The sequence below is a fragment of the Sus scrofa genome, chromosome 6 (assembly GCF_054392235.1).
Source record: "Sus scrofa isolate SSC_HxYL_T2T_F1_AM1 chromosome 6, Sscrofa_HxYL_maternal_Yorkshire_Landrace_v2.0, whole genome shotgun sequence".
NCBI lineage: Eukaryota > Metazoa > Chordata > Mammalia > Artiodactyla > Suidae > Sus > Sus scrofa.
Window position 1 is genome coordinate 128,103,937 of NC_139388.1, and position 144,179 is coordinate 128,248,115.

The 144,179-nt window shown below is 36.9% G+C and overlaps 1 protein-coding gene and 1 long non-coding RNA gene across 8 annotated transcripts; one reads left to right on the top strand and one right to left on the bottom strand.

Moving 5' to 3' along the window:
- Nucleotides 1–27,502: 27,502 nt before the first annotated feature.
- Nucleotides 27,503–104,790, bottom strand: LOC110261199 (uncharacterized). Of its 6 annotated transcripts, XR_014805150.1 has the most exons (6): nt 104,723–104,790; nt 103,725–103,875; nt 98,391–98,468; nt 97,241–97,306; nt 86,715–86,878; nt 76,540–77,104 (listed from the first exon to the last, which is right to left on the bottom strand). XR_014805150.1 is itself a non-coding variant. In XM_084959035.1 (5 exons), exons 2-5 carry the CDS (start codon nt 103,768–103,770, stop codon nt 86,796–86,798), a joined length of 276 nt encoding a protein of 91 aa, XP_084815161.1. In that variant the 5' UTR covers nt 103,771–104,618; nt 104,723–104,790; the 3' UTR covers nt 86,516–86,795. The 6 variants fall into 6 exon arrangements, 2 of the variants coding, with proteins under 2 accessions (XP_084815161.1, XP_084815162.1); XR_014805148.1 differs by lacking the exons at nt 76,540–77,104; nt 86,715–86,878; nt 104,723–104,790 and adding exons at nt 27,503–28,844; nt 30,628–32,280 and having other exon boundaries at nt 97,241–97,309; nt 103,725–104,222; XR_014805149.1 differs by lacking the exons at nt 76,540–77,104; nt 104,723–104,790 and adding an exon at nt 58,201–60,583 and having other exon boundaries at nt 97,241–97,309; nt 103,725–104,222.
- LOC106507637 (uncharacterized) lies at nt 103,348–118,154 on the top strand. 2 transcript variants are annotated; one of them, XR_001303763.3, is made up of 3 exons: nt 103,348–104,190; nt 111,021–111,079; nt 113,720–114,988. It is a non-coding gene; the product is annotated as an uncharacterized LOC106507637 (long non-coding RNA). The 2 variants fall into 2 exon arrangements; XR_014805152.1 differs by having other exon boundaries at nt 103,370–104,640; nt 113,720–118,154.
- Nucleotides 118,155–144,179: the final 26,025 nt, after the last annotated feature.

A 144,179-nucleotide genomic window follows, 5' to 3' on the forward strand; every position in this document is an offset into this window, starting at 1 on the left:
GGTCTCGGTGGCCTGGGACATTCTTGATTTATCCCTGTCATTCTGGCATGATTACTAGTGGTAGACACTCCATGTATTCTCAGAAGTGTTTAAATGTTAAATGATATGTCACCCCAACTCTCCTATCAATCCCAAAGCCCCTCTTAATCATCTCTTCCTGTTTACTCCTACCGAGTCCCTTCTAACCCAGGATCATTTTATCTCTTGCGTCCAGTCTCATTAGTCTCCAGTACCTCACCATGGAATCCTCTCCTTGCAACTGTTCAAGCACTCATCATTGCCATTAAAATAAATCTCACACTATTTAGCACGGCAGGTGTGGTCCTCTATGACCTTGTTTCCTACTCATTTTAAGATCCCATCTCTAGCTCCTCTGCCCTTCCTAGTCCTATGGACCCCTCTTTTTGTTTCTCTGTGCTTTCTAGCATGCTGTACTCGCTGCCCAGATTCACCCCTCCCACCTTCTTTAATTAGCAACTCCATGCTTCTTGGAGCACTAAACACATAAATCATACGATTAATGAAAGATTCTTTGTCTTTCCTGGAAATAACCAATGTGGATTTACTTCTTCGTACACAATTCTCTTATGGTTATTATCTAAACTGTTTGTTCATTTGGTTGTTTTGTATGCCTGTATTGATGCTCTCTTTTGAGAAGCAGAACTCATATTTTTGTTTCTGCAGCCTCTGTCTCAGGGCCTCGGCTTAGTAAATATACTCCTTAAAGGGAGATAAATTCAAAATACTAATAACACAAAGGACTGTGCTGAGATAACTACTATGCTTCTTTGACTCTGTGGCTCTGACAGTGTGTGAAATTCCTAATATTTTAGAGTGACCTTGAATAAATAACTTTCCCAGCACCCAGGTTTACATAACTAAACATGAAACACTGCTCTGACTCATGTTCTTCCACAGTGAACTAGGGATATACTCATTATAGACTGTTTTGAAGATAATTAGTTCTATAGATATGATAGTTATTGTAAATATTGTAAGGAATACATCCATTATTTCTAGTTCCAATACAGTGCTAGGTAAAACAGGGATAATAAGATAAAAGGTACACCTGTTCACATGCATACATGAATGAATCATAACTCTCATTCCAAAATACACACCGATTACTGATAATGAGATGTGTCTTTCAGGCAATAAATTTAAACTTTCATTCTGACTGATGACCTGTCCTAAGACTTGTCAAAAATATCTTTATTGAAGTCGTTATAAGGAGACTGATTATGTTAAAACCAGAACTAACCTTGGCTTCAAGTCAAGAAATTCCAATCTCAAATGTTGAGGTCTGTTGAGGAAATTAAAATTTAATTGACTTTATTTGACTGGTCTTGTCAGAAGTTTTTTTCACTCTGGTTTACCATATCTACCTAAAGCCAAGTTTTAGATGAAGAGTGACTTCTAAAAAATAAAAATACAACTAAAAGTAGGTTTATGGGTAATTATTTAAATTGAGTTAAATTGTGTATATTTCTTTTATAAAAGGTGGTGTGTCTATGAGCATATATGTGTGTGTGTTTGTGTGTGTATGTATGTGTGTGGGTATGAGGAAGAGAGTGAGAGGCAAAGAGAGGGAGAGAGGCAAAGAAATTAAGAAATAATGAAAATCTGGTTGTCAAATACAAGATTCCCTATGTAACATTGTAGACTGAAAAATTTACAATGACAAATTAGTTTCATAAAGCTCATTGTGGTTCTTTAAGCATTTACTTATTTAACTATTATAGGATATTAATAACTGAAACATTTGATAATCACTAATGTTTGAAGCACAGATGTTTCTATGAGACTATGTAGGCCAATAATAAAAATCTGCAATTTAACAAGGAATAGAGAAAGCAGTGAGTTAATAATTATTGTACTTGGAAAGAAAAACAAAAGCTGATGGTTGAGTTAATTGTGCCAGTCTGAGAGGAGACAAGTAGGTGACTTCATTGTGAGTACAGACTATAGTGAGATAGAATCTCCAGTTTCTGTCTATAATTTGGACCCCAAGTATACATGTCATAAAATTTCAAATTAAACACTTGATGTAAGTCTCGAGGAAATTGGCAGGAGGTTGCTAATTTTTGCAACAATCATCTTGAGGGCTTGTGTTTCCCCATCTTCATACTGTGAAGTAAATTTACTTTCTTGGCTGAGGATGATCAGGATGCATTGATAATGAGAAAAAAGATAAAAGTTATGAACCCAAAGCAAGTAAAAACACCCAGAACTAAAGAAGCAAATTTTATACAAAGTTTATTAACTACTCTAGACGTGACCAGCGGCACTGAGAATATCTCCCCTGAATTACTTGCTTCTTTCCTAAGCCTAAGCATCTCCTCCTTTAAAATGTGAACTTGGCAGGACAGATGCATTGCTTGATCTTTTATCAGCCCCAGAAAATTGAGTCTGAATGAAAAATGAGAGAAAATGTGGCCAAGAGAGGGATAGGGCTAGAGACTGTGAAATATCATCCAACCACTGAAATAAGAAAGAGCTCTGAGCTAGAGAAAAGAAACACATTGGTGAATGGAATGGAAAGACAAGTTGGTCAACTTTGGAATTTTGATGTGTTAATAAAATAGTTAAAGGATGACGCCTATGACCAGAGGTTTTGTTTAAAATATGTAAAAAAACAGACTTCAAATTCAATCAAATTGCCAAGCATATTACATTTGAAGAGCTACCATTTTGCTCAATGTTTGACCTAATAAAAAGCGAACATTCTGTGGTTTATTCCTGTCTGGAAAGATGAAGGTGTGACTGGGATTGAGGGAGGGAAGCACTATTTCCTGAACCATTTCCTCCTTCCCTTCAAATCAACCATGCACTCAGGAGCTTTCACAGAAACCACACTTCAGCTTTCACATATGGACCGATCCATTTCAAGTAACGGAGGGAGGTGGAAGCCCAAAGGGTTGACATCCTTCACAATGTAGGACTTAAGAATTTTCCAAGAATCTAGTCCATCAACAGGGCATTGAATTAGGGAACCCGGCCCTTATCTACTTCCAGTTAAAAACAGAAGAGGGTTGGAGTTCCCATGTAGCTCAGCTGGTTAAGAATCCAACTTAAGTATCCATGAAGACATGGGTTCAATCCCTGTCCTGGCTCAGTGGGTTAAGGATCCAGCGTTGCTGCAAGCTGTGGCATAGGTCACAGGTGTGGCTCAGATCTTGCATTGCTGTAGCTGTGTCATAGGCTGGGAGCTGCAGCTCCAATTCGACCCCTGTTCTAAGAAATTCCATATGCTGCAGATGTGGCTCTAGTCACTTAAGATGGAGCATGATAATGTGAGAAAGAAGAATGTGTATATGTATGTGTGACTGGGTCACCTTGCTGTGCAATAGAAAATTGACAGAACACTGTAAACCAACTATAATGGGAAAAAATAAAAATCATTAAAAAAAGAGAAAAGAACACACATACACACACACACACACCCCACTCACACAATAGAGAGATAACTCCAAAGCCTAGATAATTCTTTACTTTCAGGTTCAGTCCAAAGTTAAAATTTGAGATAGGCAGCATAAGCTATGGATCATACAGCCATATAGTGGTTCTTCAATGTTCATAATGAATTTGCCTGTCTCTATATCCTTCATCCATAACAAGCCCATTTGTTTTGTGAGTTTAAAAGAAGATTTTGAAGATTTCCTTGGATCCAGGGTTGTCACTGCTGTGGCTGTGGTTACCGCTAAGGCATAGGTTTGATCCCTGGCCTTAGAACTTCCACTTGTGTGTGGCCAAAGGAAAAAAAAAAAGATTTTGAGGGATTGGATATTTTAAAGCTAGTAAACTGCTGGATTCATTTATGCGGAAATTATCTATAGCATAGCCACACTTGCAATCATCAAAAGTAACATTGCAGGAAGCAATTTAAGTTAACAGAAAGAAAATCAACCCACATTACGTTTTCAGATTACAGATGGCAATAGAAAGCACCAAGAAATCATGGTTTTGGGCCAATCACAAACTCTAGAGTGAGAACAAGGATTTCTCTCTCCACACTGGGGTTTCTCAGCCGTGCCCTTGGCCACATGTCCTATGCCCCATGTGTTTCTATCAGTTTATCTCCTGGTGATTCCTTCATTCATGGTCTATTGAAAGGTAACTTAAATCTCTCTTGAAAATACGAATACTCCTTGCCCTCAATCTCTTCCCTTGAACTTCTCTAGCAGATTCACCTCTAACTTTCTGGATCATGTTTCTCTGTTCCTCTGCCCAGAACATTGGAGTTGGAGGCTGCACTGTTAGACTTTCAAACCTAGCAATGACAGCCAAATTGTATTATTCTTGCACAAAATCCTAGAGAAGAAAGTGAGGGAAACAATCCTGCCTCTTGGAGCAACTGACTTCACAAATAGAACATCATTTTCTCTTAAAGCATTTACTAGTTTGAGAAACTTTACGTCTTCCTCTTATAAAGTGATTATAATACTGCCACTGCCACTATGTTCAATAGGTGAACATTATGCTATTATTGTTCAAAAGATGTGATCAGGACCCGATTTAAGTTACAAATAGGCAATCAATCCAAGTTCATACCCACTTTTCAAATTATGTCTGATACGCGTTCTTTTTATTATTAATTTTTTTCTTTTTTTTTTTAATGTGGTTCTGAAATTAGTCTTGCTACTGCAAGACTTGGACCTGTCATTAGTTAACATCCCTAAAATTCTTTCCAATATTCCCAAAGTTGTCTTCCACACGTATCCCCTGGGCCAGAATTTTATTCCATATCAAGGTCAGACCAATAAGGTCAGCTTCACTGGTTCAGCCTCCCTCAGAGATTATGATGACCATTCCAAGTAAGGGGGAAGGGAAAGACAGGCTCCCAGGAAGGCATGCAGTGGTGCCTGTCATAGATCCTTGGACTTATAATGAGATATTCTTTGGTTTGGTTTTTACACTGTAAGGATGTGATGCACACTTTCATTTTATCAGACAGAGCCCTGCGTTTGTCACCCTGGAAAGGTACCAAATTTCTATCCTGATTCACTTCCATCTATACCCTACCTTAAGAGGGAATTAGTACTGGAATTTTCTCAAAAAACTTGAATGAGCCTAAACCAGGTATTCTGCAGAAAAAGGAACCTCAAAATCATTTCCTTTATACACAACCTATATCAATTTTATTAATATAATCATCTGTTAGATCCAAACAATTTAAGTCACGTAAGGAGATAGTTACATATCCAGTTTCAGCAAAGTACTTACTACCCAAGTACTGCACTCAGCTAGTTAGCAGATCTCCAGGCCTGTGCTTTACCTGAGAGCCTTTGCAGGAGACCCAGCTGTCTGTTTCTCTGCTGTAAACTAGTTAGTTTAAAAGCAGTCCTAGGAATGGGACCTGTTCAAGAAAGAATGGATTTTATGCCCTGCTTATTGCCTTCCAAATGCCAAGAGCTTTTCAGAGTAATAGCAACTGGTGTAAAAAGAGAATTTGAAATAAAAGAAGCTTTTATTGCCCCAGAAAGAGGCTGCCCATAAACTTTCCACCTGCCTCAACCACTGGGGAATGTGTATGTGTGTATATGCCTCAACTATTTCTGGCCAATGAGAATTTACCTTTCCTATTATCCTCATATCCTCCAGAATAATGCTCATGATAAAAAAACAGAGCAGGAAAACAGGATCAAACTTCTTTAATTGCAGTTGCCAAATATATTCCAACCTAACACTTCATGCATTCTGTCATCAAGAGGACATTTTACTGCTGGCGCTGATGCTTTACCCTTGTGCAAAACCTTTCATCTTGGAATATCAAAGATTTCTGCAAATACTAATTCATTAATTAAGCCTCTTGATGACTGTTCAGAGAAAGAGAGAAGAAAAATGTATTTCAAAAAGAAAGAGATTTAAAATTCAAGTTGTTTGGGTGGCAGCCTCAGTGAACAAAGAATGCCATTTCACTTGTGTCATTGTGACCCCGCCCCCATAGATCATTCAATGTACCCAGAACAGACTTTCTATGAAGATGCAAACATTTTTCAGGTGAATGTTTCATATATTTGTCTTTAGTTTCTAATGAACCTTCTTTGTGGCACTTGGTCACATCATTTGTCTCTAATTCTGTTGTTCTTTGTTCTCCTTTTCTAATAGAATGTGAAACCTTGTGAACCTGCTGAGATTTATCAGCTCACTTCAGGATTGCAGTAGAAAACCATGATGTTAAAACCCCACCCCTAGGAAGAGGGAAACTTGCCTTGGATTTAAGCCAGGTTTTCAAGAAACTGTCCTCAAATGCAGAGCCAATAAAAATGTTTGACTATTTTAGTCTTAATTAGTTGAAACGATGAAGCTCAAAATAAATCAAAATAGGGCATTATCACCCAAGTCAATATATAAATAAAAGAGACTGGAGGATATTCCTACTCTTTGTACCACCCAACAGGTATAATTGAAGTAAAGTCACAGCCAACCAAGAACCAGTACAGAGCTATTTCTTAAGATTTTTTTTTGAAATGTAGCTTATTTTAATACAGGTCCTTACCTGTTTTGAAAGAAAGGATTAAGAAATGGTATATGGAACATGCCAGGAAGGTGTGAGCCCAGAATCACACAGTCACCCTCCTACCTGGAATCACATATACAAGGCTAATCATTATGTTTTCTGAATCCATGCAAATGCATCTGAGGTTTACCAGTATAATCACTAGTAATGTCAGGAAGAAGCTAATTAATTGGCCAGGAACATTCTATACTTAGAGCCAATATGACTAAACCACTCAACCAATATTCAGTAAGTGTGTACAGGCACTGTGTTGGTATTACATTTGATTCATTCAAAGTTCTTAGAAATAAAAACCTACGTCTGGAATTTTATTATTTCTATGAATGAGTTAAAATTTTATATCTCTCCTCCTCTCTCTTTCAACTCTCTCCCAACAATATAGTAGAACAGTTAAAAGTGGAGTAATAGAGCAAGGATGTAGATCTCGACTTCGTCCCATAAGACTTGTGTGACCTTTGGAGTTCCCGTCGTGGCGCAGTGGTTAACGAATCCGACTAGGAACCATGAGGTTGCGGGTTCGGTCCCTGCCCTTGCTCAGTGGGTTAATGATCCGGCGTTGCCGTGAGCTGTGGTGTAGGTTGCAGACGCGGCTCGGATCCTGTGTTGCTGTGGCTCTGGCGTAGGCTGGCGGCCACAGCTCCGATTAGACCCCTAGCCTGGGAACCTCCATATGCCGCAGGAGCGGCCCAAGAAATAGCAAAAAAAAAAAAAAAAAAAAAAGACTTGTGTGACCTTGGAGGAATTTACCTAATGTCTCTAAGATTCATTTTCCTAATCTACAAAGTGGAAGCAATCCCAGTAATTACTTTGTCAAATGGCACACAGTAGATGCTTGTCAAATGGCACACAGTAGATGCTTGATAAATGTTATATATGTAGACACACAGAGACACACATTCATATATATCTCTGTGGTTCTCGGAGAAGATCATACTAGATTATGCAAACATTTGGAATCTTTATTAAAGAGAGGACAATGTCTGGAGTCCATGCAGAAATAAATTGTGCAAAGCATATTCCTACATAAGAACACATAAAATGGAATATATGTACCAAAGGACAAAATCTAAACAACCCCCAGCAACCACCATTGTATTTTGAAAATGAGCAGAGTAGATAATCCAAAAACAATGTTCAGAACTACTCTTTTTCCCTGTGTAATATATTTTTCAGCCCAGCACATAAGGTGAACACCAAATTATCCTAAAAAGAGAAAAGGCTTCACAAATCTATGACAACATTCCTTCAACGTGAAGACCCAAGTCTGTTTTCTGCCTAACAATAAGGATAGACAAATCTTTTTCATTTTTGTTACCATTTATCAAGCATCCATTGAGTGTTTTTTGTTTACTTGATTCTTCAATAAAGCATGTTTAGAAAAATTCAAGGGGTACAATCTCCTTCCACATTTTATGTTCTAGTTGGGTTGCAAAAATATGTATTTGTGAAAAGCTCCTTTATCATACAGAAGTATGTGTGATTAATCTCAAAGGGAGTTGACTGTTTTTGCTATGAAAATTCAGAGAAGAAATGAGAACACTGTGGGCTAGCCTGATCAGAAAATATGACTTGATGGAAACACATAAGATGAGCTTTAAAAATCCATTATGGCTGGGAGAAAGAGACTCTGGAAGGCACAGTTTGGATATACAAACAAGAGTAAATCACACAAACACAATCTGGGAACCCATTGACCACTGAATGTAAAACGTGGAAAATGAGTAGAGGCTCTGCTAGGCGAGAGGGATAAACAAAAAACATTTTAGTTCCTTTAAATTTGACACGAAATAATACCACCACATTTTGGGGAAGATATCTGAAATTTTAATAAGATAATTAGGAAAAATAAAAGATATATGTTTTTGTTTGGTTATAAAACATTTTCTTTTATTATTTATTTATTTATTTATTTTCCTGCTATACAGCATGGGGACCAAGTTACACATACATGTATACTTATTTTTTCCTCCCATTGTTGTGTTGCAGTGTAAGTATCTAGATAGTTCTTAATGCTACACAGCAGGATCTCATTGTAAATCCATTCCAAAAGCAATACTTTGCATCTGTTAACCCCAAAATCCCGATCCCTCCCACTCCGTCCCTCTCACCCTGGACAGACACAAGTCTATTCTCCAAGTCTATGATTTTCTTTTCTGTGGAAATGTTCATTTGTGCTGTATATTAGATTCCAGTTATAAGTGATATCATATGGTATTTGTCTTTCTCTTTCTGACGTATTTCACTCAGAATGAGAGTCTCTAGTTCCATCCATGTTGCTGCAAATGGCATTATTTCATTCTTTTTCGTGGCTGAGTAGTATTCTATTGTGTATATGTGCCACATCTTCCTAATCCAATTGTCTGTCAATGGACATTTGGGTTGTTTCTATATGTTGGCTATTGTGAAGAGTGCTGCAATGAACATGCAGGTCCATGTGTCTTTTTTAAGGGAAGTTTTGTCCGGATATATGCCCAAGAGTGGGACTGCTGGGTCATATGGTAGTTCTATGTATAGATGTCTCAGGTACCTCCATGCTGTTCTCCATAGTGGCTGTACCAGCTTACATTCTCACCAACAGTGAAGGAGGGTTCCCTTTTCTCCACAATCCCTCCAGCACTTGTTATTTGTGGGCTTACTAATGATGGCCATTCTGACTGGTGTGAGGTGGTATCTCATGGTAGTTTTGATGTGCATTTCTCTAATAATCAGTGGTGTTGAGCATTTTTTCATGTGCTTGTTGGCCATCTGTATATCTTCCTTGGAGAATGGTCTATTCAGGTCTTTTGCCCATTTTTCCATTGGGTGGTTGGCTTTTTTGCTGTTGGGTTGTATAAGTTGCTTGAATATTCTAGAGATTAAGCCCTTGTCCATTGCATCATTTGAAACTATTTTCTCCCATTCTGTAAGTTGTCTTTTTGTTTTCTTTTTTGGTTTCCTTTGCTGTGCCAAAGCTTTTCAGTTTGATTAGGTCCCATTGGTTCATTTTATTTATTTATTTTTTTATTTTTTATTTTTTTTTTGTCTTTTTGCTATTTCTTTGGACTGCTCCCATGGCATATGGAGGTTCCCAGGCTAGGGGTCGAATCAGAGCTGTAGCCACTGGCCTACGCCAGAGCCACACAACGCAGGATCCGAGCCGCATCTGCAACCTACACCACAGCTCACGGCAATGCCGGATCGTTAACCCACTGAGCAAAGGCAGGGACCGAACCCACAACCTCATGGTTCCTAGTCGGATTCGTTAACCACTGCGCCACGACGGGAACTCCCATTGGTTCATTTTTGATCTTATTTATGTTGCCTTGGGAGAATGACCTGAGAAAATATTCATGAGGTTTTGCCTATGTTCTCTTCCAGAGTTTGATGTTGTCTTGTCTTATCTTTAAGTCTTTAAACCATTTTGAATTTATTTTTGTGCATGGTGTGAGGGTGTGTTTCTAGTTTCATTGATTTGCAGGTAGCTGTCCAGGTTTGCCAGCAATACTTGATGAAAAGACTGTCTTTTTCCCATTTTATGTTCTTGCCTCCTTTGTCAAAGATTAATTGACCATAGGTGTCAGGGTTTATTTCTGGGTTCTCTATTCTGTTCCATTGGTCTGTATGTCTGTTTTGTTACTAGTACCACACTGTTTCGATGACTGTGGCTTTGGAATATTACTTGAAGTCTAGGAGAGTTATGCCTCCTGCTTGGTTTTTGTTTCTCAGGATTGCTTTGGCAATTCTGGGTCTTTTGTGGTTCCATATGAAGTTTTGGATTGTTTATTCTAGTTCTGTGACAAAAGTCATGGGTAACTTGATAGGGATTGCATTGAAGATTGCTATGGGTAGTGTAGCCATTTTTACAATATTAATTTCTCCAAACCTGGAGCATAGGATATCTTTCCATTTCTTTACATCTTCTTTAATTTCCTTGATTCATGTTTTGTAGTTCTCAGTATATAAGTCCTTTACTTCCTTGGTCGGGTGTATTCCCAAGTATTTGATTTTTTGGGGTGCAATTTTAAAAGGTATTGTATTTTTGTATTCCTTTTCTAATATTTCATTGTTAGCATACAGAAATGCAACCGATTTCTGAATGTTAATCTTATATTCTGCTACTTTGCTGAATTTATTGATCATTTCAAGTAGTTTCTGGATTGAGTCCTTCGGGTTTTCTATATATAGTATCATGTCATCTGCATACAGTGAAAGTTTTACCTCTTCTCTTCCTATTTGGATGCTTTTTATTTCTTTTGTTTGTCTAATTGCTGTGGTTAGAATAAAAGACATTTTGATTGCAGATCATATGAGCCAGTGATGAAGTATGTGGTTGTCTAAAGACTAACACAATCTGAATTCAATTAATAGAATTATGGTGCTTTGAAAGCAAGAGAGTAATAGACCATGGTTAAAGATAATGGTTGCCCTTAATACTAGATGTCACATTACACTTACAAACCAAATCCATCATAAATGAATCCAGACAAGACATTAAACTGGTAACAAGTTTAATAATTAAGTAACTAGTAACTCTGTCTTATGAAGAATGGTTGAGAAGCTTACTTGAAAATGGGGGTCTCAAAATATTTTGAGCATTGCACATGGAAGATATATATACACACACATATATATGTATATATAATATATATTATATATACATATTGGACATCATATGTAATATATACATATATAATATGTACATATGTATAATGAGTATTCTTAAGGAAAGTAGAAGGAGGGATGAAAGAAACCATTAGATTTCTATTCTAAATACAGAAGAATTTCTATTACTTAGAGCTGCATAGAATGAGAGGTGATGATGTCATCTTCACTAGAAATATTGTATCAGAAATACATGATCATATTTTTCTGTGCCATACAAGGACTTCATATTGGCTGGGAAATTGAACTATATGCACCCAAAAGGCTTTCCAGCTATACAATTTTATTAATATTTTATTAATATTTTAATTCCATTCATCAAACTATGTTCAGACACATGATACTCCTCTGCACAATTTCAATCAGGTGCTAAATCAGTGTTACAGATTTCCACAACAGTAGCATTTTTTTTGTTTTTTATAGCCACAACAATAGCATATGAAAGTTCCCAGGCTAGGGATTGAATCTGAGTTGAAGATGTGACCTACACCACAGTTGGGACAACACCAGATCCTTTAATACACTGCTTAGGGCCAGGGATTGAACTCACACCTTGGCAGAGACCTGAGCCACTGCAGTCAGGTTCTTAACCCACTGTGCCACAGTGGGAACTCTTCCTTTTCTTCTGCACCCAGTGGCATGTAGAATTTCCAAGGCCAAGGATAGAACCCATGTCATAGCAGCCACTCAAGCTGCTGCAGTGACAACACTGGATCCTTAGCCTGCTGAGCCACAAGAGAGCTTTTCATTTCCACAATAGATACTTGCTATAGGAATATTAGGGATCTCTCCATTACAAGACTTCTATTTGTATTAGAAGACATTTTCTATGTTTCTCCACTTTAAAAAGAAAACAATTTCTGACTCTGAACCCAAATCTACACAGAGTTAAGTCTTCAATCATACTATTTAGTACTTACTTTCAAAGAAGGTAGAAGTTTCAAAAATATAATGACTTCACTGTCTAAGTATTTTTATAACAGTGAGATTATACAATGAAGTTCTGCATCAACTATTTATAAATGAAATATTTCTTTTTATCCCATTCATGAGACTTCCTATTTGTTGTTGACCCCGTTAGTTTAATTCTAACATTTTCAAATTCAAATGGTTTTATTATCATTATTAAAAACAGAAGCACCTATTTGTGAATTAGATAATCATAATGGCTATATGTGGTAATGAAGTTATTGCATTAATATAAAGTAATAAATGCCAAAGCAAATGACCCACGGCTATAAGTCTGAATTTAATAAAGCAGCAGAATAAACCCATCCAGTCTGAGGATGTTTGAATTTTCACCCACGTACAGGTTGGAATTTCCATCCACCAATTATACAACGCTGCTTCTTCTACAAGCCATTCTACAGGTAAAACTTCCCTGCTTCTGTTTCCTCTACTTTCATCTTCCTTATGAAGATGTTGGCTTATGTTCCTGTGAATTAAGTTATGCTGGTTTTCTTCCAGCTCATATGGTGACCTATAGAAAGAAAATAGTTGAGTTATTTGCATGACCTTTTATATTCATTTTGCATGAAATGAAATCATGTGCTTTTCTTGTAAAAGATACTAATGCCACTCAGCAGTGTATAGGGTTAATTGTTATTTTAATGAGAGTGACATGCAGCATTGGGTAAGAATATGATTTTAAAAGCTACAAGCTATAAAGGTCACATATCAGTGGAGTGGCAAGTTTTTATAGCATATTGCTAGGAACCTGGTCCATTCTATGCTCACAATCGTGTTATTCTTTGCCTAGTGCAGGCCATATGCTTTGACAACTTACTAGAATTTTTTATTGGAAAACATTGTGTCTTAAAATCTTTCCCAGTAGCTTAATGTTCAACCATGGGATTATGTGATTGGAACAACCTGATGTGTAGACAGTACATAAAAGATTAATAGTTAAACAAATAAAGTTATAATCCAATGATATAAATTCGAATCAGATTTTATTAAATAGCTACAGAGACAGCACCATTGGTTAATCATCATTTTCTGAGTGCTCACAATTCCAAATAACATGAATGCTATAACAACAAAGGTAGTGAAACTTAAATGGATGATTAGAGAAGAGTTCACCCATTTGAATTCAAACTGCCGTGGTACTGAAGACACAGAAAATTTCCTAAGGGAGAAGGAATAGCAAGTGCAAAGTCCAACAGTGGAACTAAAGTGTTCTGCTGGGAAAAAAATATAAACAAGTCCAGGGAGAGTAGAATATAGTAGAAAAGGCAAAACTGTTGCTTATTTTGAGAACTGAGAGGCCACAAGTACATAGATATGTATTTGGATTTCATTCTAAGGGAAATAAGAAGTCATTGGTGAGGTTCAGGTATGAATGTGACATAATCCCAAACAACTGCTTTTATGGGGAAAAGATGGAATGGGCAAGAGGAGAATCAGGAGGACAAGTGGGAAGGGCCTTGATGCTATCCAGCTAAGAAGCAATGGTGGCTGAGGTAAAGAGAAGTAGACAGATCGGGAGAAAATCCTATAGAAAGCTTGGAAAAGACAGTGGCTGCATTGCCCAAATCAATGTACTCCTTGCAAAATGAAATTCACTGTCTTGTCCTTGGGTTTATTATTTTCTTTCTTTATTAGCCTATCGGCTCCTTTGAACTCTTGGACAAATGTCTTGGAGATACAAAAATATGACTAAGAATCAGCATATTCCCCCTCTGTCTTCAAAACAAACAAACAAACAAACAAAAACAAAGAGTCACTCCAGAGAGATAGTTGTTATATTTTATTCCAGGAATAAGTTGACTCTGGGAATCTGTTTTCACAAGATCTACCACTTCAAACATCTCACTGCCATAAATTTTAAATTGACAAGTGGTAAGCTTAATAATCACTGGAATTTATACTTGAAAAGAAGATTTTACAGAAACCCAGGGATTGGCATATATTCTGCTGGAACTGATAGAATATAAAAATAAGAGGTAGTTTAGTCACTGCTGATAGGATGAAAAAGGGGACTTTAGTGAGGGCGTGGTCCCTCATTTGCTAAAGGCCAGAGGTTCGGGGGAGTCACCTGGCTTTGCTCTGTAACCAAAAGAGATTTAGATTTGAAATCAGACCATAACTATAACCATGAGGAAAGACTGATTGGGGCTTAGGCAATTGGTACAGCATTCCTGGCTGCTTGTTATGTAGGGATAATTTCATCTGCTTTTAAGCAATAAAGGAGAAAATCAGTCTCTGCTTTCATGATTTGCCAATCTTCTGCCCAGACTGCTTAGCCAGTCTGATTATAGGAGATTGAAGCATGTGTAAAAAGTCAGCCCATTGCTTGTCCTTTCTGGATAGTGACTTTATCTTTTCCACACAGGGACTGTCACAGGTTGCTAACAGAGCCTGGTGGATACTGGAGATAGGCAGCTAGTGGGCCAAGGACCTTGTTTCTTTGAATTCTTTTCTTTTACAAATGATTAAAGATAAATTTCCTTTTTTGCTTTAAGAGACCAAACCTAGAGAATTTCTAATATGTACATCCAATATCTTTTCCCCTTTTCTCCTCATCTTTTCTCTGAATCCCTAACATCTTCTGTTATATATCTCCCGTGCTCCTCCTACAAATGGTATTTAGTAATATCATTTTCAAATCATGGATTAACAAACCTTTCTGAGAGCTTACAAATAGGAAACGAAGAAGACAGGTGTTCACTGGAAATTCCATTCTCAAAACTATATACACTTAGAGGAAAGAATAATTTTTCTCTCTTTTTTTTCTTTTTCTTTTTATTATTACACCTGCAGCATATGGAAGTTCCCAGGCTAGGGGTTGAATTGGAGCTGCAGGTGCAGCCTAGGCCACAGCCACAGAAATTCAGGATCCAAGCGGCATCTGCAACCTACTTGGGGCAACAACGATACTTAACCCAACTGAGCGAGGTCTGGAATTGAACCCACATCTTCTCAGACACTATGCCAGGTACTTCACCCACTGAGTCATAACAGGAATATCAAGGGAAGAATAATTTCTATGTGCCCTCACTAGTTTTTGCCTATTACCTAAAACTGAGTGAAAGTGAAAACTTCCTCCAAGACAAAAGTCAGAATTGAACGTGCCAAGGAGCTCAACTAGTGCTACTTGCAAGAACCTGTTATCTTGAGCAGCATTGCTGGACTGGTCACTGAGGCTTCCTTCTTATGAGCTTTGTCACTCAAACATACATCTAAATTCTCTAATGATGTTTCTTTAGGAATTGAGTAACAGCTCAATGGCTGTCATTAGGAACAAGTGATGTGGTCAAACTCATGGTCTCTGCCTTGTTAGCACAGTACTTACAATACTGTCTTCATCTGCATGGTTATTGAGTTCATGGGCCGAGGGGTCCTATGGAAACTTAAGCTGAAAAGTGTAGGAACAACACTAGACTAGGTGAAACTCGTCAACTGCTCAGAGCACTGGAGATAATAGTTATTTTTTGCCCGAGAATAACCTCTGTTCCCCTGCCTGGAACTGGAATGCATAGCCTCAGACTGCTTGGATAATGCTGTACCCAACCTCATAGACATTTTCTCTCTCTGTTTGTAGAGATCATTCTTCACAGAGAAGGTGTGGCGCAAGCTACTTTATTTGACCTTTCAAGTGCTGGAATCTGAAGCAGACTAAGTCCAGTGAAGGAGACTTGCTCAGACACTCAAGGCACATGTCGGAGCCAAATGGTCATGAACAGAGAGATGGAGCATATGCCTACACACATCCTTGTGTGTGTGCATGCTCACAAACATATGCATACAAACATACATGTGCAGATGAAGAGGCAAATTCAGGTACACATCCACATAGACATGCAGAAGGCTTTCAGCATCTGGAGCCCTTAGTGAGAGTTACATGTCTAAGGTAAGGGCACAAATAGGAAATAAAAATAGGGAAGCATTATTAATTACAATATATACAAGTTGTCTTATCAGAATTCAACTGGATGATGGTGATAATATTTAAACTGAGATCTGAAAAGCTTTCCTAAGCAATTTACATTTCCAAGTAGGAATTTCCCCAAAGTGTGTTTACTCCCATTCAGGAGTAAAGAGGGGCCTGGTTTAAAATTAGACTTTCCTGACCTCAGGGTTTTGTTGTATTTTCCTTTTATTTTCCAGGAATACCTGTGTCTTCCATCATCAGAGAACTGACCTCAAATCATCATGATAACTATAGCTCCCACTGGTCTGGAGGCTTCTATTTTTTTTCTTTTTTTTTTTGTCTTTTGTCTTTTTAGGGCTGCACCCGCAGCATATGGAGGTTCCCAGGCTAGGGGTCGAATCAGAGCTGTTGCTGCTGGCCTACCCCAGAGCCATAGCAACACCAGATCTGGGGCACGTCTGCAACTTAAACATCTGGAGATTTCTAGAAAGCAGAGATTTTCTTATATTTGTTACCTGAAATGGCCTTGCACAGTGCCTGACACATAGTAGGGTATCAGTAATCTCAATGCTTGGATTCAATCTGAATTCTTATTCTTAAAGATGGATTGATTTATTCACCAGAAATTATTAGTACATACCATTTATGCTTAATGGTCAATAGGGAAACAAAAAACAAAAAAAAAAACACTTGATCTTGAAATTTTGTCTACAGATTGTGTTCATGTATGTGTGTGTGTTCACATTTATAAAGCATTGGGAGAACAGGTCTAGATGGAGCTTAATTAATTGCTAAGATTTTATGCATTTCTCACTGTAATAAAATCTATAAAATAGTTTAATCTATGTTAATTTGAATAACATGGTGTATTTTCTAGACTCTGGTTTCAATCATCATCCTGAAAAGAGAGGTTTTTGTAACATTTTTGTTTAATAACATAACTTAATTATCTCATTATACGGTGGAAATCAGGTAGAATGTATTTAAAACTGACTTAGACTTTTTAAAAGGAAGCTTCATAGTTAGACATGTTGCTTGTTTGTGTTTTCCCATTTTATGCATCTTGCTCATCCCTGGTCCCTGTGGGCAACCAGAATAAAAGGTCAGGTTACTCTCAACTGTGAGAAAGGCTGTTTCAGAAATGTTTCCAGCTGAGATCTCCCAGGAGGTGTCACACCTTGACATGTGGAATAAGGTTTTAGGGAGATACTTTTAAAATTCATATGTAAATTTTATTCCATGTGATTATATGCATGTGGGTGTTAAGTTTGTATGAGTATATCAAAATATGCATGCATTATGTATATGACAGCATATAAATGTGAGCATGTTGTGTACATGTATCTTATGTTTATGTCCATGTTTGTTGTGTAGTTGTGTAGTTGTTGTGCATGCTTACGTGTGTTGCATTGTAAGTGTATGTTGTATATGTGTGCACAGTGCATATGCATTTAGTTGTACATTTGTTGAATACATAGGAAAGTGTACATGTGCTGTGTGTGTGCCTGTGTGTGGCACTTTTGCATTTTTTCCATATATACTCATGAAGTGAAAGAGAAAATGTGTCATTATCTGTGAAGAATACAGTCTCAAATTAAATTGATTAAAAACAACCTTTCCTAGGCTGTCAGAGAAAATGTTGAAGGGCTTTAAAAAAGGGAGGGAAATCTCTTGGGCAACCATATCTATATTTGCATTGCTTGTTTCAGAATAAAGACAAAACACACACACACACACACACACACACACTCACATACACAAAAACACCAAACACATCCATGCCACACGTTCCTGACACAGAGTCATATTTTGAAAAGTGCTGGTTGGTAGCACCTCCGTGATGTCCCTGCCTGTGACATTTTAAAATCACAAATTGCTGCTAGGAAACACTCCCTCTTTTCATATTTACACTTAAAAAACCTTTTCTTCTTAATGGTTAATTAGGTCACTAATCAAAAGAAGCTCTTAAGAGGAAACGAAATGTTGACATTTTACAATTATTTGCTATTGTGAATAATACATAAACATGCGTACTTGTGGAGAAAGTGGCTTTCAACCTCTTTCTCTGCCATGAAAGCTCCTGCTGACAGCAGAATCTATGTGCCTCAGGTCACAGACTGCTGCACTAACCCCTTCCTGCTTCCATTTACTTTGGGTCACTTATGTATCATTGTACTGTGCTTTTTCCACATGTAGAATCCCTGGCCGTGTGTGTGTGTGTATGTGTGTGTGTGTATGCGCATGTCTGTGTGTGTCTGTGTGTGAAGTATATTGTTCATGCCCACTACCAGTTACATCATGAGTATTAACACACTGGCACACCATAGTTTAATTTTAGTAGAAATTCTTTTAGAAATTTCAATCAAAAATAGATGGTATTCAAATAATTCTGAATGGTAATTCAGTCCTGTAGCAGACACTTCTCGAGTTCTTTAGCACCAGGACTATGACAAGCACTAGGAGTATGAAGATGACAGGGACGTCGCGTCCGTCCTCAAGGACTGAGGGGGAGGTGACATACAACACCCAGCCATGCCAGAGACTGTCTTAGAAGCATATATAAAATGTTTGATGTCTCATTTTGTTTTTCCTGCACTTCAAATGATCTTTCCCTTCCTCTCACCCCAGTCATCTAATCATCGTCAAAACCACCACCAATAACCTTCCTCCCACAAAGTTTCTGTCAAGAGCATTCTTCTCCCTAAATCTGAAATTTTATCATTCAGCTCACTTATCTCAGGATTATCACCCACATGTTGTTAAGACAGCATCTCACCCTTCTCACTGGAGTATGTCCCACCAACACTCAGCTGGATTCATCCAGCATCATCTTCTTCCCGGATTACTGTTTGCTTTCTTCTCTGGCTGCCTGTCCTCCAACTTTGTTCCCTTGTGTCCACATGACCTTTTTAAAAATGAAAATTACCTCTACAAATTGTTGTGGAATAAAAAAAAATAAATTCTTGTGGCTCATCGAGTTATGAACCCAACTAGGATCAATGAGATTACAGGTTTGATCCCTGGCCTGACCCAGTGGGTTAGGGATCTGGTGCTGGCATGAGCTGTGGTGTAAGATGTAGTCACAGCTAGATCTTGTGTTGCTGTAGCTATGGAGTATGCTGACAGCTGCAGCTCCAATTACATCCCTATCCTGGGAACTTCCATATACTGCAAGTAAGGCCCTAAAAAGCAAAAAAAAAAAAAAATCAATTCCATTCACTTATGCTGTACCCACTGCCCTGTCCTCTGGTCTAGGCTACTGTCATCAGAAACGTGGGCAAAGATTCTTGCCCCTTAGTAGTTGTATTACTTTCCTAGCAGTGCTGCCACAAATTACCTTAAGATGAGTGGCTTAACTCAAAATAACTTTATTCTTTCAGTTATGGAGGTCAGAAGTCTGCAGTCAAGCTCTTGGCAGAGCATGTCCTCTCTGAAGACTTTTAGGAAAGGCTTTTCCCTTGCCTCTTCCCAACTTCTGATGGAAGCTGGAATCCTAGGTGTTCCTTGGCATGGCTTCATGACTCCAGTCTCTGCCTCTGTCATCACACAGTTTTCTTTCCTGTGTATCTATGCATGTGCATGTTTTTTTCCTTTTCTTAAAAGGTAGTAGTCATTAGATTTAAGGGCCTACCCTTACCTAGTATAATCTTGTCTTTACTGAACCAATTACACTGCAGAAACTCTATTTTGAAATAAGATCACATTTTGAATTTCCAAATAGATGTGAACATTGTAGGGATGCTATTCACCCCACTGTAGTAGTTATCAATTCCTGAGGAAAACAAATACGTTCACAAGCATTATTTTGTTATATGGAAAGTATGTTGAGATATATAATTTTTGGAATATATGCCTCCATGCAGAAATACAAAATCAAATGAAATATTCCTGAATGTGAAATTTTGAGTGTAATTGATTATCCTAAATTGCACATTCAATTTCTAGTGAATTTTCAAATATGTATTGATTAATTGCCAGTGTTTTATACAACTGGAAGGTTTATCTCTTACACTGCCCCATTTTAAAGACTGAGTAACTGAGCACAAAAAAAGTAAAAAGTAAATTACAAGTTTGCCCAACCCATTAGTCTTAGAATAAGAACCCACTTTTTACTTCCAAGTGAAATGAGCAGCTCATGCAAGAAGTCAAATGATCTGACTGGCTCCTAACCTTCAGTCTCTCATGGCAGACATTCTTCTGGGAATGACATCTTTAATATAGGAGGTGGCAGATAGACACTGGGATTTAAAAGGCTGATAGGAAATCAACTGAGATATTGACTCCTCACTTAATATTGCTCTTGTATCTTTATCCCTCTCAGATTTGGTTTCCTCAACTGTAAAATAAGAACAATATTTATTCATAAAGTTAATCTGAATATTATTTGCTTAAAGTGAATAAAGGGACTGCATACTTGAAGGAGGTTAACTACATATACATGCATTTATATAAAATTTTAATACATATACACACATATACATGAGCCAGCATGGCAAAAATCACACTCACTAAAGGAGAGATGGTGATGATGATAATGATAATTATGATGATGATATGACCAAAATACATTATCATTTGATGGTGATTCCAATATCATATTTTTTCCCTAAGGGACAAACAGAATGCACTGTAATTTGATCTTGCTCAGTATTTTGTTTATGACATTTCATAACATTTTCCCAACAATGCTAGATAACAAAGATCACAGATCTTTTTTATCTTTTACAGATGAGAAAATTAAGAATCAAAACACTTCCTAATCCAATCATCTGTTGATGGACATTTGGGTTGTTTCCATGTTTTGGCTATTGTGAATAGGGCTGCAATGAACATATGGGTGCATGTGTCTTTTTCACGGAAAGTTTTGTCTGGATAACATGTGGTATATATATACAATGGAATACTACTCAGTCATAAAAAAGAACAAAATAATGCCATTTGCAGCAACATGGATGGAATTAGAGACTCTCATACTGAGTGAAGTAAGTCAGAAAGAGAAAGACAAATACCATATGATATCACTTATATCTGGAATCTATATATGGCACAAATGAACCCTTCCAAAGAAAATTATGGACTTGGAGAATAGACTTGTGGTTGCCGGGGGGGGGGGAGGGGGAGTGAGATGGAAGGGGAGCTTGGGGTTAATAGATGCAGACTATTGCCTTTGGAATGGATGAGCAATGAGATCCTCCTGTGTAGCACTGGGAACTATGTCTAGTCACTTATGATGGAGCATGATAATGTGAGAAAAAAAGAATGTATACATGTATGTATAACTGGGTCACCATGCTGTACAGTAGAAAATTGACAGGACACTGTAAACCAACTAGAATGGAAAAAAATAAAAACCATTATATAAAATTTTTTTAAAAATTAAGTTGCCCATAGCCACGAACTTAATTAAGTGCTAAAGATCGATTTCAAATCAATGTCTGTCTAAAGGCAAATTTTAGGATCTTTCTTGGAGCTGATATACACAGGCTATGAAACATATAAGGATGTAGAAATTAGAGTTGGAGTACTAGCTAGAGCAGTTATTTACAAAGCCCTGTTGACACCCAGGCACTGATGGAGTAGTTAGTAAATGTGTGCTTCTGCACCTGGTGGTTTCCAGCCACCTTCCAAGCTCAGATTCTTCCTCCATTCTGCCTCTCAGGATGAAGGCTTGATTAATGAGCTTCCATTCATAAAGCCTTCTGATGAGGAAAGTGCACCATGGCTGTAAGTGGTAAGTCATATCATTGTTTGAATTGGCATTGAGACATGCCAGCAAAATCTCTCCCCCTGTGGCTAGGGAAATGGAGGCATGATATAATCAAATCTGTGGACTCATACTCAGTAAGTCTGCAGGCTTACTGTAGGGAGCCACTCTGCGTAGAAATCAGTTGGATTCCTAGCTAGATATTATGTGTTCCAGTTCACTATGTTTATTAAGAATTTTCAAGATTATGTCTTGATCTAATCCTTTCTGAGACTTTGGAATTTATTCTAATTTAGCTCACAGATGAATGAAATGCAGAAATTGTGAAGTTTTTTTGTCTGTTTCTTTGTTTTTAATGCCAGTGCATTGGTTTTCTCTGAATATTTTTGATTTGGGGCAGAATCTACATACAAAGAAAACAGTTAAAATATCTTTGATATAGAGAAAATCATAGAAAAATGTAGGCATAACTCCTAGCATTTGAGCTTCAGTGAAGAACTTTCAAAGAAATATTGTATATTTGTTTGGCCTTCAGCATCTCAGGATATATAGCTATGGGGACACCTAGGCTTTTTTTGCCTGCTTTCTGTCTGAAATCTCTGAATGGGTCTACACAAATGGAAGGAAATAATTGATTTTTAACAAATTTTAGTCAATTTTTCCTTATTTTTGCGGGATAAACAACTTCTTTGATTTTTTAAAAATGAACTTTCATTTTATTTTATTTTATTTTATTTACTTATTTTTATTTTATTTAATTTATTAATTTATTTATTTGGCTGCACCCATGGCATGTGGAAGTTCCTGGGCCAGGGATCAAACCAGCGCCACAGCAGCAGCCCAAGCTGCTGCACTGACAATGTTGGATCCTCAACCTGCTGGGCCACAAGAGAACTCCAAACGTTCACTTTAAAGTGCAGTACACAAATGAGAGCTAGCTTAGTGGTCCCTTCCAAGTTTTATATTTCTATGAATCAATACTTTTAATTATTCAGGAATTTTTCAACAACTCATAGGTGCATACATTTAATTTCCAAAGATAAGTCAGAAGTAGTTTTCAAAGTATAGTATGCTAGCTTATAAGGCCAATTTTAAAATTTGTCCATTCATTCAAAAAACGTTTATGGAGCAACTAGCATATATGAGAGGTGGTGGTAAGATCAGTAAGTCTGCAAGAAGTAAAAATCTACAGGAGATTCAGCTTTGACTGTAGTTTCTTTAGAGACATATGATGATATGCAGGCATATTCTCATTTCATGCTTGATAGGCGGCATATAACAGGTGCCATGTGAATAGGACTCACAAAATATACACTTAAAAATTTTTAAAAGATTCACTGAATGACCTCGTGATTTGATATTTTAGTTGTCATGTTTCTTGTGTACCGCCTATTTCAGTATCTGAAATTCCACCAGAAGCAAATTGTTATTTCTTTAATCTTATGGAAAATCTAGGCTACAAAATGATTTTAAGGTGAAGTGCTAATACCTTCTTTACATAAAGAATAGACAAGAAGTAAGTTCTCTTCACCATACCAAACCCTGGTGACACACACATGAACTCTTATCCACACTTGCTGAGGATATATTTATGAAGTTGTCAAAAATACACAATACTTGATAAATACAAAGGGAAAAATTAATATCACAGTACACTAGCCTATTGAACATCACACCAATCAAATGATTAAAGGGAGCATCATTGGTGAAAAAATTTTGGAATGCAAACTTGGGAAGATTCAGTGAGAAGTACTGTGTTCATCAGGGAGAGTCCTGCATAATCTGAATCTAAACTCAAGGCAACATGGGAAAAATCCAAATTGGTGGTCATTCTACCAATATTTGGCCTGTAAACTTTCATGAAAGTCAATTAATGGCTTTCAGGAAACCATTTCAGATTGAATATGACACAAGAGACTTGGCATGATATTTCACATTGAATCCTTAAAGGAGATTGATTTCTGGGGCAATTGTGGACTTGATTGAGGTCTGAGATTACATGGTAGTAGTATAGCAATGCATGCTAATTTCCTGTTTTAATGGTTATATTATGATTATGTATGACAAGGGCTGGCAAACTTTTCCTATAAAGATCAGGAGAGGGCAGTTTTGGGCTTTATGACCCATGTGGTCTCTGTCACAACTACTCAACTCTGCCACTGTAGGAGGGATGAGGTCATGCATGATATGTAAACAAAGAAGTCTGGTCATGTCCCAGTAAAACTTTATTTACAAAAACAGGCAACAGATGGGATTTGGCCCTTGAGCCATAATATGCTGACTTCTGATTTTGTCATAGGAAATATACAAGAAATTCTCCAGGGGTGTGAAGGCATTGACTCAATTAGTTACTACCAAATGAATCAGAAAAGAAAAAAAAAAACTTACATTTTAATTGCAATACTTTGAAATTGTCTCAAAATGAAAATATGTATATACAGAAAAAGCAGTCTATTTCAAATATATCAGACATCCACAAAGATGATAAGCCTTGGAAAGTTTAAGTATCCAATGATTAAATATGTAGCACTAGTGAAGATGACAATGTTAATGTCAGAGTTGAAGACAGCTGCTTTAAAATGTTTCATATAATTTAGAACAGAAGACTGCAATATTTTCAAATCAACACATTTTAAAATATGTAACACTAAACACACATGTAATATTAAGTTTTAATCAATTAAACAATTTTAAGAAGACATCTGAATGTTTCAGCTACAGCCCTACATGTTGCATTCAATTATTCAAACTGGGAAAAATGATTACTTTTGCTTTATTTTTTTTTTTTTGAGAAAACAATGATGTAGGATCATATTCAGGTCTGGCTACCATAAGTGTGCATGGTATCTCCCACTTTGCTCTCTGCAGAGTTTTAGCCCTTAAACTGAGACAATCTGGTGGAGGAGAAAAGTTGAGCTTTGTGAATCTGAACAACTTTTCTTCTAACTCTTGAGTTGCAGTTTCCTCAGGTATAAAATTAACTTATGGCAGGTGTGTAAATAAATGGTCACTTTTTTTTTCCTGGCACACAGTATGTGCTCAACTAACATTAGCTTCCTTCTACCTCTTTTTCTTGCATGATGTAAACGTAATCGAATACTCTCTGTCTATATCAAAACCATAAAAATGTTACAGATTTTTGAAGGTAGAACCTTTTTCTCTTTCTTCCTAGCAACACACATGATATGAAGTACAACGATAAATGTCAAAGTACGCAACCAGTAAATATTTAGTGACAAATTTACCAAATGAGAGTTTCTCAAATTTTTCTTTCATTATTCTTTTCAATTGGTATTCCCTTTTTGTGTGGTCCTTATTCCATCCTATATATGTGACCACTTCAGGAAAGTAGTAGGGAGATAGATTAGATTTATTTTATTTTAATAAATTAAAGTTATTTCCATTAAGTCTTAGGTCTTGGAGTACAGCACAATAATAAAATCACAACCTCATCTTACAAATGTGCCTTTGCCAAAATCCACACCAGTCTGCTCACAGCATCCTGTATAATACCTCTTAATATATAATTGCTTCAAATTAAAATAAAACACAAATCAATGTTATAATCACAGTTACACACAGTTGAAAAGTCATGCTCATTGAAACACAACAATTCAATAAATTATATAGGCTACTACTTTATAGTAATAGTGTAGTTAGGCTCTTAATTCTGTTTCTTACTCCAGAACACTGTCTATTACTTCTATTGAAATAACTGAGCCACTTCTGTTGGGAAGATTTTCTTAAAGGAGAACATCTGATCACTCACATTCATTTTGTTAAGATACAGTAGTAATGGCCTCAATAGCTATAAAGGTTAATTGACTGACATTGTCACTAAAATGATTAGCTTTTAAAGGAGTTATGTGAAGCACTGATCCCATTTCCCAGTATGAGTGTCTAAAAAAATCGACATTTCAAAAATAAATTTAACAAATCCTTTAGCTAATTGTACGTCTATTATATAGTCAAATATGGAGCGCCAGTGAATTCTATTTAGAAATTATAACTATCTCAAGGAGAACTATTAATGAACAAAAGCAGCTACAATACAAAGTAATTCATGATCAAGGTCTTAAGAATGGCACAGCATATTCAAGGACTTCAGAGGTTGGAGGATGGTCGGAAAAGCCTTAGGGAGGAAGTAGCCTCTGAGTAGGGATGAGAAGCAGAAGTAGGATTTCAAAAGATCTGCATTGAGAACCATGGGCTCTGTAAGTCAGTAGGTCTATATTTATGCTGGTTTCCTGCAATAATTAATTTCTTTTGAACATGAGGATTTTTACAAGGGGCTTTGCCCACATTCTTGAAAGTGTAGACTCATGTTTTGGGAGATGTCTCTTATTAAAGAAAAGAGGTTATTTTTTTACTCTCCAATAAAATGTTATAATTTTATGTGAGTGATTCTAAGTGTCTACATTCAAGTCTACATAATTCCAGACAATAATACTATGGATAAAATTATATTTTTTTAATAAAAATAAACACACACACGCATTTCAGTTTGTCTTTTGTGATTAAAGTAACTCCTGTCATCACATGCTTTCACAATCTTGTTCTCTCTCTTTTCTCTTTCTGTCTCTCTGTCTGTTGCCACTTGAAACGATCAGCCTTCCCTCTTCCTTGCCCTCCTGGTGGAAGACACAGCAAACTCTACCTGAGTCAGAAACATAAACCTCACCCCAGTTTCCTGCCTTGACAACATCTTTTACATCTAATGAGTCAGGAAGTTATCCTAGTTCCACTTTTTCCATTATCACCAAAAACCATTCACTTTTATCCATTCTTGGCCACCACTATTTTGGTCAGGCTACCCCCATGTCGTTTTCCTGTTAAACATTATTTCCTCCAACTGATCTCTTTGTTTCCAGGTTTGCCTACTTCTCATATACCTTTTGGTGAGGACAATGCCTGTATAGTGGTAAAGTATCTCTACAGCTTGTAATAGACCGCAGACTTCAGCATAACGTTCACATTGGCTATGATATAGGCTGCTCTTCATTGTCTAGTCCTGCCTAATTGACACCGCTCGCCTTCTTGCATGTTGTATTCTGGCCTTGCTGAAATACTTTTTGTCTTCTCAGGGTTTGTCTTTTCCCCTTGGTCTTGGCCCATGACATTTCCTTTGCCGGAAGGGCCAGCAGTTCTGCACACCTTTGAGTATAGGTCTTCTTTTCCAGAAAGCCTCCTCCACGTTTCCTCACTGATTCGATTTTATGCCCCTTCTTTGGGTTCCTTTGGAGTCCCCTCTATATTTCTACCAGATCATAAGCCACAAAGCACTGTAATTGTCTATTTGTATCTCTGATTTTTAAAAGACTTTAAGCTCTTTAAGGGAAGCAATTAGCCTTTTTATTTTAGTTTTTCACACGAATTGATAGGTCTGTGCAGAAACTCTCTGAGGCTCCCCTGAACCTCTTACAGAGCTTGACGCATAGAGGTATTCAAGAAATGTTTAGAGGAGATGCTGGTATTTTAATCAATGTTCTCAAGTCAAAGGGACTCCAATGGTGCACTTTCTGATAACTTGAATTCTGACATTCAAAGAGAAAACCTAGGAATATTCAAAACTAAATTTCATCTGATCATATTTTATTTAAATTTTTCAAGCATAAATATTTAATTGTCTGCAAATACACTGTGAGTGGCTCTTCCCAGAGTAAGAGTCCTATCATACCAGGACAGTTGATGTTCATTAACTTTATTAATGAGTAGCCACTCAGTGTGGAACAGAAAAGCAGGATGCTATTAATTTTTTAGTTAATTTTTCTGTTGACTTATGTTATTCTTTGGCTCTGATTGGAAGAAAAGCTCTAGCTCCTTGTGCAAATTTAACCTATAATGTAAAGATGACATACCAGTTTAGCATAAAGTAAACAATGAGTTAGGGCAAGCTACAGTTTGAAGTGAAGTCAAAGACTCATGCTTTCTCTCTTAATTATTCAAATAATTCTAGATGCACAGTCCAGCTGCAAAGACTAAAGATTACTCACTCATTTCTACTTCTTCAGGGGAAAGAATATTGACACAGGCATTCCAAAAATACGAATAAAAGTGAGAGGCCAGTGTTCACCAGAGGCAACTGGGTAAATCTGGGACTCAGGGCATCTTTCCTAGAGAAATGAGTAAAAAAAACTAATTACAAAAAGTTTTGGATTCGAATTTCAGATTCTCCACTCTTCAACTTCAAGACCTTCAGTATTGAATAATGAAAAGACATATATTTCATGGGCTTATGATGATGAAAAAAGATAATGCATATGAAAACCCATTTTTAAACATTAACATGATTGCATGTATTAAAATTATATTCTGTAATGTAATGATATGTTAATCTAAACCATATCTAGTAGAGTAATTCTTGGAGTTGCTTGTTTGTTTGTCTAACACATGACTTATTTATAATTCCAATTTTTTTGAGAGTAGAACCACCAGATATCAATTAGGGGAAAATACATCAGACCACAATTTAAGGATTTTGAATTCTGTTGTAACCAGGGACAGACAACTAGGTGACTGTGGACATGTCACTCAACCAACATGAAAGCACTCACCACCAAAACTGTTGCAGCAGGTAGGAAGTGGAAGCTGCCCTGGAAATACAAGTAAACAAGCAAACAAACAAGCAGCAAAAAAACTATAGAAAAGCTTCCTTCTCAATGACTTTTGCTAATAGATTTGTGGTTGCCAAGGAGGAGGGGGGTAGAAGCGGGATGAATGGGGATCTTGGGGTCGGTAGATGCAAACTATTACATTTAGAATGGATAAGGTCCTACTTACAGCACAGGAAAATATACCCAATTTCTTGGGATAAAACATGGTAGAAGATATTACGAGAAAAAGAATGTATGCACATATACATATGACTAGGTCACCATGCTGTGCCACAGAAATTAACACAACATAGTAAATCAACTATGCTTTAATAAAAAAATAAGTATAGATTTCATAATACAGCTAGACAGAATTGGGTGAGGAAATTTTCTGTTTATTGGAAAGTCATCAGGGGCCAAGAAAAGGGACACTTGGAACTCCACAAATATGTGTTTGTTAAAAACAAAACAAGTTTGGAGTTCCTATCGTGGCCCAGTGGTTAACGAATATGACTAGGAACCATGAGGTTGCGGGTTCGGTACCTGGCCTTGCTCAGTGGGTTAAGGATCCGGTGTTGCCGTGATCTGTGGTGTAGGTTGCAGACGTGGCTCGGATCCCACGTTGCTGTGGCTGTGGCGTAGGCCGGTGGCTACAGCTCTGATTAGACCCCTAGCCTGGGAAACTCCATATGGCGCAGGAGCAGCCCAAGAAAAGGCAAAAAGATGACAACAACAACAACAACAACAACAACAAACAAAAACAAAACAAGTTTTCATCGAATGTTAAAAGATAGCTAATGAATAACAAGTCCCCAAAATTCTGAAAAGTGTTACTAATGCCCTAGAAGTTCAAGGTAATATAAAGAGCTGGGAGTAATATAAACAGCTCTGAGATAACATCTCCTCTGAAGTTTAGAAGGAAGATAAGAAGAAAGGGGGACACAAAGATATTCTGAATCAGACAGGAAGGGCATGACCTTTTGAATCCTTACCTGGCTGGATTCTGCAAGCTGCCAGACCATTGACCAAGAACTAATGGGTCTTGATTATTCCAAGGCTGCCTCATTCCTTTACTTCTGTGTGTGTGTGTTCACCCAAACAGAGTTTACCCACCCACCAAACAGCCTCCATGGAGCCTCTGTTCATTTCAGTTTGGTCCTTATTTACATACCATACACTCTTAGGATTCCTGCTTGGGGGTCAGAGGAAGGGTTGAGGGAGGAAGGAAGAAAAATGGGTCCTGATTATCCACCTGTTGCCCTTTTCTTTGACATTATCTTGTTTCCCTGACCACAGACTTGTTCTGCTAGATGTGTTTCATTTTCTGCATGACTTCATCTGGATGGGCATTTCAAGCTGTGATTTCCAAGTTTGATCTCCTATTGTAGACCCTGTTATCACTGTAAAAGAATCTTTAAAGTTCAAAGTGACTTAGAATGAACAATGTCTTAAAAGTTGGTACCTCTCTGAGCCTCTCTACTGTTGGCTGCTTCAAAGAATGTCAAATTATTGTACATTGAATAGCAAATATTTCCAATGGGCATTCTTTAAAATTGCATTCAAGAAATCAGTCTTCCAGCTCAGAGGCTTGATGGTACAACCTCTTGCTGTTGATCTGAAAACCTCATTCTGTGAACAGAACTTCAGCCACACACATTTCTCCCTTATGGCTCCCAGCACATTGTTCTAGTCCTCAAATAGTGACTGAGGTTATCTGATTGTTTCCAGGTATATTCCCCACCACCCGAGACACCAAAATGCCCCCGAAGATGCTTTTCTATGCCCTCCCTATTCAATCCCAGGCATGTCTTTAAAGAAAATGAAACGATTAAATCTTCATTAAACAGAGCATGCATGTTAACCAGCTCTTACTCTTGCAGAATTCTAACCACAAGCCATTCTTGAAGGAGTAGTAAGTTTCTTTGGATCTGAACAATATAGATAAGTGCTAAATTCCCAAATAAATAGTTTATATAATTTGGTGCAGAAAACAATAATTTTCTGCCTTTTTGTGGCTTTAAAAAACCACACTTAAGAGAGTTTGAAAATACATGTAAAAAGAAAAATGTTTAGCTATAAGTTTTATTATTTATTTATTTATTTATTGTCTTTTTTTTTTTTTTTAGAGCTGTACTCACTGCATATGGCGGTTCCCAGGCTAGGGGTTCAATTGGGGCTACAGATGCCACATCTGTGATCTACACCACAGCTGGATCCTTAACCCACTGATTGAGGCCAGGGATTGAACCCTCAACCTCATGGTTCCTAGTCGTATTCGACTCTGCTGTGCCATGACAGGAACTCTGAGTTATAAGTTTTAAAAAAAACCCTTATTTTATAAATTGCATTGTATTAAGTATTTAAATAAAGTGTGTTGCACTGGATATAATTTATAACCAACTTCAACATTCAACATCATGTTACGATTTACATGTAAAGTTACGTTTCCTAATTGGAAACAATGCTGAAACTAGAAACTGATATAAACAAAAGCAAGCAGACAAACAAAATATACCCATATTAGATGTGCAGAGAAAACTCATTACTTTGTACCGAACATATTTTAAACATATGATTACATAGACACTGATAGGGCTGAAATCAGTCATTGCAATATTTAACAATAAAACCATATATTTTTCAATGCAGTTAAAGAAATACTGCTAAAGGAAAGGGAAAATAGGTACCTCTGAAAAAGAAAATTGTTTTTAGTATTTAGAAAATTATTAGTATATTTACTTTTGAATTTTGACACAAGTAAAGTGTTAGTTATAAATATTTCTTTTCCACCCTTATAGTAGGCTCTTTAAGGACCACTTGGCAAATACAAAAGCAAACTGACTTATGGAAAAATGTGTACAATATTCTATAGTTATCTGAGCTAAATAAATTATTTACTTATTTTGATTTAGTTCAAACATAAATTCATTAAATAATAGTTGAAAACATTAAACATTCCTCTATTTTTTGGAAAAATTAACTTAACTTTTATTTGATTTCTTTTCTAAAATTTTTAATTGCTGCATTAGTAGTACCTTTTTTAGAGTCCCATCAGATAGTTTTTCACCCAGACTAAACTGTACCCATATAGTAATTTTTGTAAACTTCAGGTAAACTTTATAACCCCATTTCAATGCTTGTGCTAAGGAAGTTCACTCTCATTTTAATCTTTTCTTTAATAAAACATTACTCATTTCTTTTTCTTTCTGTGAACTTATTTGCAAATGAATGAAAAATGTCCCCTTCCTCCTAGGATGTATAAAAATGGACAAGCTTCCCCTTCTTCCCCTAGTTCTCATTATGTTTAAAGATATCTATCCCAATAAAAAAAATCACACTTTTTTTGTATTTCTGAATAATAGATATTAAAAAGGTGCAATCACAAGCATGAAAATCCTCAAAGTTGCATTAATTTCTAGGTATGACTGAAATAATACTATTGGACCATTTGCAGAGAGAGAGAGTTGCTGCTAGTAAGAGAAGATGCTAATACCAGTCAGGCATAAAGTTAAGTTCTCAGAGCCTGAAAGGACAAAGGGATGGTGTGTCCATGATTGACCATGATGCTCATGCAGGACAGAACTAGTGTATAGTCATAGCAGGGTCTAGGCATACTTGGTTATGACCGCGGGAGCATCAGTGAAAGAGGTAAATGCCTCCGCTTTCTCACTGGCGATGAGGACTAGAATAAAAGCACGTACATACATATACATGTATACATAAAACCTTCTACTCCTAAGAGAGGTCTCAGAGCTGGATACAATTCTAGTCCAAAAGGTAAATAAATTGTGTATAATGAAGAAAACCATACTTGTTATATATAAAATATTATAAAGTATGAATCTTAAATATGGCATTACTCCACCTGGTCTCCAAGACAGCCTGAAATCCAGAAGTGTACAATAGGTGCAGATAGAAAGAATTCCAACGTGAAGACTTACTTTTGGCCCTGGAAAACAATTTATAAAGGAAAAGAAAGTAAAAAGAGTTTAGAAGGAGGGGGAAAATATGTCTAGCACGATTTTAATGTTATCGCTATTGGTGTTTTTAGTTTTTATTTTTTTATTAATGACAGCAGTAGCCAGTGAGGGTTTTTAAACAAAAAGAATGAGAAAAGTTCTTTCTGATAAGAAGAACTGTGCAACTCAGGCACATAGATCAAATTTCCCATATTTTTTCTTCCTCTGTCAACTTACTACTTGCACCCAGATGCAGATATAGTCTCTGGAAATACATGGCAGAGCAAGGAAATTAAGCCCCAAATTTCTGGCTTGGAAAACTGGGAAGAAAATACTCGGGAAACCAGAAAATTTCTGGAAGAACACAGTGAAGAGGAAGACGCAAAAAATGACCACATATTATTGCATATGAACACATGGATCAGTCTGAATTGTTCATGCAAGAATTTGACTGTAAACTGCATGCCACAGGCTTGAGAACTAAAGTCCAGAGTAGATCTCCACCCATGGCTCAGCTTGGCCACTGGGTTATACACACACACGAGTCTGAGCAGACTAACAATGAAAATGGTTGAAAGACTGAAATGACATTGGAACCAAGCTCATAAAGGTTACATCAGAACTTGCATCCTGACTGTAATACAGCCAATGCATGATAAAACAAAACAAAACAAAATCAAATCAAAACAACAATTATCATAGAATTAAAACAAGACCTGGACTATTATAATCGTCAAAATGTTTAGTAAGCAATTGCGTTACCTGGCAGACAAAGGATGAGGGAAATCTTAACTCGGGAGACAAGAGATAAATGACAGAAACCCATCCAGCAGTGATGTAGATAGAAATTATCAGAGGGGAAAAAACAACAACAACAAACTTTAAAGCACCTTTTATTACCATGCTCCTACAAGTAAGAATAGGCATTCTTTAAATAAACAGAAAAACAGTATCAGCAAAGAAATAGATAATATACAGCAGAATCAAATTGAAATTCTAAAACTGAAAAACACAACAAAGAAAATAAAATTCCCTAAATAACCTCAGTAACATTGAGAATGACAGAGGAAAGAGTCAATTAACTTATAGGTACATCAACAGAAAGTATCCAACCTAACAGCACAGAGAAAAATTGGAAAAAGGATCTGTGATCTGTTGAACAATACCAAGAGGTCTCATATTTATGACTGGATTCCTAGAAAGGAGGGAAAAGAACATGATGACATATTTGAAAAAATGATGACTAATAATTTCCTAAATTCAATGAGAGACAAAAACAGATTCAAAATGCTCATCAACTCTAAAGAAAGTAAGCTCTAAGAAACCCACGCTTAGACATAATGGAATCAAATTCCTAAAAACTAAAGTGAAAAAATGTCCTGAAGGCTATCAGAGAAAACTAGCATTTCATACAGGGGAGCAATAATTGTGGACTTCTTATCAGAAACCATAGATGCCAAAGAAATGGAATAAAATTTATAAAGTATTGAAATAAAATAATTATCAACTAGTATTCTAAAACCAGGGAAAATAACCTTTAGAACTGAAGACGAAAAAAAAATAATTTCAGATGAAAGCAAACAAGAAAATGAATAGTAGCAGACACACTCTAAAAGATATGCTAAAAGCTTTTCAGACGGAAGGCAAATGATCTAGAGGGAAACTTGAAACATCAGGGATGAAGGAAGCATAGTATAAATTAGACCTAGATGGATAAATATATTGGGTTTTTCTCCACCTCTTTAGTTTTTTTTTAAATAATGATTAAAAGAAAAATATATAACATTACCTAAAGATTTTCCAGTGTAAATGGACGTAATATAAACAGAAATTACTATATGAAGTGGAGGGGGAGGTTAAGAGGAATAGATGGTGGTAAGTTCTTGACACTTGAAGTGGTTAAATATTAATTTTAAGTAGATTCTAAATGCTAAGTATACATAGCATAATCCTGAGCCATTACTAAAATATTATACAAAGACGTATAAATCAATGTAAAATAAATTATGTAAAATCAATAAATTTATTTAAAAACAATACTAAAATATGGGGGTTCCCATTGTGGCACAGCAGAAAAGAATCTGACCAGTATCCATGGGGATGCAGGTTCAATCCTGGGCCTCGCTCAGTGGATTAAGGATCTTGCATTGTCATAAGCTGTGGTCTACGTCATAGACATGACACGGATTCAGCATTGCTGTGGCTGTGGTGTAGGCCAGCAGCTGTAGCTCCGATTTGACCCCTAGCCTGGGAAATTCCATATGCCATGATTGCAGCCCTAAAAAGAAAAAAAAAAAGAAAGAAAGAAAAAAAAATACTGAAATGTTAAATGTACCTAAACATGAAAGAAAATGGAAATAAAACAATTAACAAAAAGGGGAAAAGAAAAGAAAACACATTATAAATGATAGTCCTGAATTCAAGCAAATCAATAGAATATTCATATAAATGATCTAGGCACATAAAATCAAAAGCTGAGATCATCAAAATAGACATTCAAAAAGAGCCAAGCACTTTCTGTCTACATTTAACCTTTTTTTTTTTTCTTTCTATGGCCATACCTGGAAGTTCCCTGGCTAGGAGAGGTCAAATCAGAGATGCAACTACAAGCCTACACAATAGCCACAGCCACATCAGATCTGAGCTGCATCTGTAACCTATGCAGCACTTAGAGCAGCACCAGATACTTAACCCATTGAGCAAGGCCAGGGGTCAAAATTGCATCCTCATAAAAACCATGTCAGGTTCTTAACCTGCTGAGCCACAATGGAAATGCCTACATTTAACCATTTTAAATGAGTTACATAAGTAGGTTAAAGCTAAAATAATGGAAATAAATATAGCATGCAAACTCTCATCCAAGAAAACTGAGTCACTCAATTAATATAAGACATATTAGACTTCAGAGCAAAAGAAATAATAGGGATAAAGAAGGATATTATGGAATTCCCATTGTGGCTCAGCAGTAAAGAACCCAACTGGGATCGATCCCTAGACTCACTCAGTGGGTAAAAGATCCAACATTGCCATGTAGGTCACAGATGCTGTTGGGATCTAGCAGTTGCTGTGGCTGTGCCATAGAGGCCAGGAGCTACAGCTCAGATTTAACCCCTGCCTGGGAACCTCTATATGCTGCAGTGTGGCCCTAAAAAAAAAGAAGGATTTTACATAAAAAAGTCAATCTACCAAGATGTTTTAGCAACCCAAAATGCATATATATCAAACAACAGAGCTTCAAAATGCACAAAGGAAAAACTGCTAGAACTGAATGAAAAAATAGAATAAACCACAATTATATTTTGAGACTCAGTACCCTTCTGTCAACAATTTTTAAAGCTACTAGAAAAAGAAAAAGAAAAAAAACATTATCAAGGATATAAAGAACTAACCAACACTACCGACAAATGGGATCCAGTAGATGTTCTGCACAATAAGCATATATACATATCCTTTGTAAGTGCCTATGCAACATTAACCAAAATAGACAATATCCTAGTGTCATAAAATAAACCTCAACAAAATTAAAATAATTGCAATCATATAGTGTGTGCTCTGATTATAATGGAATTAAATTAGATATTTATAATATAAAGATAATTGGAAAATCCCCTATCACACACCTCAAAAATAATTTTTTTTATAAAAAGAAATCTCAGGAGAAACTAGAAACATTATAAGTTGATTGAAAATGAAAATGCAACATACCAAAATTTATAAGATGGAGTCAAGTAGGTCTTAGAGAAAAATTTATAGCATTAAATGCTATTAATAAAGAAGAGATATTTCAAATAAATAGTGTAATCTTCTATCTACAGAAACAAGCAAAAAAACATGATAAGCCTAAAGAAAGTAGAAAGAAGGAAATAATAAAAGAGCAGGAATCAATAAAATTGAAGTAAATGAACCAAGGACTGCTTTTTATAAATCAATAAAATTAATAAACATTTAGCCACTTTTAAAATAAAAGAGAGAAAATACATAAATCATTAATATCAAAAACTAAAGCAGAAAATCACTAGATATTGCACAGATAATAACCTATTAAAATTATAATAAAGGAATAGGGCATATAACTATTCAAATAAGTACAACTTAGATGAACTATACCAATTCTTTGAAAATGATAAATTGCCAAAATTCACCCAAGAAGAAAGAGGTAACTTGAATAGTTATATTCTATTAAAGAAGTTGAGTTTATTATTAAAAATCTTTGGAAAAACAAAATCTTTAGGCTTAGAAAATTTCACTGGTTAATTCTACAAAACGTTTAATGAAATAACAAGGCCACACGATTTCTGCTAAGGAATATAGGAGAGAACATTCCCAAATCATTTTATGAGACTAGAATTACTCTAACAGCACAATAAGACAAAAACAAACAAAGCCACCAAGAACAAAAATTTATAGATCCATTTCTCTCATTAACATAGGCAGAAAAATATTTAATAAAATTCTAGTAAGTCAAACCTAGCGATACATAAAAGCACAATACACCATGACCAAATGACATTTAACGTGGGAATACAAGGCTAGTTCAAAATTTAGAAATTTTATTGATGGAGTCTACTCTATTACAGACTAAAGATGAAAAAGCACACTATCATATCAAGTGATATTCATTTGTTAAAAGTCAATCTACATATGTGATTAAACAAAAACACTCAGCAAAGGAGGAATTGAAGCAAACTTCCTTCACATGATAGAGATCATCAACAAGAAAACTACAGCTGACAATACTTCAAATGATTTTTTAAAAAGTGAATTATTTCTCCCAAAGATCAGAAATAAGGTCACAAAGTCCACTATTGCCATTTTTATGAATCATACTGAATTGCCTCGTCAGTGCGATAAGGAAAATGAATCTCTAAGATATACAGGTTGCAAAGGAAAAACTGAAACTCTTTATTTATAAATTATGCTATTATCTACATAGGAAATGTTATAAGATCTACTGAAGAGAAAATTAGAAATCCAAAGTAGAAAACAGAATCATTTATAAGACTTCTAAGGAATGAAATACTTAGGTAAAAATCTCAAGCAACAGGTGAAGGTTTTGTATTCTGAATATTGTAAACATTAATTAAAGACATTGAAGAAGCCCTAAATGAATGGAGATACATATTATATTTGTGATTTAGAAAATCTAATGTAGTTAAGAAGTTAATACTCCAAACTGATCTGTAGATTTAACTCAATACCGCATAAAATCCCAGCATGTTTTATATATACAAAGTGATTCCAAAATGTATACGCAAAGACAAAAGACATGGGAAAGCCAAAGAAAAGAACATAGAGGATTTATACTATTTATTTTTTATAATTAATATAAAATTACAGTAATCAAGATGATGTGACATTGGTGTATGTATAGTCACATTAATTAATGAAGCAGAACAGAGTTGAAGAAGAGAATCCCTACTCTGAAATATGCCAAACTGATTTTCAACAAAGTTGAAGGGCAATTCAATTGACAAAGGAGTTCTTAAAAAAGTATTGGGTTAATTTTACCTCCATATGTTAGTAAATAAACAAACAAACAAGACTACCTTTAAACCTCACATCTTACATGGATCATGTATTTAAATGTTAAGACATAAACCTATGAAATGTCCCGAAAATGTTTGCAATCTTGAGTGAGGTAATGAGTTCTCAGATAAGATACCAAAACCACAGTCCATAAAAGAAAAACAATAATTAATTTGTACTCTATCAAAAATTAAAAGTCTCCTTTGTGAAAGACTTTGTTAGAAGAATGAAAACACAGGTTATAGATGGAGAAAATACTCACAAACATGTATCTGCAAACAGCTTGTATACAGAATAAATTACAAATGTATTCACACATGTGCCTAAACTTTGTGTAGTAATATACTTGATAGAAATTCATAAAATTAGCAATAAAGACAAATGATAAAATCTCAATAGCAATGAAACTACCCTGTTTTAACTACCCTTTTTAAAGGGGCAAAATACTAGAATAGACATGCAAAGAGGACATACAAAAGGCAAATAAGCAAATGAAAATTGTACAATATCCTTAGGCATTAAGGAAATGAAAATTAAAACCATAGTAATATACTGCTTAAAAATCTATTAGGACACCTATAAACAAAAGAAAAAAAAAAAACTTTAATAATACCAGTGCCAACTAGAATGAGAAACCAAAGTCTCATATATTTTTGATGAGATTTAAATATTACAACCATTCTGGAAAACTGTTACTCATAAAGTGAAACATATTATATGCTACTGTAATTTCCATCCTGGTATTTATTCCAGGTAAAAACTCATGTTCATGCAAAAAAACCTGTACCGGAATATTTGTAGAAGTCCTACTCGTAATTGACCCAAACTGGAAACACCCCCAAAATTTTTGACTAATGAATGGAAAAACAAGTTGTGATAAACCTATACAATGGAATACTAGTAGTACTAATACCAAAACTAATGAAAAGAAAAAAAACTGCTGATACATGCAACAATATCAATGTGTCTCACAGGAATTACACTCAGAGAAGAGGTCAGTCTTCCAGGGTTACACACTGCATGATTCCATTTATAGGACACTGGAAAAGGCAAAACTGGAGTGATGGAGAAGAAGAGAGTGGGTTCCATGCTTTAAGGATAGCACTTGGGATGTTCGTGCTTTTTTTGTTTTTCGTTTGCTTTCTTCTTATGGCTGCATCTGAGGCATATGGAAGTATCAGAGCTACAACTGCAGTCTACACCACAGCCACAGCAACACTGTATCCAAGCCACATCTGTGACCTAGCCCACAGCTTGCTTGAGGTAAGGCCGAATTGGATCCTTAAGCCACTGAGCAACACCATGAATCAAAACTGTATCCTCATGGACACTATGTTAGTTTCTTACCCACTGAGCTAAAACAGGAACTCCACACAGGAGGTTTTTAAAGGATACTGTAATTGTTCTTTATCCTGATTTTTGTGGTGGTTACCTGAACCTGTGCATGTGTGAGAACTCAGAGCCCTACACCATAAAAACACCAACTTTCCTTTATATTAATGTAACAAGTAAAATTTTTGAAAATATCTAAGTCCACAGAGGAGAAAAGTATAATTTTCTCCCAGCATTTCACTCACACTCTCACATCAAAAATATTTTAATTATTTTGTTCATATACCTTAATGTGTAATCCTCCTAGGATCAAGGCTCAAGGGCTAACTCATGATACTATGTATCATGATTCCAAAGCCATGGTGAACAGAGCTACCACGTGGTATATCTCCAGGGATGTCACTCACATTAAAACCACAGCACCATGGCACTTTGGAGGGGTCTTGCTTATGAAAGCCTTGCCATCACAAAATAATATCCCCCACCTCTACTCTTCATACACAAGCTACTTATATTAATTCAAGTTTCATTAATGGTAGAACTTCATTTATGTATCTTAAGACTTTAATGCTTCTTTGAAATGCCAATTTGGCGGAGGTCATACTTATTCTAAATTATTGTATTGGGAGGCACATCAAGTGGCAATTGTTTCTTTTACAAGGTTGTTTTCATTTTCATTTTTTTTTTTTAATGTGAGAGAGAAGATATTATATATATATATATATATATATATATATATATATATATATGGAGAGAGTCAAGTGGGTTGTTTTGACCGAAATAATAGTGTCTTAAGGAAATTAGAGGCTTTGGCAGTTTAGAAATTTGTTACTACACTTCATTTTTTTAAACCTGTAAAATGGTGATAATAACTGTACTTACCTTATAGGGATGTTAAGGGTTAAATTAGTAGGTTAAAGTGTTCTGTGTTCTGTAAGCTTTCAACAAATAGAAACTATTTTAATGGAAAGGAAGAGGCACAGGATCACTGGAGAAATTCACAACTTTGACTATTTAATTTTGCCTCAGGCTGAGCAGTCAGTCTAAACTCACCCAATTGTAAGGCCAACTCTACAGTCCATGGCCTCAGATAATGATTGTCAGACATACTTCCCAGTTTCTTTAGAGGACTGGTGGCTATTTGCAAAGAAAAGTATTATTGGATCCTAAAATAAATAAGTAAATAAATAAATAAAAACAAAACAAAAAAAAATGTCTCTTCCTGCCTTTTAATCCTTCAAGTTGGGAAATCCTATGCAGTAAAACCCTGAAAGGGATTCTCACGGTGTGGTACACACTAGAGCAATTAACTGATTACTGCTGTTCAGAAAATGCAGTCTTTGGCACGTTAAAAGCCACCTCCTCCCAGCAAGACACAGTCTTGTTTATCATTATTGGTTTGGACTCTTCTGAGAGTCTTTGACGCATAAGACAAGGCTCATATCCAAGCCAATTTGAATTAATTTCTTCCATAAGATTACATGAAACACTGGTGAATGCTTTCCAAAATCAAAATCCCTTACATTTTCTTCTGTTTCCTCACTTCTCTCCCATTGACATTGCCTAGAATGAAGTATCCATATTGACCAGAAAACAGCTCCTTTGTTTTATACGGTTTTGGATGGTTACCTAGTGAAACATTATCAGGTAGAATAACAGAGTCAGAGTTTTAAAGTTGGAAGTGATGAAGCAAATTATGGTTTTATTCATGGATTGGAAATAACAGCCATTTTCTTAAGTTTATTTTCTAGTAAAGACCATATGTAGTTTTTTCCACTTTGTAGCCAATACATCTTATTTAATCTACTTTATCTTCTTCTCCCAAATACAAGCTTTCAGCAAAAGTACCTAAATTTCTAGCCACCTTGATGTTTCTTCATGCAATTATACATGTGCTTTTGACTACATAATTGAGTAATTGGTAAAGAGGAACCCCACTTTTTCTAATGATATATGCTTCTGTCTCTGTGTGGGGCCTCATTCTTTAACCACTGAAGCAATAATGATTCCAGGACACTCACTGATTTCATTTGTCACTTTATTGTCAGAATCAGAGGAGTGAATTAAAGCCAGAGCTATCATTGTCATTTTGTAAGAACATTCCTTATCCGAACCCAGTTTATATTTTTGTTTCACTGGATAGACAAGCATTTCTTAAGAGAAAATGTGGTCTTTGCCTTTCTTCATGACCTTCCTGTTTCCTGAGACATCAAAACAACTTTGCCACAAGTGGAACTCTCCAAAAGTCAAGATTCTGAGACCAGACCTGCACAGTAGCAAGGTATAAAATCACCTTATACATGACACCTATGCTCACTTAGAGGAGAGAGTGCATCAAAGGCCAAAGGACTCTCCCATGTGTTGACAAATCTGCCAGGAATTGAGAGTTCCTCTAAGACTTTAGGAATTTCTGATAATAAGTATGTATGCTTAGCATGGTCACTGCTTGTTCATAAGCACTTCATATGAATTAGAAGTGCTTCTTGGTGTACACATTGTGGCTGAGTGAAAAAGTGGCCACATTTTTGTCCACACTCATCCTCTTGTCTAGTGACCAGTTTGCAGTTAACAATCTATGGAAATAAACATGGTGACCTTAGAGGTGAAATTACACATTTCTCAATTTTCATTTCTTCTTTATGAATTTCATATTTTCCTGTCTTTTTTTTCCCATTCAAAGAGTTAACTGTTTCTGTATATTGGGAAGAAAGTACAAAGAAATGTGAAGAGGAGTAAAATTTGGTACCCTAAATGTTTCTCTTTAGCATGAGGATTATTTTAAGCTGATTATTTTTAAGAAACAGAAGATTCAGTTAATTTTTATTTTTGCCTCCCCCTTAAGTATTTAAAATAATTTAGATAGAGGACCTGCTCCAGAAAGGGAGCTATCACCATAGATAACTAGAGTGTAATATGAACCAGGTGTGTTGACAGGGAGGAACTTAGTGGACTCTATTAAAATTCCTCTCTGTGTCCCATTGTTTCTGTGTGGCTTAGCACCATTTGTTTATCAAGCATCTGCTCTTCTTTTTTTTTTTGTGACTTGCCTTCCTCCTCTTCAAAGTCTTAAGCCATTCCCATCATCTCCTTAGCTTAGAATAGCATATAAAACTTAACTTCTGACTGTCCTTTGGTACTCATATTTTTATGGAGCCTCTGCATATAGATAATTGAATTTTTTTTCCTGTTAATTTGTCTTGTGTCAATTTAATTATTACGACAGTAAAAAGAACCTAGAAGGGTAGAGGAAAATATTTTCTCCTTGACAACTGCTAAAATAAAGGAAGATGTGTTTCCATGCCAGCATCATCAATCTTAAAGCTTAAGAAAGGATCTCTCAGAGTTCCCATGTGGCCCAATGGGTTAAGGATCTGGTATTGTCACTGTGGTATCTTGGGTCTCTGTTGCGGTACAAGTTTGACCCCTGGCCCAGGAACTTCTTCGTGCCACAGGTATAGCCAAAGAAAAAAAAAAAAAAACAAAGGATCTCCCTATGTAAAGGAGATATAAGGAGAAAAAGATACAGAGGACAAGACAGAGAGAAGGGCGTGAACAAGGGTGTAATTGGGCTACAATGTGAAGATCTTTGAATTTCCTAGGCAGATCCCTAAGTCAAAATCACATCAAAGAAAGAATGACTGTGACTCGAGCAGAAAAACCATTTATAGCCTTTCAAATACCCCACACTCTTGATGGCTCAGTAATAGCAGAGTTTCCTACACCCCTAATTGGCATCTAGAAGCTGAGGGTGGCCATGCAGAGCAGTAGTAAAGAACATCTCAGCAGTGATCTCTGTAGCTTAGTATTTAAGAACTAAAATCTGCCTTCAACCAAAAAATATTCTTCAGTACTAAGACCCACTGAGACCTGGGTCAACCCTAGAAATCATGGTGATGGATCCCAAAAAACTATAGCTAATATTTCTACCCATCCATCAGGGTGGTATCTAATCGATAATGAAATGTGAGTTATTTGAAAGAGTGATATTCAGGCACATCTTCATCCTCAGATGACAAGTGTTACCATCTAGAAAATCTAGATTCGAAGATGGTTACCAGTGTCAATTAAGAGAGGACAGTGCTTTTACACCATTCATTCATAGCAAAACCCTCTTCAAATTGCAGGCTCCTAGTTCCCAGACAGTATGAATTCCAAAATGATGTAATGCTTTCCTGCCTTTTTTCCCTCCTTCATAGTGATATCATTTTGGTACTACTTCTTAAAATCAAAGGTAAAACTTACTAACTATAGGTAGTTGATCTTTACCGAGCCTATGAAAGAGATACATGAGGACATTTCGAGGACTACTAACATGACATGCCTTTCTTTATTCTTTTCTCTCTCTTTTTGAAATAGTGGTAAGAATACTTAATAAGAGATCTATCCTCAACACATTTTTTTAGACAATTGGATTTATTTATTAAATGAAGCAAATACCATTTGAATTTATAATTTTTATTTCATTTTTATTTTATTTATTTTGTCTCTTTTTTAGGGCCACATTGGTGACATATGGAAGTTCCTGGGTTAGGAGTGCAATCAGAGCTGCAGCTGCCAGCCAATGCCATAACCATGGCAACACCAGAGACTTAACCTACTGATCGAGGCCAGGGATTGAACCTGTGTCCTTGTGGATACTAGTTGGGTTTGTTACTGCTGAGCCACAATGAAAACTCCAATCTTTAACATGTTTTTAAGTGTCCATTACAATGTTGTTAAATATAGGCATATGTACAGAAGATTTCTAGAACTTATTTGTCTTGCATAATTGAGATTCTAGGCCAGTTGGTTATCATTTTCCCATTTCTCTGCCCTCAGGCTGTGGTTACTCAGGTCACCTCCTCCTGCTCTGGCTTTAACTCGAAAGACAAAACCTATTTCAGTTGTCCTAGATCCTGTTCTCTTCCATCAAGCCCTGGTACAGGGATATTTTTCAGATAGAAAATGTCTAAAATGACTGCTTGTCACAATGTTAACATAGCCGAACTTAGAATTCAGGGAGAGCAACACACAGACACACACAGAGCACAACCACACAAGTTCATATATCAACTTCTCTTGCAGAGAAAGAAAATATTTTGTCACTTCTCAAAATGCCAATCATCTCAAGATACCTAGTCTTGAAAGGCAATGGGCCTGTAGGGTGGATGAAATCATCGTATAGCATATTTTCTGCACAAAGCTGAAGGTGGCTTCTGAGAGACAATCATAAATGCTAGATTAATACTTACCTGGAAATCTTTACCTCCTCCTTCAACTTTTCCCCTCTACTCCTCTACACTCTCTAGAAGGATGAGAAAAAAAATGATTGGGGCAAAAAAAAAAAAGTAGAATTTCACCCTCTCAGTCTGCATGTGAACAAGCTAGTTTAAGGGATTACTTTCACTCACAACATAAAAACATATTACCTGGATCAAAGTAATTCACTTCCATACAAATTTGAGTGATGGCCCTGTGTAATGAGATTTTAGCCTCTGTCAAAAATATAAGTGACAGTTGGGGAAATTTGACCAGATTCTTAGCTGAATCACCATGTTTCCATAAGAATGGATACAGCTTAGTGCTTTACATAGCACCAGAATTTTGCCTTGAAGATCTCAGGTATAAATATTCAACCCAAACTATGTAAACAAAGAAAGGAAGAACCCCTCCTGCTGTAGCTTAACCTGGGTGTGGGGAGAGGCTGTCGGCATGCAGGTGGTGTGACAGGACACTTTGCAAGCTGAGCTCTTGTTGCCCTACTGCTAGAGGCAGGCAAGGCCAAGAGGCTGAGGACAACAGGCACATTTTACTAAGTCTGTGAAACCTATCATTGTTCATAGTGTCAAGCCATGGAAAATTGGAAAAGCAGAACAAATGCAGACTTTGCTAGCAAAATGTCTACTGTCCTCGAAAAGCAATTGCATAGCTTAGGGTGTCTTGTTTCAAAGAAATAGAAAAAGTCACAGAAAAACATAGACCCTTTAGAAGATATCCAACAGTTCTTAATATTTGGAGGCTAACTGAATGCGTTTTGATTAATTTAACATTCTCTTTTCTCTCTCTGTTCTTTTTAAAGTCATATCTTATAATTTGATGAAAAAGTGAAGTTTATGTTCTTTAGTAGCACTATAGGTGGCACTTTTGAGGAGAATGGAGGGGGCAAATCTTTTGTTGTCTTGAAAGTATCTGCATTTGAATAAGCCATTCTAGAGTCATAATGCAAAGCCTAATAAATATTTTTCCCACTTGGTCCAAAGTCTTCGCTATCTCCAATATACTATGTAGCAAAACATGTATTTTCCCTTATGGTCTAAAAGTTGTAAAAACCACAAACCTCTGTGTTGCAGGAAATGTTTGAAAACGTCCTTTATATTCAAATCCTTGTGTCATGCTCCACTATACACACATTTTCTTTGTTAAAGCAGTGATTTCTGACAAATCCCATCAGAAGCCTGCATCTTTGGAGGATGTAGGTCAAATACGGAGACCATCAACTGGAAACTATTTGATAAACACATATACTTGGAAGCTTACTGAAGTGTTTTCCATTTGTGCAAAATTCTAACTTGACTTCATGGGTGTCATGTGAATTTGGAAGAAACAATTAAAAAGTGTAGATAGGAGAAGGTGGAAGATAGAACTATTGCTGAATATAACACCTTCCTGAGTAGAGAAAGAAGGAGAGAATGTTTTATAGAGGAGGATAGTTATCCTTCTGAGGAAAAGCAAGACATCCACCTATGTGTTTATATGATAAATAATTTCCCTCCTGTTACTTATTTACTCCTTACTTTCTTGGCAGTTTTGAGGAAGACAGTCATTTTTTTTTAGTTAGGACCTTAAGGAGGTCAGATTAAATAATTACTTTTTTCACTATAGTTCTTGTCTTTCTTAATTTTTCAAATGTCATAAAAATAAACCCTCGTTTGTTTCCCAATATTGTCCCATTTATAATATCATACTAAATTAAAAAGAAAAACGTGATAGACTTTTAGTAGTAAATTACTGATAACTTAAAATTCCTAAACTATATAGGAGAAAGAGTCCATTTAGCCAAGCATCTGGCTTGTAGGCTGTATCATCCGGGGCTCCTCTACTTACTGTGGTCATAGTGGGAATGGACCTCCCTGGAGTTTTGTGATTTAATCACCCTGATCATCCTTAAATATAGGTCAGAAATTATTGCAGGCACTATGACCAAAGCTTTAAATGTTCCTTAGGTAGCACAGGATCCCTAGGGATGGAGAAGCACCCCACTGTCTGCCGTGTCTTCCTGTACATTGACTTCTGCTTCAGTACCAGTGTCCTGAGCTACCTAGAGGAGTTTTTAAAAAGCCTCTACCTCTGGGTTGTGCTTCTGGATCTCCTGGGCCTCTTAGGAGGACACTCTCAGAAAGAAGAAAACCTACTCAGCAGACTTCTGGCCTAGTCAGATTTAAGAGCTTTATTTGAATGTTGTGTTCTCATTGCTACTAAGATTTTGTGGCTGGGGGAATACTGAGAACATGGAAATCATTGATTCCAGGCAAGTTAGGTAAGCTTCTCTAGAATTAGTCACCAGGACATAGCATGCATATAGGCCCTTTCCATGCCTTACATCTTACGGCTTAAGAAGGAGAAACTTCTTGAGCCCATTATCTCATAGCATTCATGATCTCAAAGTTAGTGAGGAGGCCATGAGCTTTAATGGCATAGGAGCAAGTTTATGTGCAACTTTCTTAGCATTGTATACAAAAAACAAACATTACTACAACACACTTATTGGGATTTAAAAAAAATGGAAGAATTTAATGTGGTAAAATACTAGGATAAGAGGTTGTTTAAATTTTTCTCTGTTTTCTTATATGTTTGTAGTTTTTTATGATTATTTTTAGATGCAAAAAAGTGACAATATGAATGAAAAAAGGAGTAACCACCATCTCTTACATATGAAGCAGCTTTGAAAAGACAACCCTATGATACATGATTGCAATCACAGTGTTACTTTTCATACTACATGTACATGATTTTTAGATGTGACCTGAAAGCTGTGGGCCCAAGAGAGTAGTAGTTTCTTCTGAAGAGCCTCTAGACATATCGCAGTGATTATTTCAGTAACCACATTTTTTGTAGGACATTGAGCCTTTTCATTGTCAATATAACCCAGAGAATCAAAGGGTAACTGTCTAAGCTTTTTTATAAGATTATAAGAAATTCAAAGAATTAATTTTTTTTATGTCACTGAGGACCACATTTTTCAATTTCAAAATCTGGTGTTGAAAGTCTCACCATAATGTGTGAGTTTACTTCCACATTTCAATGTGGAGAGCCTTGTAAATCAAATTGATTTTCTTTTTTCTTTTCTTTTCCTTTCTTTTCTTTTCTTGGCATTGCTATGTTTTCTTGTCTTACCTTTCTCTTCCTTCTCCCTCCCTCTTTTTTCATTCCATCTTTACTTCTTTCTTTTTTTTTTTTTTCATTATTTGGCCAATATAAGACTTGAAGGACCTCTATGCATAACTTTGACTCTGATTTTACAAGAAGCTCAGAAAACTATGTTAACAGGTGGTTTAGTGGAGCCTTATCCCAAAGCAGCCTAGAGATGATTATTTTTCTTAAGTCTAAGTTCACTAATCACCACATTTTACTTTACCTCCTTATCCCTCTTTTCTTTATTTTTCCTTTATTTTACTCATTCAAATTCAAATATGAAATAAAAATATAATCAGTTGGTGGTTTTAATGGAGCATTTCAAACAGTTGAGGTTGTATTTTAAAATATACTTTTATGAACCCTAATTCCTCCTTTTTGTGTACATGACTTTAGGCAGAGAATAAATCAAGATGTAAGCCAAATTCCCCATTCCTGGCCTGTGTGCCTCTGATGGTCAGGGAGGTGTCATACGGGGTTAGGACAAAAGAAGAGTTTTCCATCTCAGACCAGCATAGTCCTCACCTGAAATAACCTGGCATTTGTGGGGTGGTTTGAGGTACACTTTCAAAGCCCTCTTGTGACCAGATTCCATGATCAGAAACAGACTTTTTTTTGTTTTCTGTTTTTTAGGGCTGTACCCACAGCCAATGGAGGTTCCCAGGCTAGGGGTCCAATCAGAGCTGTAGCCACTGGCCTACACCACAGCCACAGCAATGTCAGATCCAAGCTGTGTCTGTGACCTACACCACAGCTCATGGCAACGCCAGATTCCTAACTCACTGAGCGAGGCCAGGGATTGAACTTGCAACCTCATGGTTCCTAGTCGAATTCATTTCTGCTGCGCCATGATGGGAACTCCCTGAAACAGACTTTTTTATCCTAGAATTTGTGCCCTTTGAACTAGAAATGTGCCCAGAAAGGAACACAGGTTAAGCCATAAGTAATTCACATTCAAATATTAACTACCTTACTAACATTCTTTCCTGGATATGGGTCTTTTAAAAGCTGGGAAAGAATTAGGAAGACACATGTTTTTAAAGTCTAAACAAGGTTGGATAAAAGGGTAAATTATTGGTAAAGAGAAAGATGCATATTTCACATACGCATTTAAGAATTCACAGTATGGGCATCCCTGAATGTAATTAGAAAAGTAAGTGAAACTTGTGTCCAACACCTTTCTACTTCTTGGAGCACCTTTCTTTTACCAGAAAATTCCAGACAAAGAGGACCCCACAGCACTCATAGAGCCCTCTTGATGTCCTACTCTTTTCCTGACCAGTCAGGCCACCGCCTCCCTCACAGGTCCTCCATTACCATCCCGTTACATCCTTAGCTGGATCTTGGGGTCAATGGACCTACTAACAAAATTCCTACCAGACAGTAAACAAAGTAAAATAAAAATTCCTTCCCCAGGATATTCCCATTTGCCCTAGCACAAGAAATCATCTCTCCAGTAGAAGTATGGAAATGCGCTAATTTTAGGCAGGTAGAGCCCCCTTGTCATTCCTCAAAGCACACCAGTTCTTCAGTAGCCATTCCTTTCCACTATCCTCAAAGTCCATTGGTACCCAGGCACCCTAATTAGTAAAACAGGACAGCATATTAGCCAGTAGAGGCAGAGGCTGGAATCTTAGCATATTCACCAGTGATTTACTTGGCTCAAACTCTGCCTGTTAAAATTTGATATAGTTTTATTAAAGTAGTCTTCGAGTTTTTAAAAGTTTGTAAATGTTCAATTAAAAAGCCCGCTGTGAATTTAGGATCCTATTGCATGTGCTTTTTTTTTTTTTTTTTTTCCTTTTCTTTTCATTAACAGTGTCCTTGAGCGTATCAACCAACTCCTTAGTCAGCAAATTCTGTAGGGGGCTTTAGAAATCTATTTTCCCCACTGCAGTTTCCTTTAAAGTTAAAAATACCTCTGCTTCTTACCATTCCAAGCCTTTCTCATATTTTCTCAGCTGGGTCCAAATGCAGTGTGCACTTCCATGGACGTTTCTGTTTTCTGTGCACCTAAGAGCAATGGTTCATAAGCTGGTCCTCTACAGCAACCAGATCCAGATGCTGGTCCACTGTAATGAGTCCATCTCTTAGAAATGATTCCCTCCTTTCACGTGTGCCTGCATTGCTGTCCTGCTTCTCTTGTCCTTACTCTTGAACTCCAAACTCCAACTAAAGAGATTATCTGATGAATGACCTAGTTCTCATCAGAAATGGAAACCCTGCTTCACTGCCCTTTTTAGTGGCCACGATATGTGTCTTTGGCTGGAGGCTTCTCCCTGGTTGCAGTTAGGGAACTTGGGTTGTTTAACAAAAGGCATAGGAACTCAGTAGGAGGAAATAGCTTTGGACATTCCTTCAAATGGGCTTGCACAAATGAAAATATGATTCTCACCAGCCGGCCCCTTTTCCTAAATTATTATAGTCTGTATTTAAATTGTTGAGCTACTTGTCTCATCTCCCTTACTAGTCAGTATCTCCTTGAGTACCATTCCAATACTGCAGTGCCTAGTACAGTACCTCTCAGAGAGAACAAGCCTGATAAACATGAGGGAACTCAATTTAATAAATTGAGAGAGCCACTCATTTGGGTTTCTAATACAAAATGGCCTTGGCTATTCCGTTTTAAAATATTTAGCAGTTCAGTTAAAAACGCCCCTGTGAATCTTTTATGACACCATTTATCTTTCTATTTCTTTTCAGCTTTAAATTGTGCTGCCAGATTTATTTGCTGTGGTATTAGGTTTCCGTGTCTACCCAGTTTTAGCCTAGCTCTTCTAATGCAATTCAGTCTTTTTACTGCAAGACTCAGACTCGAATATTAAATCAACATTTGCCATTAAGACTCCACATTTATCTATGGAATGATGATTGGATTCATCTTTTGGAAAGGAATCTATATAAATACATCTTCTCTAATAATTTCCAAAGATAATCCACCCACTCTGTGTTTCTTAAAAATGTGGACTCTAGGACTCTGCAAGTTGCTTTTCTCGGGGCCACCATAATATCTACCATCGTTTCATTCCCTCCACCTTGTGATTTTCTGATGTTTGCTATCAAATAAATTGTTTCAGAGCAATGCTTCATGATTTGCCATTTTCCTTAAAAGCAGAAACAGATTAACAATGTTCCAATTATAAAGGTTTAAAAAAAAGGAAAAGATAATCAGACTTTGAATTAAATCACATCTGGACAGGCCTGTAGTTGAAAGAACTAATAATATATTGCATACGTACTTGTGCACAGTGTGGCAGAAGTGAATTCCATACTGTTAACAAAGTTCTCTATTGGTCACTCATGATTTGGCAACTGTAACCACAAGGTTGTAGAATCAAGTCTTCCCACTGAATATGTGCCATCATTGCCATGCAAGTCCCTTCTCTGCCCTTGGGGAGAGCAGAATGGAGGTTTGCATTAAGGCCCTTCGAGTCATGTTTCTCCCAGACAGGGTTCTTGCATTTTAAACACCATTGCACAAAGAGCTTGGGACACCTTTCCTGAGTCAATTCTTCTGCCTCGCTCCAGAAAACAGAGGGAAATATGTCAGCCTGAAAACAACCACAGCCAATCCTAAGGAAGGAATAGCCTGAATGAGGCATGTGTAGTTGCCAGCACTGCTTTCTGCTTATGGTGGAGCAAATCTGGAATTCTCAGCTAGTGGCCAAGTTGGGTCAGGAGTGAGATTACTGACTTTGATCTTTGCAACATGCAATCAATAAGAGGCAGTGCTGTGTGTGGATGAAAAACCTGGGCACCAGAGCCACACTCCTTCACTAAATTCCAGCTCAGTTGTTTATTAGCTTTTTGACCTGGGCCAAGTTACTTAATCTCCCATGCTTCATTTGTCTTATCTGTAAAATGGGAAAATCATACTTTCTATCATATTAGGTTCTTTTAAGAAATACATACATAAATACATGTAAAACACTCAGATATATGTCTGGCATAGAGTAAGCCTCAGCAGTAGACATTATAACAATTCAGAAGAGTTAGGATTACTCTCATCTGACCTAAGTGATGATTGATGTCAGAATCTCATTTTCCCATGATCTCACCGGTAAGTGACAGAGAGGGAATAGACACTGATTCTGCAGATGAATAGTTATCTCATATTCCTCTGAAGTGGTGAGTAATATACACGGGCTGCAAGTGATGCAAAGTCATTAACAGATTTGTTTGGATATGGAGAGGAGTTAAGGTTTATAAGCAAACACACATTTCCATCTTTTTTGGATTAATCTAAACTGAAACACTTTTTTGATCATCAAAATTATTACCAAAGACTCATTGAGTACCAGCTATTCTTTGATAAAGACTCCGAAATGAGAAACTGAAGTATTGCAACTTGGTTCCTGTCCACCAATCAAAAGTTCTCTGTTTGAACAGATGGCACTGGCAGCACACGTTGGAGAATGTAAAGGTCTAACATGGAAGGAGAGGGCCTTTGTAAAACCCATGCTCTTTCTTGGATGAAGTGGAATCAGAAATGCTTCCTTTAAACCAGTAGAGGACTGGGCACTTGTGTGGCCAGAACAGTGCCAGAGACTGCCGCCTTTGATCATCACGAAAATGAGAGCTGATAGTCACAGAGCATCCATAGGGCAACTTTGGGGTCAGAAACTTTCCTAGAAAAGAATTCAAAGAAATTCACTCCCTTCTGTATATAATACATATCTGTCATATGGCCAAAAATGGCAAATATTGCTAGAGCATCATGGGATATGAAAGCAAAGAAAGACTCAATTATCTATACTCAACAACTTGTTTTCTAACTAGAGAGCTAAATAATTTATGGATTTCAATACACTGAATACAATAAAAATACACCTAACACAAACCATCAATTAAAACAAACAAATGACAAAAATTAGAACTATGTTAGCTAAGAAATAAGGGAAAACACATACATCGTGAATCATCATATATAATTCCCCATCTCAGCCCTGCTTTTGCACAGAGGAGGGGAGCATGAGGACAAAGAAACACTCAAGATGCAAGAATTCCTTAAAGTAAAAACAGAAAGAAAAAAAAAATAAAATAGGCAAGCTTAAGAATTCTCCATCATCTCTTTTCTGCTCCATTTTCTGTGGGGACAGGTCACTCCTCATCCCTTGAAGCCCCGCGTCTCTACCATTAATTACTCCTCTAGATTTTTATTTACTTAGAGAAAAAGGAGTTGGAAAATAGGGCTTTCTTGTTCACAGTTCCTTTCTTGTAGCAGTTTCTCCAGACCTCTACCCCTGAATCACCTGCCTGAGAGACTGAAGAAAGAGGAGGAGGGCAGGGAGGAAAATAAAGGGGAGGAGAAAAGTGGTTAAAAACTTAATTTAATATACTACACTAAAGATGCTGAAAAATGCATTTAGTACGAGCCTCCACCACTGAGCCCTGTGAAGTAGCATTTAGCTCTAATAGGAGTTCTGCTTCATCAGCTACAATAATTATTTTCCTTAATTTGCCTTGGACATTCTGTATAATGATCTCCATGTTTGGGGGGCTCTTTTTGCAAGCAAAAACAAAGAGCAAGTATATGATTTACTTCACCTGCTACATTTGGCTTGCCTGCCTTTTCTCAGTCCCCAAATGTGTCTTTACCCTCTCTTTGTCATCAGCATGAATTTTTTGACATCAAGACTATCCATCTCCACCCTCCTATCCCCATCACCACCTGCAATCTAATTGGCAATTTGCCACCTCTACCCTTTTCTTTAAAACTAGATCAGCTGCCTGCAACTTGCAAGAATATTCTGTCCCCTGCAAGAAACCACAGAGAGGCTGATCTTGAAAATGTGCAAATGTATTATTTAAAAAATGATATTGAGATCAAACTGTGATATGTGTTTATATCTTTTTGATCTCCATTTTTGTCCTTTATTAACTCTCCCTGTACCCTGTTTCTCCAAGTGTTAGCTACAGATTTTCAATCACACCCACCGGCAAAGCCAACCCGCAGGGAAGCTCTCAGCAGTGCCTTTCCAGAACCAGCCCAGCAGACGAAAGGCAGATGGAAAATTCCAGGGGTTCCGATCTGAACATTTAAATGATCATTTAGCGTAACACAAATCTGCGAGATATGTATTTTTAGTTTCCTATGCAGAGCAATAGAAATGAGACAATGCAAAGGACCCTGGCGAGTAAGTTGCACAGAAAATACTTTGGAGGAACTAGAGTCAGCAGAGGATGAATTTGGGGAGACCATGAGAAGGACTCAAGACAGCAGAAATGCTAACTGTAATAATCCCTTCCCCTGTCTGACACTCTGTCTTTGCTAATTATACTCACAACCACTATTTTCTTTGGCTTTTTTGTTTTGTTTTGTTTTTTTAATTCTCACTCAAGTATAGGAGTGGTAGTATGGCCACATGGTTTTATATCTATTTTATAATTCTAAACAATTCAGGGCCATAGGAACAAATGGCTGAAGATGCTGGAGTCCAGCATCTCTCTTCTCTAAGGAGGGTTCTGTGCACTGTTTTGTATTCCAAAATATGCTAGCATTACTTTGCAAATAAGGCTACACGTAAGAATAGGGACATATTTCAATATTTAGATGTTATGTGCCCCCCATATCCGGAAGTTCCCTGGGCCAAAGACTGAACCCATGCCACAACAGCGACAATGCTAGATCCTCAACCTGATGAGCCACCAATGTTTAAAGAGAGGGACAAGGCCCCCTCCCTTATTCCTTCTCCAAATTTTTTTCAAACCTTTTTCTCCTTCCATACTGCTATTCCTTTATACATTTTAGTTAGAGCCACCTTTACTGCTATGAAGTTCTCTGAATATTGATCTATAATTTTACTTAGGTATGTATTTCAGAAGTAACAAATAATTAACATATATTGAGCATTCCTATGTAGAAATCATGGGGCACCATTTTTACATGTATGATGTCACTGATGATACAGAGTAATCAATTAGGTGGGTGCTGTTATCCTTGTTTTTTGATAGTAATGATACACACCTTCCCTTTTGAATTCCCCATGTAGATGTCCAAGAAAGAATATATAATATAACGTTCTAAAATTATATTTGCTAATCGTCTCTACTTCAATAAATGACATACCCTCAAAAATCTAGGGATTACCCTTGATACCCCCCCTTTCTCTGCTGTCCCACACCCAATCTATCAGCGGTCCTTTCAACTCTATTCCCAAAATGTACCCCCAATACTCTACTTCTTCCAGGTGATTGGGTCCTATCCTGGTTAAATCCATCATCATTGCTTGTCTAGGATTGTGCAGTAGTCTTCTTACTGGTAGGCCTGTTCCATTTCTGTCTCATTATAAGTGAAAATAGTGATCTTTTAAAATATATGTCAAATTTAACATCCTCACCATAAACCCTATAATGACCTCCTATCACATTTAGAATAAAAGGCAAACCCCATATCCTTAATGATCTGGCCCAGACCAATCTCTAGCCTGAATCATTCTCTACCTTGGGCTTTCTTTCCCAAGAACAGCGTTTTTTAACCTCTCTAATTTCACCCCTACCTCAGCTTCTTAGCACTTGGTGTTTCCACCACCTGGAATGTTCTTCAGCATTCCACATGGTTAATTTTTATCATTCTAATCTCAGCTTTAAATGTAATGTCTTAGAGGCTTCCCCTGACCACTGAATTTAAATCGTCACCCAGACTTTCATAGCCCTTATCACTGGTATTTTTCTATTTTCAGGTCCTAATTTGCTTGTTATTTCCTATGCTGATGGTGACATTAGGACTGGCTATATCATTTCCTCATACAAAATGAAAATCTGGGTCCCTTGTTCAAAAATTATTAAGAATTTCAATATGATAACAGTAGAATATTAGGCCAAGTACAGATCTCTCCTCAGCTCAGGGCCCCATGTGAATGCTTGGGTCCCAGGCTCTTAAAGTCTGTTCACCAGTGCACTCCCCAGCACATAGTAATTGCTTTAATTCTATTTTTGAATAAATTTCTAAAAATGTATTTGTATAATAAATGAGCACCTAAATGAATGAATGGAGTTAGGAAACTGGAGCTGGACATAACAAACTTTAACAGCCTAGAGAATAAAATGCAGAATTGGAACAGAAAAACACAGAGTCTGATATGGCATTTATTCTGAGCACCAGAACCACTGTGTCCCAAATAAAATCCAGTCCCTGGGGAAAAAAATCTATCCTCTGTCTTCAGTGAAATTTACTATCATGGAGAAATGAAGAATGGCACCAAACACCTACAACTGAAAACAAGTATGTGTTAAGTATTCCAAGAGGGGTATGGGAAAAAGTTATGGAAATAGAAATGTTAGTGAGGTGAAGTGGCTAGAAGTTGTATTTGAGGTGGGCTTTGAAGGTTGAGAGGAGCTTCTTGTGTAGGCAAGGAGGAAAATTCATTCCAGAAGACCCAATGGATTCCACATGTAAGCAGGACCATAGAGTATCTGTCTTTCTCTCTCTGACTTACTTCAGTTAGGCTGATAAAAAAATATAAATTACCTCATTTACAAAAATAGAAATATATTCATAAACATAGAAAGAAACTTATAAAAGATGCAAACTATTACATTTTGAATGGATGGACAAGAAGTTTCTACTGTATAGCACAGGGAGCTATATGCAATCTCCTGAGATAGACCTTAGAGAAATTAGAACAACATTGTAAATCAGCTATAATTCAATGAAAATAAAAGACACACACACACAAAACGTATGATTGCCAAAGGGAAAATTTGGGGGAAGGATAAATTAGGAGCTTAGGATTAAAATACATACATCACAATATATAAAATATATAACCAACAAAGACCTACTGTATAGCACTGGGAACTATACTTAATATCTTGTAATAACCTAAAATGGAAAACAATATTAATTATCATATATATATAACTGAATCATTTTGCTGTACATCTGAAACAAACGCAACATGGTAATTCAACTATATTTCAATAAAAATTAAAGATAAAAAGAAGACATAATATGGAGTTCCCGTCGTGGCGCAGTGGTTAACGAATACAACTAGGAACCATGAGGTTGCGGGTTCGGTCCCTGGCCTTGCTCAGTGGGTTAAGGGTCTGGCGTTGCCGTGAGCTGTGGTGTAGGTCGCAGACATAGCTCGGATCCCACATTGCTGTTGCTGTGTCTCTGGCGTAGGCCAGTGGCTACAGCTCCGAATCGACCCCTAGCCTGGAAACCTCCATATGCCGCAGGAGTGGCTCAAGAAAAGGCAAAAAGCCAAAAAAAAAAAAAAAAGACATAATAGAGGAAACATGCAGAACGTTTGGAAATGTGCTGAGAAATCCAGAGACTAAGGAAAGGCTATGTGGAGTAAGAAGGAATAAATCCGACACATCTGACAGATCCCACTTTGCACAGTTTATGTTTGGGGCCTTCACTTTTTGTCAGTAGGAAATGGGAGCCATGGCTGGGCCATTTCTAAAGCAGAACTTGAGGAAGTTGAGTCTGGTTATAGTGGACAAAGTGGGAAAGAGAGAGCTACCAGAAGCCCCTTGCCTGAGCCTAACTGGGATGCTGGCAGCAGGGGTTCCAACAAGGAGTAAAAAAATAATGCAAATTACACTGCTTCATATATATCTATAAGGTCATTTTGTTTTGTTTTGTGATCTTTATTTTTCTTTATGCTTTTATAGTGAATAGTACTAGGCACTTAATAAACATCCTATACATCCTTTACAAGTATTATGTGAAGTTGCAACCTATAGTTGGAAGTGAAAGACACCTAGATTCCAAGAGAATGAAATCTAATTAATTTTGTAAAATAAAAACCAGTGTTGACTATGAAATGAAAAAAAAAAACCATCCTTTTGGTAGATTTATGATTGAAAATAAAGAATTCTTCTCTCCAACCTATTATTTAGTCCCCACGGGGTATATTTGAATGATGAAGAAATATTCCAACAAACACCAGTAACATTAACATTTACCGTGGTAACACTCTTTTTAGTGAACACTATACTCAACTATCTGCTGGGAACATGCTGTGATCTTTGGAATGGGTTTTAACAATATGGCTCATTAGACCAGTGCATCAATTCACTTCCCCCCCTCCTTGTCTCATCGAGACAGTTTCAATTTATTCAAAAGTTACTTGCTTTGGAGTAAGCCATCTTCCTATCAGAATCTGAAGTATGCATTCCCTTGGGGACCATATGACCATTTTGTTTAATTTAATTTAGGGAAAAAAAAAACTGAATCAAATCTTGTTTTACTCCCCTGGGGGAAAACATGCTTCACAAATGAAGAATTCCCATCCAAAGAAGCTTTAAGTCCTACATCCTGTCAAGAAGTTCATTTACATACATCTTCCTTCATTGCAGTGACACGTGAAACTGAATTTATATTTATCCTCCTCCTAAACACTTCTCATGAAATATTAACAGCAGAGCAGGAGGTAAGAGGTATTTTCTGCTCTTACTCGTAATGAGGCCACTTTGGAAACTAAGAAGGGAAAAAGTCAGGCACAGAGAAGTTTTATGCTAGTGATGCCCAATCAACTCTTGCAGTAGGATCAATGAATCAATAATCCATATATAGTGCTATGTGCTAGGTGCTGGGGAAGGAAGTAATACAGAGGAATATTCTGCCATACAAGATAACCACTGTTGATTTGAGAAAGTGTCATTGCCATTAGAAAAAGGTAATTATTCAAAATAAGAGAAACAAACATTTCATATGCAAATAAACAACATTTTAATTATTTGTATGCTCAGATTACAAAGCTGATTTCATAGTATGTCATTTTGGATGCAAGGAAACAGTGAAGGAGTATAAAATTGTAGAACATCTATAAGGCAAATGAGCAATGCCTATCATAAATACAAATGCATTTAGTTTTTGGCTTAGAAATTCCTTCTCAAGATATTTATCCCAGAGATATATAAGCAAACATGCAAGAATTCTGTGTAAGCAAGAAAATTCCACATGTTCATTTTTATATTTGGGAAGATCAGAAATAACCTATATGCCCATTGATTGGGGACTGCTTAAATATATTAAGGGTATATCATTGTACAAAAATATACATGGATTTCTGTAGCTATTAAAAAATAGGGCCGTTGTTTGTATATGGATATGAAAGAATCTTTAATACATGTTTGCTGGTAAATAAAAAGACAACATGCAGATCAGAGAGTATAATGTGATATAGTTTCCTCACAACTATATCATAGATTTGTATAAATATGGAGACAGTAAACTAACTATACACAATGACATTTATAATATATATAATACATAACATTTTTCTCTCTTTCACTCTCACTCACACGTCACATAAATGCTGAAAACATTGAATGCATTTAGCAAACAGGTTTGCCTCAGTGTAACAACATCTAGGGGTCAGGGAAGAAAGAGAAATAATTTTAACCATACATTTTTTTGCATATTTAGAATTTCCTACTTAACATATACTGCTATTTTAAATTAATTCAATACAGTAAAGGAGTAATATAAAACAATACGGTGAAGCTGATTGGTTTAGTATAACAAACTCTCTGCTATTGGAGTTCAATGAAGTGTGTGTGCCCCTCAAGATGAGATACTGAGAACTCAATCAGGGAAAGGGGCTGCTCTCAGGGTTGAAGTTGCAGTGGCAGTCGAGTGCATAAATGACTGACTTTACCCCCGTTTCCAAAAAAAATGTGAGCTCCCAGTTCCTAATGAGTCCACTTTCTAGATTGGTGTTCACTCTCCCACCATTAACCCTGGAGGACCCTACAGGAGGAATTACTTCATAGAAAAATTTCCTAAATTAACAGAAATTTGGGATGGACACATTGCATCTAAATATTTCAATACTTTAACACCCAGAGTCAAACAGAGATTGAACCATCAGTCAGACATTTCATTGAAAATGATCCCCTCCTGGGTGCCACTGTCCTGCACCTCCTATGAGACCAGTGGTTATGCATCATCTCCCTTACCTGCTAGGCTGCTCCTGTGCATCCAGACAGACCTGATAACATAGGTGATTTAGGGCACCAAATTAGACCTTAGAATCATCTATATTGAGAATCATCTCTCATTCCATGTTGCTTCTTCACATCTGTCCTATAGAGGCTGGAGGTGAGTCAGGGCTCAAACTAAACTGTTCACATATCTCAGGGACACTTCTACCTGTTGACTTAGACCCAGAAGAAGCTTCCATAAGGAAAATTAAGATTTTAATAGTTCTAATTTACTCTTCCTCTTTTCTTCTTCCCCTTTTAAAACTCAGGGTGATCATTTCCTGGATGGCAATACCACTGGGGGAGGAATCTTTGTTGATTCCACTGTTGCTTGTAGAAGAAATGCACATCCTTATGTGGAAGACAAAATTCACCAGACGGCTAAGGATATGATTGGATTCATGTTATTGAATAGGGAAAATGTTCCTTAACAAGGAACTTCTCAATGAAAAGCAAGGCGACCTGGTTCTTATAGTACCAAGTAGATGAGGGATGATTCATGAGTCTTATGAGCGCATATAGAGAATGGAGACAGGTCATATCTCAAGATATGCAAGGGCAGAACTGTCCTTTGTGTTTAGGTGAACACAAAAGGATAGAGGGATGTATTGAGTATCACTGTTTTTTTATAGCACAGGGATCAAGTAAACTTTGGTATTGTCATTCGCTTCCATCTTTAAGGAGTTTTTCTGCACAATTCTTCCAGCCTCTCCAGCTCCATCTTTGTCCTTTTCACTCTTGTTTCCTCATTTGCCAGCCCTAATTCTCTTCTGATTTTTCTCAGTATGCCCTGCTTACACAGAGAACATACTCCTGGTCTAATTCTTCTCCTACTTCCTGTCTGTTTCATCTAACTGATTCTTAGTTCTGATTGGTTGATATCTTCTCTTAATATCCTTAATGACTCTCCTTGCCACTAAGGAACCATTTTAACACTTAAGTAACTTGATAATCTTTCACGTAAATGTTCTTTAATAACATACATCAGCATACGTCACCGAGCCTTGCCTGTCCTTTTTCAGAGTGAAAGAGAACTTCCGCAACTCTGGATGAATACTGGCTGGATCCCTTTGCCACAGGGTCTATCCTAAGTTGGGAAGAACCCTGACCAAAAAAAAAAAAAAAGACTGAAAAAAAAACCGATTAGGAGGTCATTAAGACTGAGCAATAACCTGGCAGGACAGAGGTTATCATTAAGTATTAGGACATTTTATCAAAGATGATTATGAAAAGAGAATAATTCTCCAGGCCACAAGAATTATCACCTTAAATATAATATGTACTGATATATCTTTAATAACCTATGTTCAGAAAGGAATGTGTTTGTTATATAGAAACTCAATCTTAATGACCCATATCCCAGTGACATGATCTACTTTTCAGTTGCAACAACCTGTCTCTTGTTTCCACTTCTAGATGTTTAGAAGTTGAAGGCATTGAATTAGGAGCAGAACTCTAGCCATAGGTTTAAGATCTTAGTTTATTTCTCTTCTTCTTTTTTCTTGTAAAAAATTTTAGAGTAAATTTAAACATTGTTACTTTGTTAGAGAATAGGTTCTTTTATTGGGTAAATACTTATTGTTATTATTGCTACTGCTGTTGGGTGGAACAGCTTTTCACTTTTTTTTTTTTTTTTATGAAATCTGTGCTAACACGCAGTATCTGCAAAATACTGTGTTAACCTCTGAATGTGCATCTGTGGTCCTAAACCCAGGCTTTTCTGAACTTTTATATCCCTATGAAAATAAAATGTAACTACAAGGGTACACACATCTACTTCCACAGCTAATTACACTCCTAAGGACTCTTCATTGTCTTCCATTTATGCATAATTAAATCCCCTTGCTCTTTATCTGCTCCCCTAAGTAAGCTTTAACATAGAAATACAGGGAGAAGAGGAAAACAATGACTGTCACCCCACCCCACCACTTACAACCTCAAACCTGCTGTGTTTAAAGGAAAATCCCTTATTTGCTCTAGTTGTCTATGCTAAGCATTTTGCAGTGAACACCCCTACAGTGTGTTCCAATGGGTTCTCATTTGGGGAAAGAGAATGTTACAGAGGGGCAATGGCTCTTCCCATGCCTATCCCTGAGCCATTTTAAAAGGACTAAAACATGCAGGAAAATGTTCAATGGATTTTTACAGCAAAACATCATGATGCTGTTATCAGCTTCCTTGTGGGAAATGGTAATGTGTATTCATATAAACACAATGGGGTTGAACATCACCTCATATTCATTCAGATGCTTCCCAGTACCCAGGCAACTCTCACACAAATGTCTATTTGCTCCCCCCATAGCTCTCAGCAATTGAGGTTCCCCGACATTCATAGACCCTGCTGCTGCCCAGCAGCTCAAGGAGCAATTGAATCTTTCTTTCGTAAGCACATCTTCACTCCAACCATTAACCAGAAATTTGCTCAGCTTCCATTCTTATCTTTTGAAATAAAATCAGCCTAAGATTGTGATAAGGGTAGACAGCTTTCTTCAATTTTTTTAATCCTAAGAACACAGAAGGATAACAACCACTTTCTTATTTTTTTCACACAGTTTTTTTAGAAAAGCAAAGCAAATAGAAAATTAAAAAAAAAAAAAACTTAACTGAACAATGAGTAACAACAAATAATCAAGCACTGATCTCACAAGTGCAATAGTCAAGTTGAGAAAACACAGATTCAGATATTCAGTGAGAAAGTATACTTGGCAAGGTACAGGCTTTACAGATATTAATTTTAAAAATGACACTTTAACTGCCAACATCTTAACGTGTTCAGATAACTAGGCTGAACATTCAACCAAGGATATATGAAGGCAGCAGGTTATGGTGGGCTGATTTTCAGACTGTGATTCCAATTACTGAAAGGCTAGTTCTGGTTCTCCCATTACCCAGTTAATCTGAACAACAAATAGTAATTGAGTATAGAGACTAATCTTGACATGCCAACTTTTCCTATACAACATGTCATGGTCTGTGGTCTGTAAAATGAGTATAGCTACATATAACCTAACATCCACCATGAATTTTGGAGAAAATTACATTAAATTAAATCAATTACAGAATATATCCATATATATATATATATAAAGCTATACTCTCCTAGAATCTTGCAAGTAGAAGAGATTCAAATTATCAATATTCTCACATTCTTTGGTAGTTCAATGTATTAAGGGTCAGGCATTGTCACAGCAGCAGTTCAGGTTGCTGCTATGGCACAGGTCTGATCCCTGGCCTGGGAATTACTTAATTGCATGTCTCAGGCATAGACAAAACAAGAGGAAGAAGAAGAAGGAGGAGCAGGAGAAGGGGAAGAAGAGGAAGAAAGAAAGGAAACATAATAAAAATGGGCTTGATCATGGAGTAAATACCCAAATTCTTGTAATAGTTGGTTTCTGAACCATAGCACCTTGGTCTCTGACTGCTTTGGTCGATCAGCATTTTATATGTGTTAATATCGAGTGATCACAGATACCTAAACTCATGAAAGCAGGCACTGATAATGTCTTCCATGTTAATTAATTAATTCATTAATCAATCTTTTATTGAGTAATTGCAATTTTCCCTTGCATTGAATATAAAAAGATGAAAAAGTTGCTGCTTTCACCTTTAAGGAGCTCAGATATCATTAAGGAGGGAAGAATAAACATAAATTGTTTGATTATGGCTGATAGCTATTTTAACAGACCTGTATAAAAGTTACAGTGATAGCCTAAAGGAAGAAATGAATATTTCTCAGGGCAAAGGATACAGAAAGGATTCAGAAAGGATCCATAACCAGATGAACAAATAAGACAGGTATTGGAGAATAAAAGTTGGACATGTTGAAGATGAAGCAGAGAATAAATGTGCAGAAAGAGGCAAGAAATATATTAGCATGTTCAGATAACTGTAATCAATTTTTAAAGGCAAACACAGAGGGGTAAAAAAAAAAGAGGAAGGAATATGAGAAAAAAAACTATATAGTTCAAAGATATTGAGGAGTATAGAAAAGATTTGAACACATCTTTGATTAGAAGAAACCATTGAATTCCACTCCTTTTGTCCAAGGAGAGTGTTTCCTAGGGTATATCTTTACTCAGGTCATTCCTAGGAAGACATAGAGCTCTCAGAGGCAAAGTCATGTTCTCAACATCCCTGATCTTCTCACTTTCTGTATAAATGTGAAATCCTGTTAATTTTTACATGGAAGGAATGAGGGCAAAAATCATGCAGGCAACAGTCACAACCAGGACACACTGACGATGTTATGAGAAGAAGGGAAAGGTGATTTCTTTTGGTGTTAGGGTAAGGAGACTAGTGAGAAGAGGTAGGCTGTTCATGAAACATAAGTTTCAGGTCTTTGAAACTACCCTGGTTAACCAGTTGACTATCTCTGTTATTGACATGTAAAGACTTATTCCTAATTGTTCAAATGAAAGAGCAACTTTGCACAAATCTCAAGAATATAGGGTATAAGCTTGATTGTGAAATGCCATCCTATTTCCCAAACAGATAACCCCAATGATCTTCTTGAATTAAAAACAAAGAACTCTAAAGTATCATATAAAATTCTTAAAACTCTGCTTTTCCCCCAAAGTCAAGTGAAGGCTAGAAGCCAGGGAGGTAACTGAGTATTTTAATTCTGAATATTTCAACCTAAATCACAGAGCAAGAGGTGAAACATAGGCTAATTCAAGGTGGAGATCACTCCATAAAGTTATGAACCAAAAAGACTGCACCTAATGCATCAAAAGAGAATTTCAGAAAATTTGTCTTGACCTTGGCACTGGGTAAATGGGAAATTAAAGAAAATATCCTTTGAGAGTTTATAATTCCATGTCAGCCTTCATATAGGCTTTTGATATTATTTTATTCCTGTGTGATCTGAAAAACTTCAAGTAGAGAATGTAATTTTAAATATTTCTGAGCTGGCAGTGCCTTCCCATACCCACCAAACATACATTCCCTTCACTTACGATAAGCAATTATAATTCATCTGTGGCAGAATGCAACTTTTGTTGAGGACTAAAGAATTTCCACAAATAATGGGGAACAAAAATTAGAAGCTCTAAGTATATATAAATATATTTTATTTATATATACTTTAATATTTAAAAATAAGAGCAAGAAACAAGAGGTTATATATTATTAAGTAAATCTGAAGTAAATGAAACTTGAATAAATGAAATAAATAAAACACTTGAAAATAAAAGTTCGATCGATACATTAAAAGAAGATAAGACAATACTAAAGGGAAAATTGGAAATATGAGAGACAGACTTTTTTTTAATCTGTAATACAGCTCAGAGAGACACAGATGACAGAAAAGAGAGTCAAGAGTTATGGAAGATAGAGTAAAAAAAAAAAGTTTAACATCAATGCAAAGTTTCAAGAAGACAGATTGAGAAAAAATCTAACTTGCAAAGAAGAATGGCTGAAAATATACATGTGATTTGCTGAAAGACAGAAATCCTTGGATCAAGGAAGCCCAATGAATCCCAAGTAACGTGAATGTCCAGGTAGCTTCTGGAACTCAGACCAACATCTCCACAATCACTCATCTTAAATCAAATTCTCAAGTACTCAGAATTCCGAAATACAAAATACCCAGGTTTTTTCTAGCTAAAATACACCCTTTGCATTTAATTAGTTCTCCCAGTGGTAATAGAGTGATACTTGAAATCACTAAAAAAGACAGCTTCTGGCCAGGCCAGAAGTTAGATAACAAAGGTCAAATACAGGAGATTCTTAAAATGTTTTGAGAGAGGTAAATGGAACTATTTGAACAGATTACTTCTCATCCTTGAAAAGAGCACATTTTCTGTTGCCAATGTCATGTTCTTTCCTTCCTATTAAGCTTTTTGCTGGGCAAAATGGAAACGATAAGATGTTATCCTAAGCAGGTCTATGAAGTTGATCAGGCAGGACTAATATACACCTTGATCCCTAACCATTCATCATTATATAAAACTGAAACAAAAAAAGAACCAAACTTGATTGCATGTTCTCTGGGTCCCAAGGTCCCCAGGACTCTCCCAAAGGAAAGTGGGGAGAACTTCATTTTTTTCCAGAGGCTGAATTACTCTTCAAAAAGAAAACCTGATATTGGTCATCTATTTGTTACCTCAAAATATCTTAAGTTTTCATAAGGTGATTAGATATTTGCTTGAAAGAAAAAGTTTACTAACAATTTTTTTTAATTGTGGAGATAAAGAGGAAGGCAAAAATAGAATACCTGATTGGAATTTTTGATCCCTGATTTTATATAGTGATTTTTTAAAAAGTATATATTCAGGGATATCTAAGAAAAATAAAATAAAATCCTCATTATTCAACTTCAACCAGCTTGTTTGATTGTGAAACATGCTTTTTAGCAAAGTGCAAGTTAAACAAACTTTGGTGTGTTCATATGTACCTATCTTCCTTTATATTATATCTTAAGCTTCCCATCACCAATCCTACCTATTCTTCTTGACTTTTCCAACCCACATTGATTTACTGTCCTGACTTTCTGCCATACACATTTTTATGTTATTAATTTTGTTGCCTAGATTAAATTGTTTTTGTGCCCAGTTTATTTTGAGTACATTTCACACATGAAATGTTTCAAGTTCTTTAAGGCCATAAACCATGAATACTACCTTAGACATCCAAAGTGCCAAGAAAGGAGTTCCCCTTGTGGCTCAGCCATAAGCTATGGTGTAGGTTGCAGACACGCCTTGGATCTGATGTTGCTGTGGCTGTGGTGTAGGCCAGTGGCTACTGTTCTGATGTGACTCCTAGCCTGGGAACCTCATGCCTTGCGGGTAGCCCTAAAAAGCAAAAAAAAAAAAAAAAAAACCAAACCAAACAAAAAAAAAGTGCCAAGGACACATGCACCCACATGTTCATTGCAGCTCTATCCACAATGGCCAAGACATGGAAACAACCCAGATGTCCATCAACAGATGATTGGATCAGGACGAAGTGGTATATGTACACAGTGGAATACTACTCAGCCATAAAAAAGAATGACATAATGCCATTTGCAGCAATATGGATGGAACTAGAGACTCTCATCATGAGTGAAGTTAAGTCAGAAAGAGAAAGAAAAATACCATATGATATAACTTATATCTGGAATCTAATATATGGCACAAATGAACCTTTTTTACAGAGAAGAAAATCATGGACTTGCAGAATAGACTTGTGGTTGCCAAGGGGGACGGGGAGGGAGTGGGGTGGTTGGGGAGCTTGGGATTAATAGATACAAACTATTGCCTTTGGAATAGATGAGCAATGAGATCTTGCTGGTAGTACTTGGAACTATGTCTAGTCACTTATGATGGAGCATGATGTGAGAAAATAGAATGTGTACATGTATGTGTAACTGGGTCACCATCTGTACAGCAGAAAAAAATTGTATTGGGGAAATAACTATTAAAAATAATAATAATAAAGACTCAAAAAAAAGTGCCAAGGAAAAAGTTGTACTTCAGGAAATATTCCATGCATCCCTGTCTCAGATTTTACTGCAATAGTTTATTGAGTAGGTTTTATTTGTAGATTGAATGCATGGAATAAATATCAGACCAAGTTTTATAAATACATCATATTACCTAAGCTGGAAATTACTACTGTTAATGGTCACACACCCAAATATTTTCCTTAGGAGAACTGTGACTTTAAGTAAAAAAAGTTATTAAAAAAACAGCCTTCCATCAAGAAATAAACAATTTAATAAAGCTATATCATCAGAAACAAAAATGTAGAACATATGAGAAGTCTGTTTTAGCTTTGATAGATAATTCAAAATGAGTCTTTTAAAATTAAAATGGGTTTGAAAAAGTTTTTTCTTTTTTTTTAGTTTCACATTTGACAAATATGAACTAGTATTACCCAATGTTGCCCATAATTAAAGTAAATGAGAGAGCAAAAGCAATTATTTGGTTCATCAAATGATTGATTACACCAGTCTGAAGTCACCAAGTATAGGATTAAATTTTATCTGAAATTATCAGAGTTGTATAATAAGGGAATTGAGAAGTTAGGAATAGATTAACCATATCCCTTTTTACATTTAATAAACACGGAAAAATCTGTTTCATCAATTACTTGTTTCTTGATTTGAAATACATTGCTTAAATGATTTCAGTTTCAGTTTCCTCATCTCTAAAATTGGAATAACTATTTTGCAGAACAGTTTTGGAGAGCCAGTTACCTTAATGAAAGCCAAGGCCTTATCACAATCTAAAGCAGAGTAGACCATAAACTCATTGCCATAAAAATGAAGCATCTCTCTTGAAATGGATTACAAAGTAGATTATTAGAAAAATGAAAATCAAAACTACCAGGAGATACCACATCACACCAGTCAGAATGGCCATCATTAAGAAGTCCACAAATAACAAATGCTGGAGGGGGTGTGGAGAAAAGGGAACCCTCGAGCACTGTTGGTATGAACGTAAACTGGTACAATCACTATGGAGAACAGTATGGAGGTACCTTAGAAAACTATACATAGAACTACCACATGACCCAGCAGCCCCACTCTTGGACATATATCCAGACAAAAGCTTCCTTAAAAAAGACACATGTACCCAAATTCAGCTCTATTCACAATGCAGCTCTATTCACAATGGCCAAGACATGGAAACAACCCAAATGTCCATCAACAGTTGATTGGATTAGGAAGAAGTGGTATATATACATGATGGAATACTACTCAGCCATAAAAAAGAACAAAATAATGTCATTTTCAGCATCATGGATGGAACTAGAGACTCTCATCCTGAGTGAAATAAATCAGAAAGAGAAAGGCAAATACCTTATGACATCACATATCTGCAATCTAATAGATGGCACAAATGAACCTTCCCACAGAAAAGAAAATCATAGACTTACAGAATAGACTTGTGGTTGCCAAGGGGGAGGGGGAGGGGGAGGGAGTGGGCTGGATTGGGAGCTTGGGGTTAATAGATACAAACTATTGCTTTTGGAATGAGATCCTGCTGTATAGCAATCAGAACTATGTCTAGTCACTTAAGATGGAGCATGATAATGGGAGAAAAAAGAATGTATACATGTATATGTAACTGGGTCACCATCTGTACAGTAGAAAAAAATTGCATTAGGGAAATCACAATAAAAAAAATTAAAATGTAAAAAAAAAACAAAAAACCAAAAACAAAGTAGACATGGCCCTTACCTTTTCTATTGGAGGTGCCCATAATTGTTACTTCCATTACCACAGCCTCTTCAAAAAAACCTGCTCTGTCCACAGATCTCTTTGAGGGAGGAACCCCCATCAGCCACCTTTGTACCACCTTCTGTATTTACCTTTTCAGATGGGCAGTGCTCCAGACAGAAAGGCAGACGTTCATGAGGCTATACAACAATGCAGGAGTAGCTTTATATGAAACTTCTGTTCCATGGGAAATGAGCTAGGGAAACTGGATTCTTGCGTTCAGGAAAACAGAGTGGAGAAATACAGGGGATTAACATCAGCTTGTTATGAGAAAGAGCTCATCCTGAGTGCCAGTCATCATTACTTTAGTAGGGAGTGAGGAGATGTGAATACATCAGTATCAAGAGAAAGCCAGAGATGGGTAGAAACCTTAAGAAAGGAGATACAGAAAAAAAGAGAATGAAAACTATATTAAGAAGACAAGGTCAATGTGCAAGGAACAGAAAGAGAATTAAGAAGATAGGCATATAAAAATAATCAAAGTTTGAGAGAATAGCCAAATGGAAAACTGGAAAGAACTATCGCAAAATTGTGTCGTTGCAATTCCTAGAAATGCTACAACTGGAGGTCTTCCATCTGAGAGTTTCAGCTGTAATTGCTTCTTTCCCCTGGAATTTTAGGAAAGTAGATTATATTAAACTTCTCTCTCTCACCTTCCCCTTTTTAGTATTCCCTGACCTAGCATAAATGAGTTTCCTTCCTATAACAAACTAATACTTTCAGTCTAACTAAAAGGCCTTTGAAAGTTTTTAGGAGATAGAAGATCTATGTGGCAAATAAATGAATTAAACTAACATAGGAATGGCATCATTATATTAATTCCTTTCCACTCCCACATGCGTCACCTCCTCCCTGCAGTTGATCATGTAGTCCCTACATATGGAAAATGTCTTTTTCACTTATCCCCAACTATTTAAATCTTTCTTTATAAAATGCCTAGTTGAAGCTTCCCCATCTTTCTGAACATGCTGACTGTACAAATATCATTTGATTAAATTCCTATTTACTTTATACTACCATATATGCTTTTATGCCTAAAAGTTTTTTATTAATATTTAATTTTAAAAAAAAATGCTATTGCCATGCCCATGACATAAGGAAATTCCCAGGCCATGGACTGAATCAGAGTGGCAGCTGCAACCTAAGCTGCAGATGCGGCAACACAAGATTTTTTAACCCACTGCACCAGGCTACGGATCGAACCCATACCTCCACTACAACTTGGGCCACTGCACCGGGATACTTAACCCACTGTGCCATGGTGGGAATTCCTCTTATGACTAAATTTTGCATTGCTAGATAATGTATTATTATTTTACCAAATCTATGTGTACATATTTAATCACCATCAAAAATATAAGTTTTCTGAGTATGGGAACAGAGACAGGTACACTTTTTGAAATCCCTGAGTAGCAGCACAGAAAAAAATATGAGTGAATTGACACAAGTCAAATGAAAGAAAGAATGAATAAATTTAGTGTGGTCAAAAGGCCTCTTTAAGCTTCCTCATAGGAACATAGGAACCTTACAGGAAATTTTCTTTTTCTTTCTTTTTTTTCTTTTTTTTTTTTTTTTCTTTTTAGGGACACACCCCATGGTATATGTTAGTTCCCAGGCTAGGGGTTGAGCCTGAGCTCAGCTGCCAGCCACAGCCACAGCCACAGCAATGCCAGATCCAAGCCATGTCTGTGACCTACATCGCAGGTTACAGCAACACCAGATCCTTAACCCGAGGCCAGTGATTAAACCTGCACCCTCATAAATGCTAGTCGGGTTCTAAACCTGCTAAGCCATAACAGGAACTCTGAAAGTTTCTTATTTTTAAATGAGGAAAGGAGTAGGTAGCATTTGTGCCTTAGTTCATTTGAGATTGGGTTCCTGGGAGTTCCTGTCGTGGCACAGTGGGAACAAATCCGATTAGGAACCATGAGGTTGTGGGTTTGATCCCTGGCCTTGCTCAGTGGGTTAAGGATCCGGCATTGCTGTGAGTTGTAGTGTAGGTCTCAGATGCGGCTCGAATTTGGTATTGCTGTGACTCTGGTGTAGGCTGGCAGCAACAGCTCCTGAATGGACCCCTAGCTTGGGAACCTCCATATGCCGCAGTTGTGGCCCTAAAAAAAAAAAAGAAAGAGAGAGAGATTGGGTTCCTCCATTAATCCTATAAGAGGATATTACGATTATGTTTATTAACCTCAAAAAAGAGTTAGGTGCAAAAATCTATTTTAGGTGCAATATTGTAACAATGCAAGGTTCTTTAAAACTTCCAATGTATCTGCCTCTTTTAAGGAGGCTGTCACAGAGGATGGACTTCCTGTAGCTGGTCAGCTAATGACCTCAGGCAGTGGTGGTCTTAACACCAACTGAGGTATTCAGTTGGAATTGTTTGTTTTCACTTCTTTTTAATTTCAGGGGAAAATAATCTTTCAACTCTTCTCCACATTGAACAGCAGGTGGCCAGATACTGAGATTTTTCAGGAGAGTGAATGTGTGGGTAAGTCACTTGGAAGAAGTTCAAACGTCATGTATATTACTGATGTTGACAACTCTAACTGCAGGACACGGGGGAAGCAATCCTAGCTGGGGTAGAGCTGGCATTTTCAGGGTATTTTTTTTTTTTTAAATATAAATGCTCTGACACTGATCTAAAACCCTAGTTCCTGAGGGCTTTGGTGTGTAACCGTGATGTGTGAGTCCAGGCATATACAAAGGCTGGGATAGAAGATTTTGCTTGAATAAAATTGGAAGCAGTTTATATGTTCTGCCACTTCTCAAATCAACTGTGGCTTCTTGAGTTGGAAAACACCAGATTTGTTATTCATTATTTTTTATTCTTTTCTTTTTTGTTTCCATGGCTGCTTTTGCCTTTCCAAGTTCTAGACAAAGTGAAATCTGTTTCAGGAGCTAACAAGTAGTTTGAAAAGCATTCACTTGAGTTTAGTATTGCTGTCCTGAGTTTCTTGTAGCACATGCCCATGCTGCTTGCATGTGCTGTGTGGGTTTGTAGGTATTTGGGAATACATTCATTTGCAAATGGCTATATTTGTTGTTTGGATAGACATATCAGCCCATCCAAAAGTAACTGTTAAGATCCAGGAGGATAAATTCCTATAAAAAAAAAGCAGCAAAAGTGATGTTAACTAAATGTGTCCTGAGGGCTTTGGGGTGTCCAGGAAAGAGCACATGACTACATCTTTAAAGGTATGACTGTCTTTTTTTTCAGTTGTTTATCCATATTTATTTCACTATCTTAGTTTCCTTACGATGTCTTTAATCATTAGAGAAGATATTTTATATATTTTTTCAAATATTAATATAAAGACATTAAATAAATTATGAAGATGTGGACATAACCAAATTGTCTTTCTAAGCAAAAGGATATACACTCTGGAATGTTTTGATGGACATGATTAAATATCCTAATAATTCAGACTAAAGATGGAGCCTGATGGCCTCTGCAGATTAAAAAAAAAAAAAAAAAAAAGCTACCAACAGACTAGTGTAAAATTGCAGAATTTCTTGTGGCAAGTCAGATCTTTTTAAATTTCTTTATTTCTCTCTCCAGCCCCCAATTATGACAATCTGTCTTGTATTTTGTATTTTCCACTTCAGAACTTACATTTTATATTCGTGTTCTGTGATTATTTTACCTCAGATTAACTTAATAGTTTTTTGGTTTTGTTTTTTACAAAAGAGCCCCAGTATATCTGAATTCTCTAGCACTTTTTGCTGTCAAGATGTAAGTTGTCTGGAAATGAAAAGTTCGGTGTGAAAAACTGAGGAGGTAATGGTGCAAGAGAAAACAAGAAATGGAGAAAATGAAAATGTGTACATTTTGGCCTGGCCATAGAATTAAAGTCACTGCTTGGGAAAAAAAAGTGTATTAGATACTCAGTGGCTGACTCCTGAGATGATTTTATTTGTCATGTAAGGATGATAAATTAGAATGTGATGTGAAGATGTAGAGAAAAAATAATCATGGGGAAAGAAGGGTCCACCTGGGCCTTTTCTCTCCCCATAAAACTAGGTATCTCTTTGTGGAATCTACTTTTCCTACCTCATTTTGCTCATTTTCTCAGACACTCTCCTCCGTCATTTCCTTTACTTGCTCCTGGTATATTCAACACCTGCACCTCTCATTCCAGCCATTTTATGCATCCTCAGCAAAGTGAATTCACAGTCCTGCCAAAAGTGTAAAGACATCAGTTTTAGCTGTAGTCCCTATTGGCCAGAGTTACTCATGAGAACTCAGGTCAGTGCCCAGACACTCTGGAGTTGTAGCTGTTCTAGAACAAGAAGGCTGGCAGAGGCCTGACATTGTAGTCAATCTCAGTTCAGTTTGAAAGCAGATTACCTTTTGGATGGAATCCCCCTCAATCTCCCAAAGTGACACAGATGTGCATAATTTATTTCATGAACTGGGAGCTGTGAGGTGAAGGGAGGCGAAGGGAATTCTTCCCCTTCTTAAAGTGTCTGATCTCAGGTAAATGTGGATAGTTCATTAATTCATTCAACAAACTGCCTGAATATTAGGTGCTGCTCATGTAATTGGACATTTTAGAGGTAAGTGACGCTGATAAGGACCATGTCCTCTTGGAGCTTCTGTTTAGTAGAGGAGTACAGCTCATACAAATATATACTGACAGACAAGAGCAAATCTGGAAATGTAAGTGTTTTAAAGAAAAGCAAAGGAGAGGGGTGTGCTAGGTTAATGCATCTCACTTTTTATAGTACACACAACGGAAGTGCAGAACTTGTTACAATGCAGATTCTGATGAATGGTCCTGGGCTGGGACTCTACATTTCTAACAAGCTAACAAGTGATGCCAGGGCTGCTGGTCCTTGATCATGCTATGAATAGCAAACCATTATGTATGCATTAGCAGTGATTTTAGAACGTGCAGTCACAGTAGGCCCTTCTGATGAGGCTATGATTAAGTGGAGAAACCAGTTGTTAAAGATCCTTCAGGAGAACTTCTAGGCAGAGGAAGGGGCTATTTCAAGAGCCTTGAAAGAAAGGAGAGTCAGACAAGTTTTAAAGACAAGAAAAGAAGGCCTTTGTGACTTCAGCACAGTGAGATAAGAGGGGTGAAGTTCATGTCATGAAATCCAGGGTAAAGAACTAGATTTTATTCTCAGCATTAATTAAAGTCATGGTAGAGTTTAAGAAATGATCTACTTTATATTTTCTGAGATCATTCTGGATATCTAGGGTGGAAAATGGAGGATAAAGTAAAAGCAAAGAGGCTGATTTTGAAGTCTGTCTTGGTTACTTAGATTAGAAATGATGATGGATAAGATCAGGATGACATATGGTAGTTCTACATATAGTTTTCTAAGGTACCTCCATACTATTCTCCATAGTGGTTATACAAGCTTACATTCCCACCAACAGTGCAGGAGGGTTCCCTTTTCGCCACACCCCCACCAGCATTTGTTGTTTGTGGACTTCTTAATGATGGCCATTCTGACTGGTGTGAGTTGGTATCTCCTGGTAGTTTTGATTTGCATTTCTCTAATAATCAGGGATGTTGAGCATTTTTTCATGTGCTTGTTGGCCATCTGTATATTTTCCTTGCAGAAGTAACAATTGATTACACTTAAGACTACTTGATGAGAAGAAAAAAAAAAAGATCAGGATGATAGCAATGGAGATAGGAAAAAAATAGATTAAGGAATGTTTCCCTTTTTTTTTTTTCTTTTCTTTTTTTTTTTTTTTTTTAGTTGCAAATGGATTGGCCTTAAAGAGAAAGAAAACAAGTGACCATTTCTCTGTTTGTATGGTGAAGTTGCTGGGTAAATGTTGGTTAGGTTGCCCTATCAACTGACTCTCTAAGGACACTGTTGGAAGCAGCTTTTGGAAGGTCAGTCAAGAGTTTCACTTAAGCCATGATATAAAAGACATGTCCAGGAAGCATCTTAAGCCTTGAATAAAGATGAGAGGTAGAAATATACATTTGGAAATCATTAGTATATAGGTGGAACTGAATGAAAATACTTGGGGAGAAAGTATAGACAACAAAAAAGAGACCCTAGGCCTTAAGCTTCATAGCCTTTACCATCTAATGTTTGAAAGCAGAGTGTAAAAACCCAGCCAAGGAGGCTTAGCTTGGGCAGCCATGGAGTTAAGATAAAAGCCATGAGTCTGCCATGCAGAAACTAAGAGAACATAGGCTTTAAAAAGGAGTGTAGTCAGTGAAGTTGAATAGTTCTGTGTGATGAGGGGACTTGGAAATATGAAGTAAGATTACTGACAATTATGCACATAAATGTACATATACTAGGCAGGGTCGATGTAAGGATCAGAGATAATGGGTATAAAATGATAAGGAATACAAAGACAGAGAATAGGCAATGTGCCGTACAGTCACAACAATTCAGTAATGGAGTCAGAATTTCTGATCAAGTCTTTATGACTCTAGAATGTCTATTCTTTCCACTCTGCCATTTTGCTTCTTCATCACACCAGGAGCCTTTCCTAATGGATGGGAGATTCAGTCAACATACCCTGGATGCAAATGGAGAGTTTTCTCTTAGCCACCTTTTGAAAAGTAAAGGAAGAAGTGAAGGTAGGAAGGAAGGAAAGAAGGAAGAAAGAAACGGAGAGAGGCAGGGATGGAGGGAAGAGGGAGAGAGGAGGGAGGAAGAATAATGAATAGAATCCTGTGACCAGTTTGCACTCATATCTTAATTCCATACGTCCAATGAATTAATCCTTTTTAAGTTCTCCCAGATCCATACCTCTTCAGGTAAAATCCAGGTGTTTATCTCCTCTGTCAAGTATGCAGCAATGTCATTTACCTATAATGGATCCAGCTTACTTGAAGAATAATCCTAAACAACGCCCTTTCCTTTCATTATATACTACATTGTATATGCTCAAAACCTTGAACATTTTGGAAAATGCATAAAAATTTTGGAAAAAATATTTTCTAGAACTCAGTGATCTTTACAAGATGATTCCCACTTCAATATATGTCTTCTCATTACCAACTTGCACCCAACTCTAAACAAGGCAACTTTTGTAACCCTCATTTCCTGAAATATTCTTATTTTAAGAATGTTTTTCCTTAATAGTTTCCTGTCCAGAAATCTCTCCTTATTCCTATCTAGCCTTTCCAATTCCACCTTTATTAAAGTTCCTATTTGAATGCCCTTTTCACAAGAAGACTTACCTGACCATATATCACACAATCCCTCTGTCATTTAGCAAGATAACAATTCTATTTTTTCTGCTAATTCCACCAAAAGAAATACTCAACCAGCAGTCATTGGACATCCATTTAATACTCTCTACTATGTAGGGCCAGCAGGGTCATGAAGACTCATTTGCAACCTTTGAAACATGATGGAATTTCTGCCACTGATCCATTGCAGACAGTGATAGCGATGAAGGAGTATTCATTCTAAATATACAAGGACTGATGTGTTAAACTAAATCTCATCAACTGTGCCAAAGTACAGGATGGAGAGGCAATGCACAGGCTAGCCAGGGAGGGTGAAATCAGAAACCTCTTTTCTGTGGCTTCCCTGGGTGTCTGGCATTGTTTGCCTGCTGATTAGTGTGTCTCTAGGTACATTAATGTGGAAGGTTGGATGTGTTTGACAATAAGTCAATGATTCTTTTTGACACAACTTTAATAGTACTGAAGAAGTGATTGTAAGATGATGCCTTTTAATGGGATATAGATATAAGCGACCTGCTTTTTATGACAAAGGTCAATGGTATTGATGGGTAGTGTAGAGAAGATAATTTCCTTGGCATGGTAGACAACTTGCATGATTCATAAAGGTATCTCTCTCTCTCTCTCTTTTTTGAATCTCTCCCACAAGGAAGAAAGAAGAACACCCCCGCCAATTTCCTCCAGCTGCAACTTTATTTGAAAAAAGGAAAAGGTGATGTCCCACAATGAAATGAAGCACTGCTCAGCAATAGATGGTAACCTCTAGCTGGCCCAGGCCTTCAGAATTTTACAATCATATATGGAATTAGTTTTCCTTTATTACAAAGAAAATGGCTATGTGCCATTCCAGTGGGACATACAAGCAGTCAAGGAGCAAAAGCTGAGTGGCAGAGACTGTAGGAGGGCAGATGACACAGGTGAACATGAGAGTACATCCATATGCGTCTTCATGTTACTTCCAGGTCAAGCAATAAAGGACCAGTATCAGCTCTGCAGAATTACACTTTGTTGAAAAGTCATGGGAAAGCAGAATGAAGGGTACCATGTGGACAAAGAGCTGCTTCTGGAAGCAGAGGCCACTGGTCTTGGGCTGGATTGGAACTAGTGGTTAATCATGGGTCAGGCAGAGAAGACTGTGGCTCCTTCTAGACAGCGCTCACGGCAGAGCAAATGAAGTCTCAGCAGAGATTCCTCAGCCACCACTTTAGCTTGACTGCGTTTTATCGAATCTTCTTTTTTCTTTTTTTAATGGTAAGGGAAATGATTGGAAATAGAGAGAAAAGAATGTGGAGAACAGAGAGAGAGAAAGGAGGGCATGGTGAGAGGGAAAGAGAAGGCAGGGTGGTGGAGGCAAAGGAATGAGGTAAAAGGAAGAGAAGACAGAAGTTGCATTTTAAGTTCTCTAGAAACTACATACATAGTCCCACAGCCTGCCTATCCTATCAGAGTAGGATTTTGTCCTAAGCCACAATAAGATAGTTTCAACAATGACCCCTTCTAGAGAGGATGTGTGTTCCACTCTGCTCTCGGCCCTCTCCATTTATTGAGACACTGCAGGGACTTTTGGAAAGATTTCACTAGTGAATCTTACCCACCATGCTTCCAAGTTCCAGATTTTAGTGCCCCCAATCACCTGTACTCTCCTGGATTTTATTCCAAATTAGGCTTTATTTTATCAGATGATTTAGCATGCCTGCATCTCTAAACCTTTCTCAGTGTGCTCTGAATCCTATCCTACAGTAAATAGTGTGAGAACGTAAACAATCATAGTTGAGAGTGAGAAGAGTATTATGGAGGATGGAGAGATATTATGAGCCTTCACACAAAGATGTTTGGCCAGCTGTCTAAGTTCACTGTGAGAACGTGGGGAAGAATAGGGCTTTGCCACTATCCCCAAGGACATCAGTGTCACTTATCCAATTCAGTCATTCTTCAGTTTCTTAACATTTTCATCTCAGTGAATAATTGCATTCATTTTAGCTGCCCAATCCCAAGGCTAAAATATAGGCTTGTGATAAAACCAAGAGCAAACCAAACCAAACCAAAACCAAAAAAACAAACTGACCTGCTCTACTTCTGAAATACAGAATTCTATTACACCCCAATCTGTTGTTTTTCAGCTCTCTTGCTTGGTTCTTACCATAAATACAACTAAACTCCAAACTCTTCAACCTTCCAGTGTGTTCAATGGTTTATTTATTTATTTATTCTTTTTTTTTTTTTTTTTAACCATCTATCATCCTCTTCTTTCTTCTTGTTCCTTATCACTCAATCTGGCCTCTTTTGTCAAACACATCCACATGGTTGTCTGTCCACATATCCTCCTTCTTTCTTTTGTGGCTGCTTTCTAAATACTTTGGGGAAAAAAATCACTCAAAACCGTAGTAATATAAATTCAGCATATCCATACACAACTAAGCCCATTGCCCTGCTAGATAATGATGCTATTTCAAACTGTCTCTTCTTAAAACATTCTCTGCCCTGCACCCCAGCCATTGTCCATATGCTACATTGCAGAGAAAATGGAAGACATTAGATAGGAATGCCATAAAATTCTAATTTCTACCAACAAGATAGGCTTCTAATATTTCTTTTTTTTTTTTTTCTATTTGAAGAAGTTTCCCTTCCCCATCTGGAGCTAGTGTCTCACTGTATGCATGGTGCCCTATAATATCAACCCTCTTTTGGTCAAATATGCCTTCTCTTAAATCTCTTTCAATTTGACATCTAGCCCTAATTCCTTGTCTTTGGTATTTAAAGATGCTCAGGTATTTATATTATTAAATACACACACCCACAAAGAAGAATACTTGCTCAAACATTTCCCTCTTTCTACCCTACTATGTCTTTTACATACACCTTAAAAATGTTTACCACTGTTCTATACCTCAAAGCCACTCTTTAACCCATTGCATTTTGCACTCTATTCTTATAATTTCATCAGCTAACCTTGCCAAGAATACTAATAACATTATTGTTAAATACATCATCTGCTTTCTGATCATTTTCTTCCCTAAGCTCTCTACAGTCTTCAATTTGGAAAAAAAAAAAAATTATTAGAGCATGGTTGATTTCAGGGTTGTGTCAATTTCTGTTATACAGCAGTGGTGACCCAGTCATACATATGTAGATGCATTTTTTCTCATACTATTTCCCATCATAGTCTATTCAAAGAGATTAGATATAGTTTCCTGTGCTAGACAGTAGGACCTTATTGTTTATTCATTCTAAATGTTAGTAATTTGCATCTACTAACCCCAAACTCCCCTGTCAATTTTGATAATTATCCTATTGTAGAAATGCTCTATGGCCTTGGCTTCCATAAAAGTATGCCGCCTGCATCTTTCATCACATCTTTGGATGCTTCTATTCAAGATTCTTTGCACTTCTCTTCCCCCACAGAGCCTATAAATGCTGATACTTCTCAGAATCCCAACCTTCTCCCCCTGACTCCACCCTCATCCATAGATGCAACTTGGAAATCACTCCCTTGGGGGAAGCTTCCAAGGCCTACAAATTGGGTTGTATCCCCTCCAGGGTACCTTTCCAAAGTACTTCAAGGTTATTTTCTATTTGCATTTATTACAAAGCTTGTCACTGATAATATAGAGGGTCATCCTCATGGTACAATGAATGCCTTAGGAATAAGATTTGACTTAAACTTTGCTCTTATAACTTCAAGGCCTAATTCCATACCTGGACAACTTAAGTCATATTACAAATATTTGTTGAAGCAATGCCAACTAGTTACATTGTGAGCCACACTGGAAGTCCAGGGAACCCTCCTACGCTGTTGGTGGGAATATAATTGGTATAATCACTACAGAAAACAGTATGGAGGTACCTCAGAAAATTAAATATAGAACTACCATATGACCCAGCAATCCCACTTGTAGGCATATACCTAGACAAAACTTTCCTTGAAAAAGATACACTTACCCAAATGTTCATTGCAGCACTATTCACAATAGCCAAGACATGGAAACAAGCTAAATGCCTATCAACAGATGAACGGACTAAGATGATGTGGTATATATACACAATGGAATACTACTCAGCCATAAGAAAGAACAAAATAATAACATTCACAGCAACATGGATGGAAATAGAAACTCTCATACTAAGTGAAATAAGTCAGAAAGAAAAAAAAATACCATATGATATTACTTATATCTAAAATCTAATATATGGGACAAATGAACCTACCCATGGGAAAGAAACTCATTAACTTGGAGAACAGACTTGTGGTTGCCAACAGGGAGTTGGGGGAGTGGGATGGACTGGGAATTGGGGGTTAATAGATGCAAACTATTACCTTTGTAATGGATAAACAATGAGATCCTTCTGTATAGCATTGGAAATTATATCTAGTCACTTATGATGGAGCATGATAATGTGAGAAAAAGAATGTATATATGTATGTGTGACTGGGTTATCTTGCTGTTCAATAGAAAATTGACAGAGCACTATAAACTAGCTATAATGGAAAAAATAAATAAATAAACTTTTTTAATGTAGCAGTAAAAAAAATACAAATATTTGTTGAATGAATGGGATTGCTTATTTCGACGTAAATGAAATGACTGATTTCCTGAAAAATTCTGGGCTATCTGACATAAAATCAGAATAGTTGAAAACCAGTGTACTAGTGGTTTCAATAGGGCTCGTAAGTCTAAATAGCAGTAAGTAATTTTATGGCTCTAAAGTATAAATTTTGTTCTCACCTCATCACTGTGCTTGGCCTGTTGTTCTGAACAAATAAATCAGACCCCATGTGTTTCTTCTTTTTTATTTATATTTTCAAATAATCAAACTACTTGACTCAATTATTCTTAAAAATTTACGAAAAGGGCCTTGTGATAAATAACATATCACAACTTTTTGGATTTTTTATAGTATTTACAGATATCTGGCAACACAAAGCAAAGTGTCTGGATATATGTGCCTATATCTATATCTAACTAGTAGCAAGTTGATTGATACTTTGGTTGTTGGGAAAGTAGAAATTACTGACTGTGACGAGGTAGAAAACAGCACACATGAAGTTCTATGGTAGAACAGACAAGATGAGAAAATTGAAAAATTATTTTTTCGTATAAATATTCCTGAAGTTAAATCTTATTATCCTAGTTTTCACATTGATAATAAATAATAATGACAAATATCTACTTGAATTTTCACTATTATATTTCTACTAAAATATATTACCTTCTTCAGGAAACAGTTGCAATCACTTTAATTTGTTAAGAAATTTTAAGCACAGGTTAAGAGATCTCACATTTTAAGAGTGGAACTGTAAACAATAAATATTTGTAATTATCTTTCTTTTCTCTTTATACCAACAATTGATATATAATAGATACAATTGGCATAGCTAAATAATATATTTGTGTATGAAACATGTCTAATACCAAAGCAGTTTTCCAAATATCAGTCTTGGATAATGGAATTATTTTCTCCTACTGAAGGGAAAGTTGATTCATGTATTCATGAATACTTTAATGTTTTCTTGCAAGGTACAAAAAATTTCATAGAATCACAAAATCTTAAAACTAAATAGGGATTTGGTGTTTGTGGAGTCCAGCTACCTCATTTTACACATGAGAAAACTGAAAACTGATTTCCCTGTCTCCAGAAAGAAAACATAGGAAGTGTTTCTAGTTTCTCCTGCCACAGATAAATCTATTCCATACACCAAATCCAGCATCTTTTACCTTCTCTAATATCTCATTTTCTGTCTCACCCCCACGCAAATACTGAGCTTCAGGTGTTCCTAACTATGTGCAATTCCCTGGTGTAGTCCGTCTTTGCTGTGACTTTAAACACATTCTTCCTTCTGCTGGTATCCCTCCTTCTTCACTTGGTATCCTTCAACGGTTGCCTCTTCCAGGGAGATCTTCTTGATCTGAAAGTCTGAAACTAGTATCTTTCGATATGCTTCCAATATGCTCTAGTCTCACATTTGCCACAGTATGTACGTTATTGCATTGTAATCATGGACCTTCTGCTCCACCCACCTGTTCTCCAGAGCCCAGCACAGTGGCCAGCTCATAGATGGAGCACAAGGAATATTCACTATATATATGATCACAATTGTGAACAGAAGCTAAATACTCTTATATGCTAAACAGAAAGGGCATTATACAGGACAAGAAATAAAAAGTGGATTCACTGTTCATTTCTCCAGACAGTACTGAAAGTTAATTAATTGTTAAGCTTTATTTCACTTAACTACACACATAAACACACACGCCCACACCCCCCCCCACAAACACATAACACACACACAGACACACACACACAGACACACACACACACACACACACACACACACACACACACACACACACACGAGAGCCTGAGAGAAAAGAAACACTCTCAACTAAAAAGCTTACACAAGTGACCAATTCTCAAACCCTGTGGGGTAATTCCTACTGGGGTCCTCAGGGCAAACCCAGTAAGACAGGGTCTCAACTCACCACATACCCTTTTGAAGACACTGAAGCTGAGGTGACCAAACACAAAAACCACTGCCAAGGTATGTGCAGTAGAATCATTGCTTCTCTGGGTTGTTTTTCTGACAGAGGTTCAGCTTGGGAGAATTGGGGGGGGGGGGCTTTTTTAAATTAATTTTTGTATTTTTCTAAATTTTATTGGAGTAGAGTTAGTTTACAATGTTGTATTAGTTTCAGGTTTACAGCAAAGTGAATCAGTTATACATACACATATATCCATTCCTTTTTCACGTTATTATAGAACATTGAGTGGACTCCAGCCTGGGAGATTCTTAAGCCCTGGTTTTGCCTGGGTCTTTGAAAAGCACTTACTCTTTCTTGTCAGCTATCAAACCAAAACCTCCATCAATTTCTTCGAGAAAAAAGCTGCATGATCCAGCTGACAAAGTGATGTATATTATGAATAATAAATTTCTCAAGGGCTTCAGTCCACGTTATTTACTAGACAACCATAATTTGTAATGTTTACTTAAACACTGCCTCTCAACAAAACACTTAGAAGCACTTAGCGTCTTGTCCCTAAGCAGTTTGCAGCTAAAATCTGGACTGCTTAATTTCATTGGGTGGAATGAATTTTAGTGTCTGCTACACCATCCACCACCAAAACCACCCATTTCAGTCAAATCTGCAGTTGACTAGACTGTGAGATCTGGAAAAACACACCAGCAAAGCAGCAACATCACTGCAATAGGAGCAAAGCAATGTTTACCAGAAACCACTGCCCGGTGAAGACGAGTCCTCACCATGACTCCAAGAGAAAACATGACACATTTTATATATAAGCAAGGAAGGCCCTGCTGGAAAACATTCTTTAACCTCTAGAGTCTTATTTTTTTCATCATCTGATACACTTTACTGGTTGCTTTAGCATTTAAAATGAATTAAGTGCTATTAAACCCCATTTTTAGGTAGTTTGATCAGCACAGCCTAAGGGGATATAAAGCAAGGAGCTTTCTCTGGCAGAAATCCAAATACTAATAGTGTTAAAATGCCTTCTTATTGCGTTTAAGTCAGTAGTTAGGTCAAATAGACAAACATATTTTAGAATATGTTTAAATAAGCACTCCATTAGTGTTTCTTTTCAACTCACACATTTTCTTTTCCTTATGCTCATTCTTGGCTAATACAGAGGGTGACATAGTCACAGGCTTTTGTGCCTGAACAGATTGAATTTCTCAGTTAAACTCAGAAGATCTGAGCCTAATGGTAATGATGACGATTACAATGAGGATGTCAAGGGAGCCAGTGGGACACTGAAAAGGACAAAGAGGATGAGAAGGGCAGCAAATCCTCATGGTGTAGACAGGCATCAAGGGAATGTGTCCATGGACACTTAACTGCATCTTGTTTGCAAAAGTAAGAAAGCTGGCCACCAATTGTGCACATAAATTTAGGTTTTTGTTTGGTCTGTGAAGAAAATCAGTCTGGAATCTCATTTACAGCTACCATGGTTTTGGCAGAGAATGATATCATTAAAGCAACTTAACAAGGACAGTGGCATTTTAATTGTAAGCATCTAACTATAAATGAAATTGCGATATGTATTTCTCCAGAGAGTGGAAAGAGTCAAAAAAAGAAATAGGCAAAGGCAGGAAGGGAAGGCCATAAGGAGAGATTTTTGTTCCTAAAAGGATGTGTACAAAGTGGCGCCTCTAGACAAAAATGAGAGATTTGGTAATCCTAAATTAGGATAAAAAGTAAGCAAGGTGACAAGTGGATGGGATAAAGTCAAAGAGACTTCTACAACGAGCAAATGTGGTCAAAAATAGAATTTAAAAAAAGGGAAAGTGAGAATTTGATGTGATTTTTTTTTTTCCTTTTCTTTTCTAGGGCCGCACTCCTGGCACATGGAGGTTCCCATGCTAGGGGTCTAATCAGAGCTGCAGCCACCGGCCTATGGCAGAGCCACAGCAACGCAGGATCCGAGCCATGTCTGCTACCTACACCACAGCTTATGGCAATGCCAAATCCTTAACCCAGTGAGCGAGTCCAGGGATCAAATCTGCAACCTCATGGTTCCTAGCCGGATTCGTTAACCACTGAGCCAGACTGGAACTCCTGATGTGATTTTTATAAAATTATTTCTTTAAGGTAAAGGGTAATTTTGAATGCTTCTTTTGCATGTTCCTATGAACCTAGCATTATATTGAGCAAAGAGTATGTTCTCAATAAATGATTCTTCAGGATAGATAATGTATGGCTGGCTGGATGGATGGATGGTTGCATAGATGGATGAGTCTAAGCAAGAGTCAGTGCAAAATCAGGGATGACTCCTAGGATTTGGGAAGCAATAGGGGTTAATACCCTAAAGTAGGAAGTTCTTAGGGCCACTCTGTATCTCACACAAATGTTTGAATTAACATATTCCGTATCATTAAGTGGAAATTGTTATATGGATGTTGCTGATGGACAAGTCTCAGGCAGCATCTGCTAATAGCATCTTTGAACACTCACTAATAATTCAGTCATTTGTGATGGAAATGCTTTGAGGGCCAAATACCAGATGAAGTTCAGATAATTGCTTCATTTAGAAACAAATGCATTTGTGAAGTTTGTTTGCTGGGTTATATAATTACTTATCTAGAGTCTTTTTTCTCTCTCCTTTTTTGAAAATATGCAAAATAACCCTGTGAATTTGATCTTAGATGAAATATTATTCTCTGTCTTTGTAATTTGTCCTATCACCTCCTTTATGAGATTTTTCGCTTAAAAATTTCAGTTCTATTATTCTTCTGGACTTCACTCCACTTCTTTCTGTTCTCTGCCTCCCTGACTCTTGTTTATTCCCTGTCATGTGAATATGAAATTTTCCTTTTTACTCAATTTATTTGGTCTGAACTTTATAGTGACTGGAGACCACTATTTAAGTTTTCTCCTATTTGTATATGCTACCTCAGGATAGATATTCACTCTTCTGTGCTTGTAGCTTCTTGTGCAGGGGCTTGGAGAGTAGAAAATAATATGTATAAGTTTTCTTGAGCGTAAGATAAACCTTCAGCAGTTTTCCTTACACCTCTTTTTTACATGTGTTTTTTTGGAACTAAGATATTTACCTAAAATTATAAAACTCGGAGTTTCCCTCATGGCATAGTGGAAATGAACCCAACTAGGAACCATGAGGTTGCAGGTTTGATTCTTGGCCTCACTCAGTGGGTTAAGGATCCAGTGTTGGCATGAGCTGTGGTGTAGGTTGCGGACTCTGCTCAGATCTAGCATTGCTTTGGCTGTGGTATAGCATAGGTGTAGTTCCGATTTGACTCCTAGCCTGAGAACTTTCATATGCTGTGGGTGTGGCCCTAAAAAAAAAGGCAAAAAAATTATAAAACTCAGTAGTCACTACCTAGAATGAAAGTTAACAAATATTTACATAGATTCTCACTGGGTTAGTAAGTAGGTGTGGGTCTCAGCTAGATGTCAGTCAAATGGAAAATTCCATAGAATCCTTGGAATCATAAAGCTAAGTGAAGAAAACAATTTTCTGTATTCTAATATAGTCCACTTGTAAAATTAAACTAGTTCTTCAAAACTATACAGATAAACAAGCCTTTAAGAACAGAGGGGAAAAAATGGGTGGTTCCAGATTGACAATCTATTCCAGAAAGTTCAGTCAACAGACTTGACCTTCACATTCACACAGCAGGCTAAGGTGTATCTAAGAGATTTTCAGTGGGGAACATGGGCATTCAGCAGTTTAATTCTCTTGCAGAAGCAGAAATTTCAATGTGCAGAGAATTCATTTTCCCCCCATTACCGTAATATTCAATTGGACTAAATTATCCTGTAACAGCATTTGATCGTGCAGCTACTGAATCTGGCTTCATTTACTTTAAGGTTAGTAAAGTCACAGCTTAAATTGTTTAAGAGTTGGCAACATCAAAGTTCCTTCTTTCTCCTTTATTAACTTCTTTCCTTGTAAAGAATCGAAAACTGGCACAGGAAGTCAGATGCCAATATGGAAAAAAGACTACAGGTCATCACCTCTACTCTAGAAAGGTCAATGAGACAAAAAAAAAAAAGAAAGAAAAAAAGAGATTCTCAAGACATTTCTGGTTTTAAGACAGTTAATCCTCAAAGGAAAACCTAAATCATATTAAAAATATGAAAATGGTAAGAATAGTAAAATGAAAAACATCCATTTAGATAATAATTTTACTAAATGTAATAGAGAATCAGGCATGGCATTCGTGTTTGGACTGGAGAAAAATGTATCCTCATAGACACTCTCATTTTCATTCAAAGTGAATTGAAGTGAAGGTTCCAAAGGACATGAAGATAATTATTCTTCTCTCTGTAGAATTTTGACATTCTAGAGCCAAACATAAAACTATGCTTACCTTTAGGGTATAGAACCATGAAACTAAGTCAAGTCAGAAAATCCGAGGATATAAGGAAGCAAAAGATGAAGGGAGTGGAGGTCACAGAGGAAAGGCTCTGGGGTGATTCCAGACCAGAGGAGCCAGGTGATAGCAAAACGGTCCTCGAATAGAAGTCAGACCTCCTGGGGGAAAAAAAAAAAAAAAAAAAGAAGTCAGAGCTGGAAGCAGGTTGGGAAAAGATGCAGGAAAGATAAGGAAGCCATGCAAGTATTAGAAGCCAGAAAGGGAAGCCAATCTGGAAGGAAATTCTGAGGGGCCTAGAAAGTGTATTCCCTTTATCTGGAACCAGATGTAGAATCCGGGAAGCTGATTTTAGTAATTCCTATTACCATTAGAATGAGGTCTTAGTTTCAAACAGCAGTAAAGGTAAGACAAGTTCATGGGTTTGTGAAAAGTCAGAAAAGGGCTCAGGTGAGGGATGGGAGGGGAAGGAGTATGCTGACGGCCACAAATCTGGCTTTAAATCGATACAGCTCAGTTTTCTACTGTCTCCTGTTCACTTATGGAGATGTTTTATTTTATGCAGTGCTTTTAGATATTTACAAATTAGCAGCCAATCCCTTTACCACCAATCACAAACCACATCTGTGATTCAACCACTCCATATGCCCCAGAACATAAAACAGACTTGCTTCTTCATAAAAAAAGTAGTCCCTTCTCTCTGTAAAGGTGATAAGTGATCATGGATCCTGATGTGTACACAGAAGGAGAAACTGAAAAGATGTTGTTCAAGAGCCTCAGGCCAAAAGCCTGCTCATGAAAAGTTCTCCAGGACTTTTATTTCCCACACAGAACACTGAGGATGGTAATTCTGAAGACCCCTTACTGAGCCATACTGCATTGGTCTATTTTAGGACAATAAAGGGTTGAACTCTCTTTCTGGGGATTTAAAAGTTGGGTTTCACAGAGTGCAGCTATTTCAAACCTGCAGCTGGCAGGTCTTGGAAATGATACAGTATAATGACACTGTGCTTCAGAGCTGGGAGGTACTCAGAATGGAAATGGCACCATCATACTCTTCAATGAGAAGCTTAAAGAAGATTTTCGTAATACTGAGCTGCAATTGCTCGGTGACAAAGGTACTCCCTAGCTATAATTTTGACAGAGTTTAAACTCATAAGGGTACAGTTCATAGAACGTAATGCTTCCTTCTGAGTTTGGGACAATACAATAGCATGCACAATCACAACCTATTATTAGGAAAGGCTGAATGACAGGTGATGTCCAAAGATAGATAAAAATGCTATCAAGTACAAAGAAACATTCAAGCAAGCTGTGTACCTGTGTATTTCTATATTATCTTATTAAAATTATATCTCTATATATGGCCTTTAGAGTTTGCAGATCAGAGAAGATTTCAAGGAGAAAATAACGACTGCTTTGGCTTTGGCTTAACTACCCTTAAATAGAAAAAACTCCTGAAATGAACTCTACTAGTTAAATAGAAAGACATTTATTTAAGGAAAAATACCACTCTCAAAATTTTGAAGTGCCCTAGGGCTCATTCCTGGGATCTTTATCGCCTCTCCATAGGTAATCTCATCTACTCCCATGGCCTCAAATTCATCTATATGATAATGGCTCCCAAACTGTATCTCTGGCCTTGACCTCTTCCCCCATCTCCAGGAGAATATCTCTAAGGGATTTCTAATATGCATCTCAAATTTACCATGTTCCAAAGAGAACTCTTTGATACCTTCCCCATCCTTCACCCTCCTTTTTCTCTTTCCTGTGTTTGTCTCATCTCCACTAGCTATTACAACAACTAACCAATCCTGTTATTGTTCAATCCAAAAGAAAGAAAAAGAAAGGCATCCTTAATTCTTCTTCTCTTTTGGCATAAAATTCACATGCAAAGGATGCTGATTCTGTTATCAAATCACATCTGAGATCTGTCCAGTTCCCTTCATCCCTATCTCTCCCTTCTTCACCCACTAATCCACTGTCATCCATCCCCTGGACGCCTCTTCAGTTGTTTACCTTCTCGCACTTGGTCCATTGTCTCACAGTAGCACAAGCAGTCTGTAAAGAGTATAAATAAGGCTGTTTTCTCTGCTTTGAAACCTTGAAAATGTCTTAATCCATTTAGAATAAAATATAAATTTCTGACTCTGGCCTATGAAGAGCCACATAATCTGGCTGCAGTCCACCTCTAACCATATTTTAATCACTTGCCACACTTAAGCCACAGAACTTTCATTCTGTTCTTGGGACATGCCATATTGTTCCCAAAAGAAGGTTCATTGTACTTGAGGTTTTCTTTGCCAGGAATGATTTTAACTGTAATTTTTATGTGGCATGTACCTTTTATAAGGTAAGACTCCTCCATGTTAATTCTCTGCACTTACCAGTAAACTATAATTTCTAGTTGAACAGGGTCATTACCTTCATTATTTATAATTGTAGATCCAGTGCCTAGAAGAGTGTCTTTTGGCAACATGGTTGGTTCTCAATAAATATTTGGTGAATAAGTGGTATTAGAATTCTTGTGCTGATTTTATAACTGCAGGTGTCACTGTGTTCGAGGCAATTAGCTTCCTTGAGAGTCAGTTTCTTAATTTGTAAATTAATATATTTGGACTAAAATGATTATTTACATACTCAGATTTAATGCTATAAGGTTTGTAGTCTATAATAATGCCGTAACCTGTCTCTGATACAAATAAACAGGTAAGGATGGGGTGGGGGAATGAAAATATACCAAAAATATAAATTTGCTTAATTTTTTTCTGCCTTGTTTTTGACAAGCAATTAGATCATTCTGCTATTAGGCTATAGGCAACGCTTTGGAAGAGTGGTTTTATAGTCCAACCATTAATTTTTTTAAATTCCCTGTTTAATTCAGAAAAAAAAAGATTGAGTATTTTTGCAGCAATTGAGCATTATACTAAAACATCTTTGCATAGTTTTTTAAAAGTATTAAAATGATTATATTTGAATAACATGTGGAAAGAGTGGCATGGACAGGTCTTCGCTTACATTCTGCCTCTGATTTGCAGTAGGGACATGATTTGGGGGAAAGTTATAACCTCTTTTAACTTCAGTTTCTTCTTATTATAAACGATAGGGTAATTCTTAAGTCATTGCAATGTTATGAAGATAAAGTTCCTAAGCAGGTTCTCACACAAGATAGAAACCCAATTATAATCAATTATCTTCCTCCCCTTTCTTCTTTCTTGTTCATTGCTTACACCTCTATTCAAATATCCAGGCTTTTTTTTTTTTTTTTTTTTTTTCCTGTGATCAATGACTTCTTATTCTAACGTTACTTCTGTAACCAGTCTGGAGAACTAACATAGTGAGAAGAGCTGTGGATTAAACCATTTTGGCATTTCACTAAGGCTTCTCAGGAATCTTCTTGCACCAAAACCTCTCCTGTTTGCCTCCCCACCCCTGCACAACCACCACATATATTCCAGCAAGAAAATTTAAAACTAGCTTAGAAGCTAAAGGGAGGAAAGGACTCCTATACTTATATTTAGTTTCTACCAGGACAAAAGAATAGATAAAAATTACGCATAACCACAGAACTCCTTATCTGTAAGAAATCCTATTGTCTTCTACCCAATGAGAAAGAGAGTTTTCTCAAAATTGATTGCTTCCCTTGTTTCATAATTTCTGTTCTTAAGACACTCACTCAGCTCCCTACAATCTAATCTATGTATTGCATTTGCATAAGTTTTTTCCCATGCCAATCCCCTAGTCCTAGGATTGGCTGGCTCTTTAGATTCCCATTCAAATGACATTAAAGTTTAAAATGTTAAGTTTTATCAAAGAATCATCCTTTAAGGAGAAAAGCAGTATAGTGAACCTAAAATAAGTAATCAAAATAAAATAGACAAAAATAAATAACTCTTTTTCCCATCTATACAAACAACCCATAAAGTTAGGAGGCATACACAGTTAATGACATATTGGTAGCTAGCATCAAGTTCTACCAATTTCTGTTTAATTTTTTCAGTCACCACAAGGTGGGCTGATTACTATTTTGTGAAATATACTCTATAATTCCCATATGTGCAAGTGTGAGTAACTGAAGCATTTTTTTATAGGAAATTTCTCAGTGTTAGCTCAGACTCAGCATGCTGTCCTCAGTGATGGAAGATTGCAGTGCATGGTTGCTCTACTGAGTAAGAAAAACAACTGGAAAAAGAGAAATTCAGAATAATCTTCCATTATCTATAAGATGTAATTGTCATTCAATTAAGAATATCAATTTCATTTTTTAATTTTTTTTCCCACTGTACAGAATGGGGGCCAAGTTACACATACATGTATATATACTTTTTCCTCCCATTTCTGTGTTGTGATGTAAGTATCTCGACATAGATACTCAATGCTACACAGCAGGATCTCATTGCAAATACATTCCAAGAGCAATAGTTTGCATCCATTAACCCCAAGCTCCCGATCCCTCCCACAGAGTTCTTGTCATGGCTCAGAGGAAATGAATCTGACTAGCATCCACGAGGACGCAGGTTTGATCCCTGGCCTTGCTCAATGGGTTAAGGTTCCAGTGTTGCCGTGAGCTGTGTTGTAGGTTGCAGACCCATCTCAGATATGATGGCGTTGCTGTGGCTGTGGCATGAGCCAGCAGCTGTACCTCTGATTTGACCCTAGCCTGGGAACCTCCATATGCCACAGGTGCAACTCTAAAAAGACAAAGAAAAAAAAGAATATCAATTTTTTTTATTATGAAACATTAATATCAACAAGTTATTTAATGCACTCAATTCAACAGATAACTATTTATTGAGCAAAATATGATTAGTACTGTGCCTAATCTTAGTAAGGGCTTAGTAAATGTTACTTACCATTGTTGTTGCTACTTCTCTGTTTCCCTTGTAATATATAACAATTCTTTATAAGACATTTTTTTCTCATTCAATCTTCTCAGCAATTCATTGGATTTGTATTTGTTTTGTTATTGTTACTACAGTTATTGCTATTATTATCATCCTTATTTTATAGCTGAGGAAACAGAAGCATAAATATTGGCCCCCCACATTGAACCAATAAGTGTTTGATAAGTGGTTAGAGGTCACCTATTTGTATCTTTCACACAGTTCAGTGCTCCCATCTATAACTTTTAGGCAGAAGGTCACACAGTTCCCATATGAATCCTTCCTGACTCAGGAATCCCAATGTATAACGGAGCAGTTGATTTTGTGTTTTACTCACTATAATCTTCAGAGGAGACTTCATATATTGAGCCCAATTCTCTCAACAATTTCTTCCCATTGGTCCTATGTTAAACTCTCTCTGGAGTTTCAAAAGTAATTTTAATCTCTCCCCCATGTGTATAAAATGATGGAAAATTGTCATCATAAGTCATCTTGAGGCTAAGCATCCAGTTACTCCAACAATGTCACTTCTGATGTCTTGCATTTTATTATCTGGGTAGCTTTCCTTGCTGTGCACTCATATTTATCAATGTCCATTTTTTAAAGTGACAGTCAAAAACTTCATAAAATAATATGAGTCATGGGCTACGTAATGCAGGGCACAGTGAGACTGTTAGTTCTCTCCTTTTTTTTTTTTTTTTTTTTTTGTCTTTTATTGTTGTTGTTGTTGCTATTTCTTGGGCCGCTCCCGCGGCATATGGAGGTTCCCAGGCTAGGGGTTGAATCGGAGCTGTAGCCACTGGCCTACGCCAGAGCCACAGCAACGCGGGATCCGAGCCGCGTCTGCAACCTACACCACAGCTCACAGCAACGCCGGATCGTTAACCCACTGAGCAAGGGCAGGGACCGAGCCCGCAACCTCATGGTTCCTAGTCGGATTCGTTAACCACTGCGCCACGACGGGAACTCCTGTTAGTTCTCTTAATCTTCAGCCTGTTAAAATCCTATGCAACTTTCAAGTTTCAGCCCAATGTCATGACTTTGATTCAAACATCATCTTCACTCAGCTGGGGAGAAGATATTATCATTTTTATAAATTCATTGATATAACAAATATGTCACCTACCAGGGAGAGAGAGAGAGATCTGGTCCCATTATCAGGCACGATGTGAAAAACAAAACAAGCTAATTTTCTGCCTTCTTTGATCATACAGAATCCATAAATTAAACAAATATACACAAATGCATACATGAAAAAAATCATGCATAATGACAAATCCTCTGATACCATGTGGCCTATGGTATTTTATGTAAGCTCTGGAAAATATCTAGACTATATCTAAAGCATGCATGTGAAGGTTTGAGTGAGTTTTGGTGGGGCGGGGGCATGTAGCAGGCAGTAGTGAGCTTGGATGAGGGGAATGAGTATTTTGTAGAAAGGAAACATCAGATCCAAAACTTTTGAGTCAGGGAAGTGCTCGGAATTACACTTTTATATCCAGTGTTTTCTTTTATTTATTTATTTTAATTTACAACATTTTTAAAAGTGGGGTATAGTTGATTTACAAAGTTATATAACTTTTAGGCTTACAGCAAAGTGAATCAGATACATATATAAATACATATATTCATCTTTTCCATATGGATTATTAGAGAACATTGAATAGACTTCCCTGTGCCATACAGTAGGTCCCTGTTAACTATCTCTCCTTTATATAGTAGTGTTTATGTGCCAACACCATTCACCCAATTTATCCCTTCCCCCCTCAGTTTACGTTTTCGTAACCCTGAATTTGACCTCAAAATCTTTGAGTCTGATTCTGTCCTACGAACAAGTTCTTTTGTATTATTTTAAAATTAGATTCCACATATAAGTGACACTATATGAAAGAAGCAGAATCCAGCATTCTTAGCGTGGTGAGAAAGAAAAAAATGGCAGATGAGGAGGCGAGAAAAAGGATCTCATGACCTGACAGGTTTTGCCTTGCATACAATTATTTTATCCCCTAGAGAAATACATTAGCATCAAGCTTATTGATCATGCGTCATCTTTGGCACCCTCACAATACCTGACAATGTACCTAATACACCTGGGAGCCAACACAGACGTGTTTACTCAAAATAGATATTTCTTCATAACTCCTTACTACCTACAGTTTTGAATAGCAATCCTTGGTTAGGTAACATATTGACAAGAATACTGAATATAAGTGACGAAGTGTAAAACTTCATATCCCAACAAAATGACATCTCTCCAGACTGATGGTGATTAATTGATGAACATTTTTTGGATGTGGTTGTTCAACCTTCTTCACTTAAGCTCCAATTTCTTCATATTTCATATTAAAGAAACACCACAGAATTTTTCATTCACATTGTTGAAAAAGCCACTGAGGATTTGTTAAAGTTGATAAATAATATTTTTTTAAAAACCTACTGCTAACATCACATTTAATGGTGAGAGACTCAAAGCTTTCCAACAAGATAAGATACAGGGCAAGGATGCCCCCTCTTACAACTTCTTCTCAATATAATATCAGAATTTCTAGCTAGTGAAAACAGACAAGAAAAAGAAATAAAATATACATAGATTGGAAAAGAAAAAATAAAATTATTTTTGTTCACAGAAATATAGAAAATCTGAAAGAATTGACAATCTGCTGGAACTAGTAATAGATTGTAACAAGGTTGTAGGATACAAGGTTAACATACTAAAATCAATCTCTTTCCTATATATCAGTAATGAACAAGTGAATATGAAATCAAAAACACAATAACAGTTATACTAGCACGCCAAAGAAGAAACACTTAGCTATAAATCCAACAAAATATGTACAATTTACATTGAGGAAAACTACAATATCCTAATAAACAAAATCAAAGGACTAAATAAATGGAGAGATATTCCATGTTCATAGATAGAAAGAGTCAATGCTGTCAATATGTCAGGTCTTCCACTTGATCTATAGATTCAAAGCAATTACAATCAAAGCTGTACCAAGTTATCATGTGGATGTTGACAAACTAATTCTAAAGTTTATGTGGAGAGGCAAAAGACAGAGAAGAGCAAGAAATATATTGAAGGAGAAAAATAAAGTTGGACAACTGACTCTACTAGACTTCAAAACTTACTGTTAAGCTACAGTACCCAAGTCAGTGTGGTAAAATAATAGACAAATAGACCAGTGGAATGGAATAGAGAGCCCTGAAGTCAACCTATACAAATATATTCAGGCGATCTTTGATAAAGGCACAAAGTAATAAAATGGAGCAAAGACGGTGTTTTCAAGAACTGGTGTTGAAACAACTAAATATCTACATGCAAAACTAGGAATCAAAACACAGACCTTGTCACAAAAAAATAATTCAAAAAGGAACACAGACTTTAATGTAAAACACAACACCATAAAACTCCTAGAACATAACACTGGAGAAAACCTAGATTACCTTGGGTATGTCAATGCCTTTGTAGATACAATATCAAAAGCATGATCCATGCAAGAATAAAGCATGACTTCATTAAAATTAAACATTTTTTTGCTCTGCAAAAATCAATGTCAAGAGAATGAGAAAACAACTCACAGACTGAAAACATTTGCAAAATACATATCTGATAAAGAACTATTTTCCAAAATATGCAGATAACTCTTGAAACTCAATGATAAGGGAAAAACCAACTCAATTAAAAAGTGAGCCAAAGGCCTTACTTGACACCTCACCAAAGAATATATTCAAATGCCAAATAGGTATGTGAAAAGATGCTCCAAGTCAAATACCATTAGGAAAATGTAAAATAAATAATGGCAAAATACCAATATAGTCCTATTAGAATGGCCAAAATCTGGAACATTGACAGTATCAAATGCTGGAGAGGATGTGAAACAACAGGAACTCTCATTCATAACTGGTGGGAATGCAAAATGGTGCAGCCACTTTGGAAGAACAATTTGGCAATTTCTTACAAAACAAAACATACTCTTACCATACAATCCAGCAATCTCATTCCTTGGTATTGTCTATACATAAGCCTACATAGGCATGGTTAGAATAGCTTTTATTCATCATTGTCAAAACTTGGAAAACACTGATATCCTTCATAAGTAAATTATGCTACATCTATACAATGGAGTATTTTTCAGTGCTAAAAGCAAATGAGCTATTATTGTAAGACATGGAGGGGCTTAAATGCACATTACTAAGTAAAAGAATCCAATCAGAAAAGACTATAAAGTATATGATTCCAAATATATGACATTCTGTAAAAGGCAAAAGTATGAAGACCATACAAATATCAGTGGTTTTCAGGGGCTTGTGAGGGAGGGGAATAATAAATAGGCAGAAGATTTTTAGTGAGAAATCTATATCTTAGTGAAAATAATCTGTATGATGCCACAATGATGAATATGTGTCATTATGCATTTAGCCAAACTCATAGAAAGTACAAAATCAAGAGTGAACCATTTTGTAAACAAGGTACTTTGGGTGATAATGATGTGTCAATGTAGGTTCATCAATTGTGAAAAATATACCACTCTGGGGGGAATGTTGGTAACAGGGAGGCTATGCATGTGTGGTGACAGAGTTTATACAGACAATCTCTGCACTTTCCCTTTAATTTTGTCATGAATCTAGAATTAACCTTAAAGAGTAGTTTTAATAAAAAAATTTTTTGGAGTTCCCGTCGTGATGCAGCAGAAATGGATCCCACTAGGAACCATGAGGTTGCGGGTTTGATCTCTGGCCTCTCTCTGTGGGTTAAGCATCTGGTATTGCCGTGAACTGTAGTGTAGGTCACAGACATGACTCGGATCCGATGTTGCTGTGGCTGTGGCATAGGACGGCAGCTATAGCTCCAACTGGACCCCTAGCCTGGGAACCTCCATATGCAGCGGGTGCGGCCCTAAAAAAGAGCAAAAAAATTAAAGTATATGTATTTTTAAGCCAGAAAAATATTTTAAGTCATTTTTTTTTTGGTTAATGGTTATTAAAAAATTTGTTTCCATAAGAAAAAAAGTTTAAAATTTTGAATTTATAAGTCAAATGGAGGTAATAACTGATTTTCTATTATATACAACTTGTCAAATGTTTAAAAGAGCATACCTCTTTACCTTTTTTTCCTACAGAACATCCCACATTCCCTATGGAATTATAGTGATATTGTAAACAAAATATGACAAACACTGCACTAGGTAAAGTTCTCAAGAAACTTCACATTTTTTTGAGAATATAAGATTCCTGTCAAAAAATAGGGTAAAGTAGTATATAGAAAAGTAGTAGGGGGAGTTCCCATTGTGGCTCAGTGGGTTATGACCACAACTAGCATCCATGAGGACGCAGTTCTATCCCTGGCCTTGCTCAGTGCGTTAAAAATCTGGCATTGCTGTGAGCTGTGGCATAGCGTGGCAGCTGCAGTTCAGATTCAAGCCCTAGCCTGGGAACTTCCATATGCCGCAGGTGAGGCCCTAAAAAACAAAAAGACAAACAAAAAAACTAGTAGGATGAATGACTATTACAGACAATTAAGTGTTAAAGAAGTCAGAGGAAGAAAATGCTGCAAGAGTGATGAAATATTAAGTTGGGGGTAATTTTTATGGAGGAAGAATGTTTTGAGACCATTTTATTATAAAACATGACTCTTACCTGTGGGTCCAACAGAGTAGTTTGAGTCCGATAAAATCAACATCATTTGTAGGTCAGGAACTACGGCTGCTGAAACAAAAACACTTTTCTTGGCCTTTATAAGACTTAAAGTTTCCAACTAGAAAAACAAGCCTTTTTCAAAATGACCACGAGAATAAACACTGTAAAATACTTAAAGCTGCTGCTGCTGAATATGATGGTGACAAGTATGATGAAGGCAATGATTAATATAGGCAATAGCATTTTGGAAATGAGCAGTGGTGGGATTTGAGGTGCCCTGTCCACAACTCCTTTTCCTAACAACTCCTTTTCCTCATCCATTTAGATATAAGGGATATTAGGGTCATCAAGAGATATTCATAATTTCAATGTATGATCAAAATGACCTGTTCTAAAATTCAGAACAAGTATACTCTTCAATATTTTATTTTTACTTATTCAAGTTACCTTCCTCAACCCATTTAAGGACAGCTATTTTTTGGCAATGAATGGAATTTCTTAAAAACTTGAGATTTTTATCCCAGTAAGCTTTTCAGCTATTTTCCAAATGGCTAAGGGGGAACAGATCAGTTTTTGTTTGTTTTGATCTCCAGGCATCACTCTGTTAAAACATGTTAAAACAGGCCTTTTAATTTAGTGAAATTGTTCTCAATGTTCACAAGATGTTTTTGTAGCCAAGGACTTGCCCAATATGCAAAAGTACCCTGTACTATTTGCTTCTGTCCTTTTTTTTCTTCCTTCTTTCCTTCCTTCCTTCTTCCTCCCTCCCTCCCTTTCTTCCTTCCTTCCTTCCTTCCTTCCTCTTCCTTTTACCATATAATTTCAGGTTCACCCATGGAGTCCCAGCAGACAAATAGGACATTCCCAAGAATCTTATTCTCTTGACCTTGACTCAGCCACCAACTGAGACTCTCTTTTCTTCTATTAATTTTATTTTGGAGAACAGACTGACTTTCTGTGTCACCAGCTAGAGGAAAGGATCAGCTGGCTCTGCTCTTCATTACCAGAAACCACTGGCTTATTTTTCAAATTAATCCATTCTCTCCCTTCCACCAACAGAAAGGCAGAGTTTTTAAGGTTCTCAAGCCAAACGGAAGATGTTGCTCACTAACATTCTCTTAAACAATTATTGAACATGGCTTATACTTACTATACTGGGAAGGCACATTCCTGGGATTCTTCCCTGACCACTGTAGGTCAGCTTTGGGTTTCCCTGTTGTCTTCACTCCTACAAGTAGAAATGAGCACCCTGGTTTTACTCTCTTCTCATGAAGCCCTTTTTAATTCCAGGTTTAAGAGGTAACTGATGCAAAAAAAAAAAAAAAGTTACTAAAAGAATAATAACTTTATTGTCTGAGTAAATTTTGGACAGGCAGCTTTGGGAAGTTTAAGAAGAAAGAATGAGAAGTTATGGCTAAAGGAGTCACAAGAGCATTCTAAAGGCAAAATTCCTACTTTGAAGCTATGCTGCAGATCTGCATTATACTGGGAGCTACAGGATAATTCTCTGAGGATTTTTTAAATTATGATTTTTTTTCTCTTAAGGAAGACTTAAAACATTATTTACATAGGAACAAAAACAACCCTATACAAAGATAATTAACCATCACACAGTAACATTCTACTCATTCTTAACTGTTCAGCTTGAAAGACAACGACATTATACAGTTTGGGGTGTAAGAGCAGATGTGAATTTGATATCAACCAGAACAGGATTGTACTAGCTACTAGCACAACACATTAGTCAATGGATCCCTCATGTTTCTCATCTATAAAATGAAGAATTAGGCATTCCCACTGGGGCTCAGTGGAAACAAATCTGACTAGTATCTATGAGAATGTAGGTTCAATTCCTGGCCTTGCTCAGTGGGTTAAGGATCCAGCGTTATCATGAGTTGTGGTGTAGGTCGCAGATGTGGCTGGGATCCCAAGTTGCTGTGGCTGTGGTGTAGGCCACGGGCTGTAGCTCTGATTCAACCCCTAGCCTGGGAATCTCTATACACTGTGGGTGCAACCCTAAAAATACAGAAAAATAAATAAATAAACAAATAAATAAATAAAATGAGGAATTACTAACAACTTTTAAAAATTGCTGTGAGACTTCAAAAACAATTTTATGGTTACCAAAGGGCACGGGTGAAGAGGGGATGGATTGAGGGTTTGGATTAGAAATATGCACATATGGGATGGATGGTCAATGGGGGTCTGCTATATAGGACAGGGAACTCTACCTAATATTCTGTGATAACCTATATGGGAAAAGAATCTAAAAAAGAACATGTACATGTATAGCTGACTCACTTTGTTGTACAGTAGAAATTATCACAACGCTGTAAATCAATTATCCTTCAATAAAACTTTAAAGAATAAAAAATAAAAGTAGTTGACAAGCTACATATTTAAAAATCCTGTAAAAATTAAAGGAGATAATGAATATGATTATATGTATGGGCTTCTAATTCTTGGCTGTGTGATTTAATCAATTTCCTTAACTTCTGTGCCTCAACTACCTCAAGGGACGGTTTGGAAGGTTACAAATACCTTATACATGTAAAGTCTTTGAGTAATGTCTGATAAGTGTTCACGATGATGATGATATAATGACTGCCTGACTTATAATAAACATTAGTCAATTGTGGGGAGTTCCCACTGTGGCTCAGCAGGTTACGAATCTCACTAGTGCCCATGAGGGTGCAGGTTCTATCTCTGGCCTCACTCAATGGGTTAAAGATCTGGCATTACCATGAACTGTAGTGTAGGTAACAGACACGGCTTGGATCCTACATTGCTGTGGCTGTGGTGTAGGCCTACAGCTGCAGCTCTGATTCGACCCCTAGCCTGGGAACTTCCATATACCACAAGTGCAGCCATAAATAGAAAAAAAAAAAAATCAATCAATCCTGCTTGTTCATTTATATCCTCAATGAATGACTATTTAACTTAAAATCCATCTTTGGTCATTTGTAGTTTACCCACTAGTAAACAATTTGACACCTATCTTTGCAATGACATTAGATTACATACTAGAAGGAGCAAAAACAGACAAGTTGGATTAGGAAGTACATTGGTCATAATATAAAGAGTTCTGGACCACACATCAATACTTTTTATGAGAACTTGGAATAAATTCACTTTAAATATGGTTCAATTGTTTATTACTTCTTCTTTTAAAATCAGCCTCATTGAGGGACTATTTATAGCTCTTGTCTCCTACTCTCTGTCTCCTGACCTTAAAGTTTCTGCCTCTGCTGCCACTTCCCCTCTCTCTCCTTAGAATCCAGTTTAAATTTGAAAAGACTTGTGGAGAACATCATGATTGTTTTGGAAGAACTTTTTCTACCAGATCATCTTACAGATCCCTGACCATTTAGACTGGCTGGCCTTTGGACTGGCCCTCAGCACAGTACAAACAGCTGAAATGAGGACAGGGGTCAGATGATACAGAATAGAATTTAGAAGAACCTCTGTTCTGCAACAATGATGTAAGCAAACATTTTCCTTAGAAGCAATAGACATAGAAGGCGATATGACAAATATTCCAAAAATGAAGTTTAGTACTCCAAACTGGGACCCAGACCTGGCACTGGAAAATTAAAAATGATTAAGACACTTTTTTTTTTGCCCTTGAAGAGCTTATAGTATTGTCCACTAAACAGAAATTTTGCAAACTATGAGAAAAAAATCAGTGTGTAACTTCTGTGATAATGCCTGAGCAAAATAAAGGAAGAAGACAGCTTGTTTGTATGTTAAGCAAAATTTACTTCATAAGATAGGATGCCTGAGCCCAAATCTTAAAGGATAAGCAAGAGAAAGAGGAAAAAAAATTATAGCACAGATATGAGTGTGAACAAAGGCAAAGAGGCTTGGCCAAGCACTGGTGTGTGTGTATGTGTTTGTGTGTCTGTGTGTGTAAAAGCAGTTCAGCCATACTCTGTGTGTGTAAAAGCAGTTCAGCAGTACCTGGCGTCTAGAGAGTATGGCAGTAGATTGATGCATGGATGAGAAGGATATGTGAAGAGAAAAATGAAAATTGTGGGAATCATTGGGGACTGTTAAAAATTCATAAGGGAGTTCTATGTATAGTTTTCTAAGGTACCTCCATATTGTTCTCTATAGTGTTTGTACCAGATCCTGCTGTGTAGCACTGGAAACTATGTCTGGTCACTTATGATGGAGCATGATAATGTGAGAAAAAAGAATGTATACATGTATGTGTAACTGGGTCACCATACTGTACAGTAGAAAATTGACAGAACACTGCAAACCAGCTATAATAGAAAAAAATAAAAACCAGTATATAAAAAAAAAATCATAAGGGAGAGAGAGAGGAAAAAAAAAACTGATTGATTTAGGAAATGAGCAAAGATGAGATTAAGAGAATCCCTGTGTGGGGTCCTTACTGCAGAAAAAGATCTCTCTCTTTTGAGACCAGAGGTAAAGAAATATCAGAGGTAAATAAACATTTAGTTTGGGAACACGGTTTTGGGCTCCATTCTACGTAATGGTTTTATTCCTTGTGCGAAGTCTTTGAGGGTAAGACTCAGTTGTGAAAACCTTGAATGGAAGGACAACATTTGGTCATACTCGCTGAAGACACTAGGGAAGAATAGGTAGGTACGAGTAAACAAAACAACTAGTGATTGGTAAACATCCAGGAGTAAATAATCTATTAGGCTGCATAAAGGGTTTATCTGAGATTGGATGCTACATTAGTGGCAACGGTAAGAAAGGCCTGATGCTTTTCACCAACAATGTTTCATTTGCAGAGAAAGCTGGTTGCAGTCTCTATCTGTGCCATCTCTCCATGAGAAGTCCTCAGTGTTACAATTTTTCTAGAAAAGAAGTTGCAGGGTTTTAACAAGAATGATTCTGGAATCAATTCTGGGGTTCAGGCTGGCACGTTTTATGGAAAAATTTGGGGGGCAGTGGAAAGCCAATTTTTAGAACAGGTGACCTTTGAAGAGAAGGACTTTATGAGCTTGGGGAATTGGCCCAGCAAGAATGAGTCTTAGGAAGGTAGAAGGATGACATTATGTGACAAGTGCATATGGTAGAATGAGGTTGCTGGAGTTACTGATCCGACAAAGTTGCTGTAGCTGTTACTACAGGAGTCTAGTAATCACAATAAATAGGTCTAAAGTTCAAACAGAACAGGAGAGAGAACTCAACAGAAAGCCGTTGACTCTGCCTCCTGCACTGTGATCCCACAGGATCCTTTAAAGGAAGGATAAGTATCAACGCTAGACTTTTGTTTAAGGTGTTTCTGTTGTTTCCCACCTTCCCTCTGGCCCAGAATCACTTTGAAACAACTTTACTTTGTATACTATAAAGCCCCTACTAAGCAAAGTTGTGGACTGTGAAGCTGCACTCTACTTGGCATAAATAATCAAAGTTATTGAAGATTTTACTCATAATACCTAATTCCTGGGGGGAGGGTCAGGAAAGCCCAGTTTTAACTGCTTAAATTGCGTATTAGGAGGGAGTATAGGAAACAAGACCCCAGACAAGATAAAAAGCTAAGCATCAGGAACCTCCATCCTCCTGCCCCCTTTGTTACACAGGTTGCCATGACACTAGAAAGAGGCAGAGCTGGTGGCAAACAGGAAAACGTACTGTGTTATGAGAAATTTTTAAAAAAATCCTTGATTTTTTTTTTTCTCTCTGAGTCAGATTTGGTGAGAAAATTTCCTGACTCACTTAGTGTGTTGTACACCATGTCAAAGGTAACATCTTCCAAAATAACATACACCAGAGTAATCTCTGCCTTTCCCATTGAATCCTGGGACCCTGGGACCCTTCCATAATGCAGCTATTGGACTTATTGGTGTAGTTTCTGCTGATAAAGATTTCAGATGTATAGGATTTCCAGGTGATGACAAGGTCAGCGATGGGGACGGGGTGTAGGTAATCGAAGTGGTTTAGAGATAAAGGTCCCTGGCTTTCCAGTCGTACAACCACCTCTGGCCTTTGTTTTCAAATAAGTAATTTCTGGCTGATTACAACAAATACTGTAGCACCATTTGGATGCATCCTCTGAAGGAAAATTCCTATTCTGGGCCAAATGTTGTATCAGTGAGGCTGTTCCTGCCAAAGTGAATTTTTCCTTTCTTTGTTCTTCTGGATAATCCTGACAATCTTTCCTATGTACGCAGAGCTGAAAGTGATAATAACCCCAATTTTATAGATGAAGTAACAAACTCAGGGACAGAAAGAACCTTCGGCTCAAGTGTACAGGAGCACAGAGAGGCTGGAGCTGAAGTCACTGTCTTCCTGTCCTGCTGCCTTCCTGAACAGCCGGCCTGCTCCCTGGGACTGGGACTAAGGCAAGTGTTTTCACATAAGTTTATGCGCTCGCGTTTGTCCTCGGTGCACTTAGGCCTTGAGGACTTTTGTCACTGCCCAGAATCATTGTTTTTTAACAAGAAACAGTCTCCAAGAGGCTAAACACCCCCCTCTCTCTCTCTTTTTTTTTTTTTTAACTCACTGCACATCTGTGTGCTGAGAGGATGTGGTGTCCGAAGCTTCAGCATCCGACCCCAGAGGCCCCGCCAGCTGCATCTGTCCAGCTTGCTCTTCTGCTTGACCTGCACTCCGGGGAGGCGCCGGGCTGTTTAGCCACCGTATCCCCTGGCAATCTGTTCAGGAACACAGACCAGAAGGGCTGCCGAGGGCTGCGCCAGCTTCAGAATCCTGCTGCCATCTAGGGATGAGATGGAGGTCTTGGCGCGTTCGGCACGGGTTCACATCGCGCGGCCTGGGGCGGGGTACACTCCGAGTGGCCCGGGGGACCCAGACGCTGCCACTCGCCCAGCCTGTCGAAGCAAGGGAGCAGGAGAGAAGGCAGACAGAAACTGCGACAGGGAAGAAGGAGAGCGAGAGTAAACAGCAGGGAGCAAGGGGCAGACTTCTGCAAGGACCGGACCGGAGCTGGGAAGGAAGCGATTGAAAGGGTGCGTGGGCGAAAGCACTGCTCCTTAACAATGATCGGAGTGTGTGTTTACGGCACCTAGCCACTGTCCGCACGTGGCTCCCCCTGAGGCTTAAGGGGGGTCACTGCCTCCGGTTACTTTATACCCATATATAATTGTCAGGGTTTCTTCTTGCAAGTGGGAGAGGTGGCGGATACAGCCTTCAGTGAAGATTGTATAGAAAACCCAGAAAGAGGAGATATCCAGAAAGAGAGATGTACGGAGTTAACTTTATGCCTAGCAGCGCGGCGACAGCGTCTCTTTCTTCTACAAACAGAACAATGGGGCTTTCAAAGAAGCGAAGGGGAGAGCGTAGACTCCAGGGAAAAGGAGGAGGGGCGCAGGGATTGGGGAAGGGGCCCGGCTGTCGACTGGGAGGTCCTGCTGGGAAACTTCAAATCCAATTCTTTCTGAAAGGAAGTGTTATTAAAAGTAAGTTTAATCCTTCCAGCCAGACGGCTCATAAAAGCATACAATTAAGTCAAACAAATGACGACAGCATTTTCTCCCCTACCTGTTCCCCCGTTCTGAGTGTAATTACTACAGGCTGGTCTTGTCTCATTCTGTGCAAACAGAAGGAATGCTTCCTAGGTGCCAGGATCTCTCCCTCTCTCCTGCCTCTTCCTTCCCCACTGCCCCACCCCAAACCCGTTCAGCTCTTGGAACCAAGCAGCCTGACTGCAGATCCAGCCAAGAACAAAGGGACGAATTTCAATATTTCCTCTTTGTGCAAGGTTAATTGAAAATCAAAAAGTCACTTTTCAAATGTCATATTAAACCCGCTGCTGCATCAATTTCCTTTTGCTTCCCATCTCCATAGGCAAGAGAAAAGTGTTTAGGGGGATGGCAGGGAGGCCAGTAAAGAAGGAATACAATGGAGAAAAAGAGGAAGAAAGAGTGAAAGGATTAAAAAAAAATCACAGATACACACAGACTTTGACTGCCGATTATGCTGCTAACATGAGGTGGAAGATTGTTTACCAAAGTGTCCTCAGTCATAGGCAGACTTTGCATTTGATACTGTTGCTTGGTATTCCAGAGACAGAATTGCATCCTAAACCTGGGGAGATTAGGCCTCCATATTTTTATGTTTTAGTAGATGGATCACAATCTGATGGTCATAAATGCCGAGTTTTAAAATCTTAAAGGGTAATGGAATAACCTGACCATCTTCATCTCCCCTTCCCAGTTTTATTTCCCTTTGAAACTAGTACACACACACACACACACACACACACACATACACACACACACACACACACACACACACACACACACACACGCCATACACACGAGCACATTTTCATAGCAAAAAGTTGGCCCACAGGTTTCAGACCAGAGAGTTTTGTGTCATAGGGTATTTTGGAAGTTTTGGGATTTGTGCTGGAATTTAGTGACCCAGCATCATTAGCTTTGCTGCTGTTCCAGTAACTGCCTTCTCTGTCTCTAGCTTTCCTGAACATCAATTTCCTCATCCAAAAAAATTGGACATCACAGCTGCCTCCTAAAATCACTTGCACAGACCAATTGAGGTGCCACATGAACAGAGCAAGCATGTATTAATTCTCTATCCAGTTCTTACATTCCCTAGACCTGGTGGTCTTTTTTTTACCAGTTCCCAAGGTCTGAGGTCTGCAGAATGGCCTCTGCTTCCGGGTTTCACTGTACCCAATCTGTGTGTCTCTTAACAGGCCCTGCTGCTTTGCTCCACCAACCTACCAATTCTCCCTGAATCAGTTACTTCCCTGCCCTGTCACTTTAATCTCGATGTCCAATGCCTCTCACCTTATTTTCCAAATACTGGATATTCGCCCTTGTGATGAACCAATAGGTTGTTTCCCTAAAGAACATACTAGTCACAGTAGGCTTGTCTAGTAGGCTTGTGCCAGATTGAACTTTGTATTATTACTACAAATAAATTTTTAGCTAGACAGGCAGGCTAAAGAGCCAGAATTGTAGAATAAATTCATCCTAAAATAAGCCATGTGTATAAGCCAGGCCCATAAAGCTTCTTTGTTTTTCAATATTATCTTATTATTGTGGTGACATTGGATGTGTCCACCGACCCAAAATGAAGGGACAGTGAGAAGAAAGTAACTGTCTGTACACATTAGAAAGTATATACAGAAGGAAGTAATCTACAACATTGACCATCTAGCTCATGTCAAAATTTCTTCATTCGACAGATTAAATGGACAAACATGCTTTTACCTCTTGGATTTTTACCAACTTACACCTGTATAAATGCATCCTGTGTCCTATTGGACCCCTTTCTCAGTTAAAGTTCTTTTTATTTTGTTTATTTATTAAGAATTTTTAGGGCTGTACCCTTGGCATATGGAAGTTCCCAGGCTAGAGTTGAATCGGAGCTGTAGCCATTGGCCTACACCACAGCTCACAGCAACACCAGATCCCTAACCCACTGAAGGAGGCCAGGGATGGAATCTGAGTCCTCATGGATACTAGTCAGGTTTGTTACTGCTGAGCTGCAGTGGGAATTCCCTAGAGATCTTAATTAAAATATTCCATCAACTATGTAACTTTTCTTCGCATGTCCGCATACAATGGACCAACGCTTTGGACAGCACTTGTTCCCATATAAACTTTATTAGTGTTTCTGTAATTATTTGTGAAACATATTTGTTAAAACATATATGGTCCTCTTCTCACTCTCTAAACCTCTTGAAAACAACAATCGTATCTCTCCTCTTTCTAACCCTGGAATTTACGGATAGAAGCTTAATACATAGTTGTTGGAATTTGAAAAATTATGAAAAAGGATATGGATCATGGGCTGTCTCAGCATAATATCTAGACAATTTCCAAAGCAATTTTGTGATTAAAAACCAACTTAATCATTTTGTTGGACCATCAGAAAAGCAGTCAGATGACTGGATAAATTAATGCCTTTAAGAATTTGTAGATACAGTCTAAGTTGACAAAATATGCATGTGCATCAGCAAGTGTTCTTTTATCTGGTGAGTCTGCTTATGTAACATAAGATTACACAGAAAGTGTGCTTTCATGACCTACTATTTTCTAAAGCCACTTATGTTTCTTAATCTTATCCATAGCTCCTCTCTTATAACACCAGTCCTCCAAAGAGAAAGAGCAAGCATGAGAGTGAGAGAGGTAGAGGAGATAGAAGAAAAGAAGGAAATAAGGAAAATGAAGAAATCAGTTATATTTAACTGATAAATCCACTCTGGAGTTGTAGTGGAATTCTGACAAGCTAGTTGGACAGCTCTTAAGGACATCTTTTAAATTATTACCTTTAATATATTAACATACTTAGGATAGTATATTACTTATTACTACTGTATTATATTTCCAGAAAGAAATTCTGTAGAGTATTTATAAGGACATTAGGGATGTGAATTGAAAAATAAACACATGAGAATTTATTCACAGTGGTAAAAGTAGGTATTGGAATCTTGTCCTGACATTTCCTATAATCTTCTACATAAACTTCAGTGAGGAACTAAATCCCTAGATATTCTTTTTCTTTGTTGTTTTTCCTGGACAATGGCATGAAAATCCTGATCTAACATATGGATTATGGAAAGAAACACGAGTCAATATCTGTGCAACTTTGAAAAAGTTGTATACAGGATAGAACTAGAGGTGGCAATTATAAATACTATATTTTAGTAACCTATGTTAATATACTAGATGCTTACTGTGTAATGATTTTATTTTATTTATTTATTTTTTGCTATTCTGGAGCCAGGAATTAGCTTGAATCTCTTAAGCAATGGAAGATGCAAGATTAGCTATTGTCATTATTACAAATAAATTTTTGCTATAGTCCAATGATGTACCCATAGGCTAAAATCTCAAAGAATGATTCTAGTGGAAAAACTAGATATAAATCCTGTAGTGTCTGAAGGAAAGGGAGCCACAGTGAAGGTGGGACAGCTAGAATTTTCAGGACCCATGTCTGTTCATTTGCATTACAGGCTTTTTATTTCCTTCTCTTGTTCTCATTTAAAAAATCTCTGTATCCCCCTTACTGCTAGTATTTTGTAAGGTATTCGAAATGTGTATTTAATCCATCCAAGTTTGTAGTCTCCAGTGTCAAAGCTTCTGCTTAATGCTGAGTTAATGCTTGGTCGTGCCAAAGCTTGAAGCTTTCAACACAGCCCGAAAACCAGCTGTGACACATCACTAACGCAGAGGCTTTGGCTCCAGAGACTGCTGCCTGCATGGAGTAAATGCATCATTTTTTAAAGCTTTGTCAGTGCTAGAATCTAAGAGCTCTGTAGAGTGTAATTGGGGATCTTTGAAAAAATGTATATTTGAAACCATTTTACAAGAATCATGTGGGAGACTTGCTTTAAACTTTGTCTTCTAAACATCTCACTGCCCCAGAAACAGGTCTGTCATTTGGGGCAGTTCCTGATTTTGATTTGGTTATGTTTCTTTCCTTCACTTAGCCATCTTGCCCTTTTAGTGAACTGAGGAAAGTAAATTTGATGAAGCAGACATTTTTCTCTGACTTTATCTTAGAATTCCTGATCTTGGAAGGAAGAAGACTCTGGGTTATCCACTGTTGCTCCAAGTGTGGTCTGGGACCAATAGCATCTGCTCCTGGAAGCTTATTTGAAATGTAAATTATATGCTTAATCAGAGCCTCTGGGAGGTGTGCCCAGGAATCTGCATTTTAACAAGCCCCCTGGGTAATTTTGCTCAATACTAACAGAAGAACCATAGTTCTAGGCCACTTAGATTCAGAAATTCCTGATGTTGTATCCTTGGTCTTACAGTCTCATTCAGAACATTTTACTTTTAATGTAGTTAAAAATAACCTGGGTCGGAGTTCCCATCCTGGCTCAGTGGTTAACAAATCCAACTAGGAACCATGAAGTGCAGATTCGATCCCCGGCTTCGCTCAGTGGGTGAAGGACGGGCGTTGCCCTGAGCAGTGGTGTAGGTCCAGATTTGGCTTGGAGGCTTGGATCCCTTGTTGCTGTGGTTGTGGTGTAGGCCAGTGGCTACAACTCCAATTGGACCCCTAGCCTGGGAAGCTCCATATGCAGCAGGTGCAGCCCTAGAAAAGACAAAAAAAGAAAAAAATAATAATAAACTGAGCAACTAATAAAAACTATTATAATTCTTTTCAAGATGTATTGAGCAGATATCTGCTTCTTTAGCATTTACTTGTTTTATTGTTTGATGTTTGACGTATTGTAGCCAATTGGTGTACTTACATTAAAAGGAAGAAAATATTGATATGAATTTTGCCTTCTCAATATACACATCTAACCCAATAAATACATCTATCCCCATCCCTTGCAGCCATATGCAAAAACTATTAGGATGTCCTAGTCCTCTCCTCTGTAGGTTAACCATGATTGGAGCCCTCACTTTCTCCTAAGACACTGAATCAAGCTTATGCATTTTCTGCTAAATCCCCTCTGGATCTGGGCTCTTTCTATGCTCAGAACAATGAAAATCTCAGGACCTTTATATATACTCTGAAAATAAACCAGATTTCCCTATCTTGTACAAGTGCAAATATTTTTAAAACTTAGAATTTTAAATTTAAATGTTAAAATTAGTGTTATTCTGTTTCATTCAGCTTTTGCTCTTTTAATATTTCTTTGTTGATGGTATTTTCCCTGTATTTTAGAGATCTAAAAATAAATGGTGAGAAATAATAAACGCTTGTTAAAAACAAAACTTTAAGAATGCATAAAAGAGAATTCTAAACACCCGTGATTACATTATCCAGAAAAAATAGCAGCCAGCAATTTCCTTTCTCTACTCCACCCTCTCTCTCTATATATATATACAGAAGAGAGTTGTTAGATGTATACGAACAAAAGGAGCAAGTTCATTTAAAATATAAAATGTAGATATTTTGATATATGTATACTTTTATAAATTTAAGATTATCTTTAAATACTTTTATTATCCTTTTTTTTTTTTTTTTTTGCCTTTTCTAGGGCAGCACCCGTGGCATGTGGAAGTTCCCAGGCTTGGGGTCTAATCGGAGCTGTAGCCACTGGCCTACGCCAGAGCCACAGCAACACAGGATCCAAGCCGCATCTGTGACCTACACCACAGCTCACAGCAACGCCACATCCTTAACCCACTGAGCAAGGCCAGGGCTCGAACCCGCAATGTCATGGTTCCTAGTCGTATTCGTTAACCACTGGGCCACGACGGGAACTCCTATCCATTTTTAAAATTAACTCTTTAAACATGAACTTTTTCTTACACTCATAAATATTCACAAAATGTTGTAACTTAATGATTGCACATACCGTAATAATTTTAAAGGTTTTTCTCATATGTAACTGTGACAGGATGAATTGTTTCCCCTATAAATTCTTGTGTTGAAGTTCTAACCAATATCTCAGAATGTGACTATATTTGGATATAGGATCTTTAGAGGTACTTAAATTATATTAAATTCATTAGAGTGGGACCTAATGCAGTATTACTAGTGTCCTTATAAAAGAAGATTAGGACAGGGATCACTCAGAAGTAAGACCATATGAATACACAGGAAGACGATGGCCATCTACTAACTTAGTTACAAGTTTTACTAAATTAGTGCTTGTTATTAAGACTAACTTACTTACAAAGTAATTTTAGTTTTAATAAACTTGGCCTGAGTATGTACATAAGTACAAGAATGGTGATTGACCATATAGATCTTTTGTATTTGCTTTGCTGGAACTTTTCATAAGGAATCTCCAAATTTAACTTTTAATAGCCTTTTTAGGCTAAGAAGCCAAACCAACTATTTACCATCAGCTAGAACTATAATACTTACTGATTTGGTGAATTCCTCTTTTTTCAAGGTTTCAAGATATCCTGAGAGCCCTTTGCCTGCCAGGATGTGACCTTCCTTTCTTAACTGGTAAGGCTGCCAGAAACCCTATAAACAAGGTACCAGCCTGACCCCTCCCCAAAAGTTCTCTACAGCTCCACAAAGTCAGTTTTAGCTAGTTCCTTTCTGAGTGCATGTAACAAATAGTTTCAACTGTACTCTGTTACAAGGAGAACAGAGTCTTAGTGAACTTATGTAAATAACTATATTGCCATAAAAATAATAATAGTCACTATGAGTTTCCAAATTCTGTAGGGATCAGGTAGGGAGAAAGATAAATATTTTCATTCTGCTTAAAATGGTATAATTTACTAAATTGCTATAAGTCATAATTAGATTAAGAGAAAAAAGGAAAAAAAAGTTTCCTTAATCTGAGAAAACAAAGATTAAGAAACCAGTAATATTTCAGACAGTCATAAAAATTATAATCATATTCATCAGTTCATTCAGTCCTATGTAATTAATTTTTGTTGATCTTGATCTTTTGGTAGCAGTTTTACAAAGCCATCAATTTTTCCATTAGAGTTCTTTAATTTCTTACCCAGTTCAGTGGTCTGATCTGAAAGTTATCAGAAACCTGTATCTGCCAAACATCCTTGTATGAATCTTCTTGAAATTAAAGCATTTCTGGAAAAGCATCAGAGTAAAACAATAACAGTCTAAAATTTTAAAAAGACAAAATGGCATGATTAAAGGTCTCATTATAATGAGGTTGACAAGCATATTTGGTTATTTCTGTGATACATCATTTGATGATAATAACTAGAATTATGACATAGCATTTTATCAGGAAATATCAGATTTTGTTAGAAATTTTGTGTAATTCTTAGAACACATGTTAATAGCATCCATCCACTTTACATAACCTAAGAAGGTTTATTATCACTTATTTGGCCATGTTTTCCCTGTAATTTAATATGCTGAATAAGACTAATTACTTTAATATCTGAGATTTTTCAGTGGTCCTCTAAAAAATCCCAAAGTTAGCTAGAGAGTAAAATAATTTATTTAGCATATGATTTGGGAGTTTGTCAAAGTTATTTAAAGGTTTAAAAATACTTCTGTCAAATAAGAGCATATGTTACTATAAAACAACACTTACTCCCTTAATAAAAGTGACAGTAAAATATTGCAAATACAAAAATTTACAGCAGATTACTTAAAAAGGTAAAGAAGCATTCATACTTTATAATCAAAAGCAGATCATAGTCCAGGAAAACTTTGTCCTCTTAATATAGAGAAAATCAAATTTTAGTTTTGCACTAGCTTACACTGAATATTAATATTCATTAGCTCAACTATTTTAATTCTTAGCCAATCCTGACCATGTACAAAACCCTTATCTCAGATTTCCTTTTTCACAAACCTTATGTAACTTCCCTTTTTACATTAAAATTTTGTTCTATGCTTTCATTCTTTCTATTATTGTTATTATTACTTTGTTACTTCCTCTTTGGGATAGAATTGCTTTCTTTTTCACTTACCAAAATGCATTTCCATTCCTTATAGCTTCTAAAAATTTTCCTTGCACACAAATATGTTCTCCTTATTAATTTTAGTATTTTTAATTATACATAGTAACTAGAATTTTTAGCTCTTAGAAACTTTAATTTCTAGAGAAAACTAAGAAGAAAATTGTGAACTGTTGTTACACCAGTGATGTTTTTGTTTTTAATTGGAAAATTTATTAATACATTTCATAATTTTTAGCAACATACATTTCATCATAGTATTTTTTTCAGTGTGATATATGCCATGTTCATTAATCGACCTAAACATTAGTTTTCCTATAATATGAAGGCAAATGTATATAAACTTAGCTTTGTTTAGAATGTAATTTTTTTTTTATTTTATCTTATTTGAAAATTATCTAGACATTCAAAGAATTACCATCACTTGTCTTAGCTTAGTAATACTTGGAAATTTTAAATTACCAAGAGATTTTGAAAGTTATTTTTAAGTGTTATCCAATTTACATTTATCTAAATCACTTGTTCCCAAAATACTATGTTTGGATTACCCACAAAAACTTCATTAGACTGGAGAAAGTCAGCCATCACATCATGCTATTTTTCCAACTGACAAATTTTTAAAGAGATAACAAAAACCTATTTGACTTTTGCTAAATATAGGTGGAATGAAAGTTTTATATTTAATGCTGATAAATCTAAAGATACATCTATTTTAATTAAAGTCACTTTGAATTTTCTTTGTTATTTATTAAAGATTAATCCTACGTTATATGAACTTGAAAAAAGAATCATTTCTATTATATATTTGAGAATTTTTATATAAGCAATTATTTATTTTAGCCAATTAGAGCTGTTTTTTATAAATTAATTTCGGCAATATCACCCAAAGGTAGGAAAAAATATATCAATAATGTGCTTACATAGACATACATACATACAGATAGACATAGACAGACATCTAGTTTTCACCTTAAAACCTCAGTCATGAGTCAGGTACAATACAAAACTCACTAGTTTATAAATAACAGTTGGAATATGTTAAGTTTACGTCCTCAGATGGCCAAGGCTTTTTACTATTTGTGGAAAAGACTTTTAAGATTTGTGTTTGTCTTTGACAAATAATCTTTATGAGGCAACCTTTCAGCAGTCTGTCCTTTTAAAAGGTCTCCTAACCCACCTTTATTTCTTTCGGTTTCAGATTCTAGTTGATTGAGTTAACTGGACACAGTCTCAAGAGATTTGGGGCTACATTTACATGTCCACTTTTGTAGAAATTTGCAAGATCAAGACAATTGTTTTCAGTTCCCCCAGAGAATTGGTTTGCTGCCTGAATGACATCAAAAGGCTGATCTGCCTATCCAACCACATTTTCTTTTTCTCCTTTATATCGGCGAGACTATTTCAAACAAAAATGGAAATCACAGATTTCTATGTTCTAGAACTTCACAATTCAATGTAGCATGCTTTCAAAAAGTGGAGAAAGTGATTAATAAAGGCCCTCTTCTGAACAAGTCAACCACAGACCAATTCCCCCAGAATTGAAAAGCCGCCACTATTGTTCCTATCAGCTCCTCAATATATTAGCCTTAGCTTCTGCCTCAATATCAGCCTCTATCTACCACCTCAAACTGTGTGTGGGCTCAGGCAACCCTACTGGCTCCTTTTAACATGTTGAATTAACATTGCCTAAAGGACAGATTTACTTGCTCTGTATTATATATAGGTCCAGGCAGGAGAAATACCATTCCCCAATGAGAAACAATTCCAACTACACAATACAGTTAGGCAAAAGAAGCATAACCATCTTACAGGAAGCCTGTAGAAATACTCTGATTTTCTTAAAATTTTCACCTCCGTTCCATCAACACTTATACCTCTAACCATAGCCTCCACTGAGACCACAGTGACCTGTCTCAAATCTTGCAATACTGGGCAGAAGTTTTCCTGCCAGACATAACATCTATTTCCATAAACACTCAGTCACTATTGACATAACTTCTTCATGTAAGGCCTGCTCAAACAGTCTAACCTTCATAATCCTATCAACCCTTAAACTTTGTCTTCTCAATCTACTTGTAGCTCAAGTCAGGTTTCCACCAATGGGTTTTGCTACACAGCTCAAGTGGTTTCCACATCAAGGAGCCCAGGAAACTTCTCTAAGTCTCCTAGACATTTTACCTATTCATGTACAAAAGGCTGGGTCCCCTGCAATGGAGCCTAGGGGACATGGGCTTTTTTTGTCAATATTTAATTTGATTAATCATCCTAACTACTGCCCCAAGTTATTGTTGGTCAGGTTTCTGAGTGTAATTTTAACCTTCCATTAAAAAAATAAATAAATAGATCTTCAAATTGGTATAAATAGAGTGGACTTGTTAGTGGCCCTTTAATTCTGGGCACCCAATGGGAGATTCCTTTAGCCCCCAAAACTTGGATAGTGCAGTATTAAAATCTTAGTGTTAACCCATCGATGTTATCAATGTTCATTTTATTCATCCTCTCTCTTTCTTTCTTTCTTTGTTTTGTCTTTTTAGGGACGAAACCTCAGCATATGGAAGTTCCCAGGCTAGGGGGCGAATCTGAGCTCTAGGTGCTGGCCTAAGCCATAGCCATAGCAATGCGGGATCCAAGCAGCTGATGGCAACACCCACCGGATCCTTAACCCACAGAGCAAGGCCAGAGATATATCGACCTGTGTCCTCATGGATGCTGGTCAGATTCATTTCTACTGAACCACAGCAGGAACTCTGCAACCCATTACTTAATAACCACCTAAACTTTTCCATTCTGCTGGAACAAATCCCATGACTGTTCCCTTTTTGATATCTCGTTGTTCCATCTCTTTCAATATTAGCTCTATTTACCTTTAAAACCTTTAAATTTTTCTACCCTGTTGGGAAGAGTCCCTTGACTTTCTCCTTGGCCTCTTCCATTTTCTTGTTAATTAACCTAATATTTTTATTAGCATCTGTAAGACCCAGGAGGGGAAGTTGAGACTGCAAATTCAGTAAGACATCCCAAACTATATATTTTTTTAAATTAAAGGAGTTTTAGGGTTAGTTGTTATATGTCTTTGTGTTCACCTTTTAATTTAGTCTTTCTATAGGTACCAATAAAACAGCTGTTTATGATGAGAATTTGCTAAAATTTATCAACTTAGAAGTTTTTCTAATTTAAAGGATCCAATATCTGGCCATTAATGAATAGGATCTTAATAGCAACTCGAACCATAAACCTTTTTATGGTTTAACCGTGGATAAAGATAAGAGAGATGCCCCACACGAGAGTACAAGACTGAATAACTCACGAAAATGACTGAAGCCCTCGCCTTAAAAACAAAAGATGATGTTGGACATATCGATTTGGGGCCTCAGAGTGGAGGAAGGCAATTTACATGGAAACAAAAAAGCAAATATTTGGTAAATCAATGTTTGTTGGACCCTGCAGAGAGGATGAAACCGGAAGTAGACCCTGATCTCTAGGCCTTGCTGAGTTTCTGCCACCATACTTATCACATATTCTTTGCAGATGTGTCTAGAGAGAGCTTTAGTCCAGAAATAGGCCCTTTGTATAACTTCTTTAGGCACCTAGAGGGGAGGTAAAAATAAAGACTTCCCGAATCTTCTGTTTCTTAAAAATAATCAGCCTAAATGAATCCTCATGCCAAAGACACATTTTTGAGGTGGCGCATTTTGCTTTCCTACAAATGTATAAAGGATGTTTCCCAGGATCAGAAGATTCCTCCTGTGGAAATAAAGACTTTAGAACTATGTCTGTAGACACTTCTAACATCTACCTGTCAGCTATATAATGTATGATATTATATTATTCTTATAAGAGTGCTTCAGCTTGTTAGCACCTTAGCATGTGTGTGCTGTCATTCATTGGTTTGATTTTTCAAAAGATTAAATCAAGTCATTTTTTATCCAGGAAGGAACAAGCTGTTTCCCTACTTTGCCTCAGAATAGAGGCACCACTATCCAGTGGATCCTTTTAGAAACTGTATGTCTAGAGCCCTTGGTCGTGTCTGAACTCCGCACATGCCCCCTAGCAGTGGCAGTCCTATAGCAGAGTGTTATCTGGTATCTACTAAGACAAATGGGACTCCACATCCCTGGCACACATCATCAACTGAAGGCAGGGAACACTGTGGGAATTCCCTCAGAAAACTGACCTAACTCATTTGGGAGTACATTTGAGAAATATTCCAAAGACTGTCACAAGAAAATTAAAAAAAAAAGAGAGCGAGATTTTCATGGAACTAATATCCTCTGAGAGTAGGTAGTGATGAGCAAACAACATAAGGATTGTCACCAGCTTAAATTTGGCTCAGAGCTGAGAAGAGCATAATGACACCTTTAAGCCAAGTAGAGAAGCAGATGAGGCCACACTGTGGAATTATGAGGGATCTCCAGGAAACTTTAGAAACAAGTAAATATAGCCAAGATCGGAGGTCCCACTCACAAATGATGACATGATCACAGTGTGACACTGGAGCACCTGGATGTCATCTCACTAAACAGAGAAGAGACATGATACCTTAGGTGAGGTACAGAGAGAGAGAGGAAAATACAGTGGTTGACACCTTGGTCTTTGTGGTAAAATTGCCTTGGTCTGAATCTTGGTCCTACAGCTGATTCCCTATATGACTCAGGAAATCTCTTTAAGCCTTGATTTCGTCATCCGAAATAAGAAAATAGTACTATGAACTAGCTCACTGATGTTTGGCAAAGATTAAATGCAGTAATGTATACAGAATACTTTATACAACACCAGCCATATATAGTTAATATAGAGTTGCTATTATGGTTGTTCTTAAGTTTTGAATTTGCCAATTCCAACATGTCTTATTTGTACTTGTGTGACTATAATGTTCAACTTACAGTTAGTCTAATGAATGTTTTCCAAATGGAAATTGTTAGAAATTTAGATAGCTTAAATAGAATGCCTAGTGGTTCCCCTGGAGAATCCTGCTTGGAGACCCTAGAACATGCATTGTGTAAGCACTGATATTGGCAATGGGAGGCTGATGTGGTCAGAGTCATAAAGCTCACGGGGGGAAGTGGCTCTTTCACATCCCAAGGTAATGATGTGGCCAGTGGGAGATGAGGGAAAATATGTCAAGATATCAGAGAAGGGAATGACCCATGGTTATCCAGTAGAATTTCTAGGGCTCATATATCTTCACTCACTGGGTGAGTGTGTGTGTGTGTGAGAGAGAGAGAGAGAGAGAGAGAGAGAGAGACAGACAGACAGACAGAGAGAAAGAAGGAGTTGGGGAATGAGATGGAGGAGAAAGGAAAAGATTGGGGTGCATCAGATAATCTTAAGGTTTTAGACTTCCTTAGGTTTAGTGAACAATGATGTTATCACTCTCTGGATAAGTTCTACTAAAACCCATTATCACAAGTCTTTTCATGTATTTTTTTCCCCCTTAGACCTGATAATTAAGTTGTTAAAAGCCTGTGTCCAGCTGCCAGAAGGTGAATTTTGCATTACCACTTCCTAAGATGTTGGCAAATAAGAGGGCAGATAACTCTTTTTCAGTAATAATCTTTGCACCCATTTCATTGATGTGAAATTCTTAAATGAAGAAACAACAAACCTCTGATATTAAAAAAATGATTTTCTCATTTTTACATGCCACACTTCTTATTTTGTAGTAACAAAGTAAGTACTGGATGAAATAATTCTCAAGTAGATTTCTCTAGGGGAATAAAATTTTCCTGACCATTACCAGGAACATGATTATTAATCAACAATTATACAGAATATTGATCATGCTCTTGGCATCTTTCATCTTGGCCAATATATGTAACCAATCACACTCATCCTCTTTTCTCGATTTGACATAAACATCTAGTCCTTCCAACACAGAGGCACATGTTTTCATTTTAACCATTTAATTAACAAATTCAGAGACAATTGAAGGAAGAAATCTGAGAATCCAGATTTAGCTCTTCTCCTGTAAGCTCATTACCTCACCTAATTATTTCTTCAAACAGATATAGGAGAGAAGCAATTTTCATTTGTGAAGGCAAATTAAAAACAGAGAACCAATGAGATCTAAAATTTATCTGAGATAGAGTAAGCAAAGTTCAGAGAGGAGTTAGAGATGAGTTATTCTCTATGGTAGCCTGTGTAATGTCAGAAGCATTAGGGAATTAGTGTGATGAATCAGTTACACTTTAGAACTACAGAGATCCTGGATATTTTAGGTGTATGACATTTAGCTGGGGACTTCATAGGAGACTTTATTTCCCTCACTACCATCATCACCCCTCTTTCCCAGAATTTACTAAACTATAGTTATTTGTCTATTTGCTTCATTTCCAAACTGGATTCTGGGGCAAAGATGACATTCCTCACATCTGTTCTACCAACAAACACAAAGTTATTTCATAATAAGCCATTATTGAATAAATAACAATGCCATGTTTGGCCCCAAATATTTTATGCAAATTTAAAAATTTAACAGGGATTTACAAATAAATGACATAAACAAATTTAAAGTCAAAATCTTAGCTAACCACATGAGGCATTCATTTTTACTAAGTGATATTGGCATTTGGGATGAACGAATGACAAGTGCCCAATTTTGAGTGGAAAGGAAGGATACTTTTGGAAACCTGATACATCATACAAGGCCAAAAGTTTGGAGGTGTGGGCCACTGATCTGATGGCAAGTTAAGTATATGGATGTTTAACGTCACTGTATGAAATTGTCTCAGAGATTATATCTGATCTTTCATTGACCTTAAGAAAATAAATAGGAACTAAGAGGATAACTGAATGGAAGAAATCCTTGGGAATATAAGCCAGATCCCCACATAGGATCTTTTGGAGGAAAAATGCACATTGTTATTTTTGGTACGCAACAAGTACCATAGTTCCATTTGGAGAATTCGGGAAATAAGTGGAGTTAGGAGAGTTGGGACCAAAATCCTCTTGCAAGTGTGCTCCTTGTATAAGGCCACAATGGATTCTAAGTGACCACCTTGCTTCTTCATCCTCATTGTACATAATGTTTGTCTCAACTCATGTTATTGGAAATTTCAGAGGGGTTTAGTGGCTTCGTCTTCTGCATCAAGGACAGAAAAGATAGCTAATTTGTCCGTCTTCATCGTCTCCCAATGTCTCTACACTCATTTCACTGTTTAATTTCATTAGACAAATTTAGACAAACACATCCTTAAATATCTTTACCTAATTATCCTACTGTGCTATAAAAACAACCACATAGTTGCTTTCTGTAAAGTCATGTTTGTTTAATTAATCCTTGAGATATTCTCTCTACCATGAATTCCTCTTGATATGAATTTTCTACTCTGCTTTTCATGAAAGTGACTTATCTGCACAACCAGCCCTTTCATATACTGGCAAAAATAATTGTTTAATTTAAACACACACACACAATTTACCATGTCTACCTTCTCTAACTCTTTGTCTACCTGAGCTTCCCAGTAAGCATATCAGGCTGCCTCAGAGCTGGATGTTCTACCAGCTGGCCTGGGGTAGAACATGTTCCCTCACTATAGCAGTCCAGCTCTTGGAGGTTCTGTCTCCATTTACTGGTCCACCACAGAGGGCATCACTCCAAATAGAGAAGCTTACTGGTCCACAGTACTCTCAGCATCCACAGTGTTTGACTTCAAATATTACCTCTCATTGGAGTTTCAGATGCTATGTCCATGCTTTATTCTTTGATTTCACTCATTTTGGTGTGATTTCACCCACAGTGATTGCTCACACCAGGCCAATTTGTCCAGCAGCATATACTCTTGCTGTGGTCAGACTCCTTAGGATCAAACTCACTCAAGTTGTCACTCAAGTTGCAACTGTCCCCCTACCTTAACTGTTGCTTTGAGAGTCGAGAATTTACATTTTATTAATTTAGCCCTTTAGAAATTAGTTTTATAGTGTACTCCCTCTTGACCATCAATTTACAATCCATGTCTCCCTTGTGCTTTAGAGCCTACCCTCCTTGGCTTCCTTTCCACAATTTTCTTGTAATGCACAATCTGTATTGCAAAATTTAGCAATTGCTTCCTGGGCTAGTCATCAGTGCAATGCTCTAAAAGATCCCTGTTTTCCTCTCTCCAGGCACCTGGTAGTATTGCACATACATGCCCACTTTGAGGTTGGACATGTTCATTTCAAATTTTGACCAATGAAACTTTAAGACCTGTTCGAATTAACCTTGCTTCTCACTCCTACTTTGTAAATTGTGAAAACACAGAAATGGAGCCTCCTTTAGGCTGATCCTCTCTTTGAGTATGTTAAGAATAGAGTCACTCAGCTGATCCATAATGGACATTTAACATGAATAAGAAATAAATTATTGTTTCTGAGATTTTTGGATAATTTGTTACACTTCTACAACCAAGTCCAACCTGGCTGATGCATTTTTTAAATCCTTGATATTCTAGGTATTTTTAAGAGATTTTTGCAATTAGGAGAAATGATCTCCATCCATTTGTTTTATGTCTTTTATGTATTCTGAAGAGGGATGGAGATATATAAACAATTCATTTATTCAATATAAACTGATCAAAACACAACTTTGTTCTATCTCTTGTGACACTGGTTTTCTTCAAGAAAGAGAATTGAGTGATGAGTGCTTACTGAATGTAGTCAGGGTTTTTGGCATAGAAAAATTGTTCAGGGAGTTCCCTTTTAGGCACAGTGGAAATGAATCCAACTAGTATCCATGAGGATTCAGGCTTGATCCCTGGCCTTGCTCAGTGGGTCAAGAAGCCAGAATTGCCATGATCTTTGGTGTAGATCCCAGATACAGCTTGGATCTGGCATTGTTGTGGCTGTGGGGTAGGCTGGCAGCTGTAATTCTGATCCGACCCCTAGCCTGAGAACTTCCATATACCCCACCTGCAGCCCTAAAAAGCAAAAAAAAAAAGAAAAAGAAAAATTGTTCAGAACACCATTCTAAGAAGAAACTGAGGAATCCCCAGGATGTAGACTCTCACTTCATAATTTAGCAAATGGCTAGTGGGGACTCCAGGACATCAATCTGAGCAACATTATCAAGATAATAGTTCATCTGTCTGTGTTGATTTATCCTGTATCATACATTATTTATTGTTGAACTAACTAAGAAATACAGAAGATAGCTGAGATAGAAAAAAAGAAGACACCATGACATCGAAGTAGGAGAAAGTATGCAGAGCTCTGATGCAATTAAGTAATGGTACAAAAACATCATACAAAGGACTTAGAAGAGCAAAATCATCCGGAGGGAAAGATCATGTGAAACTTTACAGAATTGTGGAGAATAAATATGAGCCTTAATAATTGTGTAGGCAGGAGATGTGGGAAAATCTATTTTACTATGATAAGACCCTGAATAAAATCTGTTAGTGGGATCATGGTGTGATTGTGAAAGCACTTAGTATATGCTGATCATTCATTCAACAAGTGTTGATTGAACCATTCTATGTATTGACCATGGTAGGAATACAGTGATAAAGAAGAGATCTAGAATCCCTATCCTCACTGAGCTTTATAGTCAAGTTCAGAAAAAAATAGTAAACAAATGAAGATTTATCTTAAAATTCTGTTGAGTGTTGTGGAGAAGTATCATGTAAATAAAGGTATAGACCAAACTGGTCTAGCCTGGTCTAGGATGGCAGGGTGGAGACAGCTTTTTAAGGAATAGACTAGGAAGTATTCATAAAAGTAGAACTAGAACACAGGGCACCAAGCTAAGTGGGCTTGAAATGAGGTTAGTCAGCAAGGTGAAAGCACTATAAGAAGCTTTATTCTTCAAATCACAGAAAAGGGGTTCTTGAGGAAAGTAAAAACATGCTCATATTTACATTGTTTTGCTTCTCTTATCAGCATTCATCAGATTACATTTCTCTGATTGATCTTGGTTCATTTAGGGGGTGATGCCGTAGACCATTTAAGATCATATTTTGAGAAATGAGAGTTAAATAGAAATTTCTAATTTCTTAAAACTGCCCATTATATTGTCTTAAACTCTCTAAACCGTGGCAATATCTAAATTGTCTTTTATATACACTGAAATTTCAACCAGGTGGGGTGACTTCTTTGAAGATTAATGGGTGAGAGTATATTTTCTTGCTAAGACATTTATATCTCATGAGTTTTGTGTGTGTGTGTGTGTGGTTGTGTGTATGTATGTATGTATGTGTGTATGCATATAGCATTAAATTATAAATGTGCAAGAAAATGTCAGGATTACCTCTTCTGGAATCTTCGTACTAAACAAAATGGAACTATTGGTATTCATTCATTTGGAAATAAATATATAGAGAATGTACTTGTGTTATTTTGTTTTTATTTGTTTGTTTGCTGTTTTGTATTTTTACCTGTGGGATATGGAAGTTCTCAGGGTAGAGGTCTAATTGGAGCTGCAGCTACCAGCCTACACCACAGCTCAGCACAATGTTGGATCCTTAGCCCACTGAGCAAGGCCAGAGATCAAACCCTCATCCTCATGGATCCTAGTCAGGTTAGTTACAGATGAGCTTCATTGGGAACTCCCAATAGTCAGGCTCTTAACCCACTGAGCCACAATGGGAACTCCTTGGGTTGTATTTTAATAATTGTTTTCAAAATGGAGTTACATTTTTCCCCATTTAGACCCCAGCACATCATATACCAGTTTTCTTTTCTGGAAATCAGCCAATCTTACCCTCTCCTTAGAGTCTGTCACTCGTGGCAAGTGGAGATGTGTAGCTGGGAACTAGGGAGTTGTTGTTGAAAGCCTGGCATCAATGCTTCACCCCATGGGAGCTTCTGGAAACAACGGATTTGATATTATTGAAATCTTCCTGAAATGAAAAGACAATCTTTGTGGGAAGCGTTTGAGTGGCCTGAAACTTGTCTCAAAACCATCCTACATCAAGGCCGGCATGATGGAAGCCATGCGGCTGCACACTAGTTCTCTGGGACTAGATTTTCGATGTCTCCAAATGACAGCAGAGATGGGCTCTGGCAGCAGCTGTTGAGGGAAATGATGGAAAGTGGGGAGACTGCACAATAAGGAGGAAGGAGAAACTGAAGCAGAGATTCAAACAGTGTGACTTAGCCAGATGGTTGGGCAAAATCTACTGGCAGATGGACCGGTATAAGGGACCAAAATCACGAATAATGTGGGCACTCAGAAGCATATTTTAAAGCTAGGTTTTCTTTGGAGAAACATGAAGAAGTCTTGGCTCCTGATTACCTGTGGAGGATGGAAAAACTATATATATATAGGGAGAGAAAAGTCTTAGGCTGGGTGGTCTAAGTTCTAATTTCCCTATGAACATATAGGAAAGTTCTATGCAGTTTAGCAGGAAAATTTCTAGCATTTACTGAGTACTTATTCTATATCAAATATTTGAGTAGGCACTGATTATCAGTGGTAAACAATATAGCCTATACATTTTAGCTTATAAAACTTACAGTTTATTGACAAAAGCAGACATGACAATAAGCAATTATAATGCAGTATCACAAATGACACAAATGGGGAACTATCGCATACACAGGAATCACTGAGAGAAGACATTTTGGTGGGTAGGAGGGAATCAAGGAAGTGTTTTGAGAGAATGTAGGCACTTAGAAGAACCTTGGTATCTGAGAAACCAGCTAGATAAAGAGTGAGAAGTAGGTAGATAAGAGAAAGAGGGCAAGCTTTAGGGAGTGGGTTCCAATCAGAAGGAAAAGAAAGAGTGTTTTTAAAAAGCTAATGGTAAAAAAGTTTGTTGAAATCATGGAGATACTGTCTCCATTATAGCTTTCCAGCATAGCTCAGCCTTGCCTACCTTAAACATGCTCAGAACACTTATCTCGGGCTATAGTTGGGCAAAATCATCTCACACAAATCCTATTTGATACAAAATGTGGTGTATCTCATGCAATTTATGAGGTATGGTACTGAAAGTGAAAAACAGAACAGCTGTCTGAGCATGGAATAGTTTTATAAGTATATGCGTTGAGTTTATCCTTGTAATAGCACAGCTGACCGCAACCCGTTGCCGCTGCCCAGCATCACCACAGAAGGTCATACAACTGGCCCGGGAAGAGAGCAATATTCAAATTTAGAAGTACAGTTCCTATTCAATGTGTATCACTTTCACACCGTGGTAAAATTGAAAATCTGTAAGTCGAACCATTGTAAATTGAGGACAATCTGTACTTTTAAAATCTCATTCAAACAAAGTTTAGAAGACCTGAATACCTACTTTATAAAGTGCTTTAATCCAACTCACAATTTATAAAAAAGGAAGACATGAAATAGACTGAGAAACAAGTATGGTTTAAAAAATCATCCAGGGAGTTCCCACTGTGGCTGAACAGAAGCGAACCCAACTAGTATCCATGAGGATGAAGCTTTGATCCTTGGCCTCCATGAGGATGTGGGTTCAATCCCTGGCATTGCTCATTGGGTTGGGGATCCGGCATTGCTATGAGCTGTGGTGTTGGTCAAAGACATGGCTCGGGGCGGGCATTGCTGCGGCTATAGTATAGGCCAGCAGCTTTAGCTCAGATTCGAACCCTAGCCTGGAACCTTCCATATGGCACACCCATGGCCCTAAAAAGCAAACAAAGAAACAAACAAAAAAACAAAATCCAAAAAGCATCCAGATATACTCATAGATTCTTGCCATTAGTCTTATGTATGAAGAAACCATTATCTGAAATAATATAGCAAAGTTCAGATACACATTATCAAGGATGAGGGTATGCTCATATAAATTTAATACATTGCTCTAAACTTTCTGCTCACTTTGATAGTATCATTTTTGTTCATTCTGAATGTGATTTTTTTACCCTTCTCATTGGCAAGATGTAGTGGGAGAGGATCTTAGATGGAAATCACCTTAGAACTCCAAACGGAGTGCCCAGGTGGACTGGAATCCATTCTGGTGGCTTTCCGAGTCCTGAACATTGAGGTGGAGGCCACTCTGGATGTGGGTCAATAGGACATGGAGAAGTGCTGGCTGTCACTGGTCTACACAAAGGTCACACACAGATCTCTTTGTGGTGGTGGGGAAGACAGAGTCAGCTCAGAGGGGAGACCTGCTGTAGAAGACACAGGAGTGAAAGTTTTACTTTTTAAACAGGAATCCATTAAAAATGAAAACAAGAAGAGGCCTTTGATCTGTGCTTGGAGCCCTAGAGATCCAAAACCAAAAACTGGAATTAGAATTCCGTAGTTTGAAGGTTTGTGACCGAACTTGTAATCCACAGCCACACTTTATTTATCCTTCTTCAGTCCAGCACATTTAGTATCTGAAATCAGCTTCCTTTATGTCATGAGAGTTTGTGCATTAATCTACTTAAGTCTCCAAAATTACAATATTAAATCACATATGTAAAAAATAAAGACTCATTCTACTGATGTTAATTTTCTGTATAGCTTATGAAAAGAGGCAAGAACCAAAGGTTGAATAACCCTCCAATTTACACCCAGGTGAAAAAAAGTTAAAGTGTATTTTTTCCTTCACTGATTTTCTATTTTAATTTAAGAATTAAAAGTAAGATTTCCACACACAGAAATAACAGAAACCGCTCCAAAAGAAAGGCAGCTTTTTAATCATTCAGGAAGGCATTTCTGTGATGGGTTTGTGTTCATCAATAAACTATTCCTTGCTTCAAAACATGCAGACATGTAGGGCTGCTTCTAGCATCTCAGCAGGCTCTTAGAGTAGATTCCATAGCAGCTGATGAGAAACGGAGGAGTAGGGGAGAAAACATACACTGCAGTGTGCTTATACCTACATAACCACTGGTGAGTCACCTAATCTTACCTCTCTTTCCCCCAATTGACTCAGCTGCAAAATTGAGGTTTAGGTTTTTCTTATCACTAAATGAGAGACTGTTGGACAAACATTTAAAATTTGCCTGGCATTTAATAAAGTGATCAATAAATGTGTTGCTGCTGTTGCTTATATTGTTTTTGTTGATATTACACAACAACTTCTCCCAGTCAGGTTGATAACTTTGTGCTTTTGGGATAATTGGGAAAATATAACATCTCAATTAAACACGAAATCCCTGCTAGTACACAAGAGAGGAAGAGAAGAGGAAATTTCATGTTAAAAAGGGCATGCTGAACACTGGAATGAGAAAATGCCCAGCAAGATAAACAAAGGCAGCAAGAGAATGTTGGTGCTTAGATTCATGAATATTAGCAGGAACAGATGCAGTAGAGCCTCCCTACAGCAAAATGGTGTGTCCTTATGTAGAACGCTAAATCTTTCAGCCTAAGATTTAAATCAGTGGCTTCATCAAAATATAATACCCACAAACAACAATAACAAACAAAACAACCTGTCTAGCCATGGTGATAAAATTATATTTCTAATTCAACCAAAAATGAGTTATTATGGGAGTGTAAATTGGTGCATGCAACCACTATAGAAAAGAGCATGGAGTTTCCTTCCAAAACTGACTATAGAACTACTATATGATCCAGCAATCCCACTCCTGAGCCTATATCCAGACAAACATACAATTCAAAAAGATACAGGCACACATATGTTTATAGCAGCACTATTCACAGTAGCCAAAGCATGGACACAACCTAAATGCACATTGACAGATGAAGGGATTAAGAAAACGTGATACATATACAATACGGAATATTACTTAGCCAGCAAAAAATAACAGAATAATGCCATTTGCAGCAAAATGGATGCAACTAGAGAGTCTCATACCATGTGAAGCAAGTCAGAAAAAGGTCAAATACCATACGAAATCACTTATATGTAGAATCTAAAATATGGTACAGATGAACCTATCTACAAAAGGGAAACCGACTCAAAGACATAGAGAACAGACTTGTGGTTGGTTGCCAATCAAGAGTGGGGAGGCAGTATGATGGATGGGGAGTTTGGGGTTAATAGATGCAAACTATTACATTTAGCACGAATAAGCAATGAGGTCCTACAGTACAGCACAGAAACCATATCCAATCTCTTGGTATAGAACTTGATGGAAGATAATATGAGAGAAAGAATGTGAGTGTGTATACATATATTATATATATATGAACGAGCATGTCTCTTTGCTGTACAGCAGAATTTGGCACAACATTGTAAACCACTATTTTTTAATAAAAATTTAAAAAATCATAGAAAAAATAAGTTATTAAATAGCACATTTACTCTAATGGGATTACACCATTTCTGTTTCCATACATCAGCCTGGGGACACCTCAAGTCTTAAAACTGCAGCACCAAAATAAAGCTATGTCTGTTCCTGAGAATATTATGGATTTTATATTCTGATTAAAAATCACAACTGCTCCTTGGCAGCAGAAATTGTCTATCTTAAAGCCACCAGTGAGCTAGGCTTGCATTTGTGTTCATTTTTTAAAAATTAAAAAAAAAAAAAACACACCAAACCTGAGCAAACCTTTCCCTGTGCATTAAGCCTTCTGACCTTTATTGAAATAACAAAACAGTTATTCAAAGGACACAAGGATGAGTTAAAGGTAACTTTCTATTTGCCAACATTCAGGGCAGGGATAGCTTGCCTGCCTTTCTCAGAGGGCTGTTCTGAAACAATGTTTGCAAAGCTCTCAGCCCTCTCAGGAGGGTGTTAAATTACATATTTTTTTTAATTTAAATGTTTGGATATAAAAAAGTTTGATATGTTAACAATGAAAATCCACATTAGCAGGCTTGAAGCTGGGGCTGCTTGAAGAAACAATACCAAAACATGTATGGGGAAAACCATTTTGAAGCTTGAGTTTTAGGTCTGAATTCCTTTAAGAAGCAAGGTAGACTTAGGCAAGCCAACAAAAGAAATCAATGTACTTTGCTGGTTGTATTGGTAGTGGTGTTTTTTTTTTCATTTTATTTATTTTTTTCACCTCAGAATTGTACACAGAGTATACACAGTTCTGGGGGGAAGGAGCTTAGCAAATCCAAAGTCCTTGAAACAGCTCTCCTATTTGTCCCTCTATTTTCCTAGGTCAGGTGAAACAACTGTGGTAGTCTCTGAACTGATTTTCTTTCTCTAGTCATCCTCACTTTAATCTATCTAGTATATTTAGTCTAGATTTTTAAAAATCATTTCTTCATTTACAAACCATGAATGGTTCACCATTGCTATAAAATGAAGAATGTGAAAGCTTGTTCAACATTCAAGGGTCATCAGTTATGGTGCCACCCTCATCTTCTATGTGACCTTTTAGTTTTCTTCTACACATGCCTTATTGTCTGGAAAAAAATGTTGGCTCACTTCCATCTTTTAAATACCGCTTGTGTTTTTTTCTTGCCTTTTCACCTTAGATAACATGGCTCCTTCTTCACTGGAGACCTTATCATGCCTTGCTTCATGAAATGCTGGACACACACACACACACACATAATCCGATTGAATCAACTTTGGGAAGGTGTCCAGGTTGAGCACTCACTGACTTCATTGTTTGAGAGGTATTTTTCCTTCTTTGTGTTCAGAGTTGTTCTGGAAACGGTGCCCAAAATAGGGAGGTTAACTCCATTTCTATTCATTTAATGGCCTCTTGGGAATCTGTTAAAAACATGATTTTGACTTGAGATTATCTTCTTTTCCATCCTTAGCGTTGTAAACAATAAATCGCATGGTGAAGGAACATTTCATGTGTGTGACTATTTGTGGCCACAGACCTGGGGAGACAATCCTCTTGAGGGTTAAGGCTGAGTGGAAGATAAAAATTTCACTATGTTCCTTCAAGAGAAGTATTAAAGGTATCCACCCAAGTCCAGTTATCCATTGTTTAAGTGAGATAGCATAGAGCAGAGGAGAAGAACTGAAACTTGGGTCTTCATTTCTAAAAAAGCAGATTTAAGCTATACTCTCAAAGTTCCCCTTAACAGGATCATCCTCTGATACTAAATGAAATGTCATATAATGTTTGTCAATTATAAGAAATATGATTCAGATTTCCCATCGTGGTGCAGCGGGAACGAGCCCGACTAGGAACCATGAAGTTGTGTGTACGATCCCTCATCCTGCATAGTGGGTTAAGGATCAGGCATTGCTGTGAGCTGTGGTGTAGGTTGCAGACGCAGCTCAGATCTGGCATTGCTGTGGCTCCAGCGTAGGTCGGCGGCTACAGCTCCTATTAGACCCCTAGCCTAGGAACCTCCATATTCCATGGGTGCATCCCTAAAAGGACAAAAGACAAAAAATATATATATATATATGATTCATTTCTTAGCTACATATTACAATATCACATATTTCTCACATGTATTGTTATTATCTAATTTTTCTAAGAATTCAAGGTAGAATTAAGTAAAGGTTGGTGAAAATGATAGATAAGTATCAGTAAATCTAAATTCTAGTGATACATCTGACAATGTTTTGCTTGTAACTTTACAGCAGAATTTTATTCTATGTATACATATCTTTCCATATGTAATATAGAATGATAAAATTATCATACAGATTTTTTGAAGCTAATTTGGGATATTTGATTAAATATATAGATGTAGGTATAGATGTAGATATACACATATTTTCATTGGTTACAATTTTTAGACTGTCTCCCCCTTACTAAAAATAATATGTCATGAAAAATCTATAAGCATCCCTTTAGTAATAATTAAACTTGTTATCCTATAGATATAAAAATCAAAATAAATATATTTCTGTGTGATACAAATACAACAATCATTGATATGTTTTTCTATGTTCCTTTTTGACTTGCTTGAATATAGGATAATTTTCCACTTTTAAATAATGGAACAAATGTAGAAAATTTCCTCTCAGAAATTCACACTGAGCTGATGCTTGGCTATGCAAATTCAGTCTCAAAAATTTTACCATGTTGTCACAACTGCAAAAACATATTGTGTTTCTGTTGTGTGAAGCCGACTTGAGAGAGTGGTCTGGGAATATTTCATTTTAATGTTAATAATATACACCTGCCAACTGGTTTTCATAGATCAAGGTATCCCTAATGAAAATATAGCACCAAGACTAAAATTATAATTTATTTTTGTATTAAGGTCCTTTGTGGAAAATTAAAGCATTTTCATTCAATCTAAATGAAAAAGAAAGAGACATTTCATAAAGACATGAAGAATCACATGAAATCCAAGAAGAGGAATTTGATTTAGTATTAAGAACAACTAGGAAAAGGGATTCAAATTCTAAATAAATTCCCTCTCAGTCTTTTCTCTGTATTTCATTCTTCTTTGCAGACTGACCACTTATATTTTTCTAATCTAAAAAGCAAAAGTAAATTCAACAGCAACTCCCCTGGTTTAAAGTAGAGACTTTGTGTTCACAAACTCCCCAAAACTTTCTTGAGTGAAATCTCAAACATTTGTGACAACCTCAACTGGCAGTCAATTCACTGTTTCCACAAAGCTGAGTTAGGAAAGCTATAGCAGCTGGCAGTGAAACTGCATGGATGGATTGAGCAAAATGGCACTTCACAGGAAGAAAACGGAAAGATATTTACTCCAAAATCCTGATGGGAAACCTGCCTTAATTTCTTTGACCAAGCATAGTTCTCTCTTTTTGTACCTCAGATTTTTTATTTTTGTTATCTAGACATATTAGCATTTGATTACACATTGTCTTATATTGTTCTTATATTGTATCTGTGATCTGAAAATGCTAGTATTTGATTACATATTATCTTATATTATTATTCAGATATATTCCTTGATTCCCAAACAAACTACAAATGCTTTGGTGTATAATCATGTGGTAGTTCTATTGCATGTTACAGAAAGTCTAGCATAGTAGCTACTTTAATAATAATTGTTTGAATTAAGTAGATTGTTTTCTGTGGATAACTCCAAGTATGTGTTTAGTTCAATTAAGAATGGTTTGAGTTTATTTATCTGTATATATGTCTTTGAATTTACAGATGGGTCAGTTTAGTCAGTTCAATTGAACTGATCATTCACACCAAAGCAAGTTTTAACCCTTTCCAATGACATTTATCTTCTCAGTGACTCCTCTATAATTAGAATATAAGGTTAAGAGGGAGGCAGAGGTTTAAGATAGCTGCAGAGGAGAGATTGATAGCAGGAAGGAACTGAATGAAGTATTTGACCAAATGAAATGACATCCCAAACCTCAAAGAAGAATATTAGAGGCCAAGTAGACCAACATAAACTATCACATTCAAATTTTTAACTTAATTAGAACCCAGATATGTTTTTGAAAAATATCGATCAAGATATTAATTTAATTTAAAATTGTCCAAACCAAAATTTTCTAACTAATATATGAGGTTCTAAGTATCTTATAAAAGTATATCTCCATCTAAACATATATTAATTAATAAGGGGGCTAAAATATATGCATGTTTTAGTTAAAACATTTAGAAGTGTATGCATAGCAGCATTTTAATAAAAATCTTCCCAAGTCAGAATACTCTGTTTTCCTCAAAATCATCCATAGACATTTCCACTTACTATTTTAGCAACTATATTTCTTTGGCAGAGAGAGACATAGAATATGTTAATTATGATATTACTATTAGGATCAGTGTTCTTGCTGATTACAGTTATTCTGATGCCATTATTTCTAGGAAATCTTTGATTACCAACCTGATAATAGCCATTTTCTAAAATGTTATCTCCTATAAAATGTTCCATGTCGGTTTTATGAGTTACCACTCACTGTTTTGTATTTGGTATTTAAAGAAAGACATGCTTCTGATTTATTCACTCATTTCTAATATATTAATTTTACAATTTAATGTTCTCTCTGTTCCCCAGGAATATTTTTTGATATGACTAATATAAGCATAGTGATACATGTATGTTTTTAAATGGTCAGACTATTTCAGGAACCAATAAAATAATATCTTTATCATAACAATCCAATAATTTGTGAAGGACTGTGTCCTTTGCAAAGTTTTAGAAATGTTTCTCCTACCAACTATAATCTTTCTTTTTAAAAATAAATCATAGCTAATTTCCACTTATGAGATGGCTTTTGTTGGCAAACAGATGAGTGGGAGTTGGGAACTCGGATCCAACCTACTTAAATCAGAGGGAGCATTAGTGCAAATATTCTTAAGTAAGCATTCATTGTCTAATCAAACGAAACTGGCTTACTCAATGTTCAGGAGCATGTCTTTTCAAATCCTGGCTCAGGCTCTTGACTAATGTGGGCTGCTGAATTTGATCCCATTGGGGATGCAGAAATCTCCTATTTCCTTTCATTTTCAGGTATGCAGCTGCATTTCTAAGCCATGACTACATTGCTAAATGAATCATTGATTTGGAAAATCTGAAGTGACCTTCAACTTGTTCTCAAGCTCTTCCTGAAGAGAAAAGAGGCAGAATCAGCAAACTATTGGAATGGGATAGTTTTTCTAAAGGTGTTTTTGGCAGGTAGAGGGTTGGAGACCACTCTGCATGTGTAAAACTGTCTGGGTAAGTGGGAGATTATATTCTATATTCAGAAACAAGGTTCTTCATAATAATTTGTTATGGCTATAGCTTCCAAAGATAAAGGCTTTGTCTTATAAGTACAGAGGCAAACACTGCTTTTGGCTTCTCAGCTGCACTGTTAAAACATATGCTATTCAAATAGCCCGAAATTCTTCACTGAAATGGCTGGGACCAGTTCTGGGAACTTAACCAGATAGTATAGTGATAGTTTTCTGGATAGACAATACTGTGAAATGTTATATGATTAGAAATTCTACTTTCATTATTTTTCTTTTATTTTACCTTTTATTTTCAGATATGGCTATAGAGGATGTTTTGTCAACAGTTCTAAATGTACACCCAGCCCTGGGGAGCAGTACTGCAAGCCTTTTGTACTGACTTGCTCTCTTCATGATGGGTGACCTAGTTAGACATATCAATATTCAATGAGACATATAGATTACCCTGATGGAACTGCTCAATGGAGTTTATGTAAGGTCAACAGAAGATGCAGGTATCATATCCAGTGAATCACAAATTGGCCTCAGGCCAGAGGTGTTTCTTATCAATTCATTACAGTTACCTTCACTCTCTACCTCCTGAGACCCTTTCCCCCTTAGGTGCTGAACATCGTCAACGATTCTGTAGCTAAAGCAGGTATTGGGAAAGGAATTGATAAAACTATCCACCCTTAGGAATAAATGCCTGGCAAGTTTCAACTCTTTTAAAACTGAACAAATCTTCAGTTTACTCTGCTTGAAGGTTTCTACCCTATCACTGGAGGCATAGTTTTAGTTTCCTATGAGTTGGCGTCAAATGAGAGAATAAGTTACCCAGATGACTTCATAGGTTTTTTCTTACTTTGACAATATATGGAACTTCTAATGAATTTCCTATGAATTGTGGTTTATTTATTATTAGTTCTGTTTTAGAGCTATGGAAGCATATAGAAAGGTCTAGTAGCAGAGCAGAGGACAACATTCTGACTTGTGGATATAGTCACATTTCTGATCCAGAAGCTTCCTAGTTATGCTTATCAGTTGCAAGGCTTGCATCAGGTTCCTTTGATAAACTTCCAAAACCAAACCATATTGACAAACTTTTCTCCTGCCTCTAATAAGCATCATCTTCTAATGAGTCATTTTTGCTCTCTCTCATCCCATTCTTAATGTTCAGGTGTGTAAACGTGATGACTATAAAAGGCAAGCAATCAATATCTGGCGTTAGACAAAGCTCTGTAAGCCAATCTGCAAGGCTGAGCAAAGCTCCTTGTGTCCTTAACTGTAACCTTGGCACATGAAAAGCGACTTCCATTCCACTTTACCAACGTTTCGGTCAAAGATCAATTGCCATTGTAATTATATCATATATCACAGGACAGGGAATCAGTGAGAGGGCAGGTTCTCTAAACTAATACATATCATTAGCATTTAAAGAACATGAAAAACAAATTGAACATTAGTCCTCATGTAACTCTTTTTTCTAGAGCAAATAATTTTCCAAATTAAAATGAATAAATTAATAAAATTGCCACAAGCCTGGGAATAAACCATGTTGGTAATATTGTCAAGCCCTCAGCAAAGTGTAGCTCATTGTACTTCTCTGTCTGATCATTATAACATCTAATCAAGAGGGGCTTAAATACTTCAGTGAGCTCTCAAAATAAATTTGATCTGAGCAGCTCAGGTCTCATGGATTCCTAGGGTTACTGACTAGGTGAAACATGTTTTTGTTTTAATCCCTGTCTCAGCTCAAAGAGGATTAATGCCCATAATTCTCCTATCCCCATTTAATTGAGAAATGAAGTGTGAAGAGGCACCTCTGGAACACTCCACTTTAAAATATGACCTATCCACTGTCTACACAATAAATCTTCCTCTGTTCACACACACTTATGTACACTTTTACTTACCCAAAAAAGAAGGGAAGGAAGGCATTCCATGTGTGTGCATGTATATATATTTGCATGTCTCTATTCCAAAACACACATCCTTGTTGTTTTCCCTTTTTCATCTTTGAATTTTCCTAATGAAGGCATTCTCTGAGAAGCTCAAACTGTGTCTCAAACAGCCGTGACCATAACTTTTTCTAATATTCTAATACCTCATTGGGACAAATAGCCCTTTTATTAAAAGCAGCACAATTCCCACATTCATGCTATATGATTGAGACTTTTATATTTGCTTTTTCACACTGGTAGAGGGAAAACTTTCAGAGGAAAGAAAGAAGCAAGACACTATACCCTGAAATTACTTCCTCAGCTAGATAGGCATTGATGGAAAAGGACCAAAGTTCTGAATATAGACCCTTCCTTTTGTCCTTAAGTTGACCCAATGATAAGATCTATAGAAAGGGCACAGAGATACACAGGAAGACAATGCCAATTTCACTTTTTTTCTTAGAAGTTGATGTGTGGATTTAACAAGTCACTACCTGTGCAGTGCTTTGCATAGGGCTGGGTACACAGAAGTCCTCAGGCAAGTGTTGGCTATTATCATTTATACAAGGAATTTTCCTGTCTTGTACTAAGGCACGAGGTGCCAGAAGGACCATACCTGACACATATCTTTTCTAACCTAATTTCAGAAGTGACATACCATCATGTCAACCATAACCTATCGGTCATGTAGACCAATTCTAACTCTATGTGGATGGCACTACATAAGGGCATGACTACAAGAAAGCCAGGGCTGCAGGTGACATTATTTTATCCTGACTATGGCTGAGTAGTAGTCTGTTGTATATATGTACCATATCATATTAATCTGTTCATCTGCCGATGGACATTTAGGGTATTTTCATGTCTTGGCTATTGTGAATAGTGCTGCTATGAACATACTGGGGCATGTATCTTTTCGAATTGTGGTTTTGTCCAGATATATATGCCCAGGCTTGAGATTGCTGGATTTTATACATATATATAAATCAATATATATACATATATATATATATATATATCAACTATACAAAGAAAGCAGGGGCCTTTGGAGTCTGGAGTCTGGCTACCACAACTACCTAAGGTATACTGAAATTTTATCCAACTGCCCTCTTCTTTTAACCACTAACGACCAGATTTGTGTGTCATTGTTTTGAGTGAGATTTCAGAAAATGACAATATACACAGAAATAACAATATTTAAAGACTGTTCAATTTACAGATGTTTCATGCGGTATTTTACCTGAGTTTTAAAATAACCTATTAAACTAGGTGGCAGAGTAGATACTACTGCAAATGATTTCATAGATAAGGAAACTGAAGATCAGACAGACTTAATGATTAACCCAAGATCTCAACTAGATATCTTCCTAGCACTCTCATGGCATTTCTTCTGCTAGACTAAGCCACCCTGCATATTTTTAAAATGCCTACCTGCTTATGGGCTGGGAAGAGGGTTTGCAGAAAATCACGTGTGTGATTTTTGTCTTAAAGGTATTTTCTCTACTTTCTAAAAATCGCTAGATTTCAGCAACTGATATATCTGCTTCTTTTTTTTTGCCCCATTGTTTGTCACACACACACACAAACACACACCTATACAGTTATAGACACACATGCACCCACACTCTTCCTTCTGGTCTCCTTTATTAATAGCAACGGAAATTTCTTTCAGAAAATACTTGTGGTCATTTTGTCACAGAGAAATCTCCCTTACATGCAAGTTAATATACATAGAAACTTTGTAGCTTTCCTCCCTTTATTCTAAAATAAATTATGAAAGGTTGTATGTTCAAGCTTCAGGCAGAATTTTTCCTGTTTAGGGGGACTTTTTCAACTACTTCTATTTGAATTGGTAGCCATTTGTATGAGAAGAAAATAAATACTAATGGAAAAGCCCAGAGTGGATTTGGAAAATCATTATAACCGTTTTGCCATAGGTTTGGGCCTTTGACAAAACCCCTATTCAAGGATGGAAAATCCACTATTTCTCTTCTGCATTTCTTTTTCTGAATAGAGCTGGATTAAATAACCAGGACTGATAAAGGATTCAGAGCAATTGCCTTCCCTAAGTAATAGTGAGCCATGTTCTAAGAGATGGGACACAAACTGGCCTTCTGCATATCTGACGAGGCTGCCTTCCACGTACTAAAGTGTTTGGGGGAGCAGAGGGATGAACAATGGGTTAAAAAAAATCCCCCATAATTTTCATTATTCCTACAGCATCCTCTATGTAAGCACCAATTAAGGCATTCTTCTCCTAAATTCTACATGCTTACAGATTTATTTGCAAGTCTGGATTGTTTTTAACCTATGTCCCTTGGTTTATGACACATATCTACTTTCTTGATGCATAATCAAACTCTATTGACCCTCCCTGAAGCCTCCTAAACTAATGATAATCATTTACATCCTTGCTATTGCTATGATTTTCAAAGTGCTTTAACATAAACTAACTCAGTGTCCCCACATAATTTTAAAAGTTTAGCCCAGCAAGTATCATCTTACTGTTTTCAATGGATAACAAGAAAGAGGTTGGAAAGGTTCAGTTAGCAAACAAAGTCATAGAGCTAAAAAAAGAAGCATTGTGGCAATTAATCCCTCCTTTGGTGAAACATACAGCTTCCCCATATCTGCAATCAGGATGAGAGTTCCCTGTTCTGAATTTGCAGCTATTGCAGTCTGTTACATTGTAACATAGCTTTTAGGTACCAACTGCCTTGTTTTTCTCATGCATATAACTTACTGATACATGAAGCATTCGCTGTGCTGGCCTTCTTCCTGTGTTCATCCAAAGGCGGCACAATGGGAACAATAGGAAAAATGGGACCAACAGGAAGGAATGAGTTAGAGGCTGTGGGTACTTTTCTATTTTTTGCTCCCAGAAATCCTTGAAGTAAGTAACATAGCCAATTGAAATCAGGAGTTACATACTCCATGTATTCATTCATTCACTTAACATTGTCCATGCCTGTCTACTGTAGGATAATCTATTTTAGGCCCAGGAAATACAAATTATAGGTGGCATAATCTTCATCTCCAAGAGCTTAAAATTGAGTGGGGAAACATCCCATTTTTTTTGTTTTTGGAAATAATATTTTTTGGGAGTTCCCTTCACGGCCCAGCAGAAATGAATCTAACTAGTATCCATGGGGGTGGGTTAAATCCCTGGCCTCACTCTGTTGGTCAGGGATCTGGCATTGCCTTGAGCTGTGGTGTAGGTTGCAGATGTGGCTTGGATCCCACTATTGCTGTGGCTGTAGCGTAGGCTGGCAGCTGTGGTGTAGGCTGTCAGCTGTGGCTCGATTCGACCCCTAGCCATGGAACTTCCATCTGCCAAAACAAAACAAAAATAAATAAACAAAAAAATATTTTGGGGGGGTTTTGGTATCAGGGTGATAGTGACCTCATAGAATGAGTTAAAAAGTGTTCCTTGCTCTGCAAATTTTTTGGAATCATTTCAGAACTATAGGTGTTATCTCTTGTCTAAATGTTTGGTAAAGTTCACCTGTGAAGCCATCTGGTCCTGGACTTTTGTTTGCTGTGAGTTTTTTAATCACAGATTAAATTTCAGTAGTAATAACTGGTTGATCCATATTTTCCATTTTTTTGTGGCTTAGTTTTGGGGATGCTGTACCTTTCTAAGAATTTTTCCATTTTTTTGGCATACAGTTGCTTATAGTAGTCTCTTAAGGTGTTTTGTATTTCTGTGGTATTGGTTGCAACGTATCCCTTTTCATTTCTGATTTTATTGATTTGGGCCCTCTCCCGTTTTTCTTGAAATGAAAACAAACATGAACACCAATGTGCACGACAGAAATTTTCCATTTATTCCTGGGTATCAGGAGTGAACACATGACTCTGAAGGAGCACAGACCCCTCCTCTCCTAGAGGACATGCTGAACTTGAACCCAAACGTTATTATTGAGTTATACTTATCTCACTCTGAGCATTATCTGTCAGGATTTCCATTTCCAGCTTGGGGATGGTAAATGCTAGACTTTTTTCTTCTTCTTTTCTCTCTTAGATTCTAACCTGTTCGGGAAAGATGATATGAGTGTAATCAAATACTCCAGGCAGTCTGTCTAGAGTAAAGATGAGAGAAAACTAGGCATTCTGCTTATATCTGAAGTATGTCACAGATGATATGAAATAATTTTGAATAGCTTAGCTCTTTGACTAATTTTTTTTGATAAATCTGGAATCAGAACTTAGAAGTATGTATCAGCTTTTTGCCTAGTCTACTGTGACAGGTGGAAAGGCATCCTCTGTGAGTGTATTCAAAGGCCACTAAATCCCTTTTGAACATTATATGGCCTTTTAAATAGATGATCTGATGGTCAAAATGTCTGCTTCCATTCTCAGAGCTTCATATCCCATCACTTACTAGACTTGAACTCTGCACTGTCTCTGGCTGATTTCTCAATAGATGAAGAATCATTGAACAATAACCATGCATAAAATCTTTTGGGGAATTTAGTGGTGAGCCTCTAGCAGGGGAAGTAATATGAAAACAACAATTATCCTGCAAAGCTCAAAAGAGACAGCTCTTAAAGTTAGTAATATGAATGGGGCTGGGAAGCTAAGAGTGAGAGGGCAATTACCTCAATTTGAGTATTTTCATCTCAGAAGATGCTACATTTGAACTGAACCTCAAAAAATGAATAGAATTTGCACTATAAAAATTGGAATGGGCAGATATAATGGCTTACAGGACAATCTAAGCAGGTAAAAAATCTGATCTGACCATGATTTTCTACAATTATGCATTGTTTGGAACAATATTAATGATGATTCTCTGTTCTATATATTTAGTGTATTTATTAGACACTCTGTTTGGTCCTCAGTTTATTTTGTCATACAAGCTCCTTTTACACAATATACTCCATTAAAAATAGTTGATATCTTTTATAAAATTATACTCTATACTCAAATTTTAGAGTTAATATTGAGGCCCACTTTCTTCACCATGGTATGGTACAATGTTGCTTTATTGGCAATCCCTTATATTCCCTGAAAAACTCATCATTTCATGGTGACATTTCAAAATTGCCTTCATAAAATTAGGATGATTCCAGAAAGCTTGAAAACAGAGAGTAGTTATTCCCATGATATATGATCTTCCCAGACCTCTACCTCATAAACTCCTAACTTCCTTTCAAATCATATAGCGAGGCCGATTTTTCCTTCTTTGTACACAACATTCATTTTTTTCCTTCTCTCTGGGCTATTATTTATTATTTAACTTGGTTACTGTATTATTTAAAGAAAAAAAGTAGTTTGCAATATTGCCTGTATGGGAGATGCTATACAGAGTAAAGCAATATTGATTGCACTGTAGCTATTAACTACTGTTCTAAAAACAAGGAAGGAGTGTGAGACAGTGAATCAGGGCAGTAAGTATCCTCACCCTCCTACAAGATAAAAAGGGAAAAAATAGCAAACCAAGTTCCAAATAATTCAAAATTTTAGACTTTCTTCTTCAAGAGCTGTAAAGCCATCTTGAAAGTTAAAGATAATGGGTAAATTTTCAGGAATGGAAATTATCCTCAGCAAACAAAGAATTTACCATAGAGAGAATGACCAAACTTTTTTAATTTGGCTCCATCCCACATTTTCAACATTAACTATTGAGTCCATCACACAATTACCCTCTGTGCTTAGATTGTTTTTCCCAGAATTCCCTTTATATCTTATTCTGGTTCTTGTGGATGCTATTTTCCTTCCCAAAAAAAGTTCAGATGTAATAAAAATATGAATTTATAAATACTTCCATTTCTGATCTTCCTCCATTAATCCATCTCTGTTCTGGTTGTGGAGAGTAGAAATTGGTAGATTATTACCAGTGAGAGTTAACCAGGCAGATTCTATAGATTAGGCTTTAAAAAAGGAAACAATGCAACAGTGCATTTATTCCCTAAATGACCCTGTAAGTAGACATAGAACCATAAGGAACACAGTGGATAAAAAGCAGTTGATAATGCAAGAAATGGAATAACACTTTTTTTTTTCTTCGAATCAAACTGAGAGAGAAAAGAAGCAGATGTCAAAAGCATAGTATGAAGTCCAGGCAGAGGGACAGTGGAATCCCGAGTAGAGAACAGAGGTCAAGAGACTAAGTGGGACGTTATTTCTGGACAAAAATCAAGAAGAGATGTAATTTATCACTGACATTTAATTGGTCTCCACGGTGAGATGTATGGAAGTACCACCAGTATTTAAAAGGCTATAGACAGGGAAGACAGAAGTAATCAATCAGACTTCCAACTGGACTCATCTCTCTGTTAGGTGTTGTGGCAGTAAAAAAAAAAAAAAAAAAAAAAAAAAAAAAAAAAAAACGATATGCTTCTTTAAAGGAATTTAGAAGACCAATGTAGCACATAAATCAATTAGGAAATACTTTTTCACAGCACAGAATATTGGTTCCTATAGTTCCTCTAAACCACCTTGCTCATCGTGATTGATCAGTACATACTTGTTAAGTGAACATAAAAGCTGTTTGTGTTTTTCAGATTCCATGTACTATAAAATTGGAGGAGAAATTTAATGAGGGATAGATAATTAGAAAAGTCTAAAAGGAGGTGGAGCTTGAATTATGCTTTTGATAGTAATAGACAGAATCAAATGAAAAAATAACTTGTTTCAGAAAAATGAAAAGAAGCGAGAAAAACAATTTCTCCATTAATTTAGTCATTGCTCAAGTGCTGAACCAAAATTCCAGGTCAAAACCCCAGTTGCCTAACTTAATCATTATTATTTATTCCAGTAAAGTACCTGATTTTTCTCTAAATAATACCTCACTAACATATAATTTTGGCATTCATTAAATGACATCACAGAAATGTCCTTCTTACTTGCCCATGTGCACATATTCATATGTTAGGACAAAGCCATTTTTGTGAATTTGAGTTACAGCTGAAGAATGACCTTGAACAAGCTGTTTTTCAGACTTTATTCTCACCCTGTAAGAGGAGAGAAATGTAGTCCTGAACTCTATGGTTTCTAAATCTGAAGCAAAATCTACCCCATTGTATCATTGTTTTCATTTAAATGACATGAGACTGAAGATATGCATGCATTATGATCCCGATGAATATATTGATTTCTATACCAATTAAGGTTTTTGCTAATTTGCACTGATGCAATTGAAACAATAAACTCAATGATAACAACAGAGTAGCTAATTAAGTTGACGATCATTTAATTTTACTTTCGATAATGCATATGTTTTTATTTAGGCTAATACAATGTGAATTATAACCAGCTAGTTTTAAATATCCTCTCATTTGAAGCATCTGCTCAATGAAGGAGAACCACTGAAATGTGAACTTTCCATGTTGCTGCTGGTTGTAGGAAGAACTGACTTTAATCCTGCATTTGTCTATGGCTTGAATGTTGCATAGATGACAAACTCGTAGAATGAGGTAATGATGTTTCTTTATACCTCTCCTCCAAAAACACACTGATAGTGCATTCTGTCAATTTAAGAGAAAAATTACACTAAGCCTATTGCATTCATTTATTCATACACTCATTCATTCATATATCCACCCTTCCATTTGTTCATATGAAAGACCCTTGCAATTCAAAATTGTGTTTTTAATTTTTTTAAATTTTTTTTAATTTTAATTTTAATTTAAAAAATTTTTTTTTAATTTTAATTCCCTGCACCCAGGGAATATGGAAGTTCCTGGGCCAGGGACTGAATCTGAGCCACAGCTATTACCTATGCTACAGGTGCAGCAATGCCAGGTCCTTTAACCCACCGCCTGGGGACAGGGTTTGAACCTGTATCTCCAAGTGATCCAATCCACTACAGTTGGATTCTTCATCCACTGTGCAACAGCGAGACCTTCAATACAAAATTTTCAAAAGTCATGTAACTTTTCAAATACTCTGTTATCACTTACAGGTGGAATTTAAACAATAAAACAAAGGAATAAATATAACAAAACAAAAATAGATTCACAGATATAGAGAAAAATAAGTGCTTACATGTGGGGAGAGGGAAAGGAATGAGCATGGTAGGGAATGGGTTTAAGAGATACAAACTGCCATGTGTAAAATAAATAAGCAGAAAAGTCGTATTGTACAACATAGGGAATGATGGCCACTGTTTTATAATAACTTCAAATATAAACATATTAATCACTATGTCGTACACCTGAAACTAATGTAATATTGTAAATCAAACAATGCTTCAATAAAAAACAAATATATAGCTTATTACCACAAGTTTCACATCCTAGGAGCACAAATAAGCACCAAGGAGGTGAGAAGACCAGAAAACTAACCTTTTTCAAATATTAGGAGTAAGCAGTATACTAAGTGTTTCATATAGCATTGTACTTAATATAAATATGCTAAGAATTAAGAAAAAACAGGCAAGCTAAGAGCTGGGTATGTTTTTAGAAATAAATCTGAATAATAAAGCATGAGGTGCAATTCATTAGAATGTAGGATTTGAATGTCGTTTCTACTGTATTAAGGGAATGGGAGAAAACCCTAAGTATCTAGAGAATAAAGCGCATTTAGCAATATGATGGGAGAAGAGGTGAGAAAATAAGCTAGATCACTGAAAGCTTTTGAATTTCATCTTAAAATAGAAACTGCTGCTGCAAAAGGGTAATTAAAACCAAAATGCCAAATAAGTTCCATATTTTAGGGGAAAAAAATGATACTACTGTTAATGAGAAATTGGAGAGGAAAGAGACTCTAGGTGAGAAGTGGTGGACATGCCCATGATGTGAAGGTCTGTGAGCTAAGGGAGTCAGAACTGCATTGCAGAGGAGGGGCTAAGTTAAAGAGTTATTGTGTGGAAAAAACAAACAAATCAAATCAAAGAACCTGTACACTGCAACTATGTGTGCTAGAAGATATTATTGTTCTCTAATAATCAGGCATATAGAATAAAACTACCAGCTTCATTTCACAAAGTTGACTGGAGTCCTTGAATTAGATGTGGGGCCACATTGGTTTCTCAATAAGTTATTCTAGTACTTTACATACCCCATCCAGCAAGACAGAGATGATTAATTACAGATCTTGGCAGAAGCTTGCCTCAAGATGTTGATATCATAGTGAAATACAGACCAGAAAGAACCCTTTTGCACAGGAAGAGGAATGAAAAGCACAGCCCAGAGTTGAGCCAAGTACTTTCAGATTCTTCTCCTACATTCCAAATCAGACAATGCTTCCACCTACCAAAGGAAAAAAATGATGGTTGTGAAGTGTAACCACTAGTGTGTAAATCACCTGGGGATCTTGAGATTTGTAGGTAGATATTGATGAAGTGTGTGTATTGGCTAGCACCTCAGACTTTGCATTTCTAACAAGCTACCAGGACATTGTTATGC

Bases quoted from the DNA above. Each gene is read 5' to 3' on its own strand.
- LOC110261199 (XM_084959035.1), bottom strand. From the start codon at position 103,770: ATGCTGAAGCTTCGGACACCACATCCTCTCAGCACACAGATGTGCA. The intron at 98,469-103,724 runs GTGAGTTAAAAA...TTCTACTTGTAG, and splicing joins TCTCAGCACACAGATGTGCA to GAGTGAAGACAACAGGGAAA. The intron at 97,310-98,390 runs GTAAGTATAAGC...TTTTTGTTTCAG, and splicing joins GAATGTGCCTTCCCAGTATA to CAGCCGTAGTTCCTGACCTA.